Source organism: Lynx rufus, unplaced genomic scaffold, assembly GCF_022079265.1.
Source record: "Lynx rufus isolate CCGP_SWC_20201006 ecotype Redwood Valley unplaced genomic scaffold, mLynRuf1.p SCAF_13, whole genome shotgun sequence".
Lineage (NCBI taxonomy): Eukaryota > Metazoa > Chordata > Mammalia > Carnivora > Felidae > Lynx > Lynx rufus.
Genome location: NW_025814827.1, coordinates 39,194,154 through 39,338,332, shown reverse-complemented (window position 1 = coordinate 39,338,332; position 144,179 = coordinate 39,194,154). Strand labels below are relative to the sequence as shown.

Genomic DNA, 144,179 nt, shown 5'->3' with positions numbered 1-144,179 from the left:
TTAAGTTTATTTATTTATTTTGAGAGAGAGACAGCAGGGGAGGGACAGAGAGAGAGAGGGAGGGAGGGAGAGAATCCCAAGCAGACTCAACACTGTCAGTACGGAGCCCAACTCGGGGCTCGATCCCACAAATGAGGAGATGATGACCTGAGCTAAAATCCAGAGTCAGACGCTCCATCAACTGAGCCACCCAGGCACCTCTGAAAAAGCCTTATTTTTAACTAAATAGAAAATAGTGATGCTTATTGTGCAAATGTAGATATGAACAGGAGGAAACATACAGTTTTGTAGCTAAGTGGGGTTCCCTTGAAATCAAGACGTGGCTTTTTAATCTGTCCATTTAATCAATATGTATTAAATGCCTTTCTCTGCGCACCAAGAAAACACTTAACACTCTTCTAGGTAGTATATAAACCTGACCATCCGCCACAAACACCTGTGCTAAGCAGCATAAAAAAGTACTGAATCAAGGCAGGGGGGTTGGGGAGAGGGAGAGAGTCCTTCTCATGGCACTTGAGCACGACTTCATAGTCTGTGGATTTTGAACAGAGCCTATAAGAACTAATTCAGTGGTTTCCTCCTACCCTAACCCACACCAATCTGGCATAATTTAGCAAATGAGTTTGAGAGGGGGTCAGGACTACTCAAGGCCAGGATTCAAAGATTGAAAAACAACAACAACTGGAGATTTAGTATAAAGCTGACAAATTTTAGTATATTGGGCTGTATTTGTGCAATTATTTTCTGTCCTAATCGTTTTTTAAAAAATGAAGAGTACAGATGAAGATATGTTTGTTTCCTCCTGGAATAATTACAGTTTGTTCAACAGGCACCCACTGAATGCCCACTGCACACCACATGCTACACTTCTGAGAAGACAACCTTCCAGGTTCCATGTGAACTCAGAAATACGCACACTACTGAAGATGCCACTGAAATGGCATTCTCTGTCTCTCTCTCTCTCTCTTTTTTTTTTTTTTTGTATTTATTTATTTTGGGGAGAGCACAAGTGTGGGAGGGACAGAGAGAGGGGAACAGAGGATCTGAAAGGGACTCTGTGCTGACAGGCTGACAGCAGTGAGCAGATGTGGGGCTTGAACTCATGAACTGCAAGATCATGGCATGAGTGGAAGTCAGACGCTTGACTGAGCCCCCCAGGTGACCCGTGAAATGGCCTTTTCAAGTGAGAAATGTGCATACATGTGTATATGTGTGCATGCATATGAGTGTGTGTGCATATGTGTGCGTGTGTTTGCATGCATATGCATGTGTTTTAAAGGGTAGCCCCATCTTAACTGAAAGCTTGAACAGATTTGAGAGACAGTTCTTTCCCACTTACCCCAAATCACCTCCCATGACCAATTGTAAAAAATTTCCCAGGACTGAGAAGTTTTAAGTTTGCTTGTACACAGACACCTTTGACTGCTGGGGCACCTGCGGGGCTCAGTCAGTTGAGCATCCAACTTCAGCTCAGGTCATGATCTCGCAGTTCATGAATTTGAGCCCCACATCGGGCTCACTGCTGTTAGCAAAGACCTTGCTTTGGATCCTCTGTACCCTTCTCTCTGTCCCTCCCCCATTTGCACGCATGTGCTCTCTCTCTCTCAAAGATAAATAAGACCTTAAAAAAAGAAAATGAAAGAAAACTTTGACTGCTGAAGCCTGTTTCTAAAAAATCTAACCAAACACACCAAAACTATCATCAGAGGAGAGGGTGTTGAAAGGCAAGAGAAGAAGGAACCTATCACATTTTCCATTTACGTATTGTTTAATATTTTTCCAGAAACATGTATTAATTTTTATAAATTTCAGAAAGGAGGAAAATAATGTAATTTAACATCTTCTTGCTTAAAATCCAGCATGTTTTTGTCTTGCTTACCCAATGGAGGTTTCCACATAATAACCTCCACCTACTTGAAGAAAGATACTGCCTCTCTGAGAGATGTTTTGGACCTTGTTCACCAGTGGTGCTGTTTTTAAAACCGTCCTCATATTTGGTCAGTCATCTAATTCTGCTCCAAGACGTCTACGTGCAATACAATCTCTTCTAGCCAGATTGGCTGGGGTATTGGGTTTCTGACACAGTGGAAAACAACCATTGTTTACAGAATTAAACTCGTCTAAATACACTCACACAAAACTGCAGAGAAGATACTTTCATTTTCTTTGATGCTTCAGAAGCTATTCACAGAATATTCTCATTTTGAACACAAATTCTTGTCACATGCCAAGGTATGTAACACACACACATCTATGAGACATGGAGTATTGACAGATACAGAATACTGAGCCAGACGAAAATGGTAACATCCTGAAAAGTTGCTTCCATGAGTTAACTGTTGGTATCAACATACCTGTTATCTATTTATTTCCCTTAAAAATCAAGTATAGATAAGACCTCTGGTTCTAGCTAGGATGGAGCACCCTTTTCCTTCCAGGTGCTCCTTATTACAACTGTGGACATAATATATCAAACAAACATAGGAAGACTCAAAGGAAGAAAGAAGAAGATGGACCGCCTAGGGGCTCTGGGACTTGAGAAATAACATGGTGATGAATCTAGGTTTCCTTACTGCCTCCCATATAGCCCAGGCTGGGTACTATAGTAGCTTCCATCCTGGAACTGTCAGTAGGCATGGATAAAGTAAGCCACGAGAAACATCTGTTCCTCCTACTCAACGAACCAACGAAGGAGCGGCCTCAACCATAGAAAGGCTTTTTGGCAATCTTGCCCTACTTTGGCCAAACATTCATAGAGAATTGTATCCCCCTCTCCCTAGGTTCAGTGGGGCAGAATAGGGAGCTGATCTTCCTCCTCACCCCCTATCCCTGCAGAGGCAGGTGGTGGGGCTCCAGTTCTCCCGCCCAGTCATATTGGTGGGACTGATTCTCCATTTCCTGCCAGTTGGAAGCAGGCAGAGTTCCTCATCTCCCACCAGGGTGGTGTCAGCAGGGTGGCATGAAGGTTCCTACAGAACAGGTGGAACTGTCCTATATTTTGGTGGCCGTGTGAACCCGTGTATGCGATAAAATTGCCTAGCACTAAATAGACACACAGGCATATACGTGAGTGCATGGAAAACTAAAACTGGTGATATCTGAACGCGTTGCTGGATTATATCAATATCAATTTGCTAGTTGTGATATTGTACTATGTTATACAAGTTGTTGCCATTGGGGGAACACTGGATAAAGGTATATGGGATCTCTGGATTATTTTGTACAGTCTATAATTATCTCAAAATGTAAAAGTATTAAAAGCCAAGTTTAAGTGGTACAAAAATTCAGTTGTTTTAGTTTTCCAAACAGTTTGATTCTGAATGAATTAGTTCCTATATTCAGGTGATCATAGATTATGAAATTTAAATAGCTGCACTAAGTATATCACATTTCCTATATTTATAGCAGAAGTACTGGCTGACCCAATATAGGTCTGGCATGTGGAGTTAGGCGCCATTGGGGCTGAAGAGGTTCCAATGTCCATGGGAATGTCTGATGAATCAGGTGCTGATGACAGTAGGCAAACCACAGGGTGATGAAAGAGCCTCAAAGGAGAACTGATACCTACTTAAGGTGGAACCTGGCACAATGAATGGACTCAGCAACAGACCCGAAGATTGGAGAGGAGTGATGTTTCCAATTAACAGCGTGGTAGCTGTTTACAACATCCCAAGTGAACTACTCCAGGAGCAAGTGAACACTTGGAACCAGAAGGCATATTTTGCAAACAAACAGAGCTGTCTCCCAACACTCAGGAGCTGAGGGCCTCAGCTGGGAGCACACAGTAACAGAACAGAACTTAAAGGGTGGGAAGTTACCTTCCTGCTCTGGTCCAGATCCACAACTGAACAGTGACTGATGCGTAGCCTGAGATGCAGCACCAAAAGACATCTGTGAAGCCTGGATGTTGGCAGTCAGGAGCAAGTGACAAAGGCTGTGCAAATGATGGCCAGAGTGGATGGGGCTGGCGTTGGCCACAGTAGCACAGTCCGTACTTTACCCTGAGTATCCATCCCCAGTGGCTCTTGGAAATGCAAAAGAGATGGGAACCTAAAAAAGGCAGGAGTATGTGAAAGCAGGGAAGGGAACACTGATAGTTTTACAGATAGGGGTTATCAAGCAAACAAAAATCTAGGCCAGTTGTTCTCAACCTTGGCCACACATGGGGCTGGGGGCGGAGTTGGGGGCGGGTGGGGTGGTGGAGAGAGACAGAGTTGGAGCATAGGGTCTGCCAAGGAAGAGTGGCCTTGGTAAACAGTCCAGGCCTTCAGCTGAGACCCACAATAGGCTACACCTTAGGGGTTAAGACAGATGGACAGTAAACAGGCATTGAGTCAGCTCAGTCCCAGGATAGTTTAAAGTGATTGGCCTTGTCTGTCAAAACCAAAAGTAAATACCCACTGGAGGAATGTAACCTCTTACAGATGTTATCTGTACAGTTTTCATACATAATGCCGGGTATATAAAATATATAAAGCAGTACTTGGCAAGACCATATAACTGAAAACCCATAAAACAAAAAAGGACAATGGAAGGAGACCATCAGGAGATCCAGATACTGAAGTTATCGGACATACGTGATAGGTTTTAAAACACTGAGTAATATACTCAGGAAAATAAATGGCAAAATAGAAAATTTCATCAAAGAACTGGAATCTATTAAAAACAATCACATGAAATTCTAAAATTAAACATACAACAAATTAATAACGCAATAGATGACTTTAAGAACAGACTGACACAGTTAAAGGATTAGTGAATTTTAGGGTAGGCCAGTAAAATATATTCAGATTAAAGCAAAGAGAATAAAAGAATGCCTGGCTGGTTTAACACTTAAAATTCAGTTCATGTAATTCAGCACATTAATGGAATATAGCAAAATAATCGTATGATCTCTCTGATATATGCAGAAAATACATTTGATGAAAGTTAACATCTATTCATAGTAAAAACTCTTAGCAAACTAGAAATAGAAAGAAAATCCTTAATCTAATAAAGAGTACCTACAATAAATCTACAACATTATATTTTATCGCTTGTTCCCTGAGATTGTGAATAAGACACAGATGTCTGCTATCATCACTTCTATTTTACATTATACCAGTGCTCCTAAACAGTGAAGTAAGGCAAGAAATATGTATAAAAGGCATAAGAATTGGAAAAGAAGAAACAAAGCTGTCATTAATAATAACTATAAAAAATACAAAAGGATTTATGGTAGAACTATTTAATTTAGTAAGTGAATAGCAAAGTGCATTAAGGGACAAAATACAAAAGTTAACTTTATCTCTACATGCCAACAATAAACAAATGGAAAGATAATATTTGAAATAGACCACTTAAAATAGCATCAGGAAACATCTATAGCTAGGATTAGATCCAACTAAAGATATATAAAAATGCTACTGATAACATTACAAAATATTAGTGCAATAAGTTAAAGAAGACCTAACTAAATGGAGACATGTCACATTTATGAGTCAGAAGATCCAATGTTATAACACTGTCAATTCAACCTAAATTGATTTTTAGATTCAAGGCAATGCATCCAGTTACTAGTAGTGTGTGTGTCTGTGTGTATGGGAACACTAATTCTAAAATTATATAGACATGCAAAGGGCTAAGAATGGGTAAGATTCTTACCTTAAAGAGCAACAAAGCTGAAAGACCTGCCCTACTGGATAGCAAGAGTTACGACAAAGCCATGAATATAGCATGTTGTATTTGTGCAAGTGTAGACAAATAGTTCAGAAAGTGACCCATAAATAAATATATACTTGATTTTGACAAATGCCAACTTGAACAATATTGAGAAAGTGAGGATCTTTTTAATAAATGGTGTTGAGTCAGTAGCATAGCCATATGGAGAAAACAATGAATCTTGACTCCATCTCACACCATATACAAAATTCACTTCTAGGCAAATTGTAGGTCTAAGTGGGTGAGTTTACAGGATTGAGTTCTTAGAATATAACAGGATACTATATTGATTACTTTTGGATAGGCAAGGATTCCTTTCTCTCATATATACATGTATATATGTTTTTTATTTTATTTGAGAGAGAGAGTGAGAGAGAGAGAGAGCGCACAAGCAAGTAAGGGGCAGAGAGAAGGAGACACAGAATCTCCAGCAGGCTCTGTGCCATCAGCGTAGAGCCAGATTCGGGGCTCAAACTCACAACTGTGAGATCAAGACCTTAGCTGAGACCAAGAGTCTGATGCTCAACTAACTGAGCCACTCAGGCACTCCTAGGCAAAGATTTCTTAAACAGAAAACACTAACCATAAAGAAATAACAACAACTTTGTTTCAGCAAAGAATCTATCAGGGGAAAGAACCCTGGGGAGAAAATACCTGCAATACATACACCCTACAAAGGGCTTAGATTCAGGCTATATAAAGAATTCCTATAAATCAATGAAAAAAAGATAGACAAGCCAACATAAAAATGGGCAAAAGACTTAGATAGGCACTACACAAAAGAGGTATCCCAGTGGCCAATCAACATTTTAAAGTGGAGTCAATCTCAATAGCAACAGGGAAGTACAAATTAAAATTACGATGAACAGCCATCACACAACAGTGGAATGACTAAAATTTAAGACTGACAATACCAAATAAAGTCAAGGAAGTGTTATATTAACGTAGCATTTGCCTTGCTGTTCTCCATCTCTCGACTTCAGGATTTTACCTCTTTGGCCAGATAGCCCTACCAATTTAATCTTCAAGACTCTCTCTCCCTTTCTCTGTCTCTCTGTCTCTCCCTGTCTGTCTCTCTCACCCCCGTCACACACTTAGCCCTCTGCCCAGAATATCATCTCTAATCTTTCCTGCCAAATCATGTTTCTCCTTTTCTTCTGATCTCTGTTGGCATTCCCTGTTAAAAAATCTTTCCAGCACAACACCACGCCAACTTGACTTCCAAAGCAAGAATAAAGTCCTTCCTGTACCTTCATCCCTAGCCAGTTCCTGCTCTCCCCAACTCCCATCTTCTAGGCAGATACAGGTGGCTTGTTCTATGTATTCTAGAGATGACAAACACATGAGCTTCGGTCAAGTGCCTTTAATATCCTTGTTGTGGTCATCCTTTCTCTCCTTATGAAATTTTGGTTTCCAAAGGGCAGGAACCATAGTGTGTATCTCCCCCACAGCCTACTAATGAGTGCCAATTTTGACTGAGTAAAGCTAAGAAAAATGAAATGTCCTGAAGAACTTCATTCTTATCCATCTTAAAAAGGAATGTTTATTCTGTATTTTGATTATTAAGAATGCTTGCATGCAAAGAAAAAAAAAAGTTAAGAATTTGCCCTTGAAAAACAAAGGATTACATATTTTCTGAGCCATGAACTGAGAAAGAATTATCTTGTAACAAATTCTGTTGTTGGGTTGAAAAAAAAAATTAAGGTACCTATAAACTGAGGAAAGGACAGCAAGGGATACATAGCTTCTGCCTTGGGCTTAGGGTGCTTACGTAAACATTGTGTCAATACAATGGAAAACAATTTAACCTTGACCAAACAAAGGAAGGGAAAATCACCGGTATCCCGGAGACCTATGCTGGACTTGTCCCTCTGCCCTGCCTTCATGGTAAGGGTCAGATTCCCATCCTGTGCTGACTTATGGATGTTTTCTAGTGGAAAGTAGGATGCCAGTCACCTCCAAAGTGAATTTGAGATACTTGATTTAGAAAATACATGGAAACAGAGATAAAGAGCAACCCACTCACAACCAAACTTCTTTTCATTAAAGTGTCAGCAAGTCTTCAAAACTGATGTCTCCTATTTCATACAAATGAAAAGAAAGTCAAATGACACAGGGCCAGGAAAATAAACACCATGTTTATAATTAGAAGCTCTTCCAGAGATCTGGTCACGTCCATGTGTGAAAGAATAGAGTGTGAGCATTTCGTGAGGCCCCAGGAGGTTAAAAAAAAAAAATCCTCTCTTTAAAGAAAAAGCCCCATACATGAGAAAAATGTCTGCTTACTCTGCTACTCAACTGTGCTGCCCAAGGTCCTAGAGTGTCCTGAAGTGGCAGGCGGGGGCGGGGAGGGGTGGGCAGGGCAGGTCTCCGTGAATATTTGTTTTGTTCTCTTCTTCCCAGTCCTCTTGAGCTAATGAGAGACTGAGAGACTCATTTGGGATTATCAAGATATTTATTTTTCCCTTTAGCCCTGTAAGGGTAAGCTTATTTTTTTTTAAGGGTAAGCTTATTGTATTATAAATGCACATTATTCTTCGTTAGTTAAATTAGGTTTTACGCAATTTGATCATCTAAAGCAAAGATTTAGATTGGAACCCAAATCAGCTGATCCCTTCTGCTGTCTTGAACTGGTGCCATGATGAAAGGGAGGGGCACTGGTGCCATTGCTATTTCTTAAGGTCTGTTTTAGAACAAAGAAGAATGCTAACTGACACATTGGAAGCATACTTAGAGGGCTACTGAGGAATTTGACAGTAGAGAGAATATTTATAAAGGGAAAAATATGTATTATTTTTATCAAGTGCTTTTATGTACGTGACTGTCCTAAGTCTCCATAGCTGGAATTCTGCAATGGATAGACCACAGCTCCTAATATTCATTTGAAAAAGGTATAAGACACAATTCCCAAGGATTTTGTCCAGACTATCTGTGTTGAATGGAGAAAGAGTTTACTACAGGTGGAGCGGTCAGGGAAGACTTCCTGGAAGAGGTAGTATTTGGTCTGAAGGTCTGGGTAGAGTGCAACAGGAGGACAGGAAAGAGAATGGTGTCGCAGATAAGAGGTACAGAAAAAGCAAAGCCACAAAGTTGGGGAAGTGCAAGATGCTTTCAGTGGAAACTAATGAGAGTGGCCTGGCTGAATCAGAGACGTTTAGGGATGAAGCTTATTAAATACATTTAACAGTTTAAATAAAAAGAGAGAGATACCTTCCAATGGTACACTTCTTTATCAGAAACTTGTTTTTCAGGGGTGCCTGGGTGGCTCAGTCAGTTAAGCATGTGACTTTGGCTCAGGTCATGATCTCATGGTTTGTGAGTTTGAGCCCCACATTGGGCTTTCTGCTGTCAGTGCAGAGCCTGCTTCAGATCCTCTGTTCCTCTCTCTCTCTCTCACGTGCATGCTCATGTGCACGCGCTCTCTCTCTCTAAAATAAACATTAAAAAAAGAAAAGAAACTTATTTTTCAACCAAAATGATAATGATAATATCAGAAACATAAAGGTAAACTAAGCCACCAGAAGTAACTTTATTATTATTAAATACAATATCCATGAATTGAGAAAAAGCCTCCACCCTAGATGAACCCCTGTCTACTTTCTCTAGGCTTATATCCCAGCAGATAAAAACTTACAGGGACATTTTACCCCATGGGGCAATGGCTGCCCAGTCACATTTATACGTTTCTTTGGTCAGTTCAGAATTTTATTCTCCACATTATTTTACATCTTCTCCATCCTCTTTGAACCTTCAGTGAACTCCCACTCTTGAGACAGGCCTGTGGAAAGAAGTTTTAAAAATGAAGGCATTGGGGGGCGCCTGGGTGGCTTGGTCGGTTAAGCGTCCGACTTCGGCTCAGGTCATGATCTCACGGTCCGTGAGTTTGAGCCTCGCGTCGGGCTCTGTGCTGACAGCTCAGAGCCTGGAGCCTGTTTCAGATTCTGTGTCTCCCTCTCTCTCTGCCCCTCCCCTGTTCATGCTCTGTCTCTCTCTGTCTCAAAAATAAATTAAAAAAAAAAAAAAAAACGTTAAAAAAAAAAAAAAATGAAGGCATTGGGTGAATCCCAGCCCCTACCATGAGTTTAGAATAAGGTATCTCTAGCAACATTTTCTAGCATCAATGTTTGGGATGTCCCTTGTCTTTTCCCTTCCTGAATTTCTCTTTCCATACTTTACACATACCAACTCCAGGGCTTTCTCCTTTGACTTGTCTACTCTCCCACAGTGGCGTGCTGATAAACTGACTCTCTGAAAAATACAAAGTCTGGATTTGTAGTTTTTATTGACTTCTGTGGTAGAAATACTCCCACCACAGCCAATTTCAAGCTACCACCATTTTGAAATACTTAACAACCAACTCTAGAGGCTGGGAGCCCGTTCTAGTTCTCTGGGCTATCTGCATTGCACCATGTTCCCCTCTCATTCCTTAGACAGCTCTTCCCATAGGCCTCTATTCTCTGGTCTTTGTAGAGATTTTGTGCTTGATAATAGGATGACAGCAGCCAGGATCAGCTGAGCATCCTTAAGTCACTCATGTTAAACCTGTGGGCTGCTAACCTGTGTATTCTACTGTTCCACGTTTGAACTCACCTTTCCTCTTTCATGAAGTTCCATATTCTAGCAGGACTGAGTAATGTTAGGGAAGCACAACAAGCAGCAAAAAGCCTCTTCCCTCTTTGACAAAATTTTGGTTCCATTCTGGTTTTAGGTCTTTCCCACATTTGACAAGAGGCAACTCTTATCTCTTATGCACTCCTCTTCAGTGCTTGATAAATATCAATGTGTATGCAAATACCTGGGTATCTTGTTAAAATGCAAATCCTAATTCAGGGGTGAGGTGGGCTCTGAGAGATTGAATTTTTTTAATTAATTAATTTTTAAAAATTTACATCCAAGTTAGTTAGCATATAGCGCAACAATGATTTCAAGATGAGAGACTGAATTTTTAACAAGTTCAGAGACTATGTATGTGCGGCTGGTCCAATGACTACACTTTGAGTAACATCAGACTCCATACTCTGTAAGGCCATCCCCAACTCTGGTTGGAGAATGCAGTTACTCAGCCCAGGTGGAATCCTGATCCTCTCTCTGCCTTTTGGGCAGGGCATTTCATCTGCTCTCAATGGTTCTCAGGACTCGGGTGGTGTCTCTCAGTCTTTCACCTCTGCGACCCCACTGCCCTCATCTTTTGCCATATCTTGAGTCAGTTCTCAACTACATCCCATCCTAGCAAAGTCAACATCCTCTGCTCCTTACACAGTCATCTTCAAAGCATCTCTCCTGCCCATCCCTTCTTTCCCACCAACCCACCTTCCTTTCCAGCTCATCCTCAATTCCCAGGCTAACACTCCCTGTCTAGTCCGTAGTCCAGTTTCAGCAGTGTTCTTAGCACGTGGGCATTTTTAATCGCTTCTCTTTATAAGGTGTCACTTTTCCATTTGTGTTCTCATGCACACAGTGTCTATTTATATTCTCAAATCTTTAAGAATAGAAGTCATGACTTTTTGCCCCTTTTCCCCACTTCTCTGAGCCAGGCATGGAGCTGGTTGCTCCATATAGGTTGCTCCAGGGCAATGACATTCATAAGTGCCAACCAATGTCTTCTGGTGTCTCATCTTCTCTGTTCCTCTCTAAGCCCTTCCCTAAGTGATGCTCCTTTCTCCATGCTGCAAATGTCTCCCTCTTCCTCTGCACTGTGATATCATATAGACCTAAGTCCATCTCAGCTTCGTCATATGACAGAGCATAGAGTAGGTCCTGCCTGAGCTCAAATTGCACTTTCACCTTTTATTAGGTATGCAGGTTTAGGTAAGTGATTTTGCCTGTCTAAGACTGTTTGGAATATGGGTGCAAAATTCAAGCAATTGTGAGGGGTGATAAAATAAGTCTATGAAAGTGCTTCCTATGGTGTTGAGCATAAAGTAAAATGTATGACCTTAAGAAAGTTATGTAAACTCTCCGAGTCTTTGTTCCTCATGGGTAAAATAGGAAAAATAGTACCCATCATACAGGGTATTTGTGAAAATAGAAGGAAATGAGGTGGGTGGAGTACATCAACACTCAACCCACAGCTGTCTCCCCTTGGTTCTCTTTTTCTCCCATATGGGCAGGAACCCTTAGGCCAAGCTTGTTCTTGATGCTTTTTCGCTCCTTCATTCTCCACTGCTCCCTCCCTCTCAGGCTTCCTTCCTTCTCTCCTTTCCCTTTGTAAGTATTAATTATAAGTATTGATTCAAATGGCAATGTGAGGGGAGAATGGAATAATATTGTTGGTCTCCCTTAAAAGAATGATGGAAAAGACCATGAAATTACAGGTAAAAGGGGATGAAAATGCAAAACCATGACCAGTTCTACATTAGCTCTTCATCCAGTCATTAAATACCAGGCTTCGTGGGAAATATCTGGTTATATAAGACATAGTCTTTCTCTTTAGATGCTTATGATTCCACACATCTGAACAAACCTTACTTTAAGTAAGACTACATTGTGAAAAATTCAACCTCAAATAGAAATTCTATGGTCTGAAAGGTAATGGCCCTAACATAAAATAAGAATGATTTCCTGGGGGTACTCCCCTGCTGACTATAATAAGCCTTTGCCTTTCTCCTCTGTTGCTTCAATTTTTACTTTGATGGTTGCTTTATTTTTCTTTTTAAATTTTTATTTAAATTCTAGTTAGATGACATACAGTGCAATATTGGTTTCAGGAGTAGACTTCAGTGATTCATCACTTACACACAGCACCTAGTGTTCATCATAACAAGTGCCCTCCTTAATATAGCCTATCTCCCACCCACCTCCATCCATTGTTAAGGGTCTCTTGTGGTTTATTTCCCTTTCTCTTTTCCTTCCTCCCATATGTTCATCTGTCTTGTTTCTTAAATTCCACATATGAGTGAAATTAAATGGCATTTTTCTTTCTCTGCCTGACTTATTTTGCTTAGCATAATACACTCTAGCTCCATCCACATCATTGCAAATGGCAAGATTTTGTTCTTTTTGATGGCTGAGTAATATTCCATTGATTATATATACACCACATCTTCTTTATCCATTCATCAATTGATGGACACTTGGGCTCTTTCCATAGTTTGGCTATTGTTGATACTGTTGCTTGACTCTGATATTTGCTTAAAAGAAAACACTACTGGGGCACCTGGCTGGCTCAGTCAGAAAAGCGTGTGACTCTTGATCTCAGAGTCATGAGTTTGAGCCCCATGTGGGGTGTAGATATTACTTCAGTAAATAAAACTTAAAAAAAAAAAAAAGAAAATACTACTAGTGAATTTTGTCTTGCTTCCCCTCATCTTACAATTAACTTCAGAGGATATATTAAAAAAGGTGGAGGTGGGTGGCACTGAAGAATTACTATGAGGAAATATCAACCAACTGGGAAAAGAGAAAATACTAAGAAGTCCTTTGGATAAAGGATGCAGTATTCTTAGATTCTCAACCCTGGCTACATAGAACAACTCGGGGAGAGTTTTAAAATGACCACAATTCAGATTCCATCTCTGACCAATCAAATCAGAATTTCTGGGAATTAGTACTTTTATAAGCTCTCCAGGTGATTCCAGTGTGCATTCAGGGTGAACAAAACACTATGTTAGTTGACCAAGGGTAAGCATCACCTGTTAAGTAGATTGGTAAAGGAAGAGAAAAGAGTCTAACTTTATCCAAGGATATGTCTCTCTCAATCTTGTTCTGTTCCCCAAGTAGGCCTTCATTCAATTCCCCAATTGCATCAAACCTTCACAAAGGCCCTTCCTTCCTCTATTTTTTCATCTATCCTATTCTAGCTCATTCCCCAGGCTCAGCTCGATGACTTTTCAAGAAAGCCCTTGCTAACCTAGCCTGTCTTACCCTGTGCTTCTCCCCACAAATAATGTATTGTGTAATTGTGTTTAACCTGTGTGCCTTGCTAGAACAGGAGTTCTCAAAGTGTGCTCCATAGGCCAAAAGCATCAGTATCCCCTGGGAATTTGTTAGGCATGCTCACTCTCCAGCCCCACTCCAGACCTACTGAATCTGAAACTCTGGGGGTTGGGCCTGGCATTCTGGGATTTAACCAGCCCCCAGAGTGATTCTGATGTACACTGAAGTTTGAGAAACACTGAGCTGGAGTCTTAACTCCTTGAGGGGGTAAAGATCTAGTCTGCTTTTCTTTCTTTTTTTTTTTTTTTCTTTTTTTTTTTTACTACTCCATCCTCAGTGTTTGCCTCAGTGTCTTGTGAGAGACACTGAGAGCCCTTGAAAAATATTTCTTGGATGAATGAGTAATGAGTACATGGCCCAAGAGTGTGAGGTGGAGATCTCTATACCTGGAGGTAGGGAGCATGTTCATTTAAGCTACAGATAAACTCTACTACATAAATCTATATGTGTAGTAGGAATTTTTATTTATCCTCAGTTGATGCCGTTGACAAAGGTCAGCATCGTTACAAAATATTAGAAGATAGCAAAGGATTTAAACAGTGAAAAGACAGGTTTAGAGGATTTGTTATAAGAGGAAAGACAGCAATGGTGACAAGTGCAGGAGGAGGGGCTGGCAGCAGAGGTCTTGGGGAGAAATGAGGGGAAGTGGAGGGAGAAGCCCTTTTAAGAAGTTTGAGGGAAATGGGGAGCTGGCAGATGCCCCAGAGGGACAGGAAGACTCTGGAGACAGAAAGGGTGTGTATGGAGGAGAGAGAGGGTGGAGCCCTGGAGGATGAACAGCATGAACAAGCCAATCCCAACAGTCTCCTACAGGCAGGTTGGCACTGCCCCTAGTGGAGACTTTGTGGCTTGTGACATTGCTTGCCAGGCAGCCACAGCCTCAGATAAAGTGGTTTAGGGCCCATTTATTTTCTAATTATGAAGAATTTAGAGTAGCCAAGCATCAAACAGGACCTCATGTCCTTGTTCTATTCATAGTGCCTGGGTTCTGGCTTGATCTTTGTTACCATTATTACCCAGATCCAACACTGGTTTTTATCCTCATAAGTTGCTAGCCAGTGTACTTTCTTCTTCTGAGTCCTCCCATTCATTTATTTACCTACTGTGTATCTGATAGTACTCTAGAAACAAAGGTTTAAATTCTCCATTTGAGTCCTAGCCTCGAGCCTGGGTCCCCTCTTTCTGCAGTCAGAGTTCCCTAATGACAACTGTTGAGCAAATGACACCTCTTATCATTTCCAGGGGAGAAGTCCCACAGTGCCAGGAGCAACAGTGCGGATATCAACACACTCCATGGCTGAGGGTCTCCCAGAGAGACACAACTCACTCAGGCACTGGATGGAACAATGCTTTAGTCACATAGAGAAGAGGCAGAGCAAGATCAGCTTCAGTCGTGTGTACTGGTCCCCCGTGGCCAGCAGATCTTGTCCTGCGGCTGATGCAGGGTGATGGTCTGCAAGCATCCTTGTCATACTGCAAGAGAAGGACCTGATTCCCTCCCCGCCAGGAAGAGATACAGTATTGACCAGGTGCCATATGACACACAGACTTAATCAGAACAAAGGAGCACACATTTAGTCTAAAACAAGAAAAGATATTCCCACACAATGTGATAAGCCCAGCACAAGCTGTGGGTTTATCTCTTGGTGAGGAAGTCTTCCAGGGGCAAAGCCCATTCTTACACGACCATGGAGGAGTTGAAAGACTGCATGCCCATGAATGACTTTGTCAATGACTATCTTCCAGAAAGTTGAAGGAGGTCTTTGGGGTCATTCCATCCACTTCCCCATCCATACCACTTTGCCCATCATCTACTATGTAAAATTTGGCTGCCAGGCATCAGGAAGATGCTCCAGTAGCCACCCCAGTTCCTATGCCATGTCTCAGTGAATCAACCCAGTTACCAGCCACCCTTGGGTCTGGTGAAAACAGCTAGTAGGCTGAAATTCTGACACGAGAGAGACTGAACATGCAGACAGACAACAGTAAGACCATATATGACAATAGGACTCTAACCCACAAATTCTGCAGCAACCAATCCAGGTACTAAACCTCAGCCTATGTCTCAATCAGTCCAGAATGATCGGGTCTTGGTCAGTGACTGCCAACTTTGCTAGTTTTCATCCCTGCTTCCAATTCAGGACCAAGCAGAGTTTGCTAAATATGTTTTCCAAACCAATTACATAAGATGCCCCACTTCTAGTTAGCCAGCCTCTAGCTTTTCCATGCCGAAACCCTCCATTCAGAGCACACCTGAAGCCTTCTCTTTTTTACACTGTAAAGCTTTTCCACTCCCCTACCTGCTTTGAGTCCTGCCAAATGCCAGTGAAGGTGGCTGACTCCCTTGCTATAGCTAGCTGTGAATAAATAGCCTCTGTTTGTTCTCATTTTGGTGGTCTTCATTTATTTCCATACACTAATGGACAGCTAGTTGGATGAACTTGGAATCATCTCGTAGGTTTCAAGGACTTGGCGAAATGAAACTTATAACTAGAACATGTTAAAAGTAGTCTGAAGGGAATAGAAGTACATTTTTATATTTTTTCCCAGTTTCATTGAGTCATAATTAACATAAAACATTGCCTTACAGATTTACAACATAATGATTTAATATATGTATATATTGCAAAATGGCTATGTATAATAAATATTGCATATGTACATGCTGTCCATTATATCCACAGAATTTATCATTTAACTAGAAATTTGTACCTTTTGACCCCATTTCCCCTACCACACCCTGCTTCTGAACTACCAATCTGTTCTCTTTCTGAGTTCAGTTTTTTAAAATTCCACATATAAGTGAGATTATACAGTACTTGTCTTTCTCGGATTTATTTTACTTAGCATAATGCCCTCAGGGTCCATCGTGTTTTGCAAATGACAGAATTTCTGTTTTTTTGTGGCTGAATAATATTTCATTGTATAATTATACTACATTTTCTTTATCCATTCACCTATCGGTGGACACTTAAGTTATTTCCATGTCTTGACTATTGTGAATAATGCTTCCATGAACATGAGGGTGCAGATATCTTTTCAAGATAGTGATTTCATTTCCTTTAGATATATACCCAGGAGTAGAACTGCTGAATCATAATGTAGTTCTATCTTTAATTTTTTTGAGGAATGTTCATACTGTTCCACAATGGTTGCACCAATATACATTCCCATCCACAGTGCATGAGGGTTCCCTTTCCTCTACAATCTCTCCAACACTTGTTATCTCTTTTCTTTTGGAGCATAGCCATTCTCACAGGTGTGAAGTGATATCTCACTGTGATTTTGATTTGTATTTCCTTGATAATTATTGATGTTGAGCACATTTCCATGTACCTATCGGACATTTGTATATATTCTTTGGGAACTGACGATTCAGTTCCTCTGCCTATTTTTTTTTATCGGATTTGTTTTTGTGGTTGTTGTTGTTTGTTTGTTTTGCTATTGATTTGCATAGAACTGCATTTAAAAAATATTTAAATTGTATGGAAATTCATGGCAATGTGAATAACCATACAGCAAGGAAAATCTGTCTAGGAATAAAAGGAAAGGGAAAGACACATGCTGTTTCTGCAAGATATGCTATAGACCATCAAGCCAGGTTAAACAGTATTTTCATAATATAGGTTATAAAACTGGCAAAAAGACAAATTCTAGTAAAAGATGTAACTATGAAATATCTAGTAGAAATTAAATTCTCTTCAAAGTAGAGAACAGATGCATTTCCTCTTTGCTTTGCTAATATTTCAGGAATAAAACAAAACCACAAAACCCAAAGATTGTGTGGAAGGGGGGAGGAATCAAAGTTAATAGTTATATTCTTTTTTTTTTAATTTTTTAATGTTTATTTAGTTTTGAGAGAGGAAGAGAGACAAAGCACAAGTGGGGAAGGGGCAGAGAGAGAGGGAGGCAGAATGAGAAGCAGGCTCCAGGCTCTGCACTGACAGCAGAGAGCCCGACGCTGGGCTCGAACTCACGAACTGAGAGATCATGACCTGAGCCCAAGTCCGACGCTCAACCGACTGAGCCACCCAGGTGCCCCAATAGTTATATTCTTATTAGAAAGTTTTGAAAATATGGGAGGGACTAAATGAATTGAATTGAATTGAACTGAATTGGAGAATGCACAGCTTTGCAAGCAACAGACTAGCAAAGACGGCTGGATCTAGGCAGAGTTTTCCTATAATAGTCTTATAAAAGTCAGTTGGATCACTGTTGGAGATTTAACAGCCCATCTTTTTTCCCTTCTATTGAGCATTATAGCTTAAAATGTCCTTACATTTACATATAAAAGCACAGAGGTCTAAAGTTATGTCATTTTAGCATATGGTCCTATTTCTGAAATGCTAATTTTGGTAGATATTTTAGGCAGTTAGTGCTAAAGTTGAAACAAGAAAAGCCATCACCTACATTCTACAAGAGTTATATTTCCCACTTAGAGTTAGTGTTTTCAAATTGCCCACACTTCATTGCAATCAACTTTTATTTTCTGTTGTCCTATTTATCACTTTACTGAATCAACCTAGGAAGCTTGTATTTAAAAAAAAAAAAAAGAAAGAAAGAAAGAAAGAAAAAAGGAAAAAAACATCGTTGCTCCCGATTTCAGCAGCTCAGTAATCTGTCCTCTTTAACTGGATGGAAAGAAATGAATCTTGAGATAAGGGGCTAAGTCTTAGGTCACCCAAAAGCATCACTCAGCATGCATCCATTCCAGAATTTCAGCTGTATCTGCACTTTAATGTAACAGTCACTGATATGAACAGAAGATATTATAAGAAGTATCTCAGATCACATCTGCACCAAGCAAATTATTAGCATTGCAGATTGATTTTTGTTCACTGAAAGATGGAAATTATTCTATTTTTTTTAATAGGTAACTGCAGTTTTATTAATAAATATTTGCAATCATTGACTAAATACCTGGATATCAACTATGTGTAAGAGACTGCTTGCTACAATAAAACAGGCTGAAGGAAAGATGGAAAGTTGATTCTCCAAAGCCCCCAAGTTTTTAAATATATTTCCTGTTTCTACCTATAAATGTTTCTTAGAGGCATCCAATCTATGTATTTTAGAATGCCATAAAAATGGCTACATTTTTGTTCATTTAGCACAAGTTCTTTGAAACTTTGGCCAAACCAATTAAACTTTTTTTTAAATTAAAGTAAGTATTTCTCCAGGGGCAGCTGGGTAGCTCAGTCGGTTAAGCGTCTGACTTCGGTTTAGGTCAAGATCTCACAGTTCGTGGGTTCGAGCCCGCGTCGGGCTCTGTGCTGACAGTTCAGAGCCTGGAGCCTGCTTCGGATTCTGTGTCTCCCTCTTTCTCTGCTCCTCCCTGGCTCGCACTCTGTCTCTGTCTCAAAAATAAATAAACACACAAAAAATTTCTCCAATGTGTTTTTTTTTGGGGGGGGGGTGTTAAGATATCTGAAAAACAAGTTTGAAGCAGCCTCCAGAAAGCACAACCTGACAACTTGAAGTTCTCAACTTGTTAGTATATACCAGCATCTGGTATCTGATGAAATGCTCACTAGGATGTTACCCTTTCCACCAAAAGTCTCAGTTCTCCATGTACACAGTACTTCCGTGTCTAGGAGGCTAATGACCATGAAAAATACACCATTGATTCAGCGACAGGTATTTGGGAAACAAGAAACCACTCTAGAAAACGTATAATGGTTATATGTTACAATAGAGAGAAGGGCACACCTTATAATCCAGGTAATATAATATTCTCATAAACATGCATGTACATACATACATATTTTTTTCTCATAAGCATACGTATATATATTTTAACCTCTTTCTCTTTCGCACACACATGAACACACACATCACCTATGTGGGGAAACCTCCAACATCACAGTAAATATGTTTCGATCTCACATTCATGCCATCAGGAGAAGCACACTTCTCACATAAGTGATACAACCTCACAGACTGGGTGCCATTTTCCATTCTTTAAATATTACAGTGCAAACGATAATTTCAGTGTGACAATATCATGGGGAATTTACAACAGTCAGGACATTCTCAATGGAACAGTGAAGAACTTCTAAATATCACACGTATGCACAATGCCTAGGTATAAACAGTAGCGGTGATCCTAACGTTGATTTTTATTGTGTTTAGAGGCACTTAAATCATACCACAAATGAAACTGCATTACTTTTATGTTGATTTATATAACTTTAATTATTTAAGGCCAATCATTTTCTAAAACTCAATAAAGAGGTTATATGTGACATTTTGAGGGGAAAGTTAAACATGGCTCCTAACCACAGGAGAAAAATATAAGGCAAAGGATAAAAGATAAACACGCACAGAAGATGACATAGCCATCTGTCAGCCTCCCAAAGGACATGTTGGTTTTCAGGATGCTTTTTTCTGTTTTCTTTTTCAATGCTTTACTGGGCAGCATGCTGCTCAGTTAGCAACTGTCAGGTATAGGATTCAGACAGACACTACTGATAACTGCCTTTAGGTATACCTAATATATAAGCTGGTTTGTCCTAACAGATTTGGGACAACAGTTAAACCTTTAAAGCACAGGTTTAACCCCAGATAAGAATCTCAAAGCTACCCAAGATAGACTTCTTACATATATGTACATATAGTTACATATATTTCACATATAAGGCAAAAGGTGGTTTAGACGAAATTAGGGAAAGCAAAGAATTCAGGTTCCAGCAGATAATGTACCAGAATAAGCTTAAACTATCCCATGAAAAGCAGCTAGAAATGCCAGATAAGGTAGAGCAGTAATTTTTTATAAGTGTGTAGAAGCCTCTGTAAGAAACAGAAATCCTTAGATGCTAAAGATGAAAAGAGAACTGAAACCCTGACAGATAAGAATATGCTCTGATACAAATAATCTTATTAAAATGGGCAGAAGACATGAACAGACATTTCTCCAAAGAAAATATCCAGATGGCCACCAGACACATGAAAAGATGCTTAACATCACTCATCATCAGGGAAACACAGATCAAAACCACAATGAGATATCACCTCACACCTGTCAGAACGGCTAAAATCAAAGCCACAAGAAACAATAAGTGTTAGTGAGGATGTAGAGGAAAAGGAACCCTGGTGCACTGTTAGTGGGAATGCAAACTGGTGCAGTTACTCTGGAAAACAGTATGGAGGTTCCTCAAAATTAAAAATAGAAATACCCTATGATCCAGTAATCACACTACTGGACATTTACCCAAAGAATACAAAAATACTAATTCAAAGGGGTACATACACTCCTATGTTTATGGCAGTATTATTTACAGTAGCCAAGAAATGGAAGCAACCTAAGTGTCCACTGATAGATAAATGGATACAGAAGATGTGGTGTACATATACAAGGATGATCACTCAGCCATAAGAAAAAAAAGAATGAAATCCTGCCATTAGCAACAACATGGGTGGATCTAGAGAATGTAATACTAAGCAAAATAGATGGTTACCAGAGGGGAGGTGGGTGGGGGGATGGGTGAAATAGGTGAAGCGGATTCAGAGTACACTATCTTGATGAGCATGGAGTAATGTATGGAAGTGTTGAATCACTATATTGTACACCTGAAATGAAAAGAACACTGTATGTTGTATATGTTATATATATATGTGTGTGTGTGTGTGTATATGTATATACATATATATGTTATACACATGTATGTATATATGTACATATATATGTACGTACATATGTGTATATATGTGTGTGTATGTATGTGTGTGTGTATATATATATATATATATATATATATATATAAAGAATATGCTCTGATAAAAGGGCTATTCTAGAAAATAGCTATCCATTGCAGTAACCTGAGAGCTTGAGTAATTTTTTCCTTTTATGTTGAATTAAATTTCTATAAATCTTATCTTAGAATTACAAATCTGATGTGCACATATTTTAAGTGTGTAACTTGATGAGTTTAAAAAATGTATATATCCATGTAACCGATCAAGATATAGAACATCTCCACCCCAGAATGTTCCCTTAGGCCCCCTTCCAGACAGTCTCTACATCCACAGACAACAGATTCCTATCACCATGTTCTTGAATTTTATATAAATGGAATCATAATGTATGCATTCTTTTATGAATATCTTCTTTCAAAAATGACACAGAAAGATCCAGATATCTACACATAACTATGCCTAAAGGGGCTGCTTAAACCTGACAAAACTTAATAATGACAAAGGGTGTTTTTTTTTTTAATGTTTATTTATTTTTGAGAGAGACAGAATGACAGAGCGTGAGTGGGGAAAGGACAGAGAGAGGGGGAGACACAGAATCCGAAGCAGGCTCCAGGCTCTGAGCTGTCAGCAGCACAGAGCCTGATGTGGGGCTCGAACTCACCAACTATGAGATCATGACCTGAGCTGAAGCTGGACACTTAACTGACTGAACCACCCAGGCACCCCGACAAAGGATATTCTTGAGAATGGCAATCTACACCCTACTATATCATAAAAGGAATACAGAGGATTCCAGTATCAATCTCATGTTCTCTCTCATTAATAAGCTGTTGGATCCACTTTAACCAGTGTGGATGGAGAATGGCCTCCATATCGGTCTCATCTTTATGGTGCAAGTAATTTCTGTCACACAGGTATGGATCTGTGTGCAGATATTGACTTTCTCTTCAAAGATCATAGCTTCAAGATTTGGTCTTCACGGGAGGTACTTTATTTATAGATCGCCTTCAAGCATAGAGCCTTTATTATTTTGCTAACCTGAGAAATCCTGCAGCTTGATGTTTCTCACACAGGTTTGCTGGACCTTCTCCTTTGGAGCTGACGACCAGGTAGGCTTCATTCTGTTTTCCTGGGACAGATATGGAACGGCTTGGATATCTAGTTTCCTTATAAAATATCTTTCTGCTTGATGAAGCTTTTGGCAACACCTTTATGCTTCCTCCAATCAACTACTGCACAGAACTTCCATTTAATTAATTTTCTTTCAAAATTATGAGGGTTACATACACTGCAAGCAGCCTCAAGTAGCAGGAGGTTGTGAGAGGGACCCAAGACTGGTTTCCTCTCACCCCTTCTAAAGATGGTGGTGATAACAGTGGCCTAGAAATGTTACGGCATCTCTTAGGCTCTCTGGATATGGGAGTTAGTGAATCTTTTTAAAAAGATGCCTGTAGAGAAGCTAAGATATCCAACTGTGAATTCCCCACCTTCGAGATTTTGTTTTGCATATCACTTCATTCAGGTGAGTGAGTATTTGGAGCTTACTAGGTAATGATTGATGCCTACCCCGAGCAACATATAAAGCTGTGGGACAGCTGGCATCCTTCAGATGCTCCAAACAAATGAGCACAGGATTGGTAAGCTGCCCCTGCTGAGTTGTTAAATGGGGCTGTGCTAGCTTCCCAGGCTTGAAAAGAAATGCAGGCAATAACATCCTAGCAAAGCTTGGCCCACATACCAAGCAGGTGACCTTGGCTGATGAGCTCTCTCTCAGCTCCTCTCCCCATGTGAACACCTGTCAATATATGCACCTCTTTTCTCCCAGCGGTCAAATTTTAGATGTTTTAGTTAGTCTGCAATGGCAAGGGTCTTCCTTGTTTGAAGCTGCAGGCAGGATTCAATCATGGTTGCTCAGGGCTAGAATGGCCTTAAAGGTCTGGTTAAATAAAGACTGCTGGGATTCAGGCTTATGCTAGGTGACATCTTAATCTAAAATGACACTGGACACCTTCTCTATCACAGCAGATGAAGGACAGAGAAGACATTTCAGTTGGGCCAAGGTGGGAGTGGGAAGGAAAAGAAAGGTGAGCAATGGCTCCTGACCCATGCAGGAATGGAGGCATCAAGGCTCAGGGCGAGGAGAAAACAGGCCAGTCAGGACAGGGGACTGGGACAGATGTGGGGAAGGCAGTGAGAAGTTCAAGGCCTCGGACACTGGGAGATTACAGTGAACAGTGGTAAGAAGGAGCAGAACAGGACCCAGGGAAGGGTGTGGGCCATGAGCCAGAAGCAGAAGAGAGGTCTCTGAGCAGACTTACCCCAGCGGGCACCACCTTAACAGGAGGTGGCTACTGTGCAGATGCCAGAGGCCTCCCTCTTGGCCAGGGCTGTGGCAGCTGAGGAAGGGGTCAGCATTGGGCAGTCATTCATCCTGTTTTGAAGCCAGATCTTTAGTCATTTCTGAAAAAAGAAAAAAAATGAGGAGGAGCTGTGTTTTTTCCTTCAGAACTGATACGAATGACCCCATTATGTGTTGCACTAATAAAAGGAAACACAGTCTAAGAGCAGCCAGTGTGGGGCTGAGGGATGAACGCTACTTTAACACATTTTGTCCATCTGTGATGCTGCTGACAATATTGGCAAAGGATAGGTAAGGTTGGTCCACCAGCAACATGTAAACAATTGTCAAGGCATCACTACCCGCAGAAATACATTTCAGAAAGCTGAGTGGCGCTTTCACTCATTTAAGAGGCCAGAGGGAGCCAGTTTACACAATACACATGTTTTGGGAGTAGATAAAAATGGATTTCTTGGCAGGCCCCTCTCCACGCCCCCAGCACCTCCATCTTGTTTTTGGTGGCAAAGAACTGCACACACCAGCCAGCCCCTCCCCTTTTGCAAAATCTGGGTCCACCCTTCTGGGTAGCACCTCCATGTATGAGCCAGTCACAGGCATATGCTCTGTACTCAAATATCCTGTTTCAAATCATGGCTGCATCATTTACAGGCTGTATAAACTTTGGATGTGCTTCTTAATTTCAGCTTCAACTTCTTCACTTACAAAACAGAAACTATGGTACCATAAGGTCATTGTAAGAATCAAACTTAATCATTTATGTAAAACACATAAAACAGTATCTGAGGCATAAGTGCTCAATAAATATCATCATCATCATCATCACCATCGTCATCGTCATCATGGTCTAAGGTCTTTTCCCCACTGAGATTACGCCTGCTCTGTATTTTTCTCCCTCAACTCGCAGGGACAGAGCTGGGGAACAGCAGCCCTATCTCATGTGCTGATACTGGTCTGCTAAACCGAGGTATACCCAAAGAACAGCATTCCAACAATACCAGAGCTAGAAAGGGACTTTTGTTTTGTTTAGAGAGAGAGAGAGCACAAGTGGGGGAGAGGGGAGAGAGAGAGAGAGAGAGAGAGAGAGAAAGAAGAAGAAGAAGAAGAAGAAGAAGAAGAAGAAGAAGAAGAAAGGAGGAGGAGGAGGAGGAGGAAGAGGAGGAGGAGGAAGAAGAGGAGGAGGAAGAGGAGGAGGAGGAGGAGGAGGAGAGGGAGAGTGGGAATGGGGCAGAGAGAGAGGGAGAGAGAGAATCCCAAGCAGACTCTGTGCTGTCAGCGCTGAGGCTAACATAGGACTCCATCCCACAGACGAACTGTGAGATTATGACCTGAGCAGAAACCAAGAGTCCGACATTTAACCAATAGCCACGGGTCAAGGTGTCCCTTGACCGGATCTTTTTTAACATTTTAAACCACGCAATAAAGCAGGTTTGGATGGTACATATTTATTATACTATCAGTCTGTCTAATGGAAGGGTGTGATATACAATCAGGGTGTCCTAAAAATTTTTAGCTAAATGATTCCTTAACTTTTTTGACTAGCAAATCAAGTCATATGCCCCTTCTTCATATCAGGGGGCTTCTAAACTGCTGGAAATAGGAGGGGCCCTCTGGAATCCATCTAATGTAGGAGAGAAGAGAACATCCATAGGCAAGTAATGGTAACATCATGTGGTAAAGCCACATTTGGATAGATGATAATAATGGTAGTGACAGCTACTGTTTATGGGGTTCCCACTGTGTGTCTGGCATTATACTAGTCAGTTACCATAACTCAACACATTTAATCGTTATAACAACTCTTTAGGAAAGGTGTTGTTACCCCAATTATGTAGATGAGAAAGCTAATGCAGTGTGGTTCAGGGTCACCCAGTTAGCAAGTGGCACAGCTGTTTTATCAACTTTTAATTTAGGTCTGCCTGACTTTAAAACTACTAATCCACACTGGGTGGCTAGGAGGCTGGGAGAGGTAAGAAGGTAAAGGTAAGCTAGTAAGAGCTGGTAAGCTGTTAAGAGGGTAGCTGAAGAGTGACTGATTGATTTCACAAGGAAGAGAGGTGAAGCATCACAAAGGAGATGAATTTGGCCTTCTAGAATGAGTTAGTCAGGTGAACAGGAAAGAAAGAACATTTTAGGGGTGCCTGGGTGGCTCAGTTGGTTAAGGATCTGACTCTTGATTTTGGCTTAGGTCATGATTTCAAGATTTGTGAGATGGATCCCCCTGCCACCCCCCAGTTGGGCTTTGCACTGACGGTGCAGAGCCTGCCTGGGATTCTCTCTCTGCCCCACCCTTGCTCTTGCGTGCTTTGTTCCCTCTTTGTCTCTCAAGTTAAATAAATAAACATTAAAAACAAAAACAAAGAAAGCATTTTAGCAAGAGGCCATATAAGCAAAGATATGGAAGCATGTTGGATTTGGGAAACTGTGACAGACTGGCACAGTGTGATGGTGGCACTGAGCATATGGAATGGGGCTACAGTCCTTGTAAGTGGATTAGTGTGTCCCAGCACTGGTATGACTGCCTCACTTCACTCATGACCTCCACTGTGGACCATGCTGCCTTGCCCCATCTGACACTGCATTTCCAGTCTGTTTCTGCTTTCCTCAACTCCTGATGCTGTGCCACCTGACACTTAATACTGCCCTTCTGAGAACCCCCCAGCTTCCCTTCCTGATCATCATTATCCCTCCAACAAGTCTACTTCCAGAAATTCCAGACAATTGACCCATCCAATCTAGCTTGAGACGAAGGACATTATCCATGTGCTATCTGCCCCCTACTCCCAGAACTGGGCTTAGACTTTACCCTGTAGGTCAAGAATTCTTAATGTGGGATACATGGACCAGATCCATGGAATCATGAACCACTAGAATTCTAGGAAAAATACCGTCACTGAAATATTAAAGGGAATTGACGGTTTCATTAGATTCCCAAAGGGAATACTTTCTCAAAAGATCAGAGACCAAAGATCATGCACTGTTCAATAATGTAGCCAGTAGCTACCCATGACTATTTAAATTACCTAAAATTAAATAAAATTAGAAATTCAATTTCTCAGTCTCACTAACCACATTTCAAATGCACATGTGGACGTTAGTGCAGATTATAGGACATTTCCGTCATTGTGGAAAGTCCTATTGGACAGTACTGGCCTAGATAATGAGGTGCCACTGAGGGTGGTAAAGAGGGGAACCACATGTGGTGTAAAAAGCTAGCTAACAGCAAATGGAGGAGAGATCGGGGAAGGGTAAAGCCATTAGTCAGGGAGGCTCTGGGAGGAATGGATCTCATACAGTAGGTTACAAGTGTGAGTAATGGAGAGGAGGTTACAAGTGTGAGTAATGTGTCTGAGTACTTGGGGAAGGTCTGGAAGGAGGATAGAGGCAGAGAAAGAAGTCAAAGCCAACTCTAAGCTTTCTAATTTGGAAAATGCCCACACAGGTTCCTCTCTGGCCTCCCTCTCCTTCTACTGCCCCTTCGTCCTCCTTAATACCCTGGGCCATGTCCTGGGTCCAGACCCTCACCTCACCATCTTCTCTGCCTAGAATATTCTTCCTCCAGGAATCCAAATGTCTTCTTCCCTTACCAGCATGAGTGACTAGGAGATGGGGAGACAGTGACTGTCACAGAAGCAGGTGTGAGGGTGAAAAAGCTGATGAGTCATTCTGCTGATGTGAGTCTGAAGGGGCCAGTAAAATGCTGAGTCATCACAGACCAGTGCCAAATATTCACTGAAGAAGGGCAGACAAGTCACTACCAGGGCAGCATCTGGAAACGGGTAAAATTGCTCTCTCACCCCAGGTACCCAAGGTCCTCAAGTATTCACCATCATCTCAATCTTCTCTCAGGAAATGTCCTGATAAATTCAGCAATACTAAGTACTAAAACACTAATGTGTACAGTATGTTAGCCAACTCAAATGTTTTTCATTTGAATGTGGGAAAGGGTTCTAAGCTCTAAGACTGAATCTCTAATGGTGGATTTTTATGCATTGCTGTCAAATCTAGTGAGAACACATTTCCCCTACGCCTTCTACTCCTGATACCTCATAGGTGGCCTTCCTTATGAGCTGACTAAAGCAGTTTGTGAAGGGCATTTAGCAAAGGGTGGACAGACAAATTCTTTGTGACTAACTCTCCATTACTCAGAAAATGTAAATGGATCAGAAGTCCCATCCCCTCACCCTCTGAGCATGTTGGTAAGCACAATGTTACTGTATAATGCAAAAATTTCCAAATAGAACTAAACTCAGGTCTATAAATACACATGATTAAGGCTTCAAATATAGCACTGCTTTATTTTCATGGGGGCTATTTCTGTGTGGTGATTGCCTGGCTGATTTGCAATTTCAGAATACAAATGGCTTTTCTCCATAGCTAATGGGAAACTTGGCAGGGTGCTGTACAGCCAGGCCCTCCTGAAAAAGTCTGTTAAATAGTGGTAAGTGCTCTTCTTCTGGATTACATAAGCAGAGCTGACAAAAGGCAACAGTACAACCCCAGAGCCTGCTAAAATGAGATAGTGTTTGTTTGGTTTCTCTTCTTATGCTAGAGGAATACCAACTCATCTGATAATAAATCATGAAATGATCATGAGCACTTATCCCTATGATATTCTAAACTGAATATACTATGGTACAAATTAGGAATAAATGCCAATGGAGATCTCTCTGACACTGCATTCACAAGTAACTAAAAAATGTTTCAATAAGAATGATGTAAATAAATTCATAACCATGGGGACTGAACCAAAAATCAAGTGCCTGAAAGCAACAAACTCTACGGCTGTTATAGGCAAAACACTGAGTAGATTTTATTATCTCCATCTAATAGGGAGAACAGTATAATTATGGTCCATGGTGATCTCAACACCATGAAGCAACTTTTCTAATATCACCACAGACAGTACAACCTACCTCTGAGCCAGGCCCTTGTAGATAGATACAACAAAATGATTAGATTTTGAAGCAGTTTAGAGAATGATGCACTTTGGAGTCAAAATTCAAATCCCAGTTCTCTCACTTATATATTTTCTGACTTCGGGGACACCTGGGCAGCTCAGTCAGTTAAGTGTCCGACTTTGGCTCAGGTCATGATCTCATGGTTCTTGAGTTCAAGCCCCACGTCGGGCTCTGTGCTGAGAGCTTGGAACCTGGGCCTGCTTCAGATTCTGTGTCTCCCTGTCTCTCTGCCCCTCCCCTGCTCATAATCTGTCTCTCTCTCTCAAAAATAAACATTAAAAAATTTTTTTTAAAATAAATATTTCTGACTTTGGATAAATAATGGTTAGAGAAGTTTTCTCAAATGTACATGGGGATCTTAAATACCTATGTCTTAGGGCTATTGAGAAAATCAAATTAGAAAGCATGTAAAAGCACAGTATCTGGCATGTGGTAAATACCCAGTAAACATCTTTAATATTTTGTCTAGAAGTCTACCTTCAGTGTCTCTCATTGATTTGTGGGCCTCCTCTTCCTGGCTCCATGGTCTCTCTTCTTGGAGAACCTTGTGTGAAAGAAACAGATCTAGCTAGAGTAGTTTTTCTCATCAAGATACAAATTTAGGAAAAGAGGCAGAGTTAGTGTGAAGTAAATAAAGGTTAGGTTTTAAGACTCCTCTCTTGGATGGCCCCTTCTAAGACTTTATACCTAATTTTGTACTCATAAATTTGTATCTTTTTTCTTAAATATGCCCTTAAAATTGTATATGCTTTGGGCCCACCAAAACTCAGAAGTGCTCCTGTCTATTGCATAAGCTCTAAGCCCAGCTGGCAGCAGGTCTGACCCAAAGCTGTGGATCACAGGGCTGGCCCTGGGTGTTCTACTTTCACTTTCTGCTAATGAATCCCAGGATTGGTCAGAGATCAGGGATAAGGCCACACTTGCAGGCGGGGTCTAGAGGTTCCTTGATGAAGAGAAAAGCCAAGGGAGATTGATGTGGGAAACAAAGGCAAATGAAAAATTAAATTTCCTTACTGCCTACATCCCATTGATAAGGCCTTGAAACAGGCAGAGTGATCTTCCTCTGGGAGCTCAGCTACCTTGATGTTGACACTCTGGTAAGAACAAACGGGAATCTTAGCCCAACTCTCCAGGATACTGTGAGTCTACTTTAAACATACAAAAATTCCTGTGGAAATTTTATGTCTACCCTCACAAGATATATGTTGACAATCATACTCCAAGCTTATGCCCCCCAATCTGAAGGGTCTCATGACTGAGTTTTTGTTAAATGGTAATTCATGGCCATTTCCTAACAGCAGCTAGCCCCTCAAGGTCCTGGAAACCTTGTCTCCAAATTCCTTAGAAACTTACTCTATCCCTAATTCCCTCCCAACCTGAAGGTATATAATCAGTCACCTGTCACAACCCCAGTGCAGCTCTTTCTGTCCACGGGTTCTGTCCCCGTGCTTTAATAAAACTACCTTGTTGCACTAAAGATGTCTCAAATATTCTTTCTTGGCCATCAGCTCTGAACCCAACATTTCAAACCACATCAGTATCAGGAATGAGGCAGGGTGTGACCAAGCTGAGGATTAAGGATAATTTTTCAGCAGAGACTTAAAGTTTAGTAAAAGAAATAAGATATTACAAAAATAGGTACAATAAGGCCTTAAATCAATGTTTCTCGAATGTGATCCAGGCTGACTCTGATTCAACAGCTTGACCAATACAGAAAAAGCTAGATTAAAGAAAAATCTGCTAGCGGTTATTAGAAACCTGCTGAGATACCCAGGATTTGAGGGAAGGAGAGCTTACTGAGGTCATCCCAACTTTTGGCACATTATTTTACTCCTAGGGACATGCAGTGGACTGAATGTGTCCTTCCCAAATTCATATGGTGAAATCTGAAGCCCCAGTGCCATGGTGTTTGGAGGTGGGGGTGATTAGGTCATGAGGGTGGAGCCCTCATGAATGAGATTAGTGCTCTTACAAAAGGGACCACAGAAAGCATTCTTGCCCTCCTTCCAACATGTAAGGTCACAGTGAAAAGACTGGGTCTTCACCAGACCCCAATGTGCTGGCACACAGATCTTCGACTCTCTGGCCCCCAGAACTGTGAGAAAGAAATGTGTGCTGTTTGAGCCACTCAATTCATCTTATTTTTGTCATAGCAGCCCAAATGCAGTAAGATAGGGCATTTGGCAATTCTTGGTGCAGGGCAAACAGCTAAGAAGTCAGCAGGAACTTGATGGGACTGGGAAGATAAATACTGAAGTCTGAAGCTGCCAAGGCAATTGTAGAATCAAGATCCTAGACAAAAGTGGAATGCAAAAATGTGAGCCCACCACCAGCATCAGTTTTCCTCAGGCTATTTACTGATTAAGTCGTGCAGGACAAGAGGCTTGGAAGCCAAACAAATTGGGTAAAATAGCAAAGCAGAGTTTGGGGTTGTTTCATAATGCTACGGAGACAAAAATGGAGTTCAGAACTAGCCAGGGAAGACTGACTGAAAAAATATCCCAGGCCTTCACTTCTAGAGCACTACATCCTAATACTGAGGGTGAGACAGAGCTACTCTGATATTCCCAGAGACAGCAAGCCAGTCTGGGAGAGGTGTGGCCCCAACTAGATTGAGGCCATCTGTCCCCTGGCTGTGAGAGAAGAGGGTAAGCCCTCTCTGGGGGGAGAAAACACCAACCAGAGCCAATGCAATGTTTCAAATATAATGTCAGGCACTCATTAGAGAGTTGTGTGTACCACTAAGAATTTAGTGTCTCAGATACATTAAGATAACTATGATTTATATGTTCCAGAAAAATACAAGACAGAGAGTTCCACCAAAGCAATGGAATTTGTTGGGGCACCTGGGTGGTTAAGTGTCCGACTCTTGATATTGGCTCAGGTCATGATCTTGCGTTTGTGAGACTGAGCCCCACATCCGGTTCCATGCTGAGCATGGAGCCTGCTTAGGATTCTTTCTCTCTCTCTGCCCCTCCCCCGCTCATGCTTGCTCTCTCTCTCTCTCTCTCTCTGAAAAATAAACATTAAAACATTTTTTTAATTAAAAAAATAAAGGAAGACAACAAAATTCAAATATTCAACAATATAACATTTGTAACTTCCAAGATCCAATAAAAATTTACCAGGAATGTAAACAGTAGCAATTTTGGCCCATAACCAGGAGAAAAAAAACAATCAACAGAAAAATGCATCAATGCAATTCACCTCATTAACAGAATAAAGGAGAAAAGCTTATAATCATTTGGATGAATACAGAAAAAAAATTTGTTAGAATTCAACACTCATACATGTTGAAAAAAAACACTTGGCAAACTAGGAATAGAAGGAAACTCTTGAAATCTGATATAGAGTATCACAAAACCTATAGCAAACACTGAATAGTGAAATATTGAAAGCTTGGCTCCTAAGATTGGGAAGAAACAAAAATACTCATTCTGACAACCTCTATTCAACATTGTGCTGAAGGTCTTCAACAGGCCAATGAGGCAGAAAAGGGATAAAAAGCATATAATTAAAAAGGAAAGAAAGCCTTAAGATTATAAACAGAAGCCAGACTACCATTTTCAGAGGTGACATAATTATGTATGTAAAAAATCCAAAAGAATCTATAGTCAAACTCTAAGAAATAATCAGTGAATTAAACAACTTCACTACATACTAGGTCAACATACAAAATTATATTGTATTTCTATATATTAGTAACAAACAATTAAAAACTGTAATAAAATGTCATCAAAAAGTACCATTTATAAGAACATACAAAAATCAAATACCTAGGAATAAATTTAATAAAAGATGGCCAAGACCCTCTATAAAAAATTATAAAACATTATTGAGATTAAAAAGCTTAAGTAAATGTAAAGTAGTACCACATTCCTAGATTGTAAAGATGTCAATTTTTCCCCACATTGACTTATGGATTCAATGTAATCTCAGTAAAAATCCCATCAAGTTTTGTTTGTTTGTTTTTTTGTAGAATTGACAAGATGCTTCTAAAATTTATACAAAGATTAAGAAAGGCCAGTATCTTGAAGAAGAATATAGCTGCTGGATATACACAACCAAATATCAAGATAATAAAGTTACAGTAATTAACACAGTAGAATGCTGGCACAAGAAAACTGTAAAAATGAAATTTTAGAAATAGACCCACACATAAACTATCTTTTGATTAATAACAAAGATGACATTAGTGTGTAGCAAGGGAAAAGATGGTCTTCTAATAAATAGTGCTCAACTGATCCCTACGTTGTATCATACAGACAAACCTATTTGAGAGGGCAGACACATAAAGTACATTCTGTATGATTCCATTTATATAAAGCTCAAAACCAAAACTAATCATGGCAGAAGACAAAATATTTCTTTGGATAGGGAATAATGACTGGTAGGGGGCTTGCTAGGGAATTTCTGGAGCTGGTAATGTTCTGTTTCTTGATTTGGGTGATGATTACAAGATATATTCACTTTATGAAAGAAAATGTATTGAGTTTGTTCACCTGACTTGTGTACTTTTCCATATGTGTAATATACCTCACTAAAAAGTTTACTTAAACAGAAAAAAGTGGTCTGTACATGGCTGGCATCAGAGCCAAAGAAGCTTATGCATTTCACAAACAAAATACCCTCCTTCAATTGTCATTTTTTCCTAAAAATAAATGTCAGTATTTCACACGACGTTTCTAAATGTATCCCTTAGGATCCCCAAATGCCTACTGGTATGTAGCACTTTCTGCAAGGTCCCACTAACTTAGGAACTCCTCATAACTGATACTTTCAATCTGTTGTGAGAGTGCCAAATGTGATGTCAGAGATCTTTGCATCCATTTGACCTGCATTTGACATTTCAGACTAGCCAAGTCAAGGTCAGGTGATTCTTGTAACTTAATTCTAGACAAGGACCAATAGTTTCACTTCACATGCCCAATATTAATAGTACTATGGCAATTTAAGAGAACTATGTGACCAATTTAATTCCTTAAGTATTGATGACAGCTGACATTCATGACTTCAAAGCGAGGGCTATATTTCTACAGAGGAGACACATTCTCTACTTGCTCAGATGAGCCTATTCATCTACTAAGAGTCCAAGTAGAAGGGCACTTGGGTGGCTCAGTTGGTGGGGCATCTGAGTAGGCTCAGGTCATGATCTCACAGTTCGTGAGTTCAAGCCCCACATCAGACTCGGCTGCCAGTGCAAAACCAGCTTTGGATCCTCTGTCCCTCTCTGCTCTTCCCCTGCTTATGCTCTCTCAAAAATAAATAAAACTAGATCAAGAGTTGCAATGGTCGCTTCTAAAAACTTATCACAATTGATTTTGTAATTGTATGAGAGCGTCTTGCTTTGAATTATTTAAGAGAATTTTACTCCTGGGAACTTTAATTCACATAGATTTTCTTACAGCTCCCAAGTGCTCTAAGACTGGGTGTAGTAGGTACAGTTAAATTGGGAGGCTGAGCCAGCTGGTGTATAATGGTAATTGAAAGTGCAGGTTTTGGTAAATCTTATCTTTCCCTTTATTGTATGTTACACTTTAAAACTGTTATTTTACCTCTTCTGGCTGTGCTTAAAAATAAAAAAGCTTTAGCATTTCAGAGGCACAGACTATGTACTAGAGTTCCTTCCCATTTTATGTTTCTTATACCTTTTTCAGAACAAAACAAGTATTAATTTGGCTTTTACCCATAAATATAAACTTATAAACATCAAAGCATGTTTTCTATAGATCTCTCATCTTCTAGCCTGATTTTTGGCAACCTCATATCCTCTCTGGAGTTCTAACACGAGAGGAATTCTTTAATAAGCCTGCTTTACTTATGTGCGGGGTGTAGGTATTGCTCTTTCTACTTTGTCTCAAGCAAATAAGTTTGTTTGTTTGTTTATTTTTGAGAGAGAGAGGCAGAGAGAGAAGGGAGACAGGACATCATGACCTGAGCTAAAACCAAGAGTCAGACACTTAACCGACTGAGCTAGTTAGGTGATCCTCAAGCAAATAAGTTTAAAGAACAGCATGGCACGGGATTTTCCAGAAAGTGGGAAGGTGGTTCTAGCCCCAGTTCAATTAACTATGGTGTCCTAGGCAAATCACCAATGCCTTTATGTTCTTACCTACAAATTAACGAGGTTCCTTCTGGCATTGGTGCCTATCACACAATAGGCTCTCAACAGTAATGCACAAGAATTAAATTCTTTCAAAGACATCTTCCAGCTTTTTTGTATATTTAACCCAATTAATTTCTGTGAAAAGTAGTAAACCAGCAAAACAAAATGCAAATTAACTAGGCCTACTCCTATTCCACTATTATTCTTGGGACAGTCTGGGATTAGAAACGCACACCAGAAGGTACTCCGGAAGCAAAGGGGTAATGAGAATACAGTAGTACAGTAAGCACACTTATTCATGAACAACTGAACTAAAAAGAAAAAAAAAAAAAAAAGACCTTCCCAAATGGCCAAAATGAACTAATGAACAAAAGTAGAAAAAGATAGTATTTGATACAATCAATTCTTATCCAGAACTTTTAATTTTTTCAAAATGTCAGTAAAAGCAGTTTCTCAAAACAGTTGTTTATACTAAACCAGGCATCTCCCAAGAAGCAGCAGCTACCACTGAGGCTCTTGAATTTAAATGTACTTCAAGAAGAAGTGTTTCGTGAGTGTATTCTGTAAGTCAAAGATGGAGAGGAGCGGGATGGTGGGCACAGTCATCTCTGGAGATCAAGTGAGAGAATTCAACATGTCTAACGCAAGGTTAACTTTTGGGGTCCTTTATGTTAAATGTTCTCAGGAAGGAGGAGTTTTGTCATTTCCTGTATTTGCCTTTATTTTCTTGTATTATTTCTGGCCTACCCTTCTTGCCCATTCTTTTCCTTTCTCGAAACTTAAACTTTTTGAAGAAACACGCATTTAAAGGGCTGAGAAAACAAGACATATTGGAAATAAGAACTGTTCTTTCACTGCTTGGTAAGAAATGAGAAAGGTCTAGTGTGAAATACTGGAGTCTAAAATTAAAATCTAAACAGAGAATGCTCAGTGACCTTTTCTTAGGAGGCTTACATGAAAGAATGTCATGGTACACTGATCAGATTTGTATTCATTTGCATTTTCAGGATGTTGCTATTAATACATGACACTCAACAAATTACACAATATGACATTTTGTACAAATCACTTCACCTCTAGTTTTTTCTTCAGCTCTGTTACTTCAGCCTCTGGTTAATTAGAAAAAAAAGTTAAGAGCCTTTTTTTGTTGTTGTTGTTTTTGTAGGGGAGGAAAAATTTTACCTTGACCTTTTTAGGGTTGGTGGCTGGGGCCTGTGAATTAAACCAACAAAAGACAGGTTAATAGAAGAGGCATAAAAACGTAACTAATACTTTCAACTTTACATCCATTTTGGGTAAAAACCCCAAAGAAGCTGTTAGGCTTAGAAGTTTATATACCATCTTAACAAAGAGGGATAAATGCTGAAGCAAATAGGCAAACAAAAAGGGGCTTGGGGCTTTTAGAAGTGGCCAACTGGGGGCAAGTAAAAAATGTGGAAATGGATGAAGAGAAGGGTGATTTTAGTAAGGTTTGTTTATGCGGACTCAGCTGAGTGCCATCTGTTTCCAGTAATAAAGGTTACTGTCTTCTTCCTAGTACAGAAGAGAGGCGACACCTTGACAAATGAAAGTTTATGTCTCTTTTATGAAGGGATATTTATGCCCTGAGTTTTGGCAGAAGCAGAGGACAGACAGTTCTTCCTGCATCTGCTGCTTCTCAATGGCCTTTAGCTCAAAATAACCCTTATGCCGAAATGGCACATTTCAGGGTGCCATATTATAATCCCCTTAATTTTCCAAGGGGGAAATCAAAGTTCAAACGCTCTGGCAAAGATATTGTTTCCCAAACCGTGTTCTGCAGTTAGTTCCCTAAGATGTCTTATTTAAAAACAGAAACAAAAAAGTTCTATGGTCAAAGAATTTGGGAAATGCTGAGTTAAACATGGTTTTTTTTTTTCCAGCAGGAGTTCTCAGAACCTTTAATTAACTAACAATGCACTATGTTTCTGCAAAACGGGAATAATTCACTGTGTTCCTCAACCTTATTTGACCATGGAGCATGTTTTTCAAGACTAGTGTTTTCCTGTAACATATGTTGAGAAGTAATGGGATTAGCCACCTTCGTATGTAATGCAGAAGTTTGAACAGCCACGGAAGTAAGTATAAGCCAAAAGATGGGAGAACTGAATAAAACTGGCACAGTATCAGTCAGCAGTAACCATGCTACATTCTGAGTCCTGCTCCGGGGGACTAAGCTCTGGTTTGTGTCCCTAGGAAGCAAACCAAAGTGTGCAAAGCTTCTGGATCTCATTGGATTAAATCCCCTCCTCGGACACTAAAGAGTACCAACGGATGAAGAAAAAATGGTCTCATGTGTTCATTCCATCTTTGGCTCAGTACAGCTCCAGTTGCATTATTCTTAAACATCTATTAACATGATTGCTTCATAATTACAAAGGCTAACTGCCAAGCCTTTTTCACAGGAAGCAAGGCACTGCTTATCTTTAACTGCTCTTCGGGCTCACGCAAAAGGGTCAGCTTTTTTAAAAAAATCTCATCTTATGTTAACCGAAGAAACATCTCTAAAAATGTCATCTGAGTGGCTGCAAGATAAAAAAGAAAAAGGACATTTGAGGCACAAAGCTAACTAAATGCAACAATTAGAGGATTTGGGGTGGGGTGTACAGGATTCAGAATTGACGGAAGTGAGCAATACATCAGAAGCATGATGGAACCTAGTATCATCCCTCTGGTTATTCTGTTCTGTCAGAATTTTCATTTCAGCAGAGACCATCTTCAGTATTGTGATCCTCAATATACTGATTCTCACTCCCAATCAGTAGACTTGATCTTTGATCCTCAAATGTCAGCTGCTGCCACATGTCCCCTTCATCATCTTCCATGTTCTCAGAATAGGGGCAAAGCTAAGCACCCAAGTCAGAAGACTGGTTGGCAATTATCTTCTATTGTCTCAAAAATGTGGGGGGGAGGGGGAACGGAGAGAGAAGGGCTAGTATCTGCTGAACACCCACCCAGGTGCTAAATATTTTCACAAATATTAACAAATTAGTTGTCATTAACAGACCTTTTTTCAATTTTGAGAATAAAGAAAACTGGGGCTTAAGTTATAAAATGTATCCAAGGTCAAACCAAATGCTGATAAGCAAATGAGGTAAAATTTGAGCCAGGTCTGCAAGAGTCCAAAGTCTATTTTATAGTATCATGCAGTTTCCTGATCATAAAAAACCTCCATTTATATAGGAGCACAAATGACCCATTTATGCCATCTTTCTTGGTACCTAGCACATCTCAACTTTTATCATGACACTAACTTCAAGAGACCTGATAATGTTTAGATCCTCTCATTCATTTGCCCAAATCAATGGAGCTATTTATTCTCAACTGCTGGTAATGAACTTTCTTAACTCAGCATTTTGTGGAAAAAAGTCTAAATACTTGAATTGCTTCATTTCATGCTCATTCACTTGCACACATCTTTTTGGTCTGCTTTTAAAAATAGTTTCCAAAATCATGACATATTCAGATATGGCAAACAGGATGGAGGGCAATGAGAACACTAGTCTGAAATGGTCACGTGGCTAGAGTACCTGTGTCTGTTGTAATCCCAAATGGAAAACTCTTGAATTTATGAAGCAATCATGCTTGTGTTTTTGACTGAAAAAAAAAACGAAACAAAAAACAATGAACAAAACACTGCCCTAGGACTATGGACTTGGATTCTAACCTGTTCTTCCATAGTTGCCACCTTAGTTAAGACTATGTGACTCAGTTTCCTCATTAATTAAAATAAAAATAGATCTCTTAAGTTCGTTTAAAAATTCCAAAATTCTATAGTCAACTGCAACTCACTGATCGTTCCTGTGAATAAACAATTTAAAATAATTCAAATCCTGGGGCACCTGGGTGGCTCAGTTGGTTAAGCATCTGACTTCAGCTCAGGTCACGATCTCGTAGTCTGTGGGTTCGAGCCCTGTATTGGGCTCTGTGCTGACAGCCTGCAGCCTTGAGCCTGCTTCAGATTCTGTGTCTCCCTCTCTCTCTTCCCCTCCCCCGCTTGTGCTCTATCTCTCTCAAAAATGAATGTTAAAAAATTTTATTTAAGTAATTCAAATCCCAACACTATTATCCCTTCTAAAATTCCTTTGACAAAGGCAAAGGATTCACCCATCTTCCAGTTAAATTTTCTTTTTAGCGTGACTGAAAATCAGGCAGCAGAGAAAAAAGTAAGTCACTAGCTAGACAGAGTGATATATAGTGTTTGCAAAATGGTTTACTTCATGAGAAAGCAGCCCAACAGTTTGCTTATTCTGGTTGCAGGTATCATGATTCATATCCTCTAACAGGTAGACAGAAACATCAATCTTTTCCATTAAACACAGTAATACAGTAAAGCTTCTTTCTCTCTTGCTTAGCCTGATACTAGATATTCACAGATGAAAGTAATTCTGTGAGTCCTATTCCTCACACAGATGACCACAACACCTGCTTCCAAATTCCTATAATCAGAGAAATTATGTAACAGACTATCTGGCTCATTCCTTACTCTGATAACAAATAGACAAAGATTTTCCAGTATAGTTTCCTTGGCGTTTCCTTCCCCTCATCATCCCTTCCCTTTCCTTTTCTTGTGTTCTGATGAAGGAAGACACCGTGTAGTAGGAGAGTCTGACTCATCTCCACCACAGCCTGGGAGAGTTGAGCAAACACTAGTCAGTCGAAAAATCATTAACTTGACTTTCTTGGTTTAATTTCTTTATAAGAGTTCATTCCTTCAATATGTCAGGATTAGAAGCATTTCAGTGGCAGTGTGAGGTTCTTGCCTATTTCCTCAAAGGTTCTTTGTACATGGTCAAACCTTTAGGTAGATGCACCAGAGGGGATACTTTGGGGGAAATGCTCCCCATTAGCCACTCTAGCAGACATCTAAATGGGGAAGAGAAGTAGTAGGCAAGTTCTCCCTACCTTATTCATCTCTCTTCTGGCCACCACGCCCAGGAAACTTCATAAGCAGAGGTCCCATGTCAGAAAACATCAGTCACACTATTAATTTTACCATCACAGAATCTACTCTACCTTTCATTCACATTGAGGACAGTATAGTAACCTCAGAACAATGCTTCTCAAACTACAAAGCGCATATAAATCCCCTGCACACTTTGCTGAAATGCTGATTCACATTTAATAGATCTGGGGTAGAGTCCACACTGCTGCAATTTTAACAAGGTTCAGTGGATGCTGATACTTCTAGTTTGCAAATCACACTTGAGTAGCAAGGTCCTACTCTGCCCTCCCAAATCTAGAGCACATTTTACCTTAAGGTCTCCTTGTGGCTGGTTATCTACCAAGAAAACTAAACAGGGCAGAAGATTCAGAACCTCTGCATTGTGAGAATTCTATCCTATATAGGGGAATTGGGTTCACGGACTTTCACTGCCCAGACTCTGGATCTTTCTTCCTGCCCAGACGGATTTGCCGGATATTCTTGCTCAGCTGAATGACATACCCTGGCTCAGCCTTACCAGCTTGATTTGATGCCACTCTGCCAGCAACTCAAACATTAGGAACACTTGCTAAAATACAAATACCCAGTCCTAACCCTGAGATTCAGATTTATCAGGTCAAGAGTGGCCCCAAGAATGACAGACACTCTAGGTGGTTCCAATACATTATGAGACTTTGGGGCAGGAAATACATGTAGCCTCTTTGATCAGAGAAATCTAGACCTATCTATGGCTGTTAATGCCTTTACATCAAGAAGACAGCCAAGAAAGGTAAGAAAAAAGGAATCACAATTTGAGTATCTGATACTATAACAGAAGAAACAACTTCCTCCCTAATTTGAACACTTTCTTAAGGGTGCTTATGGTTGATTTCAGTGTATTTGATCCCCTTCTTTAGAGAAGTTCACTGAAAATGTAAAGTATGTCTTATATATTCTTTAGCAAATTCTTTTAATGTAGGTATGAATAAGATATATTTGGTTAATCATAAAAATATCAAAGGAATGGCTATTTGCCCTTCTGACTGAAGAAATGAAACTGAAGTTGCTCATACACACATACAATTTTCTTTTAAACATATCCAAGAAGACAAGCACGGAGATCAATTAACAAAAATAAGGACTTAACATTAATTAGTACCCTTAAAATAGCAGAAGCAAATATAAAATACAAAAAGCAGCTTTACTTAGACTTTATGAATGAAATGTCCTCCCTAAGAAAGGCTACAGTTGGGCTACTTGGTCTCTTCTGAGGCAGGTGTGACATGCTGGGGGGCGTTAGCCTCTGCTGGTACAGCTGCAGGTCCTGCCATAGAAACAGTGGTATCAGACACAGGAGGGACAGCTTCTGGATTGGAACTAGCTCCTGTGTGATCGGGGGTGGTCCCAGTCTGAGAGGCTGAGGATTCTTGACTGGAGCTGGCATCTGTGAGACTGGACAGATCAGCCTGGGGAGGATTGGCCTCTTCTTCTATTTCTAGTTCTGTTTCCTGACTTTGAACTTCCTCAGCTTCTTCAACCATAGCAGGTGGTAGCTGTAATAAAGTCTAATGAAAAAAAAAAACATCAATATGAACTCAAATGAAAGAAAAACACTGGCTTACAAAGCTAAACTCTCACATTAATGTTATTTTCTTAATAGATATCGTTCAATCTAGAGTTTTCCAAAACACTCCTGGCCATTTTATAATACAAACATAACAACTCTGATGACAATGGCCTAGGTCTTCCTGACTCCAAAGATCAAAGTACATATTAAATCTTCAGAGAAGAAAATAATATAAAAATTGATAAGCTTAAAAAAGCTAAAAAGCAAAAATATCTGCTATAACACTTCTGCAAAAACACTGGCTCGTTAGGACTGACCGACAACAGCTCAAGAAAGGGCCAACTTTAATCAAGGAGCCATGTGAGGGGAGGAACCAAGCCTTCAGACAAAACCATGGCCAAGAGGGAACAGCATGGTACAAAGCTTCTGTCTCACTCTACCAGAACACTGGAGCAGCTCCACATGCTTAGCCTTCCCTTTAGAACAGCTACAATGAAAAAGGCCAACCGTGAAGATATGCAGCTACAGCTCTCACACGCTGCTGCGGGCAATATGGTGCAACTACTTTGTAAAAACAGATTGGCAGTTTCTTAAAGAGTTGGACACATAGGGGCACCTGGGTGGCTTAGCTGATTAAGCATTGGACTCTTGATTTCAGCTCAGGTCATGATCTCACAGTTGGTGAGTTCAAGCCTCGCGTCAAGCTCTGTGCATGGAGCCTGCTTGGGATCCTCTCCCTCTCTCTCTGCCCCTCCCCTACTCACGCTCTCTGTCTCAAAATAAACAAATAAACTTAAAATTTTTTGTTAAAAGTTGAACACATATTCACTCCATTATTCAGCCATTCTACTCCTAAGGAATTTACCCAAAAGAAAATACAAAGATTTGTATAAGAATGTTCACAGCAGCTTTATTTGTAATAGCCAGACTTGGAAAGAACCCAACTGTCCAGCAACAGGTCAACGGGTACACTTGGTACATCCATACAATGGAACATTATTTGTCAATAAAAAGAATATGACAGTATACCGATTGACAGGATGATCCCTGGGGGCCTGGAGAAGGTGGGAAAGGGACCGGTGAAAGATGAGAGGGGTTACCAAGGGGCACTAGGAACCTTCTGGAAATAATTAGTATGTTCATTATCTTGATTGCAGTGATGGGTTCACAGGTATTTACATATGTCAGAACATACTGAATTATATACTTAAATATGTAGAACTTATTGTTTGCCAAATTCTATCCACATAAAGGTGTTTTAAATCTCTCTCTCAAAATAAATAAACTTTAAATAAATGGATGTTACATGAATAACAACAACCCTGTTTGGTTTAGCTGTTTTCCCACAGCAATCAAGTACTTTAAAGGTATAATCAACAAAGGCAAAGATTCCTTCTACAACAACAAAAAAAAATAAGACTGAATTTTGAGAAAACTCACCTGATGATAATGATGTGTGGTCTGTATCAAGTGCATGTACATGTTATATACAAAGTTTGCCATCTGGGGCATATTCTTTATTATCTGTACTTCATGAGATGGCCTCTCTCCATTCTAGAAGAAGGCAAAAAGAAAGTTAAGTACAGTAAGAAAGTTAATATGCTAAAAGCGAACATTCTAGAAGCCCATGTCTTATGTATAAGCACTAGGGTTTGGAGGACATAAGAACATGGGTTAAGTGTCCAACTCTTTGTCTTTTCTTTTTTTTTTTTTTAATGTTTACTTTTGAGAGAGAGAGACAGACCATGAAGGGGGAGGGACAGAGAGAGGGGGACAGACAGAACCTGAAGCAGGCTTGAGGCTCTGAGCTGTCAGCACAGAGCCCAATGCAGGGCTCAAACTCACAAATCGTGAGATCATAACCTGAGCTGAAGTCAGATGCTTAACCAACTGAGCCACCCAGGTGCCCCAAATGTCTGACTCTTGATTTCCATTCAGGTCATAATCTTGTGGTCATGGGATCAAGCCCCAGGTTGGGCTCCTCCCTGGTTATGGAGCCTGCTTAGGATTCTCTCTCTCCCTTTGCCTCTCGCTCATGTTTTCTCTATCTTATTTAAAAAAAAAAAAGGACAAGAAGGACAAGAATAGTCACAGGACATTAAGAAACAAGTGTGAGTGACTGGGGCACCTGGATGGCTCAGTCGATTGAACATCCAACTTTGGCTCAGGTCATGATTTTGCAGTTTGTGAGTTCAAGCCCCACATCAGGCTTGCTGCTCTCAGCAAATAGCCTGCTTCAGATCTTCTGTCCTCCCTTCTCTCTCAAAAATAAATAAAAGATTAAAAAAAAAAAAAAGATGTTAAGTGTGAGAGTCCAATAAGGACTTCAGAAAGAGAAAGTGATTCAATTTAAATTTAGTAAAAGAGACTAGAAGAAAGCTAAGAGTTACTACCTTATAATACAATTTCAGGTTGGTAAGTAAAATTTATGAGTTTTGGTCTAATTCATGCAGAAGAGTAAGAGATAAATGATCAGTTGAATAGAAAGAAAAATCAACATTGTCTAAAGTATTGTCTCTGATACTTTGTATGCAACAAAGGCAATTTTCAATTTTATTCAGAAAGAAAATATTAAACCTATTTTTCCTATTTTTGTTTTTCTAAAAAGAAGCTAATATTACTGGTATTTAATATATAGACTTGTTAGTCATAAGGGTGAATATTCAAGAAATTTTTCCCTAATAAAGCATATGGTCAAATGCTAGTCTAAAGTGCAAATTTTGTGGTATCTAAGAACTCTTTGGGGGAGACTTAAATTGTGGGAATCCCAGATTCAGTAGGTCTGACACAGAATGAGGTGATTCTGATGCAGTTGTTTCCCACAAAAATCTGAAAAATACTGCTCTAAAGTGGTAAAGCATGAAGACAATAAAAAATGTGCATTTCTTCCTAAACCATCCTAGAATAAAGATGAACAACTTTCCTATTTATAGTCAACTCTAAAATATTTTATAAAGTCTCACCCTTTCTCACTGTAGAAGCAATTCAGAAGACTATAAAGGTAAAAAACTTTACCATAAAGTAACAAATCAAGGCATGTAACGTCAGAAATACGAAGTGTATTAAATGGTATTTCTCAGAATTAAGCAGGACGGTAGTATTACATGTAAGTAGGTGTTCTTTTGATAATGGTCACTTTCTGCAATGGTCTCCACTTCTGTGTGCCAAGACCGCCATGCTGTTACAACTATGAAATACTACCTTTACAACATGGAAGGCTTTTTGTTTGTTTTGTTTTTGTTTGTTTGCTTATTTTCTGGTGGCTCTGCTGGGAGCTGCCTCTTCTGAGACGCAGCACTAGTGGCACAGCCCCGCCCGCCTCCAACACTCATCTCTTGAGCAGAAGGTGGGGAGATGCTCTCAGGTAGTCCCCCAAGGGCTTGACTCCATGGTGTTGGGTAAGGCACTAGTTTTTAAGCCTTCTGTTCATTGGTACTGCCTGATCTCCTCCACGTGTCTCCAGGTGTGTCCCTGCAGCCTTTGGATAAAAAGACTGCCTCAGACCTTGTGTTAGGAATCTGCCTGTTTAATAATCAGCCCACAAAAGAATGAGAAGTTCAGAGCCATAGGATTGTGTCCAGACTTCAGAGGCTGACATTCAAGGCTTTACATGACTCCACCCCCTCATATCATTCCACCCTCATCCTTCTATTCCTCTACAGAAACACTGCTTTAAAAAAAAAAAAATGCAGTTAAAAAAAAAAGTACTCAGCCTTATTACAAAACAAACACACAGCATTTAATCTTTTCTTCAAAAGGGGGAGTGGGGGGGGGCAAATAAGTGTACTGTGAACATTGAAAACAGCTTTATTTAAAACCCAAATGGATCTCTAAGACATTGCATTAAATGAAAAATGCAAAGCTCAAAAGTCACAACCTAAAGATTAATGAGTATGCTAACCTTTATGTAAGAAAGAAAACAATATAAAAAAATAATCAGGTTATTTGCTCCTTTATGCAAAAGGAATGTAGGAAGCATAAACCAGAAATTAAAGGGACTGGTAACCTTTTGGGGTGGGGGTGGAAAAGGGGAGCAAAGATGAGGGGTTTAACAACAGTAGCAGCGATGAGGAGGCAATGACATTTCTGAGCATGTCCTTTGTTAAGTGTATGTGCTATTCCCTCCAACATTCTCCAAAAATGTAGGTAAGAAAGGGTTCTCTAAGAGCTAAACCATTTATTACTCTGTTATCAAGTAATTAGTTAAGTTCTCCTTAAAAAGCTGAAGAGAGGCAGTACAGTACAGTGATTAACAAGGAGGATTCTGGAGTTACACTGCCTGGGTTTTCAAATCTTGGATTCTCCATCTATGAGATGCATGACTAAACTACTTAACTTTGCTAACCCTTAGCTTCCTCATCTGTAAAATGGAGTTAATAAGAAGCCTTACTGAAAAGGACTATTAGATGAAGTGAGATCATGCATGTAAAGAACTCACTGCCTGATACCTAGTGAGTACTCAATGTTCGCATGTATTGTTATTTTGCACAGAAAATCTAATTCAGTTCCACAGTGTAAGGAGCGCTCTAAACCAGTGATCGGATGATCTATGTGATGATGTTCCTAGCTACTGTGATCATCTGTAAAAGAGCACTGCTCTATACAATGAAGAAAGAGTCCTACCTTTCTACTGGTTGGGAAAGGTTCTGTCGGAATTATATGCAAATGAAGTGGACGGGCAGTGAGCTGGCTAAAAGCTGGCGTTAGCTCAAAACAGTTTTGGAAGAGGGATACTCTTGCGAAGATATACAGTCCAAGTCTGGCTCTAGACATGGCCACCACCAAGCGACGGACATCCCTTTGGAAAACAAACAAAATTAATTAACATAGTTCAAGATTAATAACATAAGTATGCAGCTTGTTTTCTTGTTTTGTTTTTTTTTAACATATTCCACTCATTATTTCTGTTCAGCTATAGCAATAAAAAGTTAAGCTTCTTAAAAACTTAATAGAATAAACATTAAGTTAATCAGTGTCATGTGACTAGTTAAACCAAGTAAAGTTAATGCTTTATCACTGACCTCCATGTTTTTGTTTTTGTGAGGGGGGTATCATGACCAATGCACTGATTAAAAGATCTAAGTAGCTATAGTAGTATTATGGTACAAGAAGTCACGTCTTAAGAATGTGAAAAAGACAAAAGCACTAGACAGTAATAAAAAAAAGGTGGAGACTGAACGAGGCAGTATTCATGTATTCATACTGTGAGTTCTGGAGACATTTTAATTACGTAAATCATGATGATGCCGTATTTAGACAGTAGCTATAAATAAGCAAAAACAAACTATTTTAGAATGCAATAATTCTGAAACAATTTCTTGAAAATTACATCTTTGTTTACTCTTACATAAAAGTTATCAGTCTAATGGAACCTGATGAGCGGGGCTAAGCTCCAAGCAGATTTTGACTTAAATGACAACATTATGAGAGCTTGGAGAATTTTTTCTTTATATCCACCAAATAAAATAATAAAATGAACTCTCATTATAGTTTTTGCCACTAAGTCATATGAGATAAAAGTTTACACAAAACTAAATGGCTGCTTTGTAACAAGAAGGTATTATTCCCATAATTCTGTAGCACATAAATACATCACAATAAATGATAAAAATAGATTATTGTTTGTTTTGACAATTCTTAATCCTGGGAGAACAAATGGTTCCTTTATCCTCTAACAGTGAGGCTGAAAGACTGTGTGAGGAAAAAGTCAGAAATCCTATGCAATGAGAAATGTACTCTGAAGACTATTTTTACCACCTTCTTAACTCTTTTAATTTCTGACACTGTTTCCAAAAAACATCACATATTAAGATTTTATAATAACATTCTATCTCTGCTACTGAAGATTAAAAAGTAAATGTACTAAATATATTAAAGATTCAAAAAATTCAGATGCAATGACAATAGTTAACTATATAAAGAATCTGATATTGTTACACTCCAACAAAAAGCTGCCAAACCAAAAGCTGCCATACCAATTAATTATACTTTAAACTTAAAAAAATTTAAAGCCACTTAGCTACAGAAGTTCAAAATTGAAGCAGACAGTAAAGTTTAATAATATAAACATTTTTCCTTATGTACCTCAGATGGCCCACTGCCCTGGTTCGTACTAGAGAAAGAAGAATATAATCATTCTGTTGACCTTGAAATCTGTCAACAGTTGTCACCTAGGGAGAAAAAAAATGGAAAATATGGTATCTTTTCAAACGCACCATAACAAGACTTTAGAGAGATCATTTAAATCATATGCCAGCACAAAAATCTTATCATTAGAATAATCCCAAGAGAAACATGATCATATACTTGGAATTGAGAAAAACAGTTGATGAACACTATGAAATAAATCTCAGGAACCAGATTAGACTATGTCCCCATGTTATTTACACTTACAGCACTCATCTTTACCTCTGCTGACAACGAAGTAACTATCTGTAGAATTAACAGTCTTCCCCCACTAGACCACCCAAGTCCATGGACACAGGTCCTGTTTATCTTATTACCTGATATACCAGTTTCATGCCCAGCAACATAACCTAGCATGCTCACTTAGGATTTAATGGTGTACAGCACAGTGATTTCAGAATTCTACACATCACGCAGTGCTCACCACTGCAAGAGTACTCCTTAATCCCTATCACCTATTTAACCCATTCCCTCACCCTCCTCCTCTCCGGTAACCATTAGTTTGTTCTCTATAATTAGAAGTGTTTCTTAATTTGTCACTCTTTTTTCCCCCTCCTTTGCTCATTTGTTTTGTTTTTTAAACTCCACATGAATGAAATCATATGGTGTCTGTCTTTCTCTGACTTATTTCCCTTAGCATGGTACTCTCTAGTTCCAACCATGTTGCTACAAATGGCAGGATTTCATTATTTCTTTAATGGGTAATATTCCACTGTGTGTGTGTGTGTGTGTGTGTGTGTGTGTGTGTGTATGTGTGTGTACACATCTTCTTTATCATCAATCCACGGACACTTTGGCTGCTTCCGTATCTTGGCTATTGTACCTAAGTGCATATATCCCTTTGAAATAGTGTTTTTATATTCTTTGGGTAAATACCCAGTAGTGCGATTGCTGGATCATAGGGTAGATCTATTTTTAATTTTATGAAGAACCTCCTTACTGTTTTCCACAGGGGCTGCAGCAGTTTGCATTTGGTTTGGGGCTACCTTGAATAAAGCTGCAGTTCATGTATAAGTATATTTGTGAACATGTTTTCATTGCTCTTGAATGACTATCTAGGAGTGAAATTGCTGAGTTGTATGGTAAGTGTATGTTTAACTTCACGAGAAACTGTCAAAATGTTTTCCAAAGGTGCTGTGCCACTTTACACATCCACCAGCAATGTTCCAGATTCAGAGTTCCAGTTTCTCCACATCCTTGCCGACACTTAGTATACTGTCAACCTCGTCAATTTTAGCCAATCTACTTGGTGTGTCATTGTAGTTTTAATCTGTATTTCCCTGACAATGAATGATGGTAAGCATTTTTCATGTGCTTATGGGCCATTCCTATGTCTTCCTGCATGAAGTACCTATTCATTTGCCAATTTTGTACTGGGTTGTCTTTATTTAACAATGACTGTCACAAGAGTTCTTTTATTTTGGATTTAAGTCCTTTGCTCTTACACGTGGATATAATCCCTGGAAATGTGTTCCCAAGCTGACCATGTGGAGACCTTGTCTGAGAAAAGGGTTCACACACTGAGAATGGCAGAGCAAAAGGATGGAATGAATCTTGGTCTTTGATGACATGATGGAGTCATTTCTGTAACCCAACCCTGGAGCCATTCCATTTTTGTCTTCTTGTGTGAGAGAGAGTAACTTTCTTCTATTATTTCAGTTAAGTTTTTGTGTTATAAATAATAAAAGGACTCGGATACCGATGTTCTACTTCTCAACTCTCTGTATTTCAAAGCTATTAGTTTCTCACTTCCACGCTCCACATTCCTTATGGAGTGGCCGGTGTGTCCTTGTACTCTTTTCAACTGTCTCCATTTCTTGGTTTTTGTTTTATTTTCTTCCAGCTCACATTTCATCTCTTCCCGAGTTCTTCCATTTCTGTGCTTTGTAGCCTTCCCTCACAGAAATGATTACTTCATTAAGCAATTTAAAATCCACTGCCAAATATGTATTTGATGTTTTCATCTGTTCCAGGACAACGCATTATCTGAAGCAAACGTCTTGTCAGTATGCTTTGTGCTAGGTTCCTTTGTCTGACTCTTTCATCACTGAATAAGTGGGTTTCTTGGATTAGCTATGTGCAAGAGGTTAAACTGGGGTGAGCTGGACAGTTTCCTAAAGGCTGCATTTTCACAACAGAAGGTTCTCATTTCCTCTGCTGCTGTAGAGACAAGTCTACTTTTTGGCGAACATGAAGGCTTCTTTGAACCAATCTGGGACCAGGAACACTTCTAATTTCCACATCTATTGTTGAGTAATAAGAAGGTGGCTCTTACACTTCAGAGTGTGCCACTCACCTTCAGAAAGTGCTTTCAAGACTGGTCCCCTAAATTCTCTTCTTCCCACATTTTCTTTCTGTTCTTGGTCACCTGATCTATGTCATCTCCCTAACAATGGAGTTTGTCTTCTCCTTCCATTTTCCCATTACTCTTGGATGATTTCCAAGAAAAAGTGAAAGCACTTTGATATAGCCATGTTTACAACCAAGGTCTTAATTTCATCATTAGTAATATATTTGTTATCCTTAACTTTCAGCCCTTTATTGATATAATCAAGTGTCTTCATATTTATTTGATATTACTCCATGCCACATAAAAAACTTAAAAAGTATAAAAATAATCGTCAGGTCTGATGGTACTTTACAATCTTCTCTGATTCTCAAGAAAAAACACTCTCCCACACACATACAGTAAAAAGCAGTACAAATTATACCTTTGCAAAATAACAAAATAAAAAGTTCTATAATTTCTTTTTTCCTTTTTGAAGATTTCAATTTTGATGAAATGCAATTTGTCAAAATGTTTTTTTTTATGAAATTTATTGTCAAATTGGTTTCCATACAACACCCAGTGCTCATCCCAAAAAAATGCCCTCTTCAATACCCATCACCCACCCTCCTCTTCCTCCAACCCCCCATCAACCCTCAGTTTGTTCTGTTTTTAAGAGTCTCTTATGCTTTGGCTCTCTCCCACTCTAACCTCTTTTTTTTTTTTTCCTTCCCCTCCCCCATGGGTTTCTGTTAAGTTTCTCACGATCCATAAAAGAGTGAAAACATACGGTATCTGTCTTTCTCTGTATGGCTTATTTCACTTAGCATAACTCTCCAGTTCCATCCACGTTGCTAAAAAGTTCTATAATTTCTATTTCTATTATAACGGTACATAAATAACGTCATTTCATTGTCCTTTATTTTACCAACAAAAAGTTTTAGGATCATTTACTTCTGATTATCACCAACAAAAATCTTTAATGTGATAGTTGAGACAGAAGTTCACAGTAAACCAACAACAATCTCAGCTAGGACTGCCAAAGAATTATTTATAGTTCCCATTATTTCATTTTCTCACATCATGAAAGGAGAAAGCAAAGAGACAAAGTAGAACAATATAAATAACTCATAATAAATACAAATTTTTCCACTTGCCAACATGATGAATAAGAGAACATATAATATTCATAAAATTACCTTATTTGGTCTTCCAATCAATGGATTGCTTCCACATCGTCTATTGATGATGTCACGAATAAGATGCTTTTGCCCATTATATGTTGTTAGAATACTGATCTTGTCAGCAGGGTAACCAAGTAAACACATGTACATAAAAAGTGCCACTACATATTCTGCTTCTCCAAGATTCTGTAATGTAAACATAAACAGATTATGTCTTTATTTCCTTTCATTTCAGCTTTACAGAAAGAATGGCAAACTGGCACAACTGTTGATTTATTACCATTCAAGAAGTGACATTAACTTGGATAACTGAACACCTTCTGTAAAACTGAGGGATAACTCTATCCTAGATTAATAATGATAAAGAGTATATGGTAATTATTTCTCTTTGATATTTGGAATATATCAGTGATATATGGAATAATCATAAAATAAGTTACCAACTTAATGGCTTAATATTTCTGGGACCACCACAATCATAATAAAGATCAATAATATTCTGCTACAATACACTGCAACTGTAGGTATGAATGAAATAGTAACACAAAGGAGCAAGGTAACCATCTAAGAAGCCAGCAGAAAAATCCAGTCTAATAGCATATGCATCTAATAGTACTGAGGTGGACTCTCAATTGGGGTGTAATGTTTTCTCCTTTTTCCTTAGTATTTCCTTGTGTGTTTTATGTTTGGTCTCTTCTTATGGTTGCCACCTCTACCAGACCACTTTAAAGTGAGAAGAGAATGCGGCCTCAAATTGGTCAGTCTGGCTTACATTTATGCTAAACTGAATCCGAAAGCGAGGAAGAGAACCCAAAGCTTTGTACAGTTCAGTAGTGACTAAATCAAAAGCATTAGAAGACAGAAAAAAGTAAAATGAGAACATAAAACACAACATGAAAATCAAAAGAGGAAGACAAGAAGCTGGATTTCATGTAAAGGCAAAAGGAAAATTCTGGAAGACCTTCAGAAAAATCATTTATATTCTGATTCTGGGTTACACTCACAGCTTGAGTTACCTCTTTCATTTAACTTTTCTAGTTCTTTGGAAGACAGGAGGGAAGAGAAGCTACATGACTGTAAATCTGTTGTCTGTACTGACAGTAACTACATTTATCTAAACATCAGCTCTAACATAGGTAAAATCTTTTGATGTATATGCTGCTGGATCTTTAATATAGATTATCTGTATACACTCCTATGTTTTGTTGATCCTCTTTAAAAATAAAATGGGGGGGGGGGCGCCTGGGTGGCTCAGTGGGTTGAGCATCTGACTTCGGCTCAGGTCATGATCTATTGGTTCAAGGGTTGGAGCCCTGGGTCAAGCTCTGTGCTGGCAGCTCAGAGCCGGGAGCCTGCTTTGGTTTCTGTGTCTCCCTCTCTCTCTCTCTGCCCCTCCCCTGCTCATGCTCTGTCTCTCTCTCAAAAATAAATAAACATTAAAAAACAATTACTATCACTTAAAAAAAATAAATAAATAAAAATAAAAATAAAATGGGATCCTATACAACGTATTTTGAAACCTAACTTTTTTTCATTTAATATAGCATAAACATTTTCCCTGTCAGTAAACAAAGTTATAATCTTAGGATTCTTAATGCCTATTCATTATTTCATTATATGAAATAGGTAATAATGTAATTACTCCCCACTGATATTTAGGTTGTTTCTCTTTTCTAAAATACTATGCAGTAAAAGAAAAAAGATATGATAGATATTTTAGCATAGAAGTCTTTGCAAACTTGTCCAATAATTTTTTAGGATAAATTCCTTAGAGTGAGAACACTGCTTTTAATACATACTGAAAGTTCACCAAACTGTTTTCCTACTAGCATTGCATGAATATAGAATTTCCGCAAACCAACTCCATGCTGAGTATTATTGGAGGTGAAAATACGGTCCGGTAACTTATAGCTGCTACGAATCTCTTTTTTTGTGTGAAACACAATATTCTTGTCCTTACTGCCTTTGTCTGTTTGGGTGTTGATTATTTTAAAAGGTGACTTACAGGAGTTCTGTATGTATGTTCAGAATTCAAATCCACAATTTGTTAAATCTTAAAAATAAATTTTGTCTCCAATCAAGATTTTTCTTTATGACGTCTACTTTTGGTAACGAGCTTAAGGCCTTTCTCATCCCAACATTACGTATTCATCAGTATTTTCTTCTTTCTAGTGTGTTTATACTTTCTTTTCTTTGATGTATCTTTATCTGAAATTGAAATTTTTGTGTTGTGTATGAGGTAGGGACCTAGTTTTCCTTTTTTCAATGGCTAGCCAAATGGTTCGGTATCACTGATTTAGGTAGTAATTCAGCTAGGCAAATGCAAAATAAACCTAAAAATTTTATGTTTTTTCTTACCTGATAAAAATAAGGATTAGGTTCAGACTCTCCCACTCCTTGAAAATCTTCCACATTGATGAGCTGGAAGTCATAAAGCAAGCCGGCATTTGCTGTACTAAACTCCGGCAAGAGCTGTACGTGGGGTAAGTTTCCCAGATTCTTGTATCGCCAGTTGTAGAGGTTACACAAGCTTCCGAAAGACAAATTCCACCCCAAACAGGAAACGTTAATAATGTAAAATCTTCTTCTAATATACATAAGGGGGTTCCTAAGGAACTGTGTTCTTCCTTTTAATTCTCATGTTAACCATTTTGCTCTCATCGTTTTAGCAATAATGCTTTTTCAACTTTGCCTCCCTGCTTCAAGCAACCAAAGGTCAGAAGACTTGATGATACTATAGAGATGAAGCTCTATTGTGTATTCTGAGGTAAATGTTATCTTTAATCCTTAAATTAAAAAACCAGGAAAAAAAATCAGGGAAGAGCCTGTAACTTGAGGAATACTTTGAGGTACTTATGAGATGGGGCCTATATACTCAATATAAATAAGAACTGGTGTGTTTTCCTTGTTTACCTTTTGCTTTAGGTTTCAAAATGATATTAACTGTATATCTTACACTTAATATGGGGCATACAGTTAATGGGGGCATAAAGACAGTGAAAGAGACAGAGAAAAGAAGCCCTCAGTTCACAAATCACAAACATTAATCTTAGTGAACGAAGTGCAGGAAATAACTTAGTTCACATACCACGCAAAAGGCAATACAGGCACTTTCAGATTTGTAGATGCCAAGTTCCTAGACAGCTGGGAATACTAGAGTCTCTACAGAATATGCTATCAAATACTTGGATTATGGAACAGGGGTCCTTAAACAGGGAACACTTAAGGCTCCTTTACCTTGCTCTGGCTCGCCCTTGAGCATCAAGGTCCACAGTAGGAACTCCAACACGGACAAAGCGAGTGAACAGAGACTGCTCCATATTTGAATACTTCTGAAAGGCCATATTCTTAATGACTGGAGGTAACTGGTGATGATCACCAATCATAATCCAGCGTTTCAGTCGGCTAAAACCATCTTGAGGATTCTAGAAATGAAAAGTGAGGAGATGACAAAATACTCTGATTAATATATTATCCTATTAGTCTCCAATTTATCATACAAGAGTCCTATTTACAAAACAGCTTTATAAGCTTACTAATTCTCATTCACCAGCTCCACAGAGAGACATCTGGCAAATGTACAGAATGACTTGTGAGCCACAAACAGGTGCCATCACCCTCGCAGCTCACAGTGGGTGAGGGAGGGTGGAAGGATTGAGAGGGCAAGCATGAAATTAACTCTGCTTACCAGGTAGGGCAATCCAAAGAGGTCTGGAAGACTCTGGTCAGAATTAAGCAAAGGGTACACAGAAAGAAACAGATGCCCAAACAGGGAAATGGAAGGATGTCAGAGTAGACACCTCATATCACAATTACGCCGAGAACCAGTTCTGAAAACCTCCAAAGCAGTAAAAATTATGTCTTTAATATTTCCCACAGTATTACTTCCATTTCCTGCTTTATAGCTCTCCTTGTTCCTTGAAACATACCCTGATAAAATGCATTCCAAGTCCAAAATAATTTGGCTTATAAAACAACTTTTAGAACCCAATTTATCTATGAATTAAAGCAGTCTTTATTCTTAAATTGGGATTCCACATTTTGTTTTTAATTCTTCCATAGTAAAGACTATGGTACAGTAAGAAACATTCTTAAACATCATCAGTTGGCTAAAAAAATTTAGGCATAAAATAAAGAAAAGCAATGTACTCAGTGAACATCAAAAACAATTCTAGAAACAACTCTAACAAAAGAAATGAAAAAATAGCTCATCTACCCTCCAAACTGCATAACAATGTAATTTTCTTGATTAAAATTACTAAGCCTTTTCAAAACTTAAAGATAAACTATGAATTTTTAAATAGTACTCCCGGAAACAAAACAAACTACTAAATAACCACTGAACAGATTAAAGGAAGTTTATAGCCTTAAAATAGATTAGCAACCATAATGAAGTTAAAGAGAATATGTAATTATGGCAATTAGCACCCCAAAACTGTGTAGCTTTTTGACACTGCCCCCCGGAATTCTTCAAACTCTACTTTCTTTGTTTCAGACCTCAATCTCCTCCTACCTGTAGAAGAAGAGGTATAAAAGTTTCTATCTCCAGAATCTGTGCAGCCTCTTCCATTAAAATGTTGTCATACTGAGAAAGGGAGAAAAAAAGAAATCTTGTCAAAAAGGCAGCTTGAAATCTAAACAACTACCACCATAACTGTAACAACTAGCCAAAAAACCCCAAATAATATTAGACAAAAATAACATCATACAAATTATTCAAACATGATGCCCCTGCTTTTCTAGTTCAAGTCTTAGACCTCAGGGAAGTCCTCTAAATAAACAACTACCTTGAGGAGATCTCACAGATCATTTCTTGCATTGCCCATCAACTTAAATTATTTTCAATTCTGTTCTTTAAGTTCTACATAAGAATCAAATTATGATTATATATGAGGTCATTTCTATTGATACTCTTACCCTAGGTAGTATTTGGGAGCATTTATTTTTCCCTTATGAATTCTACCCAGCACATGATAATCCACCTCTGTTGTATCCCTGGCAATTTGTCACCAAAGCATGAAATTTTATCTTCAAAACTCCCTCTCCATTTCTACCACCACGACCACTGAAATCCAAGACACTTCTCTATTGCCAGAAATCTCTTTACTAGTCCTTCCCCTTCCTGGCTTGCCTCTCATAAACCACTGATACAACAGGCATCAGATCATGTCACCAACTGGTTCCAAATCCTTCAATGGCTTCTAACTGTCTTAGGAAAGAAATCCCTGAACATGGCCTGCACGAGATGTATTAATAAGGGCCTATATTCAATTTGGTCTCTGTCTTCCTCTCCTACCCTTCTCCTTACTAATTAAACTTTAACCATGTTGACCTATTTCATTTTCTTAGAAATGGCAAAATGTTCTGACTTCAGGCCCTCTGTAATACTATTCTCTCATTTTTTTGTTTGCTTGGCTTTTTCTTATTCTTAAAGTACCAGCTTAAAACCCACTTTATCCAGGTCTTCTCTCACCTCCAAATCTAAAACTGATTTCACAGAACTCTGTCCATTTGTCTTACAGCACATCACAATTTGTAATTCTATCTGTACATTTACTTGTTTGGTATCTGTATCCTTCCAGTAGCCCAGTTTCTGGTAACGCCAAGTACTGCACACTTATAAAATAATGAAAAATCAAGTCTTTATCCAACATAAGGAATTTTCCTTCTTTCTTTCATGATTACTTCCATCTGCCCAATTATCTGCTAGATCTATTCTCGACATGCTTTCCTTCCCCTCCACTTCTAATTCTGATTGTTAGTGTGACATCCCCTTCCTTGTCTTATTGGTAAAATACCTTCTTTGAGAATCTCACTAAATACAAATTAGAGTTCCTTTTTTTGTGTGTTTTTAAAGTTTTCTCCTCTTAGTCTGTTTTCTAGAGAGGCAGAAGGTAGGAGCATATATTTACTCTTAATGATTAACTAACCCTCTGCTTTTAAATGGATTGTATTGTTTATATATACAGTACTATAATTTCTGTGCTATTAATTTTTACCAAACTTTGCTTGTACCTATTTTTTGTCCAAGACAAGTAGCTAAGATGAATTTCCATTGGAAATCCAATGACGAAAGTTAAGGTTCAATTATATACTGTTTTCTACTGAAAATGACTAAAGGGTTAGGCATGTAGATAGGTGTCTTCTCTAGCTCTATCTGATGCTGAATTTCCCTATTACAAGGATTAATTAGGTCATCCCTGTAGGAGCTTAGGAGGAGTTCCAAGAGCCACATTTTCTCACAAGTCTCTGCATGGACTCTCAGGATAATAGACATGATATGAAAAAGAGTGGGAGCAGCTCAAAGATGTTTTAAAGAGCCTGCTTTCTGAAAAATAACTGAAAATCTAATGCAATTTAACTTACCAAAAACATATCTATAGATTCTACTTTGTAAAAGACGATTTTAATCACCAAGCAAGATTATGACATAACCGTATTGGGCATATTAAGGCAGGAAGAGAGCATATGACTGTGCATGCATGTCCCCGTGGGGACAGCACAAGGTCAAATGACAAAGTCTAAAAGGGAAAGAACAAAGGAAATACTAAAAGAGTTGAAAGAATGGTTGATTATCAGGGGAGTAAGGGACTGACCTTTCTTAATGTTAAGTAGCTCTATAAGATTTTTAAATGTTTAAACCACATGCAGGTGTTTAAGTTTGATAAAAATCAAACTTCAAAATTGAAAATATAAAAAAATGTAAGGAATACTATTAGCACTCATGCTAACTACATACAAATAGCACAATTAAATAAATAATTAATGAAAATTTGATAAGCTACAAGTAATGCTTTTTAGAACATGCATATGAAAAGCTGCAAGACACCATAAAATGTTATTTACGATTTTGCACCATTTCCCTTGTTATTAAACTGATAGTATTTAATATCAAATAAAGCATATTTTATTTATTTTAACAATTATTTATTTATTTTGAGAGAGAGAGGGAGCGTGCAGGAGGGGCAGAGACAGAGGCAGAGCGTTCTCAAGAAAGTTGGGCCCTGTCAGCGCACAGCCCATGCCGGGCTTGAACCCACGGACCGTGAGATCATGCAAGAGTCGGACACTCAACAAACAGCCACCCAGGCGCCCCAAGTATATAATGTCAGTCCCAGAAACAAAATATTTAGGTGAAAAATTCTCACTAATAATTTGCAAAAGGGTAAATTCACACCACTCGTGTAAGTTCACAGTACCTTTTCATAATTTATCGTACCTGTGTTACCTTGCAGCTGAGGAACCTTTTCATCCAAGATAGCAACTCTTCTATCACCTTGAATTTTTTTTAGCACTTACCTTCCAGTGAGCTCACAACATTTAAAATTTCTCAGTTACTTTCATTAACAAATGCCTTGCTAACTTTGAATTCAAACCAGTACACAAACCCTAATTTTAAACAACAGATAAACCAGTTTCAGAGAAGTGAAATGATTTGCATTAAAATCAGAGTTTACGCCTGTATCACTAGCAAAGTCACAAAGAGCCTGCAGATTCAAATTTACTGCTCATTTATTACATTCTACTTTAAATGAGTCATAGGCTATCAGGCTATGGTGCCCATTAACTCTCCTGTCTTTTATCATATGATGAAATCATTTTAATAGCTCATCCTACAGTCTAAATGAGGATCCCATATCCTTATATGGAAAGCTTTTCGTCTACTGAATGAACAAATAACTGGGAGTGAATGTGTACTCAAAACATGAATAATGCAAGCATATAAATGTCTAATAGGTGAAAAACATTGTCAAATGTTATTTTTATAGGTTTTAGTTCTGTTTGGAGATTTTTTAACATAGTGAAAACAGATGAATGTACCTTAACAAACATTAGAATTTAGTTAGACGATCATGGTCATAATGTTATTTAGTGGCCATAGGTCCAATAAGTAGACTTAGAAAAATTAGATTTAGAGTACACTAATCATGTAAACATCCGAGGTTATCATCATTTTTAGAAGAGACGTTTTTAAGTAATTTTGAGTGTGAACTTCAGTCAGAGGTAAGCAATCTTCAAGGAAAATGGCGTAGGTAAAAGAAAGGAAAGGGGAAAAAGGAAAAGAAAGGAGAGGAAAGAAAACACTAACAACTGAACAGATGATGAACTAAGGAACTAAGTCTCTACCTTGAAACCTAGCTTGACTAAATCATGTCGTTTTAAGGCAGCATGAGTACAGGTCATAGCAATGATTTTGGCTTCTTTCACCAAAAGGTATTTAGATCTGTCCAGTCCACTTCGAAGCAGTTCGGAAGCTCTGAATTCCTATGGGAGTGGGAGTCAGTGAGAGACTATGTTAGGAAGATAAACACATTTTATGCATACATTCCTACAATCCAGTTTATCAGAATTAATTCTTGATGAGCTAATATAAATAAATCACAAACTAAGCCTAATGAATCATAATTTTATTCATTATTAATTAGATACTAATTGTGTTCAAATAATAACTGATATTCAAGCTATAATTTAGGCTGTTTTTGTATAATGTAAAATATTTACTGTATCAATAAGATTACTGAATAAAACATCTATCTCATTATTTATTTTACTCAAGGTCCCTCCATGAAAACTATTTCAAGTATTCATAACAAAGGGAATTGAACGCAGGGGTCTGGTTTCACAGGTGAGAGAAGCCAGTCAGGGAATGGTTGAAGTAACCCAGAGATTAGCAATAGTACGATCCATTGTAGAATCTGACCATTCGTAGGCTAGGATAGACAAGGGAAGGAGGCAGTGTTGTCAGAGCCCAGGGACTGGGGTACCAGAATAATTCAGAACAATCACAGTGAGCCAGGCCAAGTGAAACTGGAGCCATGGAAGAGATGAAATCCAAGGCAGCTGGTGGAGAAATATCCTAGCTTCTCTTTTTCTGCCACATTTTAATTGGCTGAACCGAGCCAGAAGTCAGCTGATAAGGGAGGGCAGGATCAGCCCCACCTCTGACCATGGCAGAGGATCCCCCACAGAGCAGAGTAGAGGATGGACAGCAGATGCTGAGTGAGGAGCAAACAAGCTCAAGCAGAGTACGTAATACAAAGTTTTTTAAATCTGAACATTATGTCATACTTACTTCCGACATTTTGAACATGTTTGTTTTTTAAATAATTAAAACAATACAGGTACTGGAGAGGTATGCTATTTAAATCTCTCCCACCCTCTCCCAAGACACCTACTATTACGAATTAAGTATATTTTTTCCTTTTACTTTCTGTTTATGTAATCATAAGCATACTCTAATATTGTTTCATAGGTTCTTAAAATTTTATTTATTATACTGTATATTTATTATTTTGTACCTCCTGTCCATCCACCCATCCATCGACCTACTCATACATATTTACTAAACATATACTATGTGCCAGATACTCTTCTAAGGAAGAAGAGTATTTGTATCTAAAAGGTACAAATAAAACAAAGCCACTGCTCCTTTACCTGGAATAATCCTGAATCATCCTACTGAGGAATGTGAGCTTGAATGTGATCCCTTTACGCTATAGTCTTCAAATGATGTTTTCCATAGGGAATGAGAAAAGTAGGAAGCACAAGGGGGCTGGTATAGGTGCCTGGATTCCAGACATATTTTTCTCTTATTTTACCTTAATACTCAACATAAATCAACCTGGCTAACAAAGCAACCTCACTTTTTGCCACTGATCAGAAGGCATAAAGAACATGCCTTTTGGCCATGTGGCAGTCTCAGATTCTAATTCAAAGAAACACTATTGAATCTCCTGAGGGAAGCATTCCTTTCTTAAATTCGAAGACTTTTACACCAGAAAAGTAAAAATAATGGGGATTCAATTCATATCTTAATTTTTACTCACTTCTTGAACTAAAACTATAAATGTTTTCTTTTTCTTTTTTTTTAAGGGATAATTTATTTTGAGAGAGAGAGAGAGAGAGAGAGCAAGCTCACGAGCAGGGGAGGGGCAGAGAGGGAGGAAAAGGGAGAATCCCAAGCAGGCTCTGTGCTGTCAGCACAGAGCCCGATGCGGGGCTTCATCCCACAAACCATGAGATCATGACCTGAGCTGAAATCAAGAGTCAGAAACTTAACTGACTGAGCCACCCAGGCACCCCTATGAATGTTTTCAATAATCTCACTTAAAAGTAACAATTTGGTTTGTAACATGTGAATATTCCACATTTACTTCATTAAAAACAAAACCCGAAACCCAACTAAACTCAAAACCTTAAAAGGAAAGTTAAAAAAAACTTGAGAATCCTTACCTCAAGCTGAGTAAAGATTTTCTTAATGTGCCTGAAACATCCTTCAGCAATTTCCATGTCTTCTTCATAAGATCGGCCTTTAAAAATGGGTTGAGGGGCATTTGCAAAGTATTCATGAAAAGGGAAGAAAGTGGAGACTTCCGTGACATCTGGCAGTGTATTACCTTTATTTTTCACTTTGCTGATATATTCTTCCCAACGAGACATGACCTATAAAAAAAAGGGACTTGACTTCAAATTTCTCAGTTAGTTATTATACTTTAAATGATAAAATAAAAGAGATATCTAATAAAAATAAGACTTGCTAAGGGAAAGAAAAAAAAAAGCAGTCCTTGACCCAACAGGACTATTTCTTATCTGAGTCACTGACAGACTGCCCTTCTTTTATAAAAGTGACCTTTAAGAAAAAGGTTCTTTAATAAAAATGTAAAAGCTAGAAAGAACCTCAGGGTCATCTCATGGGACTTTTTGATCTTAGACATTTCAGACTCCATGGATACTCAAAACAGTATTACTGATGCTTAAAAAACAAAACAAAACTAACAACTCCTAAACAAAGAAATTTTTTATTTTTTCATCTCAGTTTCTGTCCATATATGGGAAGTCCCACTTTAGCACCATTTAAGTAAATTTGGCATTTCCAACCCTTCTCCCAGACCCTAATAATTTTTCCAATCCTCTTTTGTACATTTACAATGAACTTCTGTTAAACTGAGTATGTATCTGAAAACTCATTTTATGACTTTGTGATAAAGCTCGATTATATCCTGGTATGTTGTAGTATGCCGCTACCATGCAGTTCCCGCTCTATCTCAATTTTGGTAATTCTCCTAGCCTTTTACAGTTTACAACTTCAGGGTTTCTCCAAGTGTGGTTCTTAGGCAGAACATCTGAGAGGCAAAACAAAGATGTAGATTCCTGGATGCCACCTCTTACTGAGAGAGAATCTCTGGAGACAAACTTCCCAATCCTCCCATCCACCTCCCCTCCTGCAATACACTTTGTTCTCTGTATTTAAGAGTCTCTTATGGTTTGCCCTCCCCTGTTTTTATCTTAAAATAACTTTCCCACTGTGATTCTTACGTGTTGAAAATTGTTAATCTATACTGTTAATTTTTTAAAAAATTTACAATTGTTAATCTGTACTGTTAATTTTTCCCAAGTCGATTACTTAAGCCTCCACAAATGTATAGATTATTTCTCCTACTTTTAAAGGTAGTTTTCACTGAGAGCCCAATGATTTTTATTTTGTGCCAAATATACATTTAGACATGATCTTTATTCCACTATTCAAAGTTCTAAACTGCCTGAGTCTAATGCAGACAGACTACTTTGCAAGATGATGTATATCTTCTCTGTGTCACAAGGAACCATGAAATCTGATCATTTTAAATGGATTGAACTGCTTAGGGTGTCTACTTATATCGAACATACACCCATTCTTTCAAATACATTTTAAAATTTGAATGTTACAGTTGAGACTTAAAATATGAGTAACATGAATACAAAAAGAACAAATAATGTTATACAAAATTCTCCATTATATGATTATGCCTTACTCTGCTTAAAATTATTAGCAAACCAACTGATTATTAAGGTTTATTTCTGTTCATTTTTTATTTAGCTTTCTATTTCTCAATGGTTCTCAAACCCCAAAAAATTAACCCTAAGAAAAGCAAAAAAAAAGCACACCTTTAAACAGAAATCAAAAGAATTTTTAACTTAATCCCCTACTTTTGAAACTGGCTGTAAAATATAATACATTTCTGGAAATTTGAAAGGAGAATGTGTTTTTCTTCATTAGTTGATTAATGTGAAGAGTAAAAGTAGGTTACAGAACTGTACTTTGTTACCACTGGGTAGTTAGCATATTTAGTTGTCTTTTCACAGTAAAGAAAACAAGAGAGACTAGAAAATTTGTCAATAGCAAGAAAGAAAAAAGTAAAAAAATTAAAAAGTAGCAACACTGGCCTTTCAGTGAATGCGTCATCAAACAGTCATTTGGTCAAGAAAATCGAAGTTAATAGGAAATACAAACACTTAATATTCACAAATATAGCTTTGACAACAGCATAAATTTTAATCTACTCAACAAAAAAATAAGCTTTCTGGAAGGACCTCAAGAACCTATCCCAGTTTCCAAATGAAGACCATATGATTTAAAAACTCTTAATCCCCTACCTGATATAAGAAGAAATAGCCTGCAGTTTCACAAGTATATGAAGCATCTCCTGGAACCCCTAGACTCTTTTGCAAGCGTTTGACTTCTTCTAAAAGTTCTATTCTTCGAGCCAGGACATAATTAACTCTTCCATACCTAGAAATTTCAATTAAGTAAAAAAGCAAAATTATATAAAGAAGAGACTTTCAAGGAGACTGTCAGAAAAATATTTAAGAAAATCATAGTAAAAACCATAAATGGCCAAATAGAAAAAAAAAAAACTGTAGAAAACATTGTTTTTATTTAATAAAAGTGGTGGTTCTTGGATCAGTGCTGATCTGCAAACATGTTAGTGGTCTGTGAGGAAGGAAAATCAACTACATCACTAAATGCACCATTTAATACACCATTCTTTTTTATTCCCCTCACCTCCATAACAAGACCTTCACAAAGAAGTACAGTGTATTCTGGTGTTAGTTCATCTTATCACAGACCAAGAATACATAGTTTATGGAATGGCTGCTTTGAAGAGCACTGTTTTACACTATCATAGAGATAGATTAGTTCTAAAAGCTTTGATAAATAATTTTAAAATGTATTTGAGGGAGCCTGGGTGGCTCGGTCAGTTAAGTGTCTGACTTCGGCTCAGGTCATGATCCCATGGTTCATGGATTCGAGCCCTGCATCGGGCTCTGTGCTGACAGCTCAGAGCCCGGAGCCTGACTCGGATTCTGCGTCTCCCTCTCTCTCTGCCCCTCCTCCGTTAGCGTTCTGTCTCTCTCTCTCTCTCTCTCTCAAAAATAAAGAAACATTAAAAAAAATTTTTTTTAAATAATAAAATAAAATGTATGTGAGTGGGGCGCCTTGGTGGCTCAGTCAGTTGTGTGTTCGACTCTTGATTTTGGCTCAGGTCATGACCTCATGGTTCGTGAGATGAAGCCCTGAGTTGGGCTCTGTGCTGACAGCTCAGAGTCTGCTTGGGATTCTCTCTCTGCCCTTCCTCAACTCATGCCCCTCTCTCAAAATAAATAAATAAAAACTTAAAAACAAAGAACAAAAAACAAACAAACCTAAAACTATGTTTGATCATTCTTTGTTGTCCCAGCATGTACCATTGCACCTGAAGCTACTATGTTCATAAATATTTGCTAAATGAGTAAGAAAACTGAAATTTGAAAAGTACCTGGCCCAGAGGTATGTAGTTAAGAAAAAAACGCAGTGTATCAGAACTGGATTCCAAAACCTGTACATACTCTTTCCACAATAACAAAGTGCCTTCTATAACCTTTTAACATTACAAAAAAAAAAAAAAAAAAATTAACATAGTGTAAACACTGCTGTTCTCATTTTTAAAGACTGGTCAAAGGAAGAAGTCATGTTCCTGAATGCTCCACAGCTGAAATTCACCTGAGGAAGCAAGAATGATTGAGAATAAAAGGGCTATAAGACACAGTCTATGTTTAAAGAATTTCCCAACTCAGAAGGATATAAACATCACAGCAGGCAACTTTTTTCAGAAAGTTTGCTTATCTAGACCTTAAAGCATTTTCTATAATAAACACTTTAGGAATGAGAAAAAAACTGAAGATGCTTATAAAGGAGTCTGTAATAAAATGCCAAAATTCTTGTGACATAGGGTTAAATGTAAAATAGACAATGGAATTCTATGTACTACTACTTATTCTATTATTCCATAAATCTAAAACTATACTAAAAAAAAAGTCTTAATTTAAAGAAGCAATGTATACAATTGTCAATAATAGCATGATCACAGCTGATTATTAAAAGGGTGAATACCAAAAAGTTGTTTTGGAGTAGTGGAATTATGTATGACCACTCCTCCTCTATCTCACAAGGTTTGAAAATTTTTCTTTAGGCAAAATGATATTACTTTTACTATGAAATGATACTGTTTCTCCTTTTAATTATGAAAAAGGGAGAGAAATGAAAGAACATGCCCAATGCAGCAAGCACATACCTACTAACAGAGCCGGGGCTTGGCTTGTGCATCAGAAAGCAAAAACTATTATTTTCTTCGGAAAGTTGGTATTACCTGAAATCCGTTTTTAAGTTTTACTTCGGTTCTGTTCTACTATTCTTTAAAAAACTATAGACCCTACTGCAGTATAATTATAATACCACCTTTATGTTCACTGAATGCTGGATTATTACATTTTACAGTCTAGCCCACTTCTGTAAGTTCAATATGAGGAAATATCCATGGCAAGAATTCAGAGAAGTAACTTTGGCTAACCCAAAATTAAGAACCTAGAGCCCCAAATATAACTTAGTGTGTGTTGTTCTTTGCCCTATGACTTTTTAGAAGCTAACAAATGTTTGGTGAGCTCTGTAATACAAGAACTCAAAATAGATGCAACATAATAATTTAACACTCCTTTAGCTCTTTTGATGTCTATGATCAATTTAGTCAAAGGTCATGTTCAATAGCCAAAGGCTGTATTAAATATGTGCAGCTGTTTGTTATGACTATTGTCTGAAATCATGCTTTGAAAATGCATTTCAATATAAATGAAATGAGTTATTATAAACAAACTTTGAAGGGGAAATCTAAAATACTAACAGTAGGAGAAATTTCGATTTGTAAAATTTTAGTTACTTTGTAATATGTAATGTTAAACATAAAGTCCAGCTAAATGGCAATTAAGTACCTGTGATAATACTTAAATCCTCAAAGCTTATACTATCATTAATCTCCGATTGTGTTTCATTAAAGAACCAACTTCTTAATTGGTGCCTAAAATATATGCAAATTAAATGTCTGAATGAAATGTGAAAAGGAATCACAGAAACTTGTACAGTTTGAGTTGGCAACATTAAAAATGACCTCAATAAACAGAGAACAAATGGCAATCTGCAATTTTAAAAAGATGAATAAGATAACTCTCTTTACTGAAATAACTGTACTCTTCAGGGAAAAAATGGCATAAACAAACAGAACTGGAGCTGAAGGAGATGATGATGTTTAGGTCAACTATAAGTAGTTATGCTAGAATCTTTCAGAATTAAGTTTGATTATTCATGGCTCTTGTCCCCTCACGTTTCTTCAATAAAGAAGAGGAAGGGAAGGCTAAAAATTGTTTTGTGTACCATTTCAAAACTCATCCCCATCTGCTCACCTGCTGAAATCCTTCTCTGTCTCCAGCTCTTCTTCTCCATGACCAAGACGCAGCAGGTGGCGCTCATCAATGTCTAGAGCCATGATCTTCTCAAACAACTGGTTCAAGGCCTGGAGAATAAAACAAAAAGGATGACAGTGAATTTTAATGAACTGTCAGCCTCCTTGAAAAGTAACAAAAACCAGGGGTGCCTGGGTGGCTCAGTTGGTTGAGCGTCCGACTTCGGCTCAGGCCACGATCTCACAGCTCGTGCGTTCGAGCCCCGCGTCAGGCTCTGTGCTGACAGCTCGGATCCTGGAGCCTGCTTCAGATTCTGTGCCTCCCTCTCTCTCTGCCCCAACCAACTCACATTCTGTCTCTGTCTCTCTCAAAAATAAATAAACATTAAAAAAAATTATAAAAGTAACAAAAACCAACATTTAGAAGGACAGAAAAGAATGAACACTGCCTAGTCAGATAAGAATCAAATTCAAAACACAGAAGAAAACAAATCTTGTATTAGGTTACTTACAATGTAAACAAAATAGCATTTTTCTTGATTTCTGATATTGCTGCCTACACATACTTGGCCAAGTGAATGACTGAAAACCATAAAAACCATCTAACCACTAAATCTCTGCTTCCACTAATTTATGAAAGAAAGAAAAACTATGGATCAGTTTCTATTCTCCCCAAATAGTAACAATTACTGAAATAATTAATAAACACACCAAGATTTCACTCCACGGAATATCCATGGGTTGTAGAAAACTGAAACATTTTTGCAGCTGGAAAAGGACTCTCAGGCAGTGAGTGTGTAGAGAGAATATGTCAAGAGGACCACATAAGGAGAAGGTAAATTGCATCATTCAAATCTTAGGCCAAAGGTCTGAAGTTCTCTATACAACAATGAACAGAGCACTCATTAATTGCAAACTATGCTGATGGAGGCCATCTAGAAGCACTCCTTTCTACCTATAAAATAGTCGCGTTTAGGGTTCCCTCGAATCTTAGTATCAATTACCTGAACATCTACAGTTACAACGTTTTGTAGACAGGCAAGTTTCATAGTATGGAAAGATACATTAAGAAAGACATCATTTAAAACTCAGCCAAATGTCTCTCTTAATTTACCATCACTCTAACCCTACCCATAAGCCAACATCCAGTCTCATAATGTAAATACAGATATCTTTTGCTATCAAAACTCTAATAATTAGAGCTCAGATTGAAGAAATGAACATAAATTTTCAGAAAAAAATTCCCCAATATTCAAACTCTTGATGCTCTCCATCCAAAACCTGAGATCCAATGGATCAGACCACATAGCATTCATCACTGACTAGCCAAACTCAGAAACCACAAAGATTTAGAGAACAAAAAATACTATCACACTGCACTCAAAAAACCCTGCAAGATCTCATTATGAATTAAAGTAATACTGAAGAACTGCTTGCATTAAGTATGCAGATGAAGATCTGACAAATGAAAAGCAACAAATCAACAACTGATATCAAGGATGATATGATTATCAAAGATCATTAGCAAACAATGAAGTCTTTGGCTACATCTATAAAACAACCTTCTCTATAATTGTACTATACAAGTCAATCATGAGTAGAAGAGTCTACAGAAAGTCATTATCAGGTTATGACAAAACTTACTAAAAATACTGTTAAAACAACAACACATGAATTATTCTTTATTCATTCTGAGTCTGGAAAGAGGTAAGATTATTACAGACTAAATTTCATTAAATAGAAGAAAAACGGCATAATTTGTAATTACATATTTTGTTTCTTTTATTAAGCTTCAGTCAGCTTTCTCCCCTGCACAATTTTAGTATACTGTACAATAATGTCACCATTACTTACAAACTTCAAAGATATAAAAACAAGTGAATGAATTGGATAGCATTAATTTTAAAAACCTATAGACTAAAAGTTGACAAATAATGGAGTAAGTGACATTTAGCATTCTAAAAATCCAGTGCTTCTTTGCAGACCAACTCTTAAAGAAGTGGTCAACTGAAATCACCCTTTAGAGAACCATAAGTACCTTTAGAGGTTAGACTATACTGCATGTTTCATGATGTTCTGAGAGCTTCCTGTTATGTTTTACAGAAAAGCTAGTAAAGGCTAGGTGTCTTACTCATTTCTGTGACACTGAGATTTAAAAAAAACTACCACAGCACACACATAGATGTAAAGATCATTTTTCAGACAGTATTTATGTGAAAAAAGTTTGTTTTTATTACATTAACAGTTTATAAATGCCTTATGTATTGAATCTACAACATAAAATAGTCTTTCCATGTAATACAGATATTTATATGTAGACTCATAATGATATAAAACTTCATCTAGTGTTGATACATTTAAGCCTTAGTCTTTTGGTAATATTCATTCTACTAAAGGATGAAAAATGTTACCAGTAAGGGTTAATGCTTTAATCTCAAAGTAAAAGCTTTAGCTTTGCATGGAAGACTGGGGGGGAAGGGAGGCGTGTCGGGCAGAGGCAGCTTAATTTAATCCAAATGTTTGACCATATATCCAAGTATTCTTCTTAGCTTCCCACATTTTGACCCTCTTTATTAGAAATAAAAGATTGTTTTTATATCTTCCTCATATAATCTGGTCACGACCAGTAACAATCCAAGAGTTACTCAATAGGAAACACTATTTCAGTACTGTTGTCCCTATGATCGGGTTATCATACAAGTAGGAATCTCCATTGTGCCTTCATTCATCCCCCCACTCCTTCTTTACCTCCTCTACCATCCATCGTATCTACGCGTGTGCTCAGGGACACATACACACTTACCTGATTAGAATGAGTAACAATCAAAGTCCTCTGCTCTGGGAAATTATGGTAGATGTTGGATATGATCTGGACTGCCACATCTGTTTTTCCAGTACCTGGTGGACCCACAACCTAAAAAGGAGATGAAAACTACTAAGCTATCATATTGTTAGAAAACAGACATTCTAAAACTGAAAGAGAAATTAAAAAAACTGCCAGATGAGTTTAGTAACAGAATGGACAAGAGAGTCAGTGAATCTGAAACAACAATAGAAATCACCCAACCTAAAAAATAAGCAAAAGAAAAGACTGAAAACAAATAAAGAAACAGAGCCTCACGAATCTATGGCACAATACTAAAAGGTCTACATTTATGTCACTTAACTCTTAGAATAAGAGTAAAAAATATATAGTACAGAAAAAATATATGAAGAAACAATGGCTGAAAACTTCTCAAATCTGGCAAAAGACCAAAATCTACAGACTCAGGAAGCTCAGCAAACTCCAAAGAGAGTAATTCCAAAGAAATCCAAGCCCAGACACATCATAATTAAATAGCTGAAAACTGAAGAAAAATTCTAAATAGCAACCAGAAAAAACTGATGTATTTATGTATAGCAAAAGGATGTTTCAAATGACTATGGGTTTCTCTCACAAACCGCAGAAGCCAGAAGGAAGTGGAATAACATTTTGAAGAACTCCAGAATTCTATGTCCAAGTGAAAATATCTTTAAAGAATGAGGATGAAAGACATTCTCACATGAAGAAAAACAAAGATAATTCATTGCTAGCAGACCTGCTCTTAAAAGTGGTAAGAGTTTTTCAGACCGAAAGGAAGTGACATCAGAGAAAACTTAAAAATATCAGGAATGAAGGATAAACAGCAAATTTATAACAGCCTATTCATTTTTCTCTAGAGTTTTTAAAATATGTTTGCTTTTCTAACATTGCCTGACGGTATTTTCAACGTATGTACGTGTAATACACATAACAACTCTGACATAAAAGAGAAAAGGGAAAGGGACCTACATGGACGTAAAGATCCTCTATTCAACTTAAGAGACAAAATACTGATTCTAAGTAGACGGTGAAAAACTAAGTATTTATATTGTAATTCTCTAGAGCAGCCACTAAGAAAAATCTGTGTAAGAGATACAAAAGAACACAACAGATAAATTAAAACGAAACACTAAAACTATCTAACCCAAAAGAAAGTTAAAAAAAAAAAAAAGAGGAACAGGAACACAAAACAAAGGAAATAAAATAAATAATAAAGTGGTAGGTCTAAATCCAAACATATCAACTACATTTAATGTAAATGGTCTAAACACTGATTAAAACACAGAGACTATCAGAATGAAGAAAATAACATAGCCCATCTACATGCTGTTTACAAGAAACTCACTTCAAATATAATATGTAGGTTAGAAATAAAATATGAGAAAAGGTGTATCATGTGAACACTAATCAAAAAACTGAAGTTGCTATATTAATATCAAAGTATATTTCAGGACAAAAAAAATTACCAGTGATTAAGAAAGACATTACATAATAAGAAATGCATCAATTCACCAAGAAGATATGATAACCTTCAATGTATATTTACCTATCCATAAAGCTTTAAAAAACATGAAGCAAAAACTGAAAGAATTGAAAGGAGAAATGGATAAATATGTAATTGTAGTTGGAGACTTCAATAATCCTCTTTCAGTAATCAACAGAAATAGTAGGTGGAATATCAGTAAGTACAGAGAAATACTGAATCAAATGAATCTGACATATGTAGGACACTGCCCCCCAAAACAATAGAATAAACACTCATTTCAAGTGCACATGAAATATTCACCAAGACAGATCATATCCTGGGCCACAAAACAAACTTGAGCAAATTAAAAAAACAAAAAATTGAAATCACACAACATATTTTCTCTGAACATAAAGGACTCAGAACAGAAATTAGTAAGTGGAACATAACAGGAAAATCTCTAAATACTTGGAAATTAAAGATAGTTTTAAATCAGTTGTCAGTAGGCTTCTTCTGTAAAGGGCCAGCAGGTAAACATTTCAGGCTTTGTAGGCCATACAATCTCTGCTGCCAAGTATTTAAACTCTGCCGTTACAGCACAAAGCCGGACAGAGGCAATACGTAACCAAACACGCATAGCTATATTCCAATAAAACTTTATTTATGAACACTGAAATAAGTAGAAGGCAAAATGTCCATATGCAAACAATGCCACAATTACTTATGAACACTTAAATTGTGTTTTTGTGCTTCAAATACACTCTACACATTTGATGCTTATCTTATCCGAATCCACGTAAAAACATGTGGAACAATGCCTTTCTTACCATAGTTAGCCCAGGCTGCATTCCAGCACGGATGGCCTCTATCTGTGTGTGAGTGAACTGAATTGTATTACTACAAATAAGAGTAAATAAAAAGTTTGTTAAAAATACAGATGAACAACATTTAGTAAAAATTAGACAATAACCAGAAGTCCAAACGTCTGCTCTATATATGCCCCTGTTCTCCCAATCTCTTCTTTTCCTCACCCCAGCCCTTCAAGTGAGTGAGTGTGTGTGTTGGAGGGGGGTAGGGTGGGTAGGTGGGTGTGCATGTATGTGGTAAAGAAAAAAAAAAATAACAGATCTACTCTCTTAACAAATTTTAACTGCATACTACAGTATCGTTAACTACAAGCACAATGTTGGATAGCAAATCTTGTACTTTTACATCTTACATGACTGAACCAGTCTCTTCTAAATGATTTCCTTCACTCCTACCCCTCTACAGACCAACTAAAACTGAGTGAATCTTACAGAAAGAAAAGACTACAGTTATTTTTCAATACACTTAGCCCAACCAATATCTCACTTGGAATGTCAAAGTTCCAATTCCCAGTGTAATACCAAATATAATGCCAGTTTAATAGTCATGGCAAACATGCATGAGGGTAGCTGCTACATATAGCACATGCTCATGAAGTAAGAACGCTGTGCTCAAATTAAGGTAGCCCTCTAACACTTATTGTTCATAGGACCTGAAAATGTTTCTTTTGGAAATATGACTACAGAATGGCCAAAAATGTCTGAGCTATCTAGCTGACAGAATACAAGGAAAGAGGGTCCAGAAACCTAAGTTTCCTGGGATTTTTAAAGGATAAGTAAACTTTTAAACATTATTAATACAAAATAGCAAACTATTATTCATTATTACAATTAACATAGATAGTAAAATTACCGTTTGGGTTGGTTATAAGGATAAGGGCCCCTATTGGGAATGACATGAGGTTCAACAATTAAGGTTTTTGCCTCTTCGGAGTCTTCATCTTCACCATCTGTATCTTTCCTTTTCTTTCCTTTTCCACTCCTTACTGGAAAGGTTATCCTACAAGACCAAAATGTTTGTTCATTTTTACAATTAACAATTTACCAAGCACCTACCTTGTGCATGACATTGTATGGAGGATAATCAGATCAGAAAGAAACACTTATGGCTTAACGGAACTCACTATCTGTACACACATTCTGAAAAGAGCAGACATACAAGCACTAAAATGTGTGTTCATGGAGTTCAGATAAGAAAAAGTCAGCTGATCAAGGGAGAATCAAAGAAGCAGCATTTACATACTTATGTCCATGCACTGTAAGTGCTTTACACATTGTCCCTCCTTAAATCAGAAAAGGCTTCATGGGAGGGATGGCACCAAAGATGAGTTTCAAAGAGCTTAGACATATAAACATGGGAGAGAAGCTAGTCTAAGAAGAAGTAAGACTATATACAGGTTTAAGTACCAGTGGCCAGTTTTGCCAGAATGGATACAATAGAGAAAACTAGACAGACAAGTTGGAGCCCTGTTATAACACTGTGGAATATCAAGCCTTTAAGGCAGATATACCAGTAAGGGTTAATACTTTCAATCTCAAAGTAAAAGCTTTAGCTTTCCATGGAAGACTGGAGGTGGAGAGGGGCATGCGGGGCAGAGTTCTTAGCTTGGGGTCAGGGATACCTCAGGAGGTGACTCTCCCTAGGCACCTGGGGAAATCAACAAATACCTTAAAATTAAACTAAAAAAACTAATTCTCTGTGTGCACCTTTTCCACACAAGAGAATTCAGGGAAGAGTGAGGAGATGCATCAGGTTCTTTGTTCCATTTCTAGTCACAATTTAAAACCAAAGCCCCTTTAACATTACATATAACTATATTGCGAATATTTAAATTTTGTAAGAAAGCTTAAAAGAAAAACAATTTTTCCCTAAAAAAACAAAAGAAAGTTCAATATCCCATGGGTATGTCCATTAATTAGGAAACATACCAGATTATGCATAATTTGCAAAGACATATTTTTTTTAATGTTTATTTTGAGAGAGAGTGGGAGAGAAAAAGAGGGAACATACTGGCGTGAGTAGGGGAGAAGCAGAGAGAGAATCCAAAGCAGGCTCCGCACTGTCAGCACAGATCTTGATGCAGGGCTCCATCTCACGAACTGTGAGATCATGACCTAAGCTGAAATCAAGAGCCACACGCCCAACTGACTGAGCCACCCAGGCGCCCCATGTTTCTTCAGTCAAATGTTATAAATATGTTTATACAATACTCTTCAGACAACAAGCATTTACTGATCCCTTACTAGATGTGAGGCTACTTTTATTATGGGCTTAAAATAGTTGCTGTACTAAGAATGAGAAACAAGTCAAATAAAATAAATGTATCCCTGTCACTACATGGTGAAGGTAGAGTGCCCAAACAAAATCAAGACAGTCAAAACGTTAGCTGCAGTCTGATGGCCTATCTGAGGTTGGCTACCGAAAGCCTGAAAGGAATATATCCAGTGCTGACATTACCTGAAAGGCGGGATCTGCAGAGCTGGGTCATCCACAGTTACTTTGACATTATGACCAGGAAAGCTGCTTTTTAAATGGTCAATGGAAAGAAACGTATCATTGAAATCAAGAGTGGCAATCTGATTGGGCATTTTTGAATAATGTGCACTACTTGGATCCCCATAACCTAAAATGATGTCATGCAGCCAGTCAGGTACCACGCAATCAGTATTCATCAGGTTCCGAATGGTCTCCAGCACAGCCTGTCAGTGAAAGGAGAGAAAAGAGTTGTGTCAAGAAGACATCCCAAACATTTGCACTTCAGTGGAATGCAGAGCCGGCTGCACTAATCCAGAATTCCCGAGTGTTTCAAGGCAAGAAGCTATTTTCTGCTGACAGGTGCTTGGCTAGACTGAATCAACAGCTATATTTTCAGCTGATACCATACACTGAGTTAAACAAAAGACCAAACTTAGCAAGAACAGTTTATCCGTTAGGAGTTCATTTAGACAGAATGTCATAAATGAGTTTACCACTTGACTCCTGCTGGACATAATGAAAATCTGATCAAGACTATACAACAGCAAGAAAACATTATAGAACAAACCCTTAAAGCGGACGCTTCCTCTTGGAAACTCCTGGAGCTTTCTCCTCTTTATATTCCATAGTTCCTCAGTGCTAAGACAACACACAACCAGAAGCATATCAACATATGCCTCAATTGTGAAACATACCATAATTTAAATATATTAAAATTAACACTGTTAGAAGAAATAAGAAATAAAAAGTAAAGCAAACAAATGGTAAAAATGAAATGTCAAAATTTCAAAATGGAAGAAACATTCTACAATAAAAAGTCATTATAGTAGTTAACATATACATGGTCAAGGCAAACTCTTGGACTTTCCAATAATTATTTTGACACAGCGATCTATCTCACATATGAAAGTCAGAAGGCTAGGCTACTAATTTCAAGGAATAAAATAACCAAACCAACCATTTTTATATCATAAATGCTAAATACTCCAACAGGATAACAAAGTAACAGGATGGCATACGTTAATCACACTCACATCACATCACCTTGTTTTATTTTCTTGTACTAATCACTACCTGAAATTCTCTTTTCATGTATGTAGTTATCTGTTTGTCATCTAATTCCCACTAGAAATATCATTTCCATGAGAGCAGGGATCTAGGAAATTTGACCATGAGATGGGTAAAAACACTGGATGGACAGATGAATGAGTATGTTCACATAATGATGGACAAAATGAGAGCTCTACTCTCTAAGAAAATTAAAGTTTTAGTAGGGAGATAAAATACGTTCTTAGCAATGACACAACACAGCAGAATATGGCAAATGGTAAAGAATATTACAAAATACAATGGGAACACAGTTCCGAGTAGGTGAGAGATGCATGGAGGGGAGACTTTTGACCTTAGGCAAGGTTTCATGGAGGAAGGTGGCATTTCAATTTAGCTCAAAGTAAAGGATCTGTGAAGGACCTTTGGTTTATTTCATCATTAATGGAAAGTCACAGAAATGTTTTGAGAAGCAGAGTGAAATGGTCAGCGGAAGCACATGAAAAACAGGTGACTGACGAGGAGAACAAAGGTAGGGCAGAGTAAGCTATGTAGTGCAACTATTCAGGCAAGAAATAAAATATCCAGGTCAGAACAGGCTGTATGGACTGGAAAAGAGAGAAGGAAATAAGGGATGCTGCCCAGGTATATAACAAAACACCAAACACACCAAAAGAGCATTCGTCCTTTCCCAAACACAGGTTGAGTTAATCACTGCCCATTTCTTGGATAGGAGCCTGAATGCCTTTTGATCTTCCATGTTACTTTCTGGTTGTTGTTGAAGTTTATTTTTATTTTTTTTAGTAATCTCTACACTCAATGTGGGGCTCAAACTCACGACTCTGAGATCAAGAGTCACGTGCTCTTTCAACTGAGCCAGGCAGGCGCTACTTCCATGGCACTTTTACCTGCATCCTTCTTATGACTTTTGGTACCTTTAAACACTTCAACTTAGTTATCTGTTTGTACTTTTAACTTCCCTTATTGGTAATCTAAACTCTCTAAAAGTATAAGCTGTGTCTTACTCATCTTTACTGACTCCATATAACTCAGGACAATGCCAGACACACAGTGGGCATTAAATAAACCGGTCAAATGAATGAACACAAGGAACTTTTTTTCATTTTTAGTAGAGTGACTGAAATCCGGTCATTACTGAGAAACAGAGACCCTGCCCTCATAGACCTGCATTCTAATGGTGAAGTCAGATAAATTACAAATATATAACCAGCAGGTATAATAAAAGCTGTGAGGAAAGATACAGATAATTGGATTAAGACTGATGAGAAGGGGGGATGCCACTTTCGGTGGGGGTTTCCCGAAAAAGCTCCCTCAGGAGGTAACATCTAAGCAGAGCTACCCACACAAAGTGAGGGAGGGAAGCACGTAAATCCCTGGGAGGAAGACTGTGTTGGTAGAGGGAACACCATGTAAAAAAGGTATGGGTTATTGAAGAATAGCAAAAAGGTCAGTGAGGCTGGCATGGACTGAATCAGAGATAGGTGTTAGAAAATGATGTTGGGAGAGGTGGCCAGAGAACAGATAATGAAGGGGCCTCTTGGATTGTGGCGGTAACTTTCTACTGTGATGGCAAACCATTAAAAAGAGCTGAACAGGGGTACAAGGGCATAATTTGCATTCGGTCACTATGTGGAGAATAGCGTAAGGGGAGCGGCGGTCAAGAATGGAAGCAGGGATGTGAGAGATGAAGGTATCTTCGACGTGGCATCAGTGGAGGTGGTGAGCTAATCAAACTGACTGATGGACTGGATGTGCAGCGGGAGACAAAAAGAAATCAAGAGTACTTCCACTGTTTCGTCTTCAACAACAGGGCTAAATGGAGGATAGATTCCTTCATATGCGAGGTTTTCTTTTTATAATCATAAGAAAAGGAAAAAAAAAGATGATAAAGCAATAACGTAGAAGCACTGTTTTGGGGGAGAGAATGAAGAAAGGCACTTGTGCCGAAGCTAGCATTACCAAATGCTAAAAATCGCTCAATGTTAACGTTTTGTAATACACTTTCCAGTAATAAAGAATCTTCTTTTATCAAAACTCCTTGTCTCCATTAAGTTATGAAAGTAAAACTCTCCAGCCCCTAAACCTTTCTTTTCCTGCTAATGAGTAAACAATGAACATGTTTTATCACAGCAATTCAGAGCCCTGAGGTATCACATCTGTATTTGTAAAGTGATTTGGAAGTACACTTACTTTTGATTTAAAAAAGAACTCCCAGTAAATACATAAACAAGCAGTTTCTTTACCTCATACTGGCCACACTGAGTATCTAATATACCAACAGCAAGGAAGGAGTCTGACCTGGCTTAATTTATATTTTAAGTTTCTACACTCATCAAAAGACAACATAGATTTAGTAAATAAATTTTCTTAAGTTTTTATATTTAGTCTATAGGGAAAAATTTAAAAGAATTGTTTAGAATCAAAAGCAGTTGATCATTTTCTTAATGAATCATTTTTACCTCATATCTATGTATTTACGTTTTAGAAGTTATTCAAATTAAACATAGTACTACTTTTAGTTACACACAGCTTAAAAATTACCTTAAAGTTATTTTCCTTTGGCTTTCTCCTCATTATGATATTGAAAGTTTCGTACACATCTTCTGCTCCATTTTGTATAGTATTGGTCATATCTTGTTGATACTGGTTTGGATCCAAAAACACTCTAAATGTCCTTGACTCTCCTCTAAGATTGGGTCTTGGCTCAGGTCCTAGACATTTTGAAAAGATTTGGTAAACGAAATACACACTTTTCAAGTATCAAAATAAGTCAGCAGTATTCCTTTTCTAGAAATGATGAGTAAACTGTCCAGAGTTAACTCTAGTCATTCCCCTGAGTAGATGCTATGAAGCTGAAAATATTTCCTCCTTTCCTTAAATTCTTGCTATTTCTTTTCCCAGAATAGTCACGTAATGTTTATGATGCAATGCCACAGACTGCAGTTATCTATGTCCTCAAACAAAATAAGAGCCCTAGAAGTCAAACAACTTTGTCAGTCACTCATAGCTCCTACCACCGCCTTACTTGGCTGATCACTTTTGTCATCCACATACCATTCCTAATATCACCAGTGTGAAAGGAAATTTCCTTTCTTTTTGTCTTAGACCTCTAACTCTGGTCCCGATATGTGGCCTTATGTTTATTCCACCTTTCCCATTTTCTTTTATTCTAGTAATAAGATTAGTTTAATTATCAGCACTTTTGAGCAATGGTGCAATCTTAAAATCACAGGTGGTAGAGGTTAATTCTAGTTCTGAGAGAAGTTTAGTAAACAAATTGGAAAGTAAGCACTGGACACAGATGCATATATAATCTAACAGCTGTACCAAGTCAAGACAACATAAGAATTTCAAAGAAAAATCAATGATAATCAATGAGAGAATTTCAAAGAAAAATCAATCCAAGAAATCAAAGAGCTGATTAACCCTGTAAGATGGTATTTCTAAATGGGTAATGTCTGCATCTTAGGTATGACAATTCCTTAGACAAGGCAGTTCTGTTTAGATGTTTAGCATCCCGAACCCCCATCTGTCAAATGCCAATAGCTCACCCTCCCCAACCCTACCCCAGTCATATGACAATATAAATAGCACCATACATTTCAAAATACAGGGTAGTATTAATCCCAACTCAGAGCCACTGCTACAATGAATCAAAAAAATAAAACTTAAAACACTAGGCAAATATGTCATAAGAGGTGTTTAGAGGTTTTAAAAAGCAATATTGCAAAGTATTACAAAAATTTTAAATAAAGGTAACTTCAAAAGATCCTGTCCTTTCCAATATCTAATAAAAAGTTTAGAAACCATATTATTATTTCTAAAACTGGGTAGTAGGTAACTTACACATATATTATACATAATCCTTTTGTGATGACTTATTATGTAAAACAACTAACAAATATTACTTAAGATGCAAAAGGGAAAAAAGGTGAAGAATTTTATCATTATGTACACACTCTCTTTTAAAAATATAGATCACCATACCGTCTTCAATGACACGCCCTTTATCATCTAGCATGCCCTGGATTTCACAGCCTCTGACATAAACCAGGCCAATCTGCTCAATAAAAGGTCTCCTCCGGTCAAACTTGGTACCATACGGTTTTGTGGGACGCACGGTAATTAAAAAACAGACATCATGCTTACGAAGACCTGGTAAAACATAAAGATGCTTTCACTTACTAGAATGTTCTTGTTTTCAGTCTTTTGTTGGCAAATTCTCATCCTCTTATCTTTGGAATAGAGATATAAGAAACATTTAAAATACCAGATGCGATCGATGATTATATTTGCATTATAATATAATTACGGGTTTTTTCCTATCATCTTTAATACTCAATGTCTGACAGCAATAATTAAACGAAAATTTCTCTTTATATTAAAATTAGAAACTTTTATGCCATGAATACGTTACCGAATAAGCCCTCCAAGTCATGTTACAGCTCCAAAATTGGATGCTCGTCATCATTCTTATTTTTAACATTCTTAATAAGTAACCAAAAATATGGCTGGCATATAGTCCATCTATGTCATATTCAGCAGGTTTCTAACATCGGTTTAAACTATCCATCACTGCCATTCCAACAACAGTTTAACTGCACTCCCCGAAAGAGGTCAATTCAAGAATAATTTAAAAAGGCACAAAAGCATTGTTTATAGATACCATCCTGAGAACATGTTGAATATATAGTTTCGTTTGGCAAATACTTAACATTTAAAAAAAATTTTTTTTTTTTCAACGTTTATTTATTTTTGGGACAGAGAGAGAGACAGAGCATGAATGGGCGAGGGGCAGAGAGAGAGGGAGACACAGAATCGGAAACAGGCTCCAGGCTCTGAGCCATCAGCCCAGAGCCTGACGCGGGGCTCGAACTCACGGAACGCGAGATCGTGACCTGGCTGAAGTCGGACGCTTAACCGACTGCGCCACCCAGGCGCCCCGGCAAATACTTAACATTTTTAAAGGTAAATGTCAAGAAATAGGAAACTTGTGCCAAAGTCCATAGCTTCTTAATCATTACATCAAATGCTAGACTCAACTGGATCCCCCGCTCTATTAAAAGTGGACACATGGGAACACAAGGGACACAAAATTAGATCTCATATCACGTAATGTCACACCACTTAATCTTCATTTCTTTCCTGATTCGTTCTGTTAGCCAATGTAGGACGTAAACGCAAACTTAAATGGTCTGCTTGCTTATAATCTTGGTAATAAGATCTACAATTAAATCATATCAGCAATTTCAGTCAGTGCGTGGTTAACAGTACTGGGACCATTCTGGTTTGTTTTAATATGGAGTGGGGTTTATGTGTGCTAGAAACAATTCTGATTCTGATAATAACTTCACTGCTTATTTCCCAACAAATTCTATGTAAAGAAGCAGGAGAAGTGATGAGAAGGGGAACTATTCTACTATCTGAGTTGTACTGCCTTTAGGATTTCTGATCTGCACAACTCATTACAACTTCTAAGTCTTAGAGTCAAAGTGGCCCTGAGAAGTAATTAGGTCCGGGGCACCTGGGTGGCTCAGTCGGTTGAGCGTCTGACTTCGGCTCAGGTCATGATCTCACGGCTCTTGAGTTTGAGCCCGGTGTCAGGCTCTATGCTGACAGCTTGGAGCCTGGGAGCCTGCTTCGGATTCTGTGTCTCCCTCTCTCTCTGCCCCTAACCCACTCACATTCTGTCTCTGTCTCTCTCAAAAATAAACAAACATTAAAAAAAAAAATTAAAAAACAAAAAGAAGTAATTAGGTCCCCACCAATGTCACTTTTTGGCACCACTGATGGATGACCGCCTATTCCCTGCTAAAGCAGATCATTTTACTGTGGGACATCTCATATCTACATAAAAAACAAACAAACAAACAAACAAAAAACAACTTAGATAACGGCTCGACTATCTTTCTCCTTCAACCATCTGTATGTATCTACTCTGTCCTGGCTGTGCCCTCTAGAGCAGAGTCCAGCATTCCTGTTTCATAATTCAGTTTCCTTAATTTTAAATGGGGTATTTAAGGGCCTGAGCTTCATACCTTTTTGAAGGCACAAGAAGAATGCTTTATATATTCAACTTAAACTCTTCAAAACTATCCTGTTCCTACAGGACAATATTCATTAGTACTTATAGAACTCCCCTCTGATTTTCTGCCTCCATTTTCTATTTAGTTAATCCATCTGTGATCGACACAGGGCCTGAATTTTGGCTCTGGCCTCCCAGGAAACACTTTTCTCCTCACCATGCCCCATAATAGGAAAATGAATATACTGTTCTATAGTATCCTACTGTTCCCTATCTTGTTCATCAAAATTGACCCATTAGATTTCTCATTCCATCAGAGGCCTGTGTTTAAAAGAATGAAAGAGAAAAAAAAAAGACTATTTAACGTCCTTCTGATAGAAGCCTCCAAAGTAATAAAGGAAAGGAGTTTAGGTAACTGTGTAAAACACTGTTTATTTTAATACCTCCTTAAGCGTCAAAGGTATTAAGTATAAAACCTTCTCCAGCAACTTAATGCCTTTCTTAAGGTTCAGCAACAATAAAGGTGTACATTATTCTAGATGTGTGATGCACTAGATTAGATTGGAACTCTTTTGAAGGATACAGGAGTCACAGAAACAATCTGTTACAACTATACCCACTACAGTGGCCATCTGTTAAGCATCTGGCCAGCTTTGCTGCTGAATTCCTTCAGAATTGCTGGATAAACATATCATATAGTCCCTAAGGTTATAAACAGCTATGTTGGGAGTAGTAATTTCTGAAAACTGATCCATTAAGGGACTATCCTTTTCCTTCTGGCATGCCAAGAAGGTGGATGGAGATGAAATCTGCCAGCTACTGTTTCTCACAACAGGACAGCAAGCAAGAGCTCTCATAGACAGCTGGGGGAAAAACATAAAAGTGCCACTTAAAAATTAGTTCACGTGCCATTTCCGGTACAGGTGTTATCAATGTTTTAACTCTTTATTTGGCTTACTAACTACGAACATATTTGCCTCTACATAAAATTCACAGTGACACGGAACTCCTGTCCCTAAAATCTTGCCTAGGAAAGAGCAGGGGAAATAAGTCATTCAATTTCTCTGCATCTATTATCTATCCTTGAATACATTTAATACCACTAATTCTTTATCCGACTTCCTCCCTTTGGTGCAAATAAACCATTATTTCTCTCTGAGTTGTTTTCCCAGATCCCCTTAGAACTGCTTTTGAGTTTGTCTAATTTTGATATTGTGTCTTTATTTTCCACCAACCATATGCATCCCTATTCTCTTCACTCTGGCTGCTTTATCTCTTAAAAATACCAATTTTCCATAATAACTCTGCATGTGTACCAGTTATACATGGGCTGTCCCCCCCCTTCTTTAGCAAACAGTAGTATTTTAATTCTTTTTATACCAATCCTACAAATTCATAAATATCATCTTACTATGTGTGACATTTAAAGAGCTCTCATCTCAGCTTCGCAAACAGCAATTTTCAAAATACTGTGATATGCATGCTCTTTTATGCTTTTTATTAAAGTATTGAGACATTCAATGATTCTTATATGATCCTTGTTATTTTTACTACTAATGAATATAAAGACAATGTTTAGAAGGGTAATGTTTAGTACAAGTGTTTTGCCAATTTTCTAAGTGAAAATCTATAAACTATAAAGACAAAAGGTAGCTTTACTTTTCGAAATAGAGAATTACCTTCCCATTCATCTTTGATATGATCTCTGACATTCAGATTGATGGTAACATCTGCACGAACTCGGGTTGGCCAGTTTTCACCTATGTTGGGCTTGGCAACCTCAACCACAGTGAAAGCGACAATAGGCTGGGCCATTCGTGCCCAGCCACCAAACACTACACCACCATACTCAGACTGCCTGAAAACCAAAGAAGTGCATGATTACTCAAACAAAAAAGGACTTTTCCCCAACTTTGGGACAAGTACAATTAGTAAGGAGGAATACATGTTTAGCTCCTAACTAAGCCCTGACATTAGTAACTCTTACTAATTAACTTAAAAACAAAAAAACAAAAAAACAAAAAACAAAAACCAAGTCCCAATATATAAGGAATATATTCAACAGTATGAATTGGCAAACATGGTCCAGTAAAGAAAGGGACAAAGGAGGAGTGGCCTACACACACCCAGGAAAAAAAGGTAACTATATACATAAGAGAAGAGCCATGTTGTCAAAGAATAATCTATTATAATAATAGAATAACCTAGATTATAATAATAATCTAGCATAGTTAGCTTTAGTTTATATTCTTATCCTCTTCCTCTTTTCATCAAGATAGTCACAACTATTTCCATTTTATGTATAGGTATTTCTATAAGCTGTTTTAGAACAAGCTAGAATTTTAAAAATTAAAACCAAACCAACAAATGATTAATATCTATGCAAATGCTTGCTTTAGGGCGTAATAGTTAAATCATTTAAAAGATGCTGCCATGAATTAGGGGTACAAATAAGCTAGCTGTAATAATCAGAATCAGTAACATTCAAATACCCATTATTTCTTCTTAGTCTAAGTAGTGCTTTAAATTTTACACTAAGTAGTATATCTGGGAAATCTGTAACATAAATTCTGTAGCCACACTCCCAAACTGGAAAGCACTGCCAAAAATGACATGCTTACACAGGTAAAGAAAAGCTATATTCCATGTAAAGTCTTTGTGTTATAAGAAAAAACCTACACATTTTGTAATATCAAAGAGTAAAACTAATTAGAAACAAATGTTCTGCATCCAGTGACTTGCTTAGTATAATTTCTAAAAGGTAATAACTATCACCTCCATTTTTTACAATTTTACTACAGTATTAGTTTATACACCATAAAATTCATTCACTGTACATGCACACATTTCAATGATTTTTGGTAAATTTGCAGGGTTGTGCATCCATCACCACAACGTAATTTGAGAACATTTCCATCCTATGTATAAAAGATCCCTCTCATCTGACTACAGTCAATCCTGTTCCAAATACCCAGGCAACCACTAATCTATTCTCCCCAACTTCTGCTTATAAAATCTACCTGCAACATGAAGCATTAAAGAGGACAGATTTCTGCCTGTATGTTGCTCAGTGGTTTTAGCAGCCTGAAAACACGATCATTAGAACCATGCACTGAGTAAAAATGCCTCTCTTCTTCACCTTCAGCACACATGAGCAGAAAGAAGTCTGGCCTCTTTTTAGATCTCATCTTTTTCTTTTAATGTGTATTTATTTTGAGATGGGGTGACGAGAAAGGGGGACAGAGGATCCAAAGCGGGCTCTATACTGACAGCAGCGAGCACAATGCAGGGCTTGAACTCACAAATCCAAGAATCATGACCTGAGCCACAATCAAAAACTCAAACAAATGAGCCATCCAGGTGCCCCTAGATCTCATCATTTTTACGAAAATCTAGAAAAGTTTATTATCACAAGTTAAAACTCTCAAAAATGATATTTTTCCTCCTTAGCAGAAAATAATGTAAGTTAAAAAAATTTCCTTTGTTAATAGACCAGAAGAACACTAAGTATTTTTGGTTTATTTGACATTTAAGTAAAATATAAGTGAATTCTATTTGATAATCTGCTAATTAATAAATCCTTAGTTTGCAAAATGGCCAAAATTAGGTCCAGCATCTGAGCATATACACGCAAGGTAACCATAAACTGAAAGGAAGCTTCCGATCAAACACTCCCCCCGGGGTCCAAACAATAGGCAATAGTTTCAGCAAAGCTGTGGGCAGGGATGATCAGCCAGTGAGTATACAAATCTCACAGTGCTAGCCTGCCTACTGACTCAACTGATTATTAAGTCAAAAATACTTTATGTTGTGTTTTATAGTCTCACCCAGAATAACTTTTCACATAATAATTAATTAAAAAATAGAAGTGTGTATGAAATAAAATGTGGAAGTGAAAAAAATAGATCATAATCACAGTGTCCATGTAGCTCTCTGTAATTAGTAAGGAGAGAAGCCTGGAAAATACCTGCATCAGTTCATATTCAAAAAGTGTTAAGCTTTGCATACAGAATGCAGCATAATTATATGTGCACGCATGGTATGACTATAATAAAAATTCATTTTACAGAATTAATTTTACTAGTTTATGGTCACTTGTGGTATATAACTTACCCTCATCAATTTCATACTTAGCATGAAATAATAAATGAAGGACATAAAGTCATGTCTAAAATGAAAACTAACCTCCACAAATCTCCTAATGCACAGCTGCTTCCAATAACTAGAATGAAAGTCTTTTCTTAGCTAACGGAATTCCAAACATGAGCTAGCAGGCAGGGAGTTTAAGCAGAAGACTTCATCAAATAATGAGCCCTACTCACGGGCCCCCGAATAAATCCTGATTTAGTCTCTTCAAGGTAATCTATGGATGGAGGGCCAAGGAAGACTTCCCAACGTTCCATTATATGTGATGCTCAGCAATGCTCCCCATCTCTTGCCAGGTCCCTTAGAAAGGCTAACTGAGGTACTGGTGACAGCCACAAGAGCAGCTGGGGTAGCAGAAGACCCCTTTATTATAAGCTCCCAGGACTTAAACCGTCCTGCCCTAGTATAGGCCCGCTGGGTCAGCCCATACCCTCCCTCTTTACCCTTTTACTCATGTTCAACCTACTCTCCTCTACACTTCTTCCCTGTCCCCGAGAATGACGACCTCTCCCCCCTTATTTCCAGTCCCCCACCCCCAAGGATCCAGATACATATTTTATATTTTAGCATTTTTGATATACTCTAATCCACATTAGAGAATTTAGAGAATTTCTCAAACTAAATTTACAGAAATCAGACAATTTCTCAAAGAATAAATATATTTTGGAGGGCATCTACAAGCCAGGTATACTATTTCTAAACACACTTATGAGGTTTCTGACAGAGGTATGTCACGGTTTGCATCTCTTCATTACAAATGGAACCAATTTACTAACCATGGCTTCATTCTGCTGACACTATCCTCGATGTCCTGCCTAATTTCATAAGTTGACTCTAAGCGGAAGAGATTAAAGTTCCTTAGAAGGTAATCATGGAGAGTCAAAAATTGCAAATTCAACTTGGGAAGAGCAAGACAACCTGAAAAAGAAAACAACATCCACATCCAAATTATTCTCTTACTCAGACAGCTGTACTATGTATAAAGAAATGTACCACAAATTTGGTAGAGTCTAATTTAATGTTTAATATGCTGAAATACAGCATATTTGATAAGGTCCTATTTTTATTTTCACACAGAACTGAAACCAGGTTAAGAACTATCTACTAAGAACTGGAAAGGAAGAACAAATCTCATTAATACATATAACCACATATCAATAATTCATATACAAACAATCTTCTAAAAAATATTTGAAGATACTTAAAATTAACATAGTCTCAAGTAGTTTAAAAATTCTTCCTTTACTAATTTTTATTTGGCAAAGCTCGAAGTAATCAATGACCATAAACTAACCCCATGACAAATTTATCGCAGAACCTAATTAGTATACTACAATGCATAAATCTATCTCCAGTGGTCATTACTGTGCTCTGAATCTCGTCTTTTGGCTAGACTTTAAGGATACGGCATTGGTTGTTATTCCTGGAGTTACTTCCATTCCCACTGTACCAAAGCAATAATGAACCTAATAGAAAAAAACATAAATAAAAAAATGGGGGGCACCTGAGTGGCTCAGCTGGTTAAGCGACCAACTTCGGCTCAGGTCATGATCTCACAGTTTGTGAGTTCGAGCCCTGCATCAGGCTCTGTGCTGACAGCTCAGAGTCTGGAGCCTGCTTTGGATTCTGTGTCTGTCTGTCTATCTGTCTCTCTCACACTACCCCTCCTCTTCCCCTGCTCATGCTCTCTCTGTCTCAAAAATAAATAAACATAAAAAAATTTTATTTATTTCACATCATTTATGTTCATAAATTCTGATTTATAATCTGACTCAGTATCTTTCAGGCCAGAGGCTAAGGGAAAGCATCTCTTTGAGAGCACAATTTTATTAAAAAAAAGAAAAAAAGAATTAAAATGTCACCATTCTGCAACCGTCATTGAATTAACAAATCTAGCTGTTAAGCAGCAATGGCAGCTAACATCATACCCACAAAAACAACCAGACATCATATGCCTCTGATGAAAGAATACAACACTACCAAGAATCTTGCCAGAGAGAAAACCTTAAGCCTGATCAAGCTTCTGCATTCAGGTACCAATCTGTAAGAAAAATAAAGAGCAGAGGGACATACTCGGGTGTATACTGAGTAGTCACTAAAAAAAAGCTAGACTGTGGAACAAACAACTCAGGTTCTTCAAAACAAGAGGAAGGGATATGAGGTACTTGTAAAGTAAAAGACATTTAAAAAATGTGCACGATTAACTATCATATGTGGATGCACAATTCGGTGATAAAACTATGAAGAAATATATAGTGATTACTATGGAAGTGAAGACATGGTTACTTTCAAGTGGAGGCAGAAGCAGTAACTAGGAAGGAGCTTATAGGAGGGTTCTGGGATGGCTAACAAGGCGGTTATTTCTCTTATGATACTTAGTTAAGCTCTATATTTATTCTGTGTGGCTTTCTAGATCTGTGTTTATTAAAAAGGTCCAAAAAAGGGGCCAAAGATTTTACAAGAATTTTCTTTACAATTCTTACAATATATCTATTTTTATATCTGTCCCAATTTCTTCCTCTCCCTGGGAGCTAGAAGCAGTCTGTATCATGCAGTATTAGCTTTGATCTTTGCCTATTTATTATCAGCAGATGTTGAGCCCCCAAAACACAGGGCCATCCATGGTCACGAAAGAACAACGGCATGATATAGTCAACTGTCTGAAAACAGCTTAATTACAGTGAAACCATTTGGCAACTAATATTGTTCTGAAATTCTTTCTATAGAAGCTGAAAAGATTTGAATCCCTTTTCCTTTAAGTCCACAGGAATGAAAGAAGAGCAATACTTTCTATACTTGGCAAAATGTGTTTTATATGCTGACCAGTGTGACTGAGTAGCACCAAAAGGTACATGTATGACTAGGTCTATGTTTAAGAAAATATAAGCTATTTACTGCCAAACAAAATATGAAGTGGTATCTGCTTTGTAGGGACTGATTAGAAAAGAGATGGCATACATCCATGGTCATAAATGCTTTTAGCATGAACAAACTGGAAAAGTGAGAAAACAGTGCACTGGCCATTGTAAGAATGAAAAAAATAAAAAATGAAGACTGCCTATTCTGAAATCTAGAAAAATTTTGGTGCACTGCATATACTAAAGTTATAGCTTTAGGACAGGACTCTGAAGTATCCATTTTAAATAAATGTACCACTGGTGAGGTCTTTAAAACAGCTAAGCTTCTCATAATGATACCATTGTTCAAAAAATTTCCTTAAAAATTTTTTTTGAAATATGCCTTCAAAATACGTCACAATATACTTCAGCATATACTCAATTTTGGCGAATTCTCATCCTTAAAGGATGAACAAAAGCATTTAGGAACAAATCTGCTGAAATAGGTAAACAAACCAGGGAATACTATTTTCAATCAGACTAGGGGTTTATTATTAACAAATGACAATTTTTGGTGGTCATTAACTGGCTTAACAAGGAATTCAGAAGAACTTCTAAAAAAGGCTTTGAAATAAAACACTACTAAACAAAACCTATTACAGTGACATAATGAAAGCTACACTTCCTATACTATTAGGTTCCTTACAGTATTTTTATTGCTTATGGTCATATTTTATAAAGGATGACATAGGTACATGACATAAAATATGTATACAGGTGCACATCTGAGGACATGCACATACACACATTAGGACATGGTTAAATTTAATAAAAATCCTTAATGCTAAGCATTCAAATACTGAAAAGTTTCCAGCTTTAAAATGAACTTGAAGGTACCAGAATATTATCCTAATGTATGTAACAGACAGAAGTACTTTCAGTTACCTATGATAAATTCTAAATTAAATTTCATGGCACACCTGAATCCCGTGCTTCTCTGGCTTACCTTCCCCAGAATAGTATTCAGTTGGGACAATATTTTCATCCCAAATGATTTTCTCAGTTGGATACAAAGGCATCTGGTTCAACTGCTGAATCTGAGAAATTCGACGTTCGTGACGAGATACCTAGAAACAGGTTCATGTAGAAAGTCAGAAGCATCTTTTGTTAAAATAATTTATGGAGAAATTCACCATAAAGTTTGAAATGAGAAGTTTCATCTCTTTCAGTTATGGTAGTACTTAGAGGTTTTTCTTTCCTTTTTCCAATTTCTCCATAAATCAAAGATGAAAGAGGCACCCATTACGGTGAGCTTTGTAATCAGATGGATCTGAGTTCAACCCCCAGAACCTCTATGTATGAACTACATAAAAACTGGGCAAGATACCTCAACTTCCCTGATTTTAGCAATCTTTCAGTAAAGCAGATAAAATACCACCTACCTCTCAGGTTTCTTATGAAAATGAAATAGAATACTGTAAAATAGCATCAAGGTGCTTTGCACATGCCAGCACTTAGTATTCATCAATGTAAGAAAAAAATGGGAGCCCTAAGTCCTCGATTAAAGTTTTTATTCTTATACTAACTAAACAATATGGAAAATTTTGTTTATTAATAACCTGGTCTCAGCCTTCCTTGTAAAATGAGAGGTGGACTTGATGGCCTCTATGTAGATTTCCATTGTTAATATTATAGTAGTCCTCTATTTCAAACACAGAAATAAGCTTGTTCCCTAATTAATATGTTAAAATAATGATATATTTGAAAAATGTGTCATGTTCTCTTCAGTAGAGATAGTATTATTTTAGGAAAGAAGACAGTGTGATATCATCTAACCAATATGCATATTTCAACTTCTTCATCATTATTCAGATATTAGAAGAATCCAAAGCCTGAGGAAATCGTTTAGGAACAAGAGGAAATGAGAGATAATGCTGTAGCACTATAGATTTTTAAATTTTTAAAGCCGTTTTCTTTTTGGCATAAATATTTCAATTTTAAAAATAAAATCTTAGCTCTAAGACTGTAAAAGGCATAAAATCAAGCCTTATGTTTAAACCTGTTTTCCATTAGAAAGATTCCTAAAGAAATCCTCATTTCTTTGTATAGTAAGGATTTATTAATAATCCCCAAACCTGACTTATGAGAAACGATTTTACATTGTCAGAAAATAGGACAAGGAATTTTTAGAAAGCACTTGGCACTCGGAAATAACGAAGAAGGCAAAGATGGTGACCCGAGACATACATTTCACACAAGTAAATATATCAATAAAAAAGTATTTTCCACACATGAATTAATTTAAAACTCCAGGAATTTCTCTCCAAATGGCACTGAAGCACCTGTCACCAGGCTTAAAACATCTGCTATAATAGTTTCTGGTAACTATTCCCGAAGTAGCATATCTTCTTCTCTACAGTAAGGAATTGTATTTTATACCCTATATTAAAAGTATTAGCTTGGAACATATGTCACAAAACTGTGTGCCCATTATGGCTCTATGTTAAAAGATGTATATATACTCTTACATAGTGTATGTTTGTAAAGTTATAAAAAACATACTAAAAACTACTCAAACTAAAGCAGAGGAAGGAAGTCCTTTAGGATCTTTTCAATAGCAAACAGAAAACAAAAAATTAAAACAAGCCTTTTTTTTTTTTAACTCATGACACTAGCAAAAATTGGGATGACTCATAACACCCAATGCTGGTACAAGCTTAAGGAGATTTACTCTAACACACTGTTGGTGGGAAATGCACCTTTTTGAGGATAATTTGGCTGCATCCTATCTTTTAAATAAGCACATGTTTTAATCAAATAATTTCACTTCTAGGTACCTCTCCTAAATGTCCCCACATAGGCACAAAGAGGCATGTGTCAGGATCACATCATTATTTGTAAGTGAACATTGCAAACAACTTAAATATTCATAGTGTAGACATAATTACTCACACATTTTATGAATGATTTTACTAAAGCTAAAAGTAAGGTATACTCCTTTCCCTCAAATTTTTCTGTGAGCCTTAAAACTGCACTTAAAAAAAAGAAAACCTTAAAAAAAAAAACAAAAAAACAAAAAACCTTACCAAAAAAAGTATTAGTTTGAGAGATAAAGTCCACTACTTTCCAAAATGACTGAAAAATCCCTTAGAATTCTTAAACCACTAAGTCAGTGATAACTTATTTTCTTTAAACATTCCTGAGTTTTCTAATGATAAAGGTATACGTCAATATTCAAGGTACTTTAAATAACTTTTAAAATACACAGATAGACAGATATGAATACATATGTATTACCTGTGTGTGTGTATGTAACTGTGACCTCTAAAAGGCAGGAATGGTGTCAATTATCTATGCATTCCCCATTGCCTGAATCCAGAGCCTGACAAAAAAGCTGCTCATAAATGTCTGTATGCAATGAATTCATGCCATAAAGCACTTGTGAGAGGTAAAGTCTTGAGAAAAGAAATCTAACAAATGAGAAAAGAAATCTGACAAAACCAAATGATGATGTAATTGTAAAATAGGTATAGGTAGCAATGATCTACTTACCCTTTAGCCCTGGAAAAAAAGACATACCCAGGTCTTTAGGTATGATTCAAAATGGTAGGGAAAATTCAAAGAACATTAACATTTACCAGCAATTCCAGAAGAAATTCTTTATCAAAAGTTGTGTCTTCATTTTTAGGAAGAGTTGGTAACAAGCAGAGGTATGATGCCACCTGGTGGAGTGTATTTGAACTGCAGAATAAGGAATATTCAGATCAAGAGTATTCTATTAATTTAACCCTAGTTCATTTTTGAAACACCTAATTTTACAGATGGCTTAAAACATTTTACCTAGAAAATATAATCCTACGATACAGCAGAAAATTAAAAAAAAATTACCAATGAAAGCTAATCCCCTTAATGTAGGCTCTCAAATTATCGTCTGCATACCCCTGAGACCCTTCTAGGAAGTATGCAAGAAAAATACTATTTTATATTAATACTAGGACATTATTTGTTTTTTTCCACTGTCTTTACCTACACAGTGTAAAGCAATGGTGGGTAAACTACTGACATAGGGTAAGGTGGTGGCACCAACCAGGACTGTAAGTAGCCATAGCATTCCTCACTACCCCATGCAGAGTAAAAAACATTAAGAATGCAATTAATGAAGCAGCAAAATTAATATATTAACTAAAATTAAATTAGTAATTAAAATTAATTACTAATATAATTAAATTTGGACTCTTGACTATGCTTTTAAAAAATTCTGTGTGACAGAATGGGATGCACACATTTTGCACACAATTTTTGCTTGAAAGAACTGACAAACTATGGTTATTCAGACCTGAATAAATGGCAAAAAATTTTCAAATCTGAACAAACCAGTAACTTTAAGGAAAACAACTGATAGTATTTGTTACCAAAGATAAAATTTGAACTGCCAAGTGAAAAACTGGAATTCTAGAAAACTTGCATTCACCACCGTGAGCTGAACAGCTTTCCATTACTTGAATACGTTTCATCACGCTCCCCAAATTCCCTCACATACTCTATCCCAGTCCCTGGTAACCACTAATCTGTTTTTGATCTCCACGACTTTGCTTTTTCTAGAAGGTCAAATAAATGGAATCATACATTATGTAGCCTTTGACACTGGTTGCTTTCATTTAGCATAACGCAACTAAAATGCACCCAGACTGCATGTCTGTAATCGGTTCCTTTTTATTGCTGAGTAGTATTCCATCATATGGGATGTAGCACAGCACGTGTATTCACTCACCAGTTGAAGGATATGTTTTTAAAAGACAACTATAACTAAAGCCACTATATACATTTCCACACAGATTTTCGTGCAAACACAAATTTTCATTTCTCTTGGGTATATCTGTGAGAATACTAGATTGCACAGTAAGTACATGTTTAACTTTATAGGAAACTGTCAAATTTTTGCGAACTTTGAATTCCTATCAGCTATGTATGAGAATCCAGCTGCTCCACATCCTTGTCATAAGTCAATAACACTGCATGTTTTTTTTTAAACAATTCTAAAAGACATGTAATGGTATCTCATTATGATTTTAATATGCATTTCTCTAATGACTAATGATACTAAGCATCCTTCTGTGGCGTTACTGAAATGCATTATCTTTGGTGAAGTATCTGTTCAAATCTTGAGCTAAACGTTTTTTTATATATATTTGAGAGAAAGAGAGTGCAAGTGGGAGAAAGAGAATCCCAAGCAGACTCCACAGCCAGCACGGAGCCTGACCAGGGTTTGATCCCACAACCCCAGGAACATGACCTGAGCTGAAAGCAAGAGTTGGACACTCAACAGACTGAGCCACCCAGGCAGTCCCTGAGCTATTTTTAAATTGTTTTCTTATCACTGAGTTCTGAGACAGCCCATCATCAGATACGTGTTTGGCCAATATTTTGTTCCACTTTGGGGTTGTATTTTCATTCTCTTAACAATGTCTTTTCAAATAGTAATAGTTTTAAATTTTTATAAAGTCCAACTTATCCATTTTTTTTCTTTATGGACTGTGCTTTGGTGTCTATGGAAATGTTTGTACAAACCATAATCACACAGATATCCTGTATGTCCTATTAGTTCCCGTTTTGATAAATAGGTCTATGACTCACTTTGAGTTAATCTGTGTACAGAATGTGAAGTACGGGTTAAATTTCATACTTTGCATACAGATATCCAACCGTTCCACTATTGTTGAAAAGATTATCCTTTCTCCATTGAGTTGCTTTAGCACCTTAGTCAAAAATCAACTAACCATATATGTGCGGTCTATTTCTGAATTCTATTTTGTTCCGGTGGTGTCTATGTCTGTCTATCTTTTATTCAATACCACAGGGTCTTGACTACTGTAGCTTTACAAGCAATCTTGAAATTCGGTAGCGAGGATCCTCCAACTCTGTTCTTTTTCAAAATGGTTTAGGCTGTTCTCATCTCTGCCTTTCTATATTAATTTCTGAATAAGCCTGTTAATTTCTAGAAAATATTCTGCTGGAATTTTGATTGGAACTGAATTATATCTATGGATCAGTTTGGGCAGAATTCATACCTTAATTGAGTCCTCTCATCCATAAGCAAGGCAAATATCGCCATTTCTAAAATTAATTCACTTTAATTTAACTCACAGAGTTCCTTAATATGGTTTCAGATACCACACTAAAACTAACATTTAAGAAACTACCACTTGTCAAGTTTTTATATTGTATCAAAGAAAAATATTCACAATTATTTGAAAAAGCTACTGAAATATATTTCCCTTTTGCATAAGGCCTGATTTTCTTCATTTACTTCAACAAAAACAATCTCACAATAAATGAAATACAGAAGCACATCTGCAAATTCAACTGTCTTTGATTAAGTCAGACATTAAAGAGATTGCAGAAGTGTAAAACAATGCCACTTTTCACTATATTTTTTTTAATTTGGGAGAATATATTTTTCATTAACAATATGTATGCTAACATAATAGGCTTTTAATTAGTTTTTTAAATAAATTATTTAACATTTTTCCAGTTTTAATTTCTATTATAGTAAATATAATGGCTATAATCCATATTAAAAAAAAGGTTTTTAACATCCTCTATAATTTACAAGATTGTAAAGAAGTAATACGGGCAAAAATAAATTCCCCATATGGATTATGCAGCTACGTTTAATGTAAAAAAAAAATCTATAAAGGGGTTTTAAAAACATACTACTTTATAATTTTATGGGGAGGAAGGCCTTCTAACATAAAACATTTGCTATTGTTGTTAAGAAGACTTGACATATAATTTAAAAATTGTAAACACTGTAATAACAAAATATACCAACACAAAATCTAAAGTGAGAAACTGAGAGAAAATAATTACAACACAAATTAGACAAAATATTAGTATGCAAAATACAGGTTCTTAAAGAAATCAGTATGACAAGCAATGAAATACAAAATAGCAAAAGATAACAACAAAGTTGCAGACAAAATGCAAATGGCCAAGAAAAATAGAAAGATGCTCAATTTCCCCAACATAATCACAAAATGCAAAGTAAAACAATGATGGTTCTTTTATCTTTGGATTGGCGAAAATTAAAGACTAATTTACCTAGCAGGTAGGGAAAGAAATAAATCCTCAAATTCTGTTGGTATAACTGGTACATACTTTTGAAGGGAATTTAGCAATATATAACAAATTTTAAATACATAACCCCTTTGAGTCAGCCATTCTGCTTCTGTGAATCAGTGCCAAAAATTTTCACAGAGAAATAAAAAGGATGTTGTTCATTAGTGAGTCATTAATAATGGCCAAAAATTTAGAAATTAAAGATTTGTCAATTGGAGAGTGATCACAAAATAGTATGGCAGAGTTATTCAAAGGAACTTTCTGCAGTTCATTAAGAGAATGAAATAATTCTATGTGTTATTATAAGAGTTATTATTTGGGTGCCTGAGTGGCTCGGTTGGTTAAGTGTCCGACTTTAGCTCAGGTCATGATCTCACAGTTTTTGAGTTCGAGCCCCGCACTGGGCTCTGTGCTGACAGCTCAGAGCCTGGCGCCTCCTTCAGATTCTGTGCCTCTCTCTCTGTCTGCCCTTCTCCCACTCACGCTCTGTATCTCTCTCTCAAAAATAAACATTAAAAAAAAAAGTTATTAAATCTTCTTATGAAGATTCAATAATCTTCCAAGTTAATCAACTTCTAAGTTAAAGCCAAGTTTGTTTCATTTTAGAGAGCCATAATGAGCTAAACATAATTTCTCCCAAGAGTTAAGGACAATAGGGAGATAACAGAGCACAGTTAAAAGTTAGGTTTGAGGGGCGCCTGGATGGCTCAGTTGGTTAAGCGTCTGACTTTGGCTCAGGTCACAATCGCTTGGTTTGTGGGTTTGAGCCCTGTGTTGGGCTCTGTGCTGACAAGCTCGGAGCCTGGAGCCTGCTTCAGATTCTGTGTCTCCCTCTCTCTCTGCCCCTCCCCTGCTCACGGTCTGTCTCTGTATTTCAATAATAAATAAACGTTAAAAAAAATTTTTTTTTAAATAAAAAAATAAAAGCTAGGTTTTACTTTCTCTGCTGCTTTGGAAGAAAGCTGCTTACTTGCTATTTGACCTAGACAAATGACTTAACAATTCTGTGTCTCAGTGACCTTAAACCTAAAATGGTACCTACTCCTCACACAAATGAAAGTCTTGAGGATTATTTACATACTTAGTAGAGTGCCTACCACGTAGTACAAACGTATTACTACATTTTCAAAAATGTGTATTAGCTGAGTGCCAAAGAATATTACTAATTTCATAAATTTTAAACACACAAAAAGGTTTCTAACTCATACCTTTGATGTCACATATGAACATTTACTGATTTCTGTTGTATATTATGACTGATGGGATACCAGTTTTATGTTCTACTTTAAGAAAACTTTATGATCTAGGAAAAATGTTTAAGTTATGAAAAATATAAATTTTGGGACGCCTGGGTGGCTTAGTTGGTTAAGTGTCCAACTTCGGCTCAGGTCATGATTTCATAGCTCATGATGAGTTCAAGCCCCATGTCCGAATCTGTGCTTCCCTCTCTCTCTCTCTGCCCCTCCCCCGCTCATGCTCTGTCTCTCCAAAACAAAAATAAAAACCATTAAATTAATAAATATTAATTTTGCTCCCAAAATAGATGATCAATAATTATAGCGAAGTGACTTAAAGATACTAACTGCTGGAGAGAAGCATTAGTTTTAGTTGTCAACAAAGCAAGCGGTGCAACAAGTTACATTACTTAAGGTAGTGCAAAATGATTAAAAACACAAAGAAAATTAAAATTCAGTTTTCTTTCCATGTTGACTTACCTAAGTGGTCCAAAAAACTTGACCAAAGATTCCCGAGTATCTACTTCTGCCACATTTGAGAGTGCAAAATCATAGAGTTCAGGGAAATGTGCAAAGGCAGCTCTCTAGAAAACGGGAAAAACAAAAACAAAACTCAAGAACTAATGTCTGCATATTAACAATAAACTACAATTTATGTACTATATAATAAAAATATTAAAAAATATATTAATGCACTTCTCTTTCTTATATGCTTCTCATATGTGACCTCTGCCTTATTTAGTCAGAAGCATTCAATACAATGGGGGAAAACCAGAATTATTCTAGCAGGAACGCAAAAACAAAGAGTCAATGTTCAACTTTTTATTTCTAAGTTGTATTTTGAACATACATGAAACAGCCAATAAAGCTACCTTCACTGACAGGAAGGGAGAGAAATAAAATACCTGAAGAGATAGCTTGAGGGAGAAACCAAAAGTACAGTGTGTTTGTGCTTTGTTTTACTTAGGAACTCTGGAAAGAAAGGACTTCACAGGGTTAACACCCCCAGCCGACATGGGGTAAGCCACAAGAAAACAGAAATAGTAGCACTACAGTGACTGGGTAAGAGTGTATGTGATAACATCCCTAGTCTTTCTCAATGCCCACGTGGCACAGAGAAATCCGGAAGTTTTCATGTGCCCCACAGTGGGATGACACAAAAACCTGCCAAGGTTACTGGTGAGCATGCCATAGGGTTACTACAGGCAATGGTGAAATGACCCTGCAACCCAAGCCTGAGAGTGAACTGTTGAAGCTAGGAAATGAATGGGAGTCAGCTCTCTGGAGGACTCCAGCATGACCAAGAGCAAGAGTGCAGCCTCGTCAGCAAGGAGATAGCCAAGCTCCTCGGGAATCATCATGCCATGCCTGTGCCACAAGAGCAGACCACAAGCCGCGCCAGCTGTGGTTACTTCAAGGGCAGAAGCAGAAGGACAAAAACACCAATGCTCTGAGCAAAGCAAGAAAAGACATGTAAGTTGTGCAGGTCACTCTTCTTCCAAAACAATGAGGCTATCTCAATGCTTCCATATACCCAGATGCCATTTGGGGAAAGAAGAGGGAGAACAGAGAGTCCCTGAGAGATAGTGGAATTGATTATGAAAGACATTTTGAACTTAAGTTTGAGTCTTTCCCCAAAAAGACGGAAACAGACAGGACTGAATTTCTCCAAAGTGACAAATAAAAGCTTCTTTTTACCACCAGAAAGGGCAAGAGCAAGAGGAAATCAAGAACAGAAAACAAAGGTACTCTGTTGACACAGCTGAGCTGTACTGGACAATTTCGGTCCCATTACATGTGTTTATCTTTAAAATTTATAAAACGCTCACACATACTTTGTCGATACATTGGGAATACTCTTTCATAAATAAAACTGGTAAGTATATGCACCAAATTGGCCCAGTAATTAATCAAACATTTCTGAGTGTCAAATATCAGTATCTTGATTCTCAAGATTGAAGACTATGAAGAAAGCCATTTTTTCCCCATGAATTCATTAGAAATAGTAATATTTTAAAATATTTAAAAACTTATTTAAAAATAATTAAAATATTTAAATAAAATATTTAAAAGTAATATTTTTAAAAAATTTAAAAGTTAGCATTATTTTAAGTATTTAAAAATTTTAAAAGTAACATTTTAAAAGTTCAAGATGAAACACTATTAAATTAGTAGTTTTTTATACCTGTACTACATGAAACTACATTATTTATGAACCAACTTGACGGGAGCAGAAGCACAAGCTATACTGCATTTCAGTCACCTGGAGAGAAGTGATTCTGTCATAGTGAATTGTAGTCATCTCATTCTCTGTCAGAGCGTTCCCAGTCTGGTCGTTAATCTCAAAACCAGTATAGAACTTAAGCATGTCCAAAAGCTGAAAGGATACATTTACATTAATAAACTGTGTGAACATAAGAACAAGAAACCACAAACAAAAACTACTTATTATAAAGATTAAGTAAGTCTGTATACCTTCTCCGAGGTGCTGGAAAACTCTGGAATATAAACACTGCAACAAACACTTCAGAACATATCCAAACATGTTTTATTTGTGTGAGGAAAAAGTATGTTTCTTGTGAATAAATTGTTAAGAGTCTATTTCATATACACAGTCTACTTCTACAGAGAGGAACTTAAATTGAAATCCCAGTACTGAACGGACATTAAGGATTTAATCAAAGGAAGCCAAACACTTAAATGGAAAAAAACAAAGTACACCACTGCCAATTTATGGAACTACACCACTAGAGGGAACTCTTGAGGTCCTTTACTTAGGTAGGCCACTTAATACAGAATTTTCTGAATGAGGGTTTTGGAATTCATAATTGGAGATATTCTTCTCTGTGTGCTGCTACTATTAGGGAAATGCAGCAAGGTGAGGAAAGCTAAGATATTTATTCCTCTCATCAGTCTCCACAGCCATTAAGCCCTTGCTTTGGCTTAGTTCCTGCTGCTATAATGAAGGCCTGTTTTCCCCAGAGACACAGTCTACTGGCTACATTTACCCCAAATCTTCATCATTATTGATTCTAACCTATGGCAAAACAGATACTAGAATTTTAGTATGTTTTAATGCATGTGGCAAATCACTGGATAGAAATTTAGTAAGAGAATGAGAAAAAATATAGATACAAGATAAAAGAATTCTTAAAAGAATATATAAGCACACAAAAATTGTATCTCCAACTATGATCTCATTGAAAGGCAAGTATTAGGAGTTTGGTGGAAGACTTTTTCCTGAAGAGGTGATGCAAAACAGGAAATGTGAAACACTATTACTTCTTTCTACTCAAGGTAGCAAATGAAGTGCACTGCCATGCTCTCAACGGTTTTGGTCACCACCGTCATATGGAAAGACAGCCATGAGAGGAGGGCATAGTTCTCTTGAAATTAGTGCTCATCATCTACTGTATTCCACAGTGGTTACTAACATAAAATATATGAGTATGTGGGACTGCACTGCCAAAATCCTAATTTAGTCCAATAATAAAATCATGTATGATTAATCAAAGCTCTTCATTCGTTTTCTATACTAAGATTTGATTTTACTTTAAAATGACTAATTGGGAATTTACATTACTTAATTCAATATTTAGTAAAATTTCCTTTATATCACCACTGGCACTCTTGGTTGCATGGCAGAAAAAGAATCAATTTAGAAATGAAAATATGTTCAGATATTATCAGTGCTCACCTGGGAAAAAAGATGGCCATCCTCTTCTCTATGAACAAGATTGGAAAGGTAACAATGAACCAAAAGGTGGGAGTCATCCAGAATGGTATTAAACCAGCGCCTTGTGGGGAGGAGGGCCTAAAAAAAATAAATACCATGGCAATAAATCTGCATGTTCTCTGCAGCTAGAGGTAAACTCTACTGATCCTTCACTCAGAAGTGTCAATCACATACAAAGTACCCTCTAGTCTCCCAAAAGACACTGTGCACAAAGCAAAGGGTCTGGTCCATGTGTAAACAGGCGCAGTGGCAATGTTTATAAATAAAATACGACATTAGAAGAAATTTCACAGATACGAAAGCCAGTAGTTTTCAAACAAAATCTTCTATGAAATCTCAATATATTTTGGGTATAGATTTAAAAATGGTGCTACTCTGAGAGAAAAGGGACTGGGGACCCCTATATGGAGACTTCATCCTCCATTTCCTCTTACCACATCGTCCTGTGACAGTCAGCAAGACAATGCTGAGACACTGTGATCATCAGTTTGAAAACCACTAATCTAATCAAATATCCTCATTTTATAGATGAGGTTATTGAGATCCTCAGAGGCTATAAATTAGTTACTGGCAGAACCAGAATCTGAATGAAGATCTCATGCATGGCTGCAAGTCCAATACTCTAATCCGTATGTCAAGAAACTACCTTGTCTCTCCAGATAAGAAATGAACACAAAGGATTTTCTTTCAATTTCCTGCAGTAAAGAGGGAAAGGAAATGAACTGAGTCTGAATTATACCAACTCTGCATCTGAACTCTCTGTCAAAATCTTGCACCTAGTATTATGAAATCTTCTTCAAGGATCTTAATTTAAAAAATTGACAATAGCAGCTATATCTTTCTTCACCAACAATATTAGGCACATTTAGAAAAGTGAGATTATTAAAGAGATGCCCATAAATCCACAACTTCAGCCACTATTAAAAACTCCATGATGGGGTATTAAAATATGATAGAAAATAAATTGCCACTGCTGGACCCATATTTAATAACTATACTACATGTTTTTTTCTACAAATAGCAGCCATCTGACAGTTATTTGAAAACTTAAAGAGCCAACTGCATTTTACTTTTGTTTCTCTGTTACACATAGAAACAGGTAAAATCTAAGGCCTGTCTGAGGTAATGAAGAAATATTTCATATATTTCACAGTCATATGCTCAAACTTATCCACCATAATGATGATGTAACAGGAAAGTCACTGCAAATTTCTTACCTCCAGATCAATCATAAGTTCAATGAATCTTTCACAGTAATGAACTTTGTCCATAGTGACAGGTTCTGGACATAACAGACAGAACATGTTAAGATTTCCTTACTTAGAATCTACAAAGAACTTATCAAACTCAACACCCAAAAAACAAATAATCCAGTGAATAAATGGGCAAAAGACATGAACAGACACTTCTCCAAAGAAGAGATCCAGATGGCCAACTGACACACGAAAAAATGCTCAACATCACTCATCATCAGGGAAATACAAATCAAAACCACAATGAGATACCACCTCACACCTGTCAGAATGGCTAACATTAACAACTCATAGATGTGGAGAACAAACTGAGGGTTGCTGGAGGGATTGTGGGAGGGGGGATGGGCTAAATGGGTAAGGGGCATTAAGGAATCTTCTCCTGAAATCACTGTTTCACTATATGCTAACTAATTTAGATGTAAATTTAAAAAAATAAAATAATAAAAATACTAATATTAAGTAAGTGACTTAGATTATCAGCATATGACAAGTTTTTCTATACACTTAGGCTGGGAGTAACATTATGCCTCAATCAGGTATAGCTGATGTATATAGCATTAGTATCTATTCCTCACTAAATTATAGTTATGATTTTCAGTTGTAAAATATTACTTGGAAGGTTGGCATTTATAAGTAGTGTAAACAAAGCAACAATCTCTGATGCAAAAATATAAATATGGTATATCTACAGAACTGTTCTTAGATTATATCCCATTTAGGAAATAAAATATTAACAAATGATACACCTTACATAGTATATATACACCTTTATTAAGTAAAAAGTATTCTATGTAGAGCTTGCAAACCCAACATAATGTAATTAGCCCCTCTGGATATATAGGCATATCTCCCTCCCTCTGTGTCTCTGTCTCTCTCTCTCTGTCTCTCTCTCTGTCTCTCTCTCTCTCTCTCTCTCTCTCTCTCACACACACACACACACACACACACACACACACACAAATACAGTATAATCATGGCATATTTTTAAGTACATAGTCTACAGAGCATATATTTGTATTTGTTTCATCAATAAATAGGGGCCACATTGGAGGGAATATCTTTCCCATTTTGCCTTATAGCTTGTTATCTCAAAAATCACTATCTCCTGTTCGATCAGTATTTGATGCTGTCTAAAAACACTATTCAGTACCACAGGATAAATGCCATGTGGGTCTGTGACTGACTTGTTCAACATTGTACCCTAGCACCTTGTTCAGAATCTAGGTCTTGCAAGCAAACTCAAAAAATATTTGCTAAGTAAATGAATATTTCAATAACTATATAAAAAGAGAGGAGAGAGGGAGAGGCGGAGGGAGAGAAAGAGAGAATCTTAAGCAGGCTTCACATTCAGCACAGAGCCTAACGCAGAGCTCAATCCCATGGATGACCCGAACCGAAATCAAGCGTCAGACACTCAACCAACAGAGCTTACCCAGGCACCCCAAAATATGTGAATTTTTAACGCAGTCATAATACTCAGACTGGTCATATATATGAAAAGGGGAGGGCAGGTACGTTGTCTTTATGATTTAAAACTGTTCTAGGAGCAGTTTTTAGATTAGAGGCTAGTGAATACTATAGGAGCATCTAAACCACAACTTCACAAATAAGCTGAGAGGAAGAAGATAGTTACCAGAAGGTGGCACTGATTTCAACACAGAGATAAACTTCTGGATGAGTTGTGAAAGGAATCTTCTTTCTTGGTAGGCTCTAAAATCAGAGAACAACGTTGACCAAATTGTTTTTGAAAAATAATTATTTCAAAAGTAAAATTTAAATGCTGAACAAGCTTTTCTTACACTATTCAAATGTTCCACTTCTCTCTGAAATTAGGGTCATAATTTGAACACACACCTGCTTCTTTGTATGTATACACAAGACTATGTAAAGAAAAGAAGAGCCTCATTACCGGCCTAAATGAGCCAGCAAAGAAAACACCACTTTCTCTTACCATGTTACTGTGAAGGTTTTCACTTGAGATTTAAAGGTCAGAACTTGAAAGGAGTTTTCAAAATTTCATTTACAGTCTGCCCTTGACATTCAAAATTTAACGTTTAAGTATACAGTTAAAATAAAACAAGCAATTTTATACTTTAGTATATTTTAAGTATTATATATAATAGAGTATTACAATGTCTAAAACTTAAATGCTGGTTTAAAGAACAACTTTCTACTCATTACTAATTTAAGATGCACTGTGTACCAGTCAATCAACAAACATTCACCAGGTATTGGACAGCTGTAAATGATTATGCCAGTCCTGGGGGAAATACAAAGGAGGGGAATGACTACATGACCGGAAACAAGTCATATAACATGACGATAATTAGTAACACAAACCAACATGTAATTACTAAAACTGGCTGACATTAAATGAGCACTTACTGTGTCAGGATCTGAGCTGTGTTAAGTGCTTCACTCGAATAATCTCATTAAATGCTGACAACAGTCCCATTAAACAGGTACTACGGTTCCAACAGGTTCCAACTGAAGAACCTATTCTTTCAACAACTACACATGTATTTTTTAAAAAATGTTTTAATTTTTATTTTTGAGAAAGAGAGAGAGAGAGAAACAGAGCACAAGTGAGGGAGAGGCAGAGACAGAGGGAGACACAGAACCTGAAGCAGTCCCCAGGCTCTAAGCTGTCAGCACAGGGCCCAACATGGGGCTCAAACCCACCAACTGCAAGATCATGACCTGAATTCAGATGACCTTAACCAACTGAGCCACCTGATGCCCCTCAACAACTACACATATTTTAACTATTATACCAACAGCTGGAGTTTCAATAAAAAACACACAGCGTGGTTTGAAGTTCAGAAGAAAGCACAGTGGCTTGAAGTAGTTGGTCCAGAAGTGTTTGGAAGGTTAGCCTTCAATAAAGTGGAAGAAACAATGAATACCCAGGGATTTGGGGGAGTCACAAACAAAACAGCTGGAGGTTTCTGAATGCCACTGCAAGGAGTTTAGAGCTTCTCCTCTAAGAAGGAAACCACTGTAAGCTTGTGAATAGGCAAAGCTTGTGAATAGGCAAAGCTTGTGAATATGGGAAAACCACAAAATTTTCTATGAAGATGGCTAGTTAGGCTCATTGTTGTGGGAAAACTGGAAGAAACATCAAATAGGAATTCATTGTAATGCTTTAGTCAAGAGGCTCTGGAGGCTTGAATTAAGATGACAACAGTGTGAACAGGCAAAAGAGAGGAAGGACAAAAGATCAACAGGATTGGCTGACTGGATATAAATTGCTGGCCAGAGGACTGGAATATTCTAAGCCCAATTTCTGAAAGAATTAAGAGAAACTGGCCAGAAAATTAAGTTTAGGAGGGAAAACAATGAATATTACTTAAGCCAAACTGGAGTTCATGGCAAACAGAAGTACAGCTAACCCTTGAACAACACAGGTTCGAAATGTATAGGTCCACTCACATGCGGATTTTTTCAATAAATACAGCACAGTACTGGAAATATATCTTCTCTTCCTTATGATTTTCTTAATAATACTTTCTATTCTCTAAGCTTAATTTACTGTAAGAGTACAGTATATGATATACAAAATATACAAAATACGTGTTCACCAACTGTTATCAGTAAGGCTTCTGGTCAACAGAGGACTATTAACAGTTAGGTTTTTGGGAAGTCACGAGTTACATGAGGACTTGTGACTGTATGAGAGGGTGGCCAGTGCCCCTAATCCCTGCCCTGTTCAAGGGTCAACTGTATACAGCAAAGAATTATTCTAAGACAGGGCCAGAGAGATTTATGATTAAATCATGTTGAGGTAACAGGAAGAGTAGGTTTAAGAAAAAATAGTCAAGTAATGCAGATGCCATGTGATTAGTCTAATCAAGAGGCTGTTGGGTGGGAAGACACCATGAATAATGAGACTAGAGTTGGAAATTAAAGAAGGAATTTTCCTACCCTGTCCCTAATATCTTCTCCTCGTGGCTCTCACTCCCACCCACCCAAACTCATTTTTCTGACATGTAGCTTTTCTTAGTTCTTCCTATTTTCAGTAACCACCAGCACAACTCCAGGTTCCATTTCTTTTTGTCCTCAACCCTCTTTTCATGGTTTATGTATCTCACTAAATAATCTCATCCATACTCATGAAATTACCAGCTACACATGTATAGAGTACTCTCCAAAGTGGATCAAACAATAAGAAAGAACCAGAAAGTCATCACAGGTCCAAGGGAAGGGAGTCTTCAGCATATATACATATGCAGAAAAAAAGGAGTGAATGGAAAAGAGCAATAAAAGATGGAGACACGGGGTGCCTGGGTGGCTCGGTTGGTTAAGTGCCCAACTTTGGCTCAGGTCATGATCTCACAGCTCGTGGGTTCGAACCCCACGTCGGACTCTGTGCTGACAGCTCAGAGCCTGGAGCCTGCTTTGGATTCTGTGTCTCCCTCTCCCTCTGCTCCTCCCTCATTCATGCTCTGTCTCTCTCTCTCAAAAATAAACATTAAAAAAAAAAAAAAGGTTTTAAAGATGGAGACAGTGCAAGGGGTATTGCACTAGTCACCGAGTTAGTCTCGCAGAGAGAGAGAGAGAAAAGCCTCTTAAGAGTATGTGGATCCTTCCCGTTTCCTACTAATAGTACTTTGTGTGGTGAAATAAATACTTGCTATCAGACTTCCCCAACTCATAATAAATACTACTATTAAAAGAAACCATAATCCTCACCTGCTTCTTTAATCCTTATACTTGACTTATTTTTCTCCCTAACATGTATCACCATCTAATACACTATATAATTGATCTTTTTTTGGTGCTATCTGCCCCCAACTAGAATGTAAGCTCCACAGAATAGGAACTACTTCCATTTCATTCTCTATTATGTCCCCTATACCTAGAAGAGTACCTGGCAAAATGATAAACATTCACTAGTTGTTGAATGAATGAATAAATGAATGAACAAACGAATGATGGCTGGAGTGTATAAAAGTCACTATAAAGAGTAAGGGAGTGAGAAAAAGAAAGAAAAGTTGATTGATAGCTTGAAGATTGTGCAGAAAATTGAAAAACATCCATGACAGACAAACTACGGTCAAGAGGCAGGGAGAGGATCAATGATATCCTTATCATTGGAGCAGAGAGAAGAGAAAGAAGAAAAACATGGTGATGTTGTGGTTTCCCCTTTAGACCTTTATGAAAAATATTCCTATGACAGTAAAAGCACTTCTTATTTATTTAGTTCAGCCTATATAAAGGAAACAACAAACCAATCAACACCATCTAGGACTTAAAACCAAAATAATAAACCAATGTGGAACAAAATTTTGGCAACATACTGTTCTCTTGCTTCTGGATCCATCTTTTCATCATTCTTTTTAATCAAGTTCCAAAATTTTCTTAGCTTAGGGGTCTTTTTTAATTCTAATTCCAATCGTGCCTGAAAGAATGATGTGATATTAAATCACCAGTAACCTCAAAGTTTACAAAGGTAAATATTAGATCAACTATCAGCTAGTTTTCTAATGTGTGGATACAATATAAAGCAATGGGATAAAACCTGAAAGCAACATGACAAAACCTGAAAACTAAGAAACTAACAACTCTAATTTTAAAAAAACTATTTAATTCTAACAATTGTTACTAATAATGTAAAAAAAAAAAAAAGAAACTGCCTTTTCTTATGAAGGTCATAAGCTCAATAATCAATTAAATTTCTTATTTCTAAAATGAAGGATTTAAATTAGAAAAATATGAGCATTAACACTTATTAGTAAAATCACTGAAGTTTGAAAAATAAGTCTAAAACAATGAACATAGAAACAGCTGTCACAAGCAGACAAGGAAATGTCCATATGACTACATTCTTTCTAATGGCACTTATCAGTTAACTTAGCATTAAATAATTAGCTTAGCACTAATTATTTATATATGCCTGTTTTCATCACCATCAGCCGGTACCTATGAATGAGCTTGCATATTTGGCTCTATGCAAAAACCCATATGCAGGAAATGGTATTTTGAATAAAGTACTATACTAAAATTTGACAGCTGTAACTTTACTCCCCAAGATAAGTTAATTGGGTTTTGATACAGGCACATATTATCCAATAAGGATTTGATGAATAAAAGGAAGTCATTAAACATAATCCAGACCTTCTCCTATAGCTATATGTACATTCTAATCTAAGAAAATAAAATATTCTAGTCTATATTTAGTCTCATCCAAAGGCACACGCAGAAATAATCACCATAGTTTGCTAAATTTATCCCCCTTCTTTATGAACTCCATAGATATTATCTTATTTTACCTTACAATACTGACATGAGGTGAAATCTATTAGCTTGCAGATACATAAAAACTTTAAAACTGAAAAAAACTGCATCCATGACAAATTAATGCACAATAAATACATTTTCTAAACAGGAAAAGGGGTTTTGGGCCACCATTTTATACCTATGTTAAAGCTACAAAGTCTAAAACCACATTTTCCACTTGTAACACACACACGCCTAAGTTTCTGAAGATACTTACCGGCTGTAAGCCCATCCACATTGGGAGGGAGATAAGCTGCTGTACTTGACTCCGTATCAAGTCTACTTCCTGTTTAAGGCACAAAGAAAACAAATTTATACACACATCAGTATTTTAACTTAAATCTTTACATAAGGAAATACTGTCTTTTTAAGTCCCAGGGTGAAAACATGCCACCAATACTTTCAAATTAATGATATTTTAATATTAAGAAGCTTAATACTTTTCAAAAAAGATACAATCTTCATCATTTACAGATTCTGTATTTGCGAGTTCATCTATTCACAAATATGTATTTGTAACCCCAAATTCAATACGCCTAGTGCTGTCCAAGGCGGCACAGATCAGTGAAAAATGCTAAGTTGCCCAACATGCAGTGGTTACAGGCTTGAGGTTTTCAGCTGGGGGTGAACAAGGTAATGATCCGTCTTCTTGTTTCAGCTCTCATACTATAAAGAAGCATCCTTTTCTGTGTGTCTGTTCAGTGCTACCTTTCTCACATTTTTATGGTTTTTGTTGGTGATTTTGCTATTGTAAAGCACATGGCTGAAGTGCTGGTTAGTGTTCCTATGTGCAAGAAGGCTGTGATGTGTCTTATACAGAAAATAAGTGTATTACAGAAGGTTCATTCATACTTAAGTTATAGTGTTTCTGGCCATGAGTTCCATGTCAATAAAGCAACAATATATATTACATAAGGTGTCTTTAAACAGAAACACATAAAACAAGATTATGTACTGATGGAATGATGAAATGTTGTGACATTGGCTTGTAGGCACCCAACCCTTTATTCTCCCTAGGAGCAATGGTTCAATTTTAGCTAATTCAGTGTCGGCAGCTGCCTCATAGACCTAACTACCACAAATAATAAGTACTGATGGCATGTTGAAAAAAATAAAGTATTTCAATAATAAACAAGTTTTTCAGTTAACTAAACCAAGTACCAAACTACTAACACTAATTTCATCTTGTTTTTGCTTAATTTCTGATAATCATGTCTATATTTACATTGACGTTGTTTAGTTTAATCAATGTTAGAGGTAATAGTGGCATCCACTGGGGGCATAAATCTTTTTTTTAATGCCTTTACAAGATTCATTTGAGGCAGGACCTAGAACAAGCAATAACTACCCATCTATCAACATTCAGTCTTCAGGATAAGGATAAGAAAGAACCCTATGCATTCTCCTGCATGGGTCTAATGCACTCTCAGCTCAGCAGTACTTATTTTTAAATAAATAGGTATAGACCTTCAGATAACCACAGCAGAGCAGTGCAAATGAAATATTAATTACTGTAAATATTTAATTCTTTAGAAGGATGAAAACTGCACCTAATCGAGTGAACTCAAATTAGAACTCTCCTTCTTGCCTGCCAGCCATGAAGCAGGACGAAAAAGTAATAAAGGTAGTTTTTGTGTGCAACTTATGGCACAGATCTCATTATGCAAAGTTCATAAAAACCAGATTCTTTGCTGCTCTATCTTTGGAGAATTTCCGTTCCTGTTACCATTTTTCTTAAGAAAAAAGGAGAGATCCAGTACAAATCTATTTTAAAAAGTGAATGGATCTTCTAAAATGTTTTTATTGAGAAGTGGCTAAAATTAAGCTTTTGGCATTATCCATATTCCCCACTACCACTGGATGAAGAGTTGGCTACAGAGGTAGTCTCATTTATGTTCAACTTTAAAAAAATAAATAAATAAAAAATAAAACCACCACCACCACCAAGAAAATCTGAGTTTCCCCCAAAGATAAAGTAAAATTACCAAACTATTGAAGCAATGATCAAGAAAAAGCAGTAAGACCGTCTGTTCATGGAGTGAAAATTCACCATCAGTTTCAGCTAATGCTGCTTTCAAGATACACTTAAAAAAAAATGGGAAGTGATCTGGCTTCTTCTTAAAAGTCTGAAAAGAGAAAGAATAAAAATTTAATTTGAAATGGCTTGCAAGCCCTCTCTTTTCTGCCTTAAAAAAAATTGGTCATTCTTTAGAAGTCTATTAACAAAAGCAAATAATTGCAAAAAAGACTATTTGCTTATTTATAATAGTAGCAAGTCAAATACAGGTTTCTGGCAAGATCATGAAAGAGTTGCAGAAAATTTCACCTAACAAAATAATGAGTTTTTTTTTCTTGTTTTTTAAAAATATTTTTATTTTTTCATTTTTTTTTTAAGGAATCTCCACACCAAACGTGGGGCTCGAACTCAGGACTCCAAGATTAAGAGTCACATGCTCTACTGCCTGAGTCAGCCTGGTGCCCCTAAAATAATGGCTTTAATTCCTTTATTTTTTTTCTTTTATGGATTATGTTCATATTTAGCTTAGTCTTTGTTTTCTAAGAATCTGAAATGTTTTCATTCTCATGACTTAAAGCAAGAAAAACAACATCTTTAGCAAAAGTTAGTTTCCCACTGATGACTCTCAACGACAGCCTCTCCTGCTTTGTATTAGCTCTTTACTTTTTCAACATGAAAATAATATTTTAAAAAAGTAAATTAGGTAAATACATTCAAGTTTCTCACTGAACTATGCCCCCCATCTAGTTACTTCCACATCCCTCTTCTTTCATAGAGAAGTGCTCCAAATGTGTGGTATACACTAGTTGTTTTCATGTACTTCTCTACAAGCTTCCACCCCAGCACTCCCCTGAATCTTGATCGCTATCAAAGACAATGGAATCTTACCAGCCCCCTACCCTAGCCCTCTACAATGTGCTGAGGGTTCCTCTTCTTTTGCTGCGTACACAGCACTATTCTAGGGTTCTAACCCCATTCTTCTTTTCTCCCTCCCGTGACTTCAAAGACCACACACTAATGATTCCAAATATATATCTTCAGTCCAGATTACTCTCATTAACCCTAGATCCCAAGATTCCTCTGCCTACTAGACAATTTCATCTAGATAACTGAAAGGCAATCTAAATTCAGGAAGTCCAAAACTCAATTCAACAATTTTGTACCCTTCAGAGTATTTCTCAACCCTCTATGATTACCTATCTTGGTAAATGGCAGAATCATCTATTATACTCAGTTGCCCAAGCCTGGAAAATTATTGAAAATAACACCCTTCCCTAATACTAATTTTTCAGCTATGAAATGCAGTCAATTCTACTTTCTAGAAAATCTGTGTGTAACCTCTTTTCTTAATCTGTATTTCTCTTTTTCAAGCCCTAATCACCAAAATGGTCATTTTAACATGCAAACTGATCAGGTCATTGTTTAGCTCAAAAAAAAAAATCTTCCTTCTCCCTTCCTATAGTAGCTTGAATAAACTTCAAGAAATACCCAAGACCTTTCAATAGTACACAAAGCACAGTTTACTTTGGGCTCTCATCTGCCCAAAGATGGCACTTATTTAATGAATATTCGAGAGAAGGGTCTATGGGTTTATCTTAAAGAATCTAACATTTTCTTAATTCAGAGACCATTGCCACAAAAAGATGACGATTACCCATGCCTTTTTTTTATTTAAAAGAGTTGATGAGCTGACCATTTTATGGCAGCCAAAGAAAACCTAGACTTTGGACCTCTACTGAGCAAGCCTCTATTACACTAGCACAAAGAAAAAATGTCTATTAGAAATTTCTAAAAGGGAAAGCAGACTCTAAATCAGGGATAAAGAGAAAACTGAAATTATTATATAAACATCTGTCTTTACGTTGGCAACATTACTGTACGTAAAACTACAAATACATACTCCCTGTTGTGAAAAAGGACACTGAAAAATATTATCCTATTTGAGCACTCTTTGTGCTAATAATACAAACTTCATGTTAATCTCAGGCAAAAAGTCTTTATAATCCATGCCATTCTTCATATCAAGCACAAAACAAAAATAATTTCACTTTCATAATTTTTCAGTTCATAGTAAATTAGTTTGAACAATGTATTGAAACCAAAAAAAAAAAATAGCATTTTTCATATATCCATTTTTTTCTCAATGTTACTTTATTATTGGGTGAAGTTTTGTTCTAAAAGTATTATTTGGGGGCATCTGGGTGGCTCAGCAGTTAAGTGTCTGACTCTTGATTTCAGCTCTGATCATGATCTCAGGGCTCATGAGTTCGAGCCCCATGGAGGGCTTTGTGCTGACAGTGTGCAGAGACAACTGGGAATTCTCTCTCTCTCTCTGCCCTCCCCCCACTCGCTTTCTCTTTCTCTCTTTCTCAAAATAAATAAACCTAGAAAATAAATATATAAAAGCATTATTTATTATCAGTAAAAAGTTCTGCTACTCTTTAATCGCTTAAAGTGAACACAGTATGAAAGCTACGAAGTAATTTAAATCTGTTACCTCCCATGCAGGGACATTTTCTCTGAATTTCTCATTCACCATACAGCAGATTGACATTAAATAGGCCTTGCTGGACACCTCTGGAGAATAATTCATCCAGAGGTAATTTTCAAGATACTGGCTGTGAAGAGTAAAAAAGCACAGAATATTTCATTAGTTATCACCACTCACTATATGTCACTCGCCTGGAAAAGTGTTAATTATCTAAAACTTTCTGAAAACTTTTTAAAAAACTATGTAACTTGAGAATCCTTCACAAATTTACCTATAATCTAGGTCACTACCTGCTACAAACTTATATATAGCAATTGCAGCTTTGTAGAATGAGAGTTTACACTTTCAAGGTAGGAAGACAGCAAAGATTACTAACGTATGTAATTATCACCCTCAGAACACTGGATATTCCCTACCTAAGTCTCTTTGTGAAGTAAAAAGCCAAAATGATATAATGGGCAGGTTCAGCAGATAAATGTATCTAAGACCTTAATACTACCTCATACGAAGACCAACTGACTTCTAGAAACTAAAGAGATTTAACAATCAAAAAGAAGCTAATTTTAATACTTAATTTACTAGGTATATTCAACATAAGTCAATTTACAAGGTAACTAGCATTTTCCTCTTAAAATACCAAAATTCTTATTTTAAGACCGTGGTGAAAATATTCCTCAAGAAATTTAAGTATTTCTAATTTCTACAATACAACTTAAGTCTTTTTTTTTTTTTTTTTTTTTTTAATCATTCAGGGTAGTTATAAACATCAATTTTTGTACAGGGGTTAAAATACCCTCAAGCACTAAAAAAAGCAAGGTGTTTTATTCTCACTTTAAATCACTCCGCATGCATGCTGCAATCACTCACATATGTGTGTACGTACATATGCACACATGCAACCGAACGCACACCCACCCATAGTTAAGTGTTTATACTCCTCTATAGCACTGTAATTTTTCTACTTCCTCTTATGCTTACATCAGTATTTCCACAGGTCTATCTTTAGCAATACTTAGTTTATTTAGAAGAATCTTGAAAACTGAGTAAGTGGAATTTTACCTGAAATAATGGTCAAGAGGCTCCAAGTAAGATACATGAGTGCTCTTTCATAAATAATATGCACAAAGTTTCATTTCATTCCTCTCTTACAAGTATAAATTCCTTTTTCCTGAATTATACCCTTCAGAACGTCTGTCAACAAGTCTGTTAGTGTTAATCTATCTGTCTGAAATTTCTTTATTTCATGATAGTTTAGCTGGTTATACAATTGTTTCTGGGTTGTTGTTGATTTTTTTCTTGCATTAGTCTCATTCTATTCCATTCTCTATTACTACAACTGAGAAATCTACAATCTGTGCGTTATGTTTTTTTTCCCCTCTAGCATACGGTAAGATCTTCATTCCATCTTTGCCACTCTTCAGTTGCTCTATTCAGAATTTACTGTACTTCCTGAATCTAAGACTCACATATTTCAACTGCAGAAAATTCTCAACCACCATCTCTTCTAAATTGCTACTCCTCTTTTCTAAATCTCTTCTGAAATCGATTGGACTTTCTAATTTTAGCCTTTGTATCTCTAAATTTCCTTTTATATTGTCATCCCTATTTCTCTTTGCTATTATCTAATTAATTTCCTATATTCCAATTCACTAATTTCCCTCTTACCTGTGTCTAATCTGCCACAGGCCTATGTTGTTTTATTGTGCGTTGCTTTATTCATTGCAGATGTCGCATTTTTCAAATTGAACGTTTGTGGCAATGCTGCACTGAGCAAGTCTATTAGCACCATTTTTTCCAACAGTATTTGTTCACTTTGTGTCTGTCACGTTTTGGTAGTAAGATTTACCAAAAAATTGGCAATAGGATATTTCAAACTTTTTCATTATTGTTATATTTGTTATGGTAATCCATGATTAGTAATTATGACTTGTTGAAAACTCAGATGTTTACCATTTTTTAATAATAAGGTATTTTTTTTTTTTAATTTTTTTTTCCACGTTTATTTATTTTTGGGACAGAGAGAGACAGAGCATGAACGGGGGAGGGGCAGAGAGAGAGGGAGACACAGAATCGGAAACAGGCTCCAGGCTCTGAGCCATCAGCCCAGAGCCCGACGCGGGGCTCGAACTCACGGACCGTGAGATCGTGACCTGGCTGAAGTCGGACGCTTAACCGACTGCGCCACCCAGGCGCCCCAATAATAAGGTATTTTTAAATTAAGGCATGTAAATTTTTTTAGACATAATGGCACTGCACACTTAATAGACTACAATATAGGTACTATAAATATAACTTTCATATGCACTAGGAAACCAAAAAATACATCTGCCTTGGTTTATTGCAGTGGTCTAGAAATGCCCCTGCAATATCTCCAAGGTATGCCTGCATTTAATTTGTCCATTGAATTTTTAAATCTCAAACGTTTTTACTTCCATTTTCTCCAAACCTACCCATTTTTAGCATCTCGTTCCATGTTCACATATTCAATTTCTTCTTTTATACTTATAGTAACTTTAAACATACTATTTGATGGTATATATAAATTATTTAATTATCTCAGGTCCTGGGTGGGCAGGGTGGAGAATGAATTCTGTTCTTTCAACTTGCTTATAGTTGATTCTTATCCTACTGTGCTTTGTAATTGGGAGTTTGAACTCACCTTTACCAGGGTTTTATCTATGGGAATTTTTGTGCAATACAGTTGGAATACATAAGTGTATATTTGTTTCTGCCACATGCCTCAGAGATATCACTGGCTTGCCACAGTTTTTAACAGTAATGTTTTATTTTGGGAGTTAACTAACAGCAAACTCCAAACCCATTCTTTACATTTTCAGATGAGGAATTGAGGCTATGAGAGTAAATGATTTGCTCAAGATGATACAGGTATGTGGGTGGGAGGATGGGTGAAATAGATGATGGGGATTTAGGAGTGCACTTGTCATGATGAGCACGGAGTTGGAATTGATGAATCACTATATTGTACACCTGAATCTAATGTAACACTGTATATTAACTATAGTAGAATAATAATAAAAAAGGTATACTCCATCTTTAACTTTGTCTTTAAACTCACCTAAATTCCAAGAGCATTATCTTTCTGATGGCAAACCTAAAAGTGTAAAAGTAAAAATAAAACTGTTTAAACAGAAAATACAAACATTTCAGAGTTACTGACGCAGATGCATTTTGGAATCTTGTGTTAATATTGACTCACATAGCAGAATAATCATATTTTAATATGCATTGAGAAAAGCTAAATTTGCTTCTATATTTTTTCTTTGTATTTCATCAGGGTAGTTTATTTTATTTTTAAAACTTTTTTTCTTTAATGTTTATTGCTTTTTGAGAGATAGAGACAGAGTGTGAGCAGTGGAAGGGCAGAGAGAGAGAGAGATACAGAATCCAAAGCTGTCAGCACAGAGCCTGATGTGGGGCTCAAACCCACGAAATGTGAGATCATGACCTGCCCCGAAGTTGGAAGCTTAACTGACTAAGCCACCCAGGTGCCCCCCATTTTATTTTTAAAACCAGAAATTACTTAAGTGAAATCTTTTTTATTTTTTTTTAATGTTTGTTTATTTTTGAGAGAGACAGAGACAGAATGTGAGTGGGTTAGGAGCAGAGAGAGAGAGATACAGAATCTGAAGCAGGCTTCAGGCTCTGAGCTATCAGCACAGAGCCTGACGTGGGGCTCAAACTCACGAGCTGTGAGATCATGACCTGAGCCAAAGTCGGATGCTCAACTGACTGAGCCACCCAGGCACCCCTACTTAAGTGAAATCTTATCCTACTCATATAACAAACACAACAAGCACCACAACATACTGAAATATAACATATAAGTTAAAAAGGCAAGTAATTTTTTTTAAAGTTTATTTTTGAGAGACAGAGCAAGCGCAAGAGGGGGAGGGACAGAGAGAGGGAGACACAGAAGCAGGCTCCAGAAAAAGGCAAATAATTATAATGAAAACACAAATGTTCATCATTATTCATAACACTGGATCACAACTGCCAAAACCTAACCTATCTTAATTTCTTAGCATTGACCAGCATTCTTTTTTTAAGCTTATTTAAAGAGAGAGAGAGAGAGAGAGAGAGAGAGAGCATGTGCGTGCCAGAGCATGAGCAGGAGAGGGGCAGAGAGAGGGAGACAGAGAATCCCAAGCAGCCTCCACACTCAGTAGGACTCAAACCCACCAACCATGAGATCACAACCTAAGCCAAAATAGTCAGATCCTCAAACAACTGAGCCACCCAGGCATCCTACCTGAAAGTCATGCCCTCCTGAAAGTACAAGAGACACATGTATCTATATCACTAACACAAGAATCAGACTTTTCAAAGGTTTCATAAGTTTTGACATTAAGTCTACAAAATTAGAAAATTGTGGAAGGAACAACAGGTTTTGGCTAGGATGTGGAGAAAGGGAAACTCTTTTGCACTGTTGATAGGAATGCAAAGTGGTGCAGCCACTCTGGAAAACAATGTGGAGGTTCCTCAAAAAATTATAACCCAGCAAATGCACTACTAGGAATTTATCCAAAGGACACAAAAATGCTGATTTGAAGGGGCACATGCACCCCAATGTTTATAGCAGCGCTATCAACAATAGCCAAAGTATGTTAAGAGCCCAAATGTCCATCAACTGATCAATGCGTAAAGATGTGGTATGTATATGTGTGTGTGTGTGTGTGTGTGTGTGTGTAGCGCACGCGCGCGCACACACACACACACACACACACACACACACACCACGGAATATTACTCAGCAACGAAAAATAATGAAAATTTGCCATTTGCAACAACGTGGATACAACTAGAAGGTATTATGCTAAGTGAGATAAGTCAGAGAAAGATATCGTATGATTTCACTCATATGTGGAATTTGAGAAACTCCACAGATGAACACAGGGGAAGGGAAGTGAAAAATAAGATAAAAACAGAGAGGGAGACAAACCATAGGAGACTCAAATACAGAGAATAAACTGAGGGTTGCTGGAGGGGATGTAAGTGGGAGGACGAGCTAAATGGGTGATGGGCATTAGGGAGGGCACTTTTCAGAATGAGCACTGGGTATCATATGTAAGAGATGAATCACTGGGTTCTACTCCTGAAGCCAACACTGTTCATTAACTAACTTGAATTTAATTTAAAAAAAAAAAAGAAAAGAAAATTGTGGAAGGAGTATTAGCTCTCTTTACAGTCTATTTTTAATACAAGTATTGTACTTCATGCATAAATGATGCTGTAGCTACCAGGTAACTCTCTAAAGGCTGGTTCAAATGTCCACTAATTTAGTTTTATCATTTTGTATACTGGAAATAAAGCAGTCAGACCAGAACACTGCCACTAGATAATATTCTCCAGCTTAGAAAGTTAAATATCTATGCATTACGAATTTATAATACGCCAGGAGACCATTATCCTGTCAAAATCCTGTTCCACTGACTTCTGATCTCTTAAATAGTTTCACTAAGCAAGCAGTGTCACAGAACTTTAGTGAGAATAAAATGCAGGTTTTTATTGTGCAAAAAAGCACAAAGATACAACACTGGCAAGATACTGGCCTCTATAGCCAGCCAGGTCACTGAGTGGATACAACATCTTGTGTGTCAGACACACTAGGTCTCCTTCCAGCTGCAGACATTTCACGTTAATAGCATGCTGGAGAACAGAATTCACTCAGTGCCCACTATGCACAAAACTGCATGCTTCATTTCGTCAGCCAAATAGGACCTCATGATGAAAGAGAGAAAAAATACCAGCACATGAGACAGAGGACAGTATTCTGGTCATGATTCAGTGTTACCCTGACAACATCTTTTAAACACTCTGGGACCCAGTTTCCTCATACTCAAAAGAGGCAAAGTGGCCCATTTATTTCTGGACGACTAGACAAGAAAAAAAGAAGTCATGGGTCAAGATAAAACAAAAACACTCTGAAAAACACTCAATTTCTCTTCTAGCAATTTTGGCCATGCTCATTAAAATTGGAGTTTTATGCTTCTGCCAATAAGTTTTGCTATTGTAATTGCCCACTGCTTCTTCTCTTGGGACATGGTTGTGTGAAAACATGAAGTCTAAGGTTGTGGCAGCCCCCTTGCAACCATACAAGGAAAGCCAAAAAAAACCACACCTGTGAAAAGGCTGATGAAGGCCCTCACGTGAACTTCTGAACTACCCATTTCCAGATTTATTATAAAGTAGATGATTAAGGGGTGCCTGGGTGGCTCCGTCGGTTAAGCGTCCAACTTTGGCTCAGGTCATGATCTCACGGTCTGTGAGTTTGAGCCCCGCATGGGGCTCTGTGCTGACGGCTCAGAGCCTGGAGCCTGCTTCGGATTCTGTGTCTCCATTTCTTTCTGCCCCTCCCCCGTTCATGCTCTGTCTCGCTCTGTCTCAAAAATAAATAAACATTAAAAAATAAAAATAAAAAATAAAGTAGATGATTAAAAAAAACAAATAATAGTGAACAAAAGAGGTCAGCCACAAAAGAGTGTATGCCATGTGGTTCCATTTATTCAAAACAACCAAAACTACAGTGTTCATGTTTCCATACTTACATTTTACAGTGTTAAAGCAAAAGGCTATGAAAAGGCCTCTGGGATGCTGACAAATGTTGGCTTTTATTACCTTGGTGGTGGTTATGAATGATAATAATTCAGAAGGCCATACATTTCTGTTTTATGCTCTTTTCTGTGTTAGATTTCATAGTAAAGGAGTTTAAACATTTTTTAAGTCTTTTTTTTTTCTTTATTTAAGTAATCTCTGCACCATGTGGGGCTCAAACTCATAACCCCGAAATCAAGAGTTGCCTGCTCTTCTGATTAAGTCAGCCAGGCCCTCTGGGGTTTAAATATTTTAAATGAAAACAAATATAAACATGGGCAAAAGTAAACTACACAATAACTCACCTTTTTGCTGCACAAAACCCACTTAGATGTATTCATAACAGAATTAACAGTCATAACCAAAGTGTACTGGTGAGGGGAGTTCTAAAAGGCAATAGACCCTGTACTACTTAAGAACATAGTACTGGAAAAGAGTCAAAGAACCAGGATTCAATACCTGGCTCTTCCTCTAACTGGGAAACATTTTGAGCTAGCTACTTAACCTCTCTCTGGACTGCAGTTTACTCATCAATAAAATGAGGATAATAACAGTGAGTAGCACAGGGTTGTCATGAGGAAAAATGAGCTACTATATATGCAAGGTGCTTAGAGCAGAATCTGGCACATAGTAAGCACTCAACAAATAATAATTACGATTATTTTGAAGGCTTTAAAATTAAACAGATGAAAATATGTTAAGACACGCTTGCCAAATTTGATAATGGTAAGGATAGCAAATATGAATCAATCACATGGCTTATTGGGCAATATATTTTACTACTTTTGAGATCCTAAAAGTTATCATTTATACCATGAGAATATTACGAACTGACTGATTTATTTCCCAGATGCCTCCTTCAGAAATAAGGCTGATATGCAAAAATGTATATTACAAGAACCTTAATGTAGAATACTGAAGAGTACCTTATGGCTGGCTATAAGTGGCCTATTTTGATAGCCTACAAACAAGTTAATAATCTTACATCAAGTCATTTCCCCAGGAATGAAGATGCTATCAGCACATAACTCAGCAAAACAGCTTCCTCAGGCACTAGTCTAAAAAATTGTCATTTAAAAATTTAAATAAACATCATTTACATTAGGGATAGGGATTAAAGACTATGCTTATCATGATGAAAAACATATATACATTATAGTTTCTGTGTTATGGAAGTGCATTTAACTTTTTGAACTTTGAGATTTGGAAGCAGAATGTAATCAGCTTCCTTTCATTTAAGTATTCAACAATGTATACACGATGAGAAAATGGCTATTAAGAGAGCCATAAGTCCTAGTGAGTCTGGCCAACAAGTTACTTCCTTCAGCAATTAAAAATAATGTAGCCAAATATATAACTTATAAATCACTGGCAGTGGTTATTAGTTACATAAAAACTATCTTTAAGGAAGAAATATTAATAGCTAAAGTTAAATGAAACAAACAAAAAACAAGCAATTACTATCCACTGGAATAAAAGCCTGTTCTGAAAAAGACAGAAAACTAGTTGTGAAGGTCCAAGATAATTTTCAGATTGGTATATCCTTAATATGTAAGAAAAAAGAATCCTAGAAGTTATCTACCCATTCATTTAAGATTTCTCAGGCAATTTCATCCATACCCAATGCCAGACCAATAAGACATATGTTAAATTAAATACCTGCTCAAATGTTCATATATTCAGAGGATTCCCCTGATCATTCAATCTAAAAAAGCCCTTGTCACTACCCTAAACACACTTCTTTTTTTTAAGTTTACTTATTCATTTTTTGAGAGAAAGAAGGAGACAGAGTGTGAACGGGGAAGGGGTAGAGAGAGACAGGGAGACACAGAATCCAAAGCAGGCTCCAGGCTCTGAGCTGTCAGCACAGAGTCGGACGTGGAGCTCGAACCCATGAACTGTGTGATACCTGAGCTGAAGTTGGATGCTCAACTGACTGAGCCACCCACACGCCCCAGGAGAGAGAGAATCTTAAGCAGGCTCCATGCCCAGCATAGAGCCCAACATAGGGCTTGATCTCACGACCCTGGGATCATAACCTGAGCCAAAATCAAGAGTTGGACACTTAACCAACTGAGCCACCCAGGAGCCCCTAAACACACTTTATTTTAATTCACAGCACTTACTACCTGCTGACATTATATACCTCTATATTTCCTATCTGTCTAGACTAGAAATAGAACATAAGCTCGGTGAACAGAGACTATCTGTCATGTTCACTGTTGTACCCTTAGCATTGAAATGGCGGTTGATACAATGTAGGCTCAACCTTGTCCTCTTCTGAGCTCTACCCAATGGCTTATTCTACATCTCCATCTAAATGGCTCTTTAGTACCTAGAATTCAACATTTCCAAAAGTGGACTATGATCTATGCCCAACCCCAGCCCTAATGACAATAGCAGAAGTCAGTAATGGAATCACTCACTAATCACCGGGCAACCTGAGCCAAAAACTTAGAAGTCACCCTTGATTCCCCCCTTTCTCTAACCCACCAAGTCCAACGAGCAACCGTCTTTTCACTTCTATCTCAATTTGGCACTCTTCTCCACCTTCAAACGTCATTCAAGCCATCATTATCATGAACCTAACTACTACAATACTCACCCTTATTTCCTGCTTCTTATCAACTCTAAATTCTTTTTTTAAAAGATCATCATCACGCTTACAACTCTTAACTGGCTTCCCATTATTCTTCAAATAAGAAACAAGATCTTTAACATGGTCTTTGGCCCTGTCTCCTTTTACATGCTCACGAATCAATCATTAAAGCAAAAACAATTAGCCTCTTATTTTGACAATAACATGGATTTACCTTCACGGTATTTAGTAAAATTAACCTTCTAGGAATCAAACACATGAAAAATAACAATTCTGAGATTTTAAAGTTTTGTTACATTCATAACCTAAATGTTTTCATTTCATATTAAAACACTTAGGGGCACCTGGGTGGCTCAGTCAGTTGAGCGTCTGTCTTCGGCTCAGGTCATGATCTTGCAGTTCACGGTTTCCAGCCCCGTGTAGGGCTCTGTGCTGACAGCTCAGAGCCTGGAGCCTGCTTCGGGTTCTGTGTCTCCCACTTTCTGCCCCTCCCCCAATCATGCTGTTTCTCTCTCTCAAAAATAAACAAACATCAAAAAAAAAAAAAAACACATTTAGTCAACTGTTCTTCTACGATACTCACTGGGCATCCATGTCTGCAGGTGCAAATATAAAAATATGCCTCAAATACATTAGTTTAAAAAAAAAAAGACATGATATGGAATGGTGTGTAGAGTATAAACTTCCTGTATTTAAAAAAAAATCAGGGAGGGGGCTAGATACAGATATATATGTAGATAAATTGAGAGTTAAAGGATAGGGAAGATTTCTTGAAACTTACCTCCTTCTTTACATTGTTCAAATATAATTTTCATTTTTTATTTTTATTATTTTATATATATGCTATATGTCATTTATAAAACATATATTTTACTACTTTGTATAAAGTATTATTACGTATGTTTTACTTTTATAATTTTTAATAATATTTTTAAAAGATTTATCAAAGAAAATTAGTATTAGTTCAATTGAAATAAAATCTCCATGTTTACTGTCCCTCACATTTCATCAGAAACAAAATAAACCTGATGGGATTTAATCCCTCTAAACGAAGTCAAAAATTAGGAAGCAAGAAAATAATGTATGGCTCTTCAGCCATGCAGCTACATATAAAGTTTTTCTAGCCACCATCTCCCTGATGACAAAATCTAACAGAAAAAAAAAAAGGTCCAAGTTATGATCCCATTTAGTTTAGAAATACAGAAGAGATCCAATTTGATCCCACCTAATCCCTATGTATGAAAATTAACCTCATTCTTACCTTGATTTGACAATCTCTTTTTCATATATATCTTCAATGACCTGTTATCAAAAATATAAAAATGTTTAATATTTCAAACATTTTTTTATCCTAAATTGATAGTTTTCTATTACTGAGTTACTGAGATTACACAAAATAAGTTGGTTTAGGATATCAAATACTACTGAAATAGTAATTAAGAGATCTTTATAATCTCATCACATTCCTCAAAATGTAAAATAACAGAAAGCAAAGTTGTAGAAGAAGATAAATAATAAAATATGTCTACATAAAAAGATTCCTATAAACAATCATTAAACAATATATTCAAGGCGGCTCTATTGTGAACGTCTAAGATGACTTATTCATAATATTTCTAGGAAAAATAAAAATTAACAAATAAGAATATTTTAAAAAACTTAAAAGTGTATGTTATCAGACTCCATCTAAGAATCATAACAATGTACTTTCAAAAGCCAGACAGTAAACTAGAAGTGTGAAGACATAAAAGAAGCAGATTACAAGTTGGTTTTCCAAATACACACAATAAAGCCTCAGAATTTCAATTCTTTTGGGTTAGTGAGGCCAGGATGCTGTGATACTTCAGAATTCAGCATTGATGTTGGAAGCCTGGTTCAAATCACCCATTTTCATCGCAGATAGCTAGAAACCTTGCCTAGGACAGCTCAAGGCTCACTTTCCCAATCTACAAAAAGGATCTATACAAAGTATCCCACAGGGTTGCTACACAAAGTATCTACACAAAGTATCCCACAGGGTTGCTATAAGTAAGATACCACATGTAAAGAATTTAGTGCAAATGTTGGCATATGGTGAGTCTTTAACAACAGTTACCAGCAGAAGTAACAGAAATGCTACTAATAATAGTTAAAAAAAATCCTACTGTAAAATTATGAAGTCCTTTAACATGGTCATATATTTTACTGTAGCTATATCTTTTAACTGCTCAAAGTTATTTGTCACATAAATGTGGGTGATAGAGGGAGGAAGACAGTGAGGCAAACAAGTCTTATTCAATTTAGAAAAAATTTCTGTTATTGCTTTTCTTTTTATAAAAATTCAAATTAAATAAAATGAAAGGCATAATCTTTAATACCAACCTACAATAAAGTTCTTCTAAACAGATATACATAACTTCATTCAGTATTATAACTAGTGTTAACTAGAATGATCTGGATATAATCTTTGAAAATCTAAATATAGAGCTGAGCCCGGGTGGCTCAGTCAGTTAAGCATCCGACTTCAGCTCAGGTCATGACCTCACGATTCATGGGTTTGAGTCCCGTGCTGGGCTCTGTGCTGACAGCTCAGAGCCTGGAGCCTGCTTCAGATTCTGTGTCTTCTCTCTCTGCCCTTCCCCTGCTCGTGCTCTCTCTCTCTCTCTCAAAAATAAATAAAAACATTTTTTAAAAATTAAAAAAATAAAAATATATGAAAATCTTAACAATTAGGTTCAACTCAATCTAGTTCAATCATTAAAATATTCTTGTTATTAGTGAAAAATGACCCTAGGAACCCCCAGACAACATATACAAACACAAACACATACAAACAGCATATAAAATAAAGCAATTCTGGTAGTAATTAGAGTGATTAACACATACATGTTTATGAATACCTCCTGACGAATACAGGGATTGCAGGCAAAACAAAAATATATTTACAAATGAAACATTTAAGCTCAAATAATGTAAGAAATTTCTGGTTAAGGGGCATCTGGGTGGCTCAGTCGGTGAAGCGTCCAACTTTGGGTCAGGTCATGATGGTTAGTGAGATCAAGCTCCACACTGGGCTCTCTGTTGTCAGTGCAGAGCCCACTTTGGATCCTCTGTCCCCCTCTCTCTGTCTTTCTGCCCCTCCTGCCTCTCTCTCTCTCTTTCTCTCTCTCTCAAAAATAAAGTGTTAATAATTAAAAAAAAAAAAAAAAAGAACTTTTCGGTTAAGTTCAGTTTTACCAAGTGTGCCTAAAGCATCACAACTCAATTTACGATGGCAGAACCTAAAGGGAGTCTTCATTAGCTGACCCTTGAACAATGGTGCCAATCCCCCACACACTCAAAAATTCATGTATAACTTCGGACTTTCCCCAAATTTAACTACCAATAGTCCACTGTTGAACGAAAGACTTACAGATAACATAAACAACACATTTCATATGCTATATATATTATATACTGTACTCTTACTGTATCATATACTGTATGTTATATACAGTATATATATATAGTATATACAGTATGCTTACTGCATATACTGTATTACACACTGCTAGAAAAAAGAAAATGCTACTAAGAAAACCATAAAGGGGGAGCCTGGTGGCTCAGTTGGTTAAGCATCCGACTTCGGCTGGGTCATGATCTTGCGGTTCGTGAGTTTGAGCCCTGCATCAGGCTCTGTGCTGACAGCTCAGAAAGTGGAGCCTGCCTCAGATTCTGTGTCTCCCTCCCACTCTGCCCGTCCCCTGCTTGCACTCTGTGTTTCTCTCTCTCTGTCAAAAATAAATAAACATTAAAAAAAAAATAAGGAAGAGAAGATACATTTATAGTACCATACTGTGTGTGTATGTATATATACATACATGTATACACAGACCCATGTAGTTCAAACTTACATTGATCAAGGGTCAATACTTGTTAAATGGCATGCAATGTTATCTCTGTTTCATTTAAAGATCTCTCTTTTAAGAATCTATTTCAGGGGCGCCTGGGTGGCTCAGTCGGTTGAGCGCCGACTTCGGCTCAGGTCATGATCTTACGGTTTCTGGGTTCGAGCCCCGCATCAGGCTCTGTGCTGACGGCTCGGAGCCTGCAGCCTGCTTCGGATTCTGTGTCTCCCTCTCTCTCTCTGCCCCTCCCCGGCTCATGCTCTGTCTCTCTCTGTCTCTCAAAAATAAATAAATGTTAGAAAAAAAATTAAAAAAAAAAAAAAAAAAAAGAATCTATTTCAGGGGCTCCTGGGTGGCTCAGTCAGTTACGTGTCTGACTCTTGATTTTTGGCTCAGGTCATGATCTCATGGTTGGTGAGATCAAGCCCTGCATCCAGCTCAGTGCTGACAGTACAGAGCCTCATTGGGATTCTTTCTCTCTGACCCTCCTCAGCTCCACACAAGCATGCATATGCTCTCTCTCAAAAATAAGCAAAAATAAATTAACAAAACAAACAAAAGAAAACAAAACATTTCTATGAGAATGAATCCTACATTTAGGAATTTTTGTTTTCATTTATCCTAAATTGTTCCAGTTGAACCATAAGTCCATTCCCTTATTTAAATATTACTGGTCTTTAGTTATCTAATCCTCTACCCTAAACAACTCCCACTGCTTCCACCATTTTTTTTTTTTTAATTTTTTTTTCAACGTTTATTTATTTTTGGGACAGAGAGAGACAGAGCATGAACGGGGGAGGGGCAGAGAGAGAGGGAGACACAGAATCGGAAACAGGCTCCAGGCTCCGAGCCATCAGCCCAGAGCCCGACGCGGGGATCGAACTCACGGACCGCGAGATCGTGACCTGGCTGAAGTCGGACGCTTAACCGACTGCGCCACCCAGGCGCCCCTGCTTCCACCATTTTTACAAATTTTTATCTCAGTTCATCAACCTAAAAATTAAAAAAAATATATCTTCTATCCTACATGTACTGTCAAAAATTGTACAGAAATTCCTGTATATTTACAAAGATATTCATTACATGGTCATTATAATAATGATAAATTTAAAATAATCTAAGAATCTATAAACAGGAAAACAATTAAATTATACACACAATTTTTGAAAAGCTTAACACAGTAAAATGACAGTATAGGTGATCTCTGGGTAGTGATTTTTATTTTCTAATGTGTAACTTCTACATTTTCCAAATATTCTAGCATGAGTAATTGTTAGTCTGATAATTAGAAAAGTGTAATTTGAACTTAAAAAGAAATCATGGAATGCTTCTGTTGAATTAGCCCTTAAAAAAAGAGATACAAAGAACGTACCTATTCAAAAACAATGTTGTAAACCAAAAATACTTACCTTTATATCAAAAGGTGATTTTTTCTTGATATGCGGAGCCCAGTATTTACATGCTAACTGCAAAAGTAAACAGTATAAACAATAAGTCACAGGTTCGTATCATTGTCGAGCACAAAGACTGAGATCATATATCAATAAGCTATTTTTTAACAAACACTACAGGCACTGGGGGACAGAGTAATTCTACTTTCTAAGAGGACTATATGGGCAAGCAGGCCAGTTAGCATCCTTGGCCCCAGCCCACTAAATGCCAGTAAGGCCCTGCACTGCACTCTGTCATTATAATTTTAAAAAACAAAATATACTTTTCTAATCACCGCTAAAGAAACGGTAGGACCCAATTAATAACCACAGTCAAATATCTTCAGCTAGAGATAAGAAAACCCAGGAACCTCCTAGAAAGAACACCCTAGAACCTACAGATTAAGTGAGCTACCCAAGATTACAATTAGTTAAGAGTTGAGCCAGTATTAGAAAAACAGATTCAAAATCTTCAGTTATATGTATAAAACAATAACCTTTAAGTGATTAGTGGACACATGTAACAAAACCTAAAAAGTTATCTATAAGCGGATTATTACAGAGAATAAAAGAGCTGGTATACTTTAGCAGATTTGGTTTCACTTGGAAATTGTGAATTCTAAACACATACATTCAATATTTCCAGACATTTAGCTGGATTGCATATTATATTCAAGAAAAAAATGGTTTTATTAATACATGTTTTTTAAAGAAACTCAACTACAGGGGTGCCTGGGTGGCTCAGTCGGTTAAGCGTCCGGCTTCAGCCAGGTCACGATCTCGCGGTCCGTGAGTTCGTGCCCCGCGTCGGGCTCTGGGCTGATGGCTCAGAGCCCGGAGCCTGCTTCCGATTCTGTGTCTCCCTCTCTCTCTGCCCCTCCCCCATTCATGCTCTGTCTCTCTCTGTCTCAAAAATAAATAAATGTTAAAAAAAATTTTTTTAAAGAAACTCAACTACAATCTCTTGAAAAATAAAAACTCTAGCAAGCACAAAGACTCAATATATTCATAAAAAAGTGATTCTGCACAGGGTCTAGTGTATTGGAGGAACTCAAATAATAGCTGATGGACTGATGTATGCATGTAGGCATGTGTGCATGGATGAATGAATAAAATCTGAAATGGTTACCTCTTCTGTGAAGCTTTCCTCAACCCTACCTGATGGTGATAATTACTTCTGAACTCTACTGAATAGTCTTGTGTTTCTGTATTATTATTTGATTGCTTATCTAGCTTTCCTGCCCACTTAACTGGAACACTTATGAGATGGGACCCGTGTCTTCTTTGCTTCTATAGCTAAGCACTTATCACAGTAAACACACTCAAAGGGCCTTTCAAGCAGTGAGGACACTGGTCTTGACGAAGTCTCTCCAAACCAGTAAAATAACGGCCCACTTACGTGGTACCTTACTACACTATCAATCACCCTCCAACCTGAGAGAAAATACTTCACCCTCAGTTATTCTATGCTAGTCTCATTTCCTTATTCCACTGCCTATGACATCTAGCCATCTTTTCTTTACCTCATACCATTAAGAGAACTGAATCTGCTCTGTTTTTATGATTCAGGGTCTTCCATACAACTATGTAAATCCTATCTTCTGATCCAAACTGCTTACTGTAAATATATGATACAGCTTTTCCCTTAGGGTGTAACCTGTGACCTCTCCAACACTACCACCTCCAGGAATATACTGCCCTCCCCAACACTCTCCAGCCTCATGCAAAATACAAACTCTTCCCAATTCCCACTTAGCATAGCCCCTCTCTCCTCTCAAAAATAAATAAACATTAAAAAAAATTAATTAAAAAATACCCAAACTACTGTATTGAGAATGAAATCCAAACTTATCTCAGCTTCCAAGTGTATATGATCTGATCCCTACATACTCTCATTTCATACCATTCTCTTACTTTTTAAAAAAATTTTTAAAGTTTATTTATTTATTTTGAGAGAGACAGAGACAGCATGAATCGGAGAGGGGAAGAGAGAGGAGAAAGAGAATCCCAAGCAGACCCTGCACTGTCAGCACAGAGCCTGAAGTGGGGCTCGAACCCACTAAACTGGGAGGCCATGACCTGAGCAGAAACCAAGAGTGGGACGCTTAACTAACTGAGCCACCCAGGTGCCCCTCTCTCCTGTCTCTTATGTTTGCTATCCTGGCCTTCTTGATATTCACACCACAGGGCATTTGCACTTGCTATTCCCTGGACTGTTTTCCTGTTCTTCCCCAAACTGGCTCCTACTTTGCAGTTAGGTCTTAGCTCAAATGTCACCTCAGCTAGGACTTTCCTGACTGCCTTTCATACACCCCACCCCCATCACTGTCACAACACCATTTCATTTTCCTGACAGCACTTATTACTGTTTGAAACTATACTGCACCTTTGTCTGACTCATCTCTGTAAAATGCAAACTTCTTGGGGCGCCTGGGTGGCGCAGTCGGTTAAGCGTCCGACTTCAGCCAGGTCACGATCTCGCGGTCCGTGAGTTCGAGCCCCCCGTCGGACTCTGTGCTGACTGCTCAGAGCCTGGAGCCTGTTTCCGATTCTGTGTCTCCCTCTCTCTCTGCCCCTCCCCCATTCATGCTCTGTCTCTCTCTGTCCCAAAAATAAATAAACGTTGAAAAAAAAATTAAAAAAAAAAATAAAATAAAATGCAAACCTCTTAAGATGAGGAAACTAATAAACAGCTTTAACCACAAAATGCAGGTAAATGGGAAAAGGGAGATCTAATCTAGTTAAAGTTGTCAGGAAAGCTACTCCAAAGTAACGTAGATGGATGACAATGAATTAACCATATAAAGGAAGGTGGGAGAAGATGAGGATTCTGTGCAGAAGGAACAATGGCTGAAAGACCAGGAGGTAAAAGCATGGCAAATTCAAATACAGGCAGTTCAGTGTGGCTGAAGCAGAGTTAGAAAGAGAGAGAAAAATGGATGTAAGCACAGGCCAATACTTTGAAGGATCCTAGTCATTACCCTAAGGAAAATTAGAACTCTTCAAAGATTTTAAGAAGGTAAGTGATATGATCAGATTTGCATTTGCGTAAAATCACTGACAGCAATATGAGCAATACGAAGAATGGGCTGGAGGAGAGCAAGAGGAAAGACAAAAGATTTGGATGCCTAAGTCCAGAGAGAAAACAAGGGCGACCTGACTTAGTCTACAGAGAAGCAGACAGATTTAAAAGATACTTAGAATAGAAACATGTAAAATCTAAAGATTAGTTATGCTGCTGAGCTAGGGCTGTTTCCCTAATTACAGCCAACCGCGGTTCACAATGCAACACAGTAAACAGGTTGTAAATGCACGTTCTCGGATAAAACGATTGCTCTCGTCACAGATGCATCTACTTGGAACAGGTGTCTTGTCAGGCTCTCATCACTCCACTCAAAGCCTAGGTTATTCTACGGCTAAGAAAAACCCTATTCCGCCCTCTGTTAGCCATCATCTCTGCTACGAAACTTTGCCAGTCTCAAATAGGCTAGGGTGCTGTTTCTTCTGCGAGGAAACGAGTGAATGAAGCGACGAACGAATGCCTCCTGGGTGCTCCCAGTCCCAAGGAAAATCCCACCCCCCAGGCCTTGGGGCCTCGACATCGCCTCCCTTCACACACACCAGACTCGCCCAAGCGCACCTGGGTTACGAACTCCGCGTTGATCTGGGACACAGTAGGAGCCACGATTTTCTTGGGCTGAGCAGGGGCCGCCATGGCAGCACTCTTACTCCGCTCCAGTGGCAAGGAAAGGTCCGTAGGAGGAACGGTGAACCCGATACACTTCCCCTAACAGGCAGCCACGGCTGCCTAATTCCGCGAAACAAGGGCCAGCCAGCCGGTAGGTCCTCAGCCTTCACAGTCCCACAAGAAATGCGTACAACAGCCCGTACATTTCCCCGGAAGCGGAACTGAACAGGGCCGGAAGTTCGTGTAGGCGTTGGGTCTGAGCTAGAGAAAGCAGGGGCTTCGGCCTCCTCCGCATGCTCCCCCTAGCGGACAGCTGAGAGAACACACCCAGCAGTCTGGACCGGGTCTCAGGGATAAATCTCAGGTAGGTGGTGTTGTGAGGGTTTTTCGTGGTAGAGTTAGTTGCAGAGGAAGGGGGGAGACTTGACGAGGGGGTTCTCTCCACCCTAAAAAAAAAAAAAAAAAAAAAAGGCAAAAGCAGTAGTGAAAAAAAAAACAAAACAGCCTGGTATGCAGGGCTCAGTTTTAACTGTTTTTAACAGATTCATGGAGGTTTAAGTTGACATACAATGAACTGCATGCACAGATTTAGAGTGTAAAATTTGATCCATTTTCAGTCATACGTCCGTGAAACCATCACCAAAATCAGGATAATACGCATATTCAACACCCCTCAAAGTTTCCTCATGACTTTTGCAATCCATCCCTGTCGCCCAGATAAAAAGGGGCTAAGAGGTTAGTGACTGAAGAGGCAATGGAGGAAGTAGGTGTAAAATGCATTTTCAGCATAAAGGAAAAAAATATAACAGTAACCTGAGAACAGATAAGACTGACGTTGTTTGTCTTAAGGGCTATCTCTTTTTACGCTAAGTGCAGTGGAAATTTTTGATTGCCTATCCTCCCTTCTTTCCAAACACAACTTCAAATTTGACCATTATCCATATCCATACTGTTTTATATTGTATATGTAAAATAGAAAACATGAAAAGATGCATTCCCTTGCTTTCCAGAAGCATGTAGTTTTGTTCAGTGATTCTCAAAGGGTAGTAGTCTCAATATAGCAATAACAGCTAACCTGCATAAGTGCAAATTCCTGGGCCCAACACCAGACATCAGAAACTCTGAGGGTGCGGTTTAGTAATCTATGCTTTTAACAAACCCTCTACATGATTCCAGTGCACACTAAAGTTTAAAAACCACTGATCAACAGTGACAAGAGAGTTATGAACGAAAAGCAGTGCGAGGATAGGGGATGGAGTGTTTAAGGCAAATCAGAAAAGCTTCCGAAGGAAGTTGTAACATTTAAGTTCAAACTCAAAGCATGAGTAGAAACTTGCCAATGTATATGCAAAATATTATGTGTTCCATATTCGTTTAATAATACCATGGCGCCATTTTTCTTTTCAGTTCTTTCCCCCTCCTAATGCTAACAGAACTCCAGCAGTTAGCCCTGAAACTTAAGCTCTTCTAATCAGCAACAGAAAGCTCGACAAGATAGGAATTAAATGTTCTTTCCCTGATTGTAAAGAGCAGATATTCTGTACCATCAAACAGACCTTGGGGCGCTTGGCTGGCTCAGTAGGTGGAGCATGGATTCTTGATTTCAGAGCTTTGAGTTTGAGCTCCTGTGTTCAGTGTAGAGATTACTAAACAAACAGTAGTCCTTGAAAATGTTATTTCTTAACAAAAAATTCTCATAAGTTACCTAGACTTCGAAATTGTTGCTATGTCTTAAAACTGTAGTTCTAATAGGTTGTCTTCTGTAACATGTAAATTGAAATATTTTCAGGGTGCCTGGCTGGCTCAGCCAGAACATGTGACTCTTGATGTCAGGATTGTGAGTTCAAGCCCCATGTTGGGATAGAGATTACTTAGAAATAAAAAATAATAATAATAAATCAGTTCATCATTTCAAAAAAAGTTTTCTGCAAGCCAGTTTTAAACTTTAGTTTTCCCCATAATTATGGAAAACCAAATAAAATCCGGCTCAACTAAATTTAATCTTTGAGTAGAGTGTGAAAGTCTGTATCTAATTTAAAATAATAGTAGGTAAACCAGATGGAGACAAGAATATACATGGGAGGAACTAAGTCTGTATTTCTTTAGTACAAATCTGGAAAGGAAGGGCAGAGGATAAATGGTTAAGCAGGTAGACCATGTGACATGAAATGGAGTTAACATATCCTTTTGTAGGTGATAAGAAGGTATCAGGGGCTCCTGGCTGGCTCAGTCGGTTAAGCATCCGACTTCAGCTCAGGTCATGATCTCGCGGTTCATTAGTTTGAGCCCCGCATCAGACTCTGTGTAGACAGCTGAGTCTGGAGCCTGCTTCAGATTCTGTATCTCCTTCTCTCTCTGCCCCTCCCCTGCTCAATCTCTCTAAAATAAATAAACATTAAAAAAAAAAAAAGAAGCTATCAAAGAAATGTAATAAAAAGGAAAAGTAAAAAATAAGTTGGGGCACCTGGGTGGCTCAGTCAAATGAGCGTCCCACACTCCTTTTGGCTCAGGTCACGATCTCCTGGTTCCGGGGTTCAAGCCCCATGCTGTTAGTGTGGAGCCTGCTTGGGGTTCTCTCTCTCCCCCTCTCTCTCAAAATAAATAAATAAACTTTAAAAAATAGGTAAAAATGGAAATGATTAAATATCCATGTTAGGAAATTCAGTGTAGAAGGTGGATTGGAGTGGGCCCAGGAAAGTGTTTGGCAATTGGTACCTTATGCCAGTATTATGTGATTTTTCCTTTTTACAGAAAAAAAAAGTCCAAACTGTATAATTTGAAAGTTTATTTTTAAAATATTCTGAAATTTGAATTCTCCAAGACTCTTAATCACCATCTACTTTCCTTCAACACACACACATTTTGTCCTAAAATTGTTGGCCCTACTGCAGTACAAAACAAGAAACAATAATTCCACTAACTCAGCCAATCAAACTACTTCAGGAAGTAATCATGCTATAGCCTGGAATCACCGAAACAAAAAAATTTTAATAAATCTCCTTAAAGATATTTATAAAGTTTATTTTTTCAGAAAACCAAAGTGATTGATTCAACAATACCAACAGTTCTAGCATGCAGCAAATCATGTAACATCTAATGTATAATCTTCTTATGGATGTATACAGTTTACTTTCATTCCTATAAAGTTTCCACAAGAAGCTTGCAATGATAAAGGTAAATAAGTATTTTGTTACAGGTACTTCAAATAGCACTACAGTACACCTTTGACAAAATTTGTACAATATTCCAACTTTCAATATGAAACAGCTTAAAAAGGCATGGGCCAAAAAAAAGTATAGTAGTTATCACTTAAGTAAAGAAAGTCTAATAATCATACAAGCACAACACTATTAGAACTCTCCCTGTTTGGGTTGGGAAAGGACTAAATGAGACATTTACTTCAAATAAAATTACATAAATAGTTTTGGAAAATCCCAAAATACATAACTTCAGACAAAAACCCCTTGAACCTATATTCTTGGAAAACAGGAACTAGTTATTCCTTGTTTTTATGCAATAGGTATGTTCTTGAAAAGTTTTGTGTACAGCAAATTCTGTAAACCATCATGTTGCCTGCACTAGAGGAACATATCTGAAGGAAATCTAAGATAAATTATTCTTTAAAACATGATTCTCCTGCACATTTATACATCACTGAGCATTCTCTGTACTGTTGTTTTATCTCTGTGTATTAAACCCAAGGTTCTCAAAATGCATTTGGAAAAGAAGATACAAATGTCCCCTCCTCTCTCCTGTTACACAAAGACAATTTTTAGAGTATGACACAGAGCTTACAAAGAATGTTCATTTATCCATTCTCAATAGAGGGCTTGCCACTATATTTGTGATAGGACAAAGCCACCTGTTCTTTTAGAAAGCTAATGGTTATTTTCTTTAATTACTCAGAAATCTCATTCTTAAAGATTTTACTAAAAAATGGCAAATATGAAGGACAATTTGTGATTGTATAAGTCTTTTATAGCTTAAGATTCAATATTTCCCAAATAATGACAGTGCTGTTTAGAAAAAGGATACCCTCAATTCTGCAAGCACTTTATTCCTATATGGGAATAATTACCTTACTTATCAAAACAATTTATGAATTATCAAAATAATGTTCTTTAGCATTAGACTCTTGCAAGAAACATAGACTTAAAAACTAGAACTAGACCTGGGGCATCTGGGTGGCTTAGCTGGTTAAGCCTCTGACTCTGGCTCAGGTCATGATCTCACGGTTCATAGTTTCGAGTCCTGCGTTGGGCTCTGTGCTGACAGCTCAGAGCCTGGAGCCTGCTTCAGATTCTGTGTCTCCATCTCTCTCTCTGCCCCTCCCCCACTCATGCTCTCACTCTCTCTCAAAAATAAATAAACATTAAAAAAAATTAAAAAGAAAATAAACTAGAACTAGACCTAGTGATTGCCATTTGATCAAACTTAACAGATTTACTTAAGTCATATGACCACCCAATGCATGAGGTATTAAAAGAAAGTTTTACTAAAGTAAATCAAAGTCTTAGGGAGATGCAGATCTAGAGGGGAGTCTTAAGTCTATAGCTACTGATGTCAATCACCAAGTAAATAGATGAATTGCATTTATTCCTCTGAAAAGATAACACTGCATACAGAACATCAAAGAGATTATGGCACTTGGACAATATTCCTGATAAGTAAACATGGTAAATGTATACAGGGCCATACTAACTTCTCTCCTACTTTTAAATTTGGGAAAAACAGCAAGCTGGGCAAAAAACCAATTCTAATCACTTGTGGAAAAGGAGGTGAAGCTACCAGAATCCTAAGAATAGCTTGCAAAAGACCAATGAAAATAATACTGTGATTTTCTCATCCATCTTCACTTTTACTGCTTTTGTATTTTTTACTTACAAGAGAAAAAAATTTTGCAATGGAATTTGAGCCATAGGTGGACAACATTATGCTTTCGTGTGAAATATAAAACAAGTCAAATGTAGTGGGGCTATTTGCTGCAGCTAAAAACCAATTTTTACCTCTCAGTCTTAAGGAGATGGCATGCCTCAAGGAATAAGTCCTTTAAAAAAAAATGAATGAACTGAGTTATTGTACCACATCTTGGATTTATATTTTCAGTACAGCCAAAGTATATACTAAAATAAAATAAATGCTTACTGTGTGGCATCAAACCATGTTCTTCCCCCTAAATTTAATTTGGCTGGTCCTAAAACATCCTATTAATTTTCTACGTACTGTATCTTGCTTCCTACTATGCAGAACAAGCAACTGCCTATGAAATCACCCAACCTAGTGAAGGCCTTTTGGTAAAAATACATTTTAAATGATACAAACTTTGAGACCAAGATTATCAGAGACTACGAATGTGTTACTGGTTCTGTCAGTTACATAACTGACTTTGAGAACCACTTTCTCTTGTGGTTAGTCACTCCTTAAAGTGAGTAAGTTGATGTCTCTTCCAATGAGGAGCCTGTCTGAATGTTTTGCCACAGACTGAGCATTCAAATGGCTTCTGCCCTGCGTGAATTAGATAGTGTCTTTCCAGTTTAGATGGAGATCTAAAACTCTTGGAACAAACGCTGCATTGGTAGAGAAGGCCATCATTCCTCTCCGCCCGCCCTGAATAACCACAACAGTGACCGTGATGGCTCTGCTCTGACTGCAAAAGTACACTGGAGAGATAGGGCTGCCTGTTCCTATAGGGGGGACTAAGAATGAAATCCTCCGATTCTGCCTTAACTTTTATTTCTGATATTTGATCTGACTCTGAGGCCTCATATTTTTGGAAACCGGGAGTCTGACATTGTTGGGAAGCATTATAGTTAACATTATCACCTGGATGAATGAGAAGTTGGTTCAAATTTTCAAATTCTACTTGGCAAAGAGATCGTCTATAAGGAATCTTATCAATATGAGTTAATTTGTGTCTTTTTAAATGAGCTGACTGTCTAAAAGATTTCCCACAAACATTACAGCCAAAAGGCCTCTGTCCAGTATGAATTAAATAGTGTCTTTGTAGTTTGGATATAGAAGGGAACACTTTCTCACATTTGTCACAAGGACACATCTTATGTCCAGTATGTAGGTTTTCACTTGGAACTGAAAAACCACACTGAAGCACTTCACAGTTATTAAAGAATTCCTCACCTGATGAACCGTAGATAGATACGTCTTTATTATTCGCTGAATTATCTATAGTTAACATGTTTTCTGTCGTAAGGATACCTTTCAAGTTTTTACCCACATTTTGGTTCTGGAAGTGTTTTTGCCAAGAAAATGGCAAAGTCAATGTTTTCTTCTTTTTATTGCCAACTGTCTTGTATGTTCCATGCTTGCCAAGAGGGCCCATAAATGTTCTCTGGGTTTGTTCAGGGCTCTGCTCACCGGAAATAAGATCACAATTTTCCAAGAAATTGTTTTTAAATACTTTTCTCTCAGATCGAAGATTATCTAATTTCTTACCCCCAGCACGTTTAAGTTTAGCCAAGATTTTTTTAACAACGGTTTTATAGTTGTAGCTTCTTTTGAGCCTGCTTGGCATTTTGCCACCTCTGGCAGGAAAACACTTATGTCCATTGAGAATCTGCTCTGATTCAAAACACTCTTCACACTCTGGACACTGAAAAGGGACGATATAAATAGAGTGGACATCAAGTGGATTATTCTCCTCAGATTCACCTAAATCACCATTTTCCAAACTATCCTGCTTTGCATTTAATTTATTAGGCAGCGGGCATGATTCTGGACTCTTCACCTTTAATGAAAGAGTCTGAAAGGTCTTATTCCTGGTATGGATTTGTTTATGCTTCAGAAGTTTGCTTTGAATCTTAAATCCTTTTTGACAAAAACAACATTGAAAAGGTCTTTCTTCTGAATGCGTGAGTTGATGAATTTTTAAATGAGTTGACTGTCGGAAAGACTTACTGCACAGGACACACTTAAAAGGCCTCTGACCAGTATGAATAAGTGCATGCCTATCAAGTTTTGATTGTGATGGAAACATCTTGCCGCAGATCGTACATGCATGAATATTCTTTCTTTTCTTTGTAGGGCTGTATGCAGGATCAGATTTAGAGCACGGGTGTAATGCCCATCTTTCCTCTGTGGTAAAAGTATGATACATCCCATATACCGGCTTTTCCTGCTTGGCCTCCAGCAATCTTCTGACCTGTTTCACGTCATTCTGGTAGGTTTCATTGTGAAGTTGTTGGTGCTTTACAAACGTCTTCAGATTTTTAAAGTGGCGTTGACAAATGCTACATTTAAAAGGCAGATTATGAGTTAGTTGATGTCTCTCCAGATGAACCAGTTGTCTAAAAGTTTTATGACACACATCACATTCAAATGGCTTTTGACCAGTATGAATGAGATAATGCCTAGCTAATTTTGATGGCGTTTCAAAGTGCTTGAAGCAAATATTGCAAATATACGGCCTGTTTCTAGGTAGTTTGTTGGCCACTACACACTGTTGAATCTTTAGCATTTTTAAATTGTTTTCAGCCATCATATTCTTCAGTGATATACTCTGATGAACTCCATGTTCTTAAACTCCACAGATGTCTAAAAATTAAAAATAAAAATGTATTAATTTAAAATGTATTCATATGAAAAGAAATAATTTGTCTTTTGGCTAAAGATATTAAGGGTAGAGAGGAACCTGGACTTTTTCTATGTTTACAAGTAAGTTAACAACTATTTTAGATGAATACTTTAGAATCATAAAACTAACTTCATACATAGAAATGATGAGTCTTTAAATTAAAGAAATCTCTAGGGGCATCTAGCTGACTCAGGAGATAGAGCATAGGACTCTTGATCTCAGGGTTGTGAGTTCAAGACCCAAGTTGGGTATAGAGTTTACTTAAAAAAAATAAAATTAGGGGCGCCCGGTGGTTCAGTTGGTTCAGCGTCTGACTTCAACTCAGGTCATAATCTTGCAGTTCCTAAGTTTAAGCCCCACAATGGGCTTTTTGCTGTCAGCACAGAGCTCACTTTGGATCCCATCTCCCTCTCTCTGCCCCTCCTCCACCTCACTCATGCTCTCTATCTCTGTCAAAAATAAATAAACATTAAGAGAGGGAAATTTAAAAAATAAATTAAAAAATATATATCTAAAAATCAATATAAAGTTGGATTTCTAATTGAGATAATGCATTAAAAGGGGACTGAAGTGAATTTCTTAACATTAAATAGACCTTTTAATTCCAATTTTCCTAGTTCTCTAGTAAGTAGTTTTGTCAGTATTTGTTTTGTCACTTAAAAAAAATTAATCTAGACAGGTAAAAAGTGTAAGAATTAAAATATAATACTAAAAATAAGATGTATTTGCATTTAATTATAGCATACTATGGGCACAATCTGAGAAGGCAATGTTTCAGATACCAAAGTTGGATTTCTTAGCCACCTCATTAACAGTATTTATTTTTTTATTTTTATTTTTATATAGAGAGAGTGTGAATGGGGCAAAGGGGCAGAGGGAGAGAGAGACAGAATCCCAAGTAGGCTCCATGCTCAGCTCAGAGCCTGATGCAGGGCTTGATCCCATGACCCTGGGATCAACGCCTGAGCCTAAATGGAGTCAGCTGCTCAACTGACTGAGTCATCCAGGCGCCCATAACAGTATTTACTTTTAATTACTTCTTTGGACCAACAAAGACAACATGGACAGCTGGGAGAAAATGGCCCAGATAACTGGGGTTCTAGTCCTATATTTGCCACCATATGATCTCAGTGGCAGAAAGAAAGAAATACAGATTCTTCATCTCTAAAATGGGGAAAATGCCTCCTGGCCTGCCTACCATATCAAGTTGTTGTGAGAATCATGGAGATAATGCATCTGAATGTGCTGGAAAACTGTGAAGCAATACACAAATGTAAGGTATTACTTAGCTCAACACTAATCAAATTTTAAAGCTTTATCCTTGTCTGCATAATTTTTTAGGGTTTCTACCTAAGAAATAAATACATTAACTAAATTTGTAGTTATGTCTTTTTTGCATTTTGTTGTTCAGCTCTCAAAAGACATGTACAAAAGCAATGAGGCAAATTGGCTACTTCTGTATTTATCAATGGCTAAGTAATTTGAAAGTTGAGTGTGGTTCACTTTTCAGACAATATAATAAAAGGATCATTTTGGTCTTAAAGTTAATATGAAGATAAAAATGCTTTCTCCAATATCCCCCTGGAGGACACATGCAAAAGTTTACCAGGTATTTTCACAAAAACCTATCTTCCCTTTTATCAGAAACCAATTTTCTTCTAATCCTTTTACTACCTTAAATAAGGGGATCAGAGATTTAAAAAAAAAAAAAAAAAGCTCCTCTAGCTTTCTCATCTAATGTATTTTCTCCTTGAGATCAGAAAGATGATCAATCTACCAGAAACTCCACGTTCTTCTTTCCGTCAGCTGATCTGGCGAATATTCAACATATATGCTATTTGCTATTAACTGCCTTTTCCTAGAAGACACCTTAAACACAAAGGCACAAACACAGCCACTGTGGTTCTCTTCAGCAATGTGAATTAGAAACATGGAAAAATTCATTTACTGAGCAAGTATCTTCTACCAGTTGCTTTATCTCTGTTTTTCAAAGTATACATCGCTACCCACTAATGGATTATGAAATCAATATAGTGGGTTATGATCAGCAATTTTGTTTAATAAAAAGTAGAATAGGGGCGCCTGGGTGGCGCAGTCGGTTAAGCGTCCGACTTCAGCCAGGTCACGATCTCGCGGTCCGTGAGTTCGAGCCCCGCGTCGGGCTCTGGGCTGATGGCTCAGAGCCTGGAGCCTGTTTCCGATTCTGTGTCTCCCTCTCTCTCTGCCCCTCCCCCGTTCATGCTCTGTCTCTCTCTGTCCCAAAAATAAATAAACGTTGAAAAAAAAATTAAAAAAAAAAAAAGTCGAATATATCAGATTGTATTACAAATAAAGATAAATACGGTTTTGTGAAACTTCTGTATAAAGATTAAGAAAGTTTGTGAAAGCTGTTCCTGGTATTATCTCTTCAGACAACACTAGACAGAGGAACCCACAACAAATCAATTACTTTATTCAAAGTAACCAAATAATCTATTAGGTAAGATTGGGGCCCACAGGATGAGACAGGATTACTAAGGAAAGCAACAGTATCTGATTTTCTTCACTTGGCCCATATAACCCCCCAAATTTATCAAAACATTTAATTAGAGGCCAAATGGAATATGCCACACTAGTCTATGCAAAATAAAAGACTCTGACTACAAGCCACTATATTAATTTACAAAATGTACTATATAACGCAGATATCCATGTTAGCGACAATCAGCTGTTGGTGCTATTAATATGCATTTTCACTACACAGAGTTACTGGTGAACAACCTCCAAATCCCTAAACATGCTAACACAGGCAACAGTTTTGGGTATTAAAATTAAGTCATGAATCCAGTAAATTGCCAAGAACTTGGCAATTTATTTCATTCCTGTCAAGCTATCAGGTGTCGAGGTGGTCAATTAGGACAATGAGCCAAAATGAAAGTAATAATCAAGCCTTTATTCACTTACTGCCACAGTGCAAGCAAAAGGCAAAACAAGTACTGGTTCCCCAGGGCCCATTAAACAGAACTACACTAGGTGAGGATCAGATGGATGCAGTGCACACAATCATCTCTCTGCAGAGGAGGCCAGAACAAAAAGGCTCTGCCTCCTCATGGATCTGTGAGCCAGGGGAAGACGAAGGAGTGGAAAGGTCCTGAGTCAAAACGGAGAAAAGTACCTCAAGCAAGTCCCTCCCCCCACCTACCCAAAGAGGTCTTGGTGGGCACAGAGGCACCTGGGAAATATCTCAGCCAAGATCTTCAGAATGGAGGTACCTGAGCCAACAATGCAATCTAGTATAAGCCTGCGTAGCAGGAGGGAAGGAGTGAGTCCTTGACTGCAACTCCCCCCAGAAACTGGCCATGCACAAGTCTGGTGTGAAGAGGGCAGTTTTCTCCAGAAGGCCAGCCAGCCAAAACCATGCAATTGTCTACAGTCGGGCCTGAAAGATCACACAAAGGATTCTGGCCTACAGCCGACCTCCTCGATTCCTACTGTATAGTTTTCCTCTTTAATAGTTTCCATGGAATACTCTTGAAAAAATCCCACACTTGCACCACATACAACAACCACCTCCGATTCTAACAGGGTTCCTATGCCAGAAAGTGTCTATGGCTGATCACCTACCACTAGCACTAAAACTGTATTCTGTTGTCACTTGCCTTCACACCATGTGGGAAAGCACTTACTGGGAGCCCTGTGCTGTTGGAACCATTGATGGCAACCAGTGATCTCATCTGCTATTTATAAGCCATAGCTTTGGGATCCCCAATGCTCCAAGTGCAGTACCCTGTGTACTTACACAGGGTGCATGTTAATTTGATAAAGCTCCAAATCCCACTTCAACTGATTCTCTGTGCTCTCAATTGATATTTTTGTTGTTGGTAATCCCAAAGAAGAAACAAACAAACAAACAAAACCATGCCAACACCATGTTCTTTTTTCTATGTTAAGTTGAAAATTAAAAAAAAGTAAACCTCAGAGGTTCAACCTGAAGATTATTATGACAACTGCAAGACAACACTCTGTTGGAAGACTGTAAAAACCGATTTAAAAAATTCCAAGACGCTTCCCGACTGAAAGCCTGTTGGTTTTTTACCCTTACCTAACACCATCAAAGCGAAATAAGGATCTCACAAAAGCAAGTGAACAAAAAAAGACCGGAGAGAAACTTGGATCACTTCCAGCTGGGGAATAATCTCTGGCGACATTGATCACAACCTTTCCTCCTTTGTGGCCGCTTCTGCCCCACTTCCCCTGGCCCACTCTCGTGGCCTTGAACTCTCACCTCTCGTCCCCGAGGGGCTGAAACGGACAGAGGACCCTGACATCTGGCCGTCGCCCTAATCGTCCACAACCAATAAGCACCTAGGGGGTCCAGCCGAATCCAGAGACTGCAAAATCCCACACTAGGAAAGGAAGGGTGAAAACTGCTTTGGCCGCAGCCAGGGGAAAAATGCCACAGGCGATTCGACCCACAGCAGGGGAAAAGCATCCTTTCTGCGCCGTCCTCTAGGAGACAGACTGCCGTCCCCCATGAGACGCAGTCGGGAGGCGGGGAAGTGGAAAAGGAAAGGGGGCTGAGGTCTTGGCGCCCCCGCTATGGGTCCCCGGACACCTTGGAGGGATCGAGGCAGGCCCGACCCTTCCCGAGGATCGCTCCACCTCACACACGGACTCCTCAAGTCCTCCTCACGCACCTGGAGCTGGCACGGACCGGGTAGGCGCGCATCTCAGGGCCCAGACGCCGCGAAAGCTACGGGCGCACGTCCGCAGGGCTGGCGCGGCGACGGGCTGAGCGCGCAGGCGCGGCACTCGGGAGCGCCCAGGGACGCGGTCCGGCTGGAAACCGGCTCCCCCCACCCCAGGGCCGCCCTTCCTTAGGCGTGGTCTGCCAGCGGCTGGGTGGTGGTGGGTGGGGGCTCCAGAGGTGGGTCCCTACCCCCAGCGCCGCCCACCCCGCACTGCACTCGCGGGCGGAAGAGAATAGACAAGTGGAGAAGGGCGTTTGTTGAGATGGCTCTGACAATTCGAGGAGATGGATGTAAAGTGCTCAACATAGTGCCTAGAGCGTAGTAAGCCCTTAAATAGCTTTATCATGTATTACGTTTTATATTAAATACAGCTTTATAAAGTGATAGGATCTCATTTTAAAAATGAGCAAAATGAGGCTGAGGCGATAAGAAACACACCATGTCACACAGCTGATTGATGGTAGAGATGGAATTTGAACACAGGTAGGCTAGTACTAGACCTGCACTTTTAATTCACTACTTCTTCCCAAATTATAGATCATCTCTGTATTGTATGTGGACACAAGTAAGGGTTAAATGTTGTAGTTAAATTACAGACTTGGGTGGCACATTATTATTGAATAAGATGTTTAAGATGTGAATAAGATCTACCCGAAATTTTAAGTACAAAAGACATTGGAAAATTATTGTGGATTTTTGCAGGTTCAGACTGTAACTGTCTCAGCTTGAGAGTTGAGGTCATGAGGACAGGTAACAAGCACATTTTCTTTCAACTGTAAGTAACTTCCTGCATTACTTTTCAAGGACCACTGACAACAAAAATGGTTATTTCTAATGTCGATATACGTTCCTCTATTTAAAAAGGAAAAAGTTGGGCCAGTGAAAAGTAAGTGTCTATTTTCCGTGTGGTAACATGAGGAAAGGACTAATAGAAAATAAGCTTTTGCTTTTTATACAGCAACCTTGGAGGAGTCACATTTGGAAAAGGTTGAAGCCCTTACTTTCAACAGAAGCAGAGACAGAGAGAGGAGGGGAAAACCTTTAGGTGTCCTAAGTACTAACCCCAGTATGGGGACTTTGTGTGTTCAGATAACCCTTGGGGACTTGCTCCATTCTGCAGCTTCTCCTGGAAGTTCAGCTGACTAAACCATGCAAACAATTGCATCCATCACCAGCCACATAAATCCTCAGGAAAGACATGCAGACTGTGAGAGAATATTATGTGAGATTTGGAACCAATGGAGGGTGCATTGCCTGCAAAATACATAGGCCTTTGCACCAAGAGCCTGAATTTGGAGTGTGGAACACAGATGAGACATGAATAAGCAATTCTCCAACGCCACATACCCTACATCATAACTTTCCCCCATTCACTCTGAAAGC

General features: G+C 37.7%; 2 protein-coding genes and 1 long non-coding RNA gene across 4 annotated transcripts; all 3 read right to left on the bottom strand.

Moving 5' to 3' along the window:
- Positions 1–22,057: 22,057 nt before the first annotated feature.
- LOC124508106 (uncharacterized) lies at positions 22,058–31,537 on the bottom strand. The gene is made up of 5 exons (XR_006961212.1): positions 31,494–31,537; positions 29,662–29,741; positions 29,125–29,191; positions 23,649–23,790; positions 22,058–22,459 (listed from the first exon to the last, which is right to left on the bottom strand). It is a non-coding gene; the product is annotated as an uncharacterized LOC124508106 (long non-coding RNA).
- A 7,427-nt stretch (positions 31,538–38,964) lies between these two features.
- Positions 38,965–130,639, bottom strand: AQR (aquarius intron-binding spliceosomal factor). The gene is made up of 35 exons (XM_047075346.1): positions 130,431–130,639; positions 126,770–126,826; positions 122,756–122,796; positions 115,360–115,395; positions 112,290–112,410; positions 109,761–109,901; positions 107,993–108,061; positions 106,797–106,897; positions 103,130–103,206; positions 101,461–101,525; positions 100,205–100,321; positions 98,771–98,884; positions 96,988–97,091; positions 91,792–91,894; positions 89,160–89,280; positions 86,093–86,234; positions 82,850–83,028; positions 79,133–79,300; positions 77,687–77,856; positions 74,060–74,301; positions 72,455–72,601; positions 71,563–71,632; positions 69,232–69,342; positions 66,430–66,539; positions 63,313–63,448; positions 61,132–61,341; positions 59,026–59,163; positions 55,412–55,483; positions 54,136–54,323; positions 53,257–53,428; positions 50,914–51,084; positions 47,347–47,432; positions 45,886–46,060; positions 42,703–42,816; positions 38,965–41,260 (listed from the first exon to the last, which is right to left on the bottom strand). The coding sequence occupies exons 1-35, from the start codon at positions 130,503–130,505 to the stop codon at positions 40,949–40,951; spliced, it is 4,455 nt and encodes a 1,484-aa protein (XP_046931302.1). The 5' UTR covers positions 130,506–130,639; the 3' UTR covers positions 38,965–40,948.
- Positions 130,640–130,736: 97 nt separating this feature from the next.
- On the bottom strand, positions 130,737–142,806 carry ZNF770 (zinc finger protein 770). 2 transcript variants are annotated; one of them, XM_047075348.1, is made up of 3 exons: positions 142,743–142,806; positions 136,614–138,026; positions 130,737–130,924 (listed from the first exon to the last, which is right to left on the bottom strand). In XM_047075348.1, the coding sequence occupies exons 2-3, from the start codon at positions 137,971–137,973 to the stop codon at positions 130,839–130,841; spliced, it is 1,446 nt and encodes a 481-aa protein (XP_046931304.1). In that variant the 5' UTR covers positions 137,974–138,026; positions 142,743–142,806; the 3' UTR covers positions 130,737–130,838. The 2 variants fall into 2 exon arrangements, with proteins under 2 accessions (XP_046931304.1, XP_046931303.1); XM_047075347.1 differs by lacking the exon at positions 130,737–130,924 and having other exon boundaries at positions 134,814–138,026.
- Positions 142,807–144,179: the final 1,373 nt, after the last annotated feature.

What these genes read in the sequence shown, in the direction of transcription:
- AQR (XM_047075346.1), bottom strand. Translation starts at nt 130,505, where the DNA reads ATGGCGGCCCCTGCTCAGCCCAAGAAAATCGTGGCTCCTACTGTGTCC. An exon ending in TGCAGCCTGGGCTAACTATG is followed by an intron (nt 69,343 to 71,562) that starts GTAAGAAAGGCA and finishes TCTCCTTTTTAG; the next exon opens with GTTGTGGGTCCACCAGGTAC. An exon ending in CAAGGGCGAGCCAGAGCAAG is followed by an intron (nt 53,429 to 54,135) that starts GTAAAGGAGCCT and finishes GTCTTTCGGAAG; the next exon opens with CTTGTGTAACCTCTACAACT.
- ZNF770 (XM_047075347.1), bottom strand. Translation starts at nt 137,973, where the DNA reads ATGATGGCTGAAAACAATTTAAAAATGCTAAAGATTCAACAGTGTGTA.